Source organism: Rana temporaria, chromosome 4, assembly GCF_905171775.1.
Source record: "Rana temporaria chromosome 4, aRanTem1.1, whole genome shotgun sequence".
In the NCBI taxonomy this organism is placed as follows: domain Eukaryota; kingdom Metazoa; phylum Chordata; class Amphibia; order Anura; family Ranidae; genus Rana; species Rana temporaria.
The window spans coordinates 245,170,975-245,315,153 of NC_053492.1; positions in this window are offsets into that span (position 1 = coordinate 245,170,975).

A 144,179-nucleotide genomic window follows, 5' to 3' on the forward strand; every position below is an offset into this window, starting at 1 on the left:
CAGTGGGGTTGAGGGGGGCCCTCATGATGGCACTCGCCTCCTTAATCATTTGGAGGCTGGCTTCCTCCACTGCCCCCAATTTCTTCTTACGGCCTGGTGGCCTAATATAAAGGGGAGGAGCCTGGCTGGTGGTGCTTGTCCTGGGGAGCTGCTCAACGCCACTGGGCCCGGCCTCCTCCTGGCTGCCACTGACCCCTTCGGCCTGGCTGTCAGTGAGGAGAGGATCTGCCACCTCCTGGCTGGTCTCTTCTTCCTGTGTAAAAAAAAGGGACATGTTGTAATATATTTCGGAATATAATCACTCACATTTTCATGCTTGAATCTTATTTTTTGCCTTGAATTTAAACTTGAAAACAGACTCACCCTCTGACCCCTGCAGTTGTCATCCCTGACACCTATTTGTTTGCCCACGACTTTAGATTTTTACTTCCCAGCTTGTATTTTATTAACCAATATCAAGTCAAGAATCAAACAATAATTAATATTATTACATAAATAGTTATGAAACTACTATACCTCATCATCGTAGAGGCGCAGATCTGCCTCTCTGTCAGCCAGGCCCTCTTCATCCGACTCTGCAGGGCTGTGGTGATCTGGGGAAGTCCCGCTGGGAGGTAGCGTAGAGGGAAGGTTGGGATTCAGACTTGACATTGATGGCCTGCCTTCCAGTTGATCCCGCAAAAATGACATCTGGTTGTAATACCACAGCTTTGGTTCCTTTGGTGGTCTTGCTGCTGCTCCAGATCTTAGCTGCTTTTGGTGAGCTTTGTACGCTCTCCTATATGTGCCCCTGAGGTTGGCAAGTTTATCCTTCACCATGTTGGCACTGCATTCTGGCACCCATGTCCTCATGTATGCTGCTAGCTGTTCAAGTGCTGCCGCTCGTACGTCCTTGTTGTGGTAGGTGGGCTGCTTTGAATCCCACAGGATAGGCATTTCACTAAATTTATCAAGCTAGTGCTGGATAATCTCTTGGGTCTGCAGGAGATCCATTGGGAAATGATGATTTATTGATTTTTATTCTAGATTGAAAAAATAAAAAGAAACCAAAAACACAATTAAAAAAAGCCTCAGCATTTACATTGATAGAATATGTTGTTTAAAAAGTAGTACCTATATAGAAATACAAACACAGTGTCTCTTGTTTAGAAAATGCTGGCCAGCTCGGCCCCATTGGTTGGTTGTAGCTAACATTATTTTTATACATGCCGCCCCTTTGGTTACATTGCAGTAAATAATTGAAATCTAGAACCATACACAATTATTACAAATGACAGCATTCATCAAGGCACTATTGCATGTGTAGATATCCTGCCCCTCAGCATTGATTACATGAAAGAAACTTCCTAATGACCTCTGTCCAACCAACACAGAACAATACTTGGCCTGATCTGAATACACCCTACATAATTGATAATGAGTCACAGCATTTTTGACCTCTCTATTTTGTGATGTCTACAAAAGCATTTGGGTATGAAAATCACATTCTGGTATCCAAGAGACATAATAGCTTAATAAAACTGTGCAACCAACAGACCAAACCCCCATCCCATGGCTCTACATTTTAGAGCCCGCTGCTGATCCCATGTTTAAATTTCTTACCTGCCTCTCTCAAAATCCTCGTTTATTACGCTCGCTGAATTAACACGTAACCTACGTAATCACGTCAAACGCCTTTTATCCACTCCGCGTATGTATGAAACGCCGCCCTCGTCACCTTTGCCATGCCCCTAATCAATTGAAAAAGTAAATATGGCGTTAACTGTGTAGGTTCTGGAATCGCGCGAATATTCTCCGCGTAACCTACGTCAATACGTTGTTGGCATTCGCGACACTCCGCATATGCAAGAATCCCCGCCCTCATCTCCGCCCCTGATGGGACATTTCCTCGTTTCCACGCCCCTAATCTCTGTGGGAAGGAAAGATGGCGATGTCACACGAGCGGGCACGGAGCTCTCATGGCGCAAGTGAAGGGACAGAGGCAGGACCGTCCCGATCCAGGCCTAAAAGATATAAAGCCACTAATATGGCGTTCGAAGAAATGGTGGAGTTGGTTTACATCATGAGGAGGAAGGATTATGATGGTGAATGTGGGCCCTACAAAACACCAAACCGTAGAAAGTCACACATAATGGACAAGGTGGCAAGGAGAATGAGGAGAATGTTTGGTGTCACCAGGTCAAAGGAGCAACTCCGGAAGCGTTGGTCCGATTTAAAATTGAGGGAGCCACATCACATGAAGAAGATCCTCAAAATTCTGCGTAAAAGTAAGTCCATATTATTTAAGGGGGGGGGGAATGTCTGCAATAATGTGTTGACATGTATTTTTTCACATCTGCCTCCTTGGCCTGCTTGTACTTTTGAACACGTGTAGATACTGTATTGTGTTTATGTCAAATAACAACCCTTACCAAATTTCGTGAAATAGTAAACACGCGTAATATGACATTGTTTAGCAAAAAAGCGAGGTTAGTCCAGGAACAACACACCTGGACAGGGCTGACTGGCCCCAAACTTGGTTTTCCAACATTGTTGAATAGCAAAATCACAGAAATTAAATTGAGTGAATGTGACAGGCAAACAAGATTCATTCTCCAAAATGCAAAGAAAGCTGATGTTTTAACATCTGGAAATGCAAAGCACCTGTGTCTCAATAATCAAAGTATATTTATTTGGAGGGTCGACGAGAATTAATGTTTTGGGGGGACATCCATGTGTGTCACTTCTTTGCAAAAAAGGGGCAGGATCAGAGCTTGGCCTAGAACTACGCCAAAAATGGAGGATTGCTGAAAGAATAAACAAACAAAAATCCACATAAATGTATCGTCTATGCAATGTGTGCGATTTATGATATCCAATATCTGTGTGCTGATGAGTATACCTTTTGTTTTTCCTTATTTCTTATAGGGGAAAGAAGACGCCAGCAATTGGAGGAGGCAGAGAGGGCCAGACACCCACAAAATCAAACACCTCCACATGTTGAGGAGGAGGAGGCTGTGGAAGGAAGAGAGGAGGCTGTGGAAGGAAGAGAGGAGGATGTGGAAGGAAGAGAGGAGGATGTGGAAGGAAGAGAGGAGGATGTGGAAGGAAGAGAGGAGGAAGACTTAACTCTGGATTTAGAATTCGGTGAAGATGAGGCGGAACTGGACGAAGCAGAATTGCGTGATTTTGAAGGGGTAGTGATGGCTAAAGAAGGAGTTCTGGAAGAAGATGGAGGAGTCGTGGATGATGAGGGGGAGGTGGTGGAAGAAGGAGGAGTCGTGGAGGATGAGGCTGAGGTGGTGGAAGAAGGAGGAGTGATAGAAGATGAAGAAATTGGGGATGTGGAAATTATCAGGTCAGTGTCACCCCTATATTAATAGGGCCAAACATATGCAGATAGGCTGGAAACTATTTACATATTTTGAATGCCAATTTGTTTCTTTTTAGGGGATGAAGATGGTGTAGCACATTTTTCACGTGCAAGTGCTTCTATAATTGTACAGCAAGTAATGGAGTGCAGCACGGAAATGGACAATATGCGGGAAAGGATGCTAGTCATGGAGCAGAATGTGCAAAATGTCATTTCAGAGTGTAGCACGGAAATGGACAACATGCGCCAAAGGATGCTAGTCATCGAACAGAATTACAAAAATATCATTGACATGATGGGCCGTGTCAAAGACTGAACCACAGAAGCCCATCCCCCGCCCATCCCCCGCCCACAAAACCCTTTTTAATTTTTGTACTTTATAATACGTCAAAATTTCTAAATGCACACACAGTGTGCCAATATGTGCTATCTGCCATCACAGACTATCTATTGTCTGTGCTTTGTGTGTACAAACCCCTCCTCGATCCTCAAGTAGTTGAGAGGAAGAAGGGTTTGCTCCCACAAAACACAGACATTGATCACCCATGATGTCAGATAGCACATGTGGCCATTTGTCTGTTTAACCAATGACATTTGGCGATTTTTCACTGAATGTGTGCATTTAGAAATTTTGGCGTGTTCCAGTGTGAAAGCACACCATCCATGACTCTCTAAGGTGAGGGTCCTCTGGGGAAAAGGCCGCATTAGGTGAGGTCCAAGGCCGAAAGCCTCGTCCGCTAGGAACACAAACGGAAGTCCTTCCACATTATCTTCATCTGGTGGCAATGCCAGACCACCAGTTTGGAGACGATCATAGAAATCAGTCCGTGCGAACACTCCCCCATCTGACATCCGGCCGTTCTTCCCCACGTCCACATATAGAAACTCATACTGTGCCGACACCACCTCCATCAACACAATACTATGATAACCCTTGTAGTTATAATAGAAGGACCCCGAGTGGGGTGGGGGCACAATGCGGACGTGTTTCCCATCTATTGCTCCACCGCAGTTAGGAAAATCCCACCGCTCGGCAAATTGGGAAGCCACAGACTGCCATTCCTGTGGTGTGGAGGGTAGCTGTGGGGACAAACAAAAAAAGAGATTTAGTACTTTGGCACATAAACATTGCAAACATAATCCTACAAGCATCCTTGTGCAACTTTACATTTTTAAAATAGCATTTTCAAATTATGAAGGGAGAATTTCGGGGCACAAATAGATAGGCCCACTTAATTAATAAGAGACTCCACAGCCCTCTGATGGGGACAAAAACACTTTGAAGGGGGGGTGGGGGGTGTTTAAACTGTTTTTAGAAAACCAAAAAAAAAAAAAAAAGTGGCAAGGTGGGGGTTGGCCCGAAGATAGCATGCTGGACAGGTTAATATTGGGTAAGATCCAAATATGCAGGTAGGCCAAAATAAAAAGAACATGTAAAAGCTGATATCAACATGCATAGGGAGAAAAGGGAACGTTAGTTAAACACACAGCATATCTGGGAAATAAAATAAAAAGTTAGTTTGCCACATTATTAAAGACACATTGTGAGGTTAAAATGAGGAAACTTACCTTCATATACTCCTCGTGCATAACTTTAATGATGGCAGCACACGTGTCCGGTATGATGACCCCAAGCGCCTGCGGAGAGATGCCTGTCGAGAACTTGAGGTCCTGCAGGCTCCTCCCAGTCGCCAGGTACTGCAACGTGGCAATAAGCCTCTGCTCGGCCGTGATGGCTTGGCGCATCACAGTGTCCTGCCTCGTGATATAGAGGGACAGAAGATCCAGCAGACTGTTGAATACGGGGTCCGTCATGCGGAGAAAATTCCTATAGTCATTAGGATTATTCTCCTGGATTTCCCTAAGCAGAGGCATATGTGAGAACTGGTCACGCTGGCGCAACCAATTCTTGGTCCAGAAACGCCTCCGCCCCCTGTTTCTGGCCAAAGTACTGGAATAATGAACATATCCAGCAGCCATCCCATAAACAGCACCAACTCGCGAAAATTGACGCTGCTGCTCCATCATGGCTTCAAACCGGCCGGCTGGTCAGTCAAGAACACACTCCAACAGAAAGCACAATCAAATCCAGCGGGACCTGCAAAGAACGCACGACACACAGATACGAACGCACAGTACGAATCTGCAAAGCAGAACGAACTGCACGCCTGTACCCGAATGCCAACTACGTACCCACAAGCACACGCACTGAACGAGAAAATACTACCTGCTAAAGCCTGGAGACCGAGAAGCGCGAATCAGCTCTAACCAAACCTTCACTAACACGAGCAAAGCCGTAACTAGCAAAAGCGGAACAGAGGGCGTCGCCATTGACTTTGGCCTTTCCCTTTATAGTGACGTCAAACGTGGATTACGTGCACGCGTTCAGGTCCGCAGGGAAATATGGTCCGCTGGTGTGTACAAGCCAGCGGGCCAAATGAAAAAACAGCCTTGTACGCCGGAAACAGCCCGTCGGACATTTCGAGCGAACATGTTTGGTCGTGAGTACTCGGCCTAACAGTTAACAAACATTTTTTTAATGCTTGCTTCAAAATTTGTCAGTTATGGGTCAAATATATACCGTATTTATCGCGTTATAACGCGCTCCCGCGTATACCGCGCACCCCTAAATTGACCCCCAATCCTGTGGAAAAAAAGTTATTTTTGTACTTACAGTTTTGGTGTCTTGCGCGGCATCCATCGGCGGCCTCGTCGGGTCCGGCGTCCTTCTGCGGCTTCGGGTGTCCTTCTGCGGGTCCGGTGTCCTCTTCGGCGGGTCCGGTGTCCTCTTCGGCGGGTCCAGTGTCCTCTTCGGCGGGTCCAGAAGAAGAAGCTGAGACTGGCCGAATATACCCGAGTGTACTGCGCTCGGTATATGTCGGCGCAGTATTCAAAACTCGGCGCGGGTATCGGCGTATATCGCGCACCCACGATTTTGCCCTGATTTTCAGGGCAAAAAAGTGCACGATATACGCAGATAAATACGGTACATGGGTCAAATTCCGAACAAATTTTTCTTTAAAAAATCTGAAATTCTGTGCGTTTCGTGAGCCAATGGTACCACCATTGATTTCGAAATGCGACCAACCAAGTCTTCAATTTCACCTAATGTTTAAAAGAATTTTAGTTGCAGGGATTCTTTTTTACTTTCTGGGAATTTTCTTTTCTTGCATCATTGAATATAAAATCATTTGTTTTTCAAAAAATGTCCAACATATCCAGTCATTCAAATTGGATGGCTGTACAAAAATCAGCTGTCGCTGCAGCCCACTAATGGTGCGAAATTCAAATGAAAATTCTTAGTTATGATTTTTTTATGGCATTTATGGCATTTTTATATATTCTCTAGGTGTGTTCTAACTGAAGGGGGGGTGGGACTGACTAGGGGAAATGACAGATCGCTGTTCATACATTGTATGAACAGACAAACAGTAATTTCTCCCCCTGACAGGAATGGGAGCTGTGTGTTTACACACACAGCTCCCGGTTCACACTATGTAACGAGCAACCGCGGGTGACCGGCGGTGATCGCGCCCGCCGGGCACGTGCGTCGGCACCAGGGGCGAGCAGGGGGCACGCGCCTCTGGCTGGAATGCAAAATGACGTATACCTACGTGATTTCGTGCAGCCGAGTCGACCTGTCACCGTATAACTGCGTCGGCTGGTCGGCTAGTGGTAAAGTTTATCTCTATCCAAAATGTTCTATTTTGTCTTGGATAGAGTGCAGAAAGGTTAAAATCCCTGAGGTTTTAGTTGTTAATCTACTCTATTTGTCCTAGTGGTCATTTTCATTTGACAGAAAATGGTGTTAAAATCCATATTTTAATATCTGTCACCACAAGATTAACCACTTGCCGCCCGCCAATGACAAATTGACGTTGACAAAGTGGTTGTAGAATCCTGACTGGACGTCATATGACGTCCTCAGGATTCTGAGCCGCTGCGCGCCCCCGGTCTGACACCCCGCAACACCGATCAAGGTAAAGAGTCTCTCACGGAGACTCTTTACCACGTGATCAGCCGTGTCCAATCACGGCTGATCACGATGTAAACAGGAAAAGCCGGTAATCGGCCTTTCCTCACTCGCGTCTGTCAGACGTGAGTAGAGGAGAGCCGATCGGCTGCTCCTGTGACAGGGGGGGTTTGTGCTGATCGATTATCAGCACAGCCCCCCGAGGATGCCCACTGGACCACCAGGGATGCCCACTGGACCACCAGGGATGCCCACTAGACCACCAGGGATTAAAAAAATAAAAATAAAGGTATGCCACCCTAGACCACCAGGGATGAGGACACAAAAAATCGATGCCAATAAGTGCCACAATGGATGCCAATCAGTGCCCACAATGGGCATCACTGATTGGCAGGCATTGTTTGGCACTGATTGGCATCCATTAGTACAACACATACAATAGTGCCCATCTATGCCCATCTGTGCCACCTATCCGCGCCGCCTATCAGTGCCCATCCGTGCCACCTATTAGTGCCCATCCGTGACGCCTATCCGTGCCCATCCTTGCCGCCTATCCATGCCCAGTTGTGCCGCCTATCTGTGCCCATCTGTGCCACCTATTAGTGCCCATCCGTGCCGCCTATCCAAGCCCATCCATGCTGCCTATCTGTGCCGCCTATCAGTGCCCATCCGTGCCGTCCATCAGTGCCGCATATTAGTGCCCATCAATGCCACCACATCAGTGCCACCTCATTGGTGCCCATCAGTGCCGCCTTATCAGTGCCCATCAATGCAGTACCATCAGTGCCCATCAGTGAAGGAGAAAACTTACTTATTTACAATGTTTTATAACAGAAACAAAAAAGAACGTTTTTTTTCTAAATTTTGCAGAAAATAAATATCCCAGAGGTGATCAAATACCACCAAAAGAAAGCTCTATCTGTGGGTACAAAATGATAAAAATGTAGTTTGGGTACAGTGTAACATGACCGCGCAATTGTCATTCAAAGTGCAACAGCGCTGAAAGCTAAAAATTGGTCTGGGCGGGAAGGTGTATAAGTGCCCTGTATGGAAGTGGTTAATAGAAGGGAAATCTTCAGATGGGTATACCTGACACCAGACAATGGTCTAATGCCATGTACACACGATCGGAATTTCCGATGAAAAAAGTCAGACGGAATTTTTTCATCGGATATTCCGACCGTGTGTGGGCCCCATCAGACTTTTTTCAGTCGGAGTTTAGAAATAGAACATGTTTTATTTTTTTCCGATGAGGTGAAGTGTCTGTGTGGAACTCCGACAAAGAAAAAAACATGCATGCTCAGAATGAAGTGGATGCATGCTCGGAAGCATTGAACTTAATTTTTCTCGGCTTGTCATAGTGTTTTACGTCACCACGCTTTGGACTTTCGGAATTCGGTCTGACAGTGTGTACGCAAGACAGCTTGAATGGAATTCCGACGGAAAATTCCATCGGATTTTATCCCATCGAAAATTCCGATCGTGTGTACAGGGCAGGGTACAAGAAAAGTTTTCTCCCCTTTTACATACAGGAAGTGAAGAGAAATCTCCTCTAAAGGACACAAGCAAAAACCCATGTCAGGTGATTTAATTATTCAATGCTCTAATCTGATCATCTGAAAATGTTAGCCACTTAGCACTGTTAACAGTCACTTTGTTCAGTCACTGACCTGTAGTTCTGACTTCACTATGACTTTATTTGTTGCATGCTTGTTTTGGGCTAAACTATTAGCATTTTCAGAAAGAGATAAGCAATGGCATCCCGCATGTTTCTATTTCTGCTGTTTTTTTTTCTCTAACTCTGATTGATTGTTTTAATTTGCTGAACATTGTAGATGTTTTCATCATGCCATTAACAAACTCCCAGAGTGAATTTGGGAAGTCAGCTTACCTGTATCCTCATTAAAACGACATCTCATATAGTGTTCCCTTGATAAACATACCAGACCAGTTCCAAAACAAAATAAAAATATAGAGACGTGTCTGTTTGTCAGTGTCCCCCTTACAACTAAAACAGTTAACTTTGAATCGACTGTGTACTTTAAGAATCCTGCATAACAGACAAACTGTGTCTGTCTGTTTTGGAAACATAGTTATACGGTATTCCCCTGTGTCTTCTTTATAATTCATGTAACATCTTGTGCTGTGCAGCTACCGTTCATCAATAAGCCATGAGTAACTACCAATTAGGATTTTAGTGTTTTAGCCAGCCACTCACACTGTTTGAATTCACTTGCCTCAGGAGTCTATCAAAGACACATATTTCTGTTTGAAAGTACAGCCAGAAATGAGTTTACACTGCATTTTAAATACTGTTCATCCTTCCAGGGACTGTCAGCATCTGCTCCCACCACAGAAGATTAAGACATCACTTTCACAATCACAAAAAAAAAATCTATTTTGGAAGTCAGTGGAGACTGTATAGTTAATTTCACTGAACTACTTATTTGTTCACAGATCAAATCTAAAAATGCCTTTAAATAAATTAATCAAATGACCCATCTAGTGATTAAAACCCAATTCCATAAGTTGTATTATTTTATTTGATACCTATTATTAGGTCATAGTTCAAATACTTATGTTGCAAGCAAAATGGCATGAGTGGGAATAGTGAGCACCACATCCCTATCAATCAAGCATTACTATAAACAGAAAACGATGTGGTACTCATCAACAGTCACAAAACATTACAATATTAAAAACTCTATATATTTTATTACATTTCACATGTTAAAACTGTGCATCAGGTTATGGAAGGAAAATGTATAACTATCTCATTGCCAGCCCCTTTCTCTCACATAAACAAACTCCCTTAGGCTTCCCAATCTCAGCTATTTCACTCCTAATCCCTGGTATCTCTCTCACTAATTGGTGTTCCAGCAGAGTTCCCATGTTAGAAGACCTATTTATGGGACCTGCACGCAAGACATTTAGGGCACTCCAGTAATGCCCTGTACACACGATTGGTTCGTCTGATGAAAACGGTCTGATGGACCGTTTTCATCAGACGAACCGATCGTGCGTGGGCCCCATAATTTTTTTTGTCCCATCGGTGAAAAAAAATAGAACTTGTTTTAAAATGTTCTGATGGTTAAAAAACCGATAGAAAAAAAATGGTCGAATGTGGGGAAATCCATTGGTCAAAAATCCACGCATGCTCAGAATCAAGTCGACGCATGTTCGGAAGCATTGAACTTCACTTTTCTCTGCACGTCGTTGTGTTTTACATCACCGCGTTAGACACGATCGGATTTTTAACTGTTGGTGTGTAGGCAAGACTGATGAAAGTCAGCTTCATCGGATATCTGATGAAAAAATCCATTGGTCCGTTTTTATCGGATGAACCAAGTGTGTGTACGTGGAATTAGAATATTCTTCTCCTCAGTCTGAACGTTATAAGTACCTCCAGATATCTAGTAAAACATTCTGAACAAACTACTTCTCTGCCATGGCAAATTGCCCAATATTACTTAACCAACAATATGAAAACCACTTTGTTAATATATAAGCACCTTCATAACAAACAGGAATTCATCAAAGGGCCTGGGAAAGGGACTTTGGGAGAGAATACTCAGAGGATAAATGACAGAGCATTGAGTACAACGTACAACTCTACCAAGAGTGCCAATTTATTGGAGTTGTTCCAAAAGAACACATTACGCTGGTATCTCATTGCATATCTAAATTTGCCCCTGTGGTATTTCCCGCATGCTGGAGGAACTGTGGAGGTCCAGGGACACTGATGCACCTCATGTGGTTTTGTTCAAGTATTACTAAATACTGGTCTCCAATACTCAACCTTATAACTTTAGTCCTGGAGATTAGCACTCCACCAACTCCTGGTATGGCATTGTTATCATTAGAAATAGATGCCATCCCTCCCGCTCTGAGGATAGCGAAATCCCATAGTCTACTAGCAGCCTGACTTAGTTTGGTCCAGCACTGGAAGGATAAAGCAATTCCTAACTTGAAAGAAACTATACCGATAATAAACACACATAGTACCTATGAGATACTTTTCGTGTATAGTATGGGTAATAACACAAATAATGTTAAGAATTCACAACCTTGGCTGGGGTAGTACTCAAGGTTCTCCAACCTTTGACCTTATCTGGTTTACTCAATTATAGTATCTGACTGTGATTCTAATTGTAATTGATGAATGCTATTGTTTATCTACTGTTCTTTTTCCTTCTTTTTCGTTTTGTTCATGGAGTTCATTGACTTAATCAGTAATGCAGTACAACCTCCTACAATATCCCTCTGGGATTTTTGATGCTATTGCTGTTATCACAACTATCTCTGCTACCAGCAAACAATGTTCTTGAAACAATTATTATTACACTAAATGCCTTCACTTGTAATGTACTGTTTGGTTAGTAATAGCTACTATGCAACTAATATGTAATGTACGTCTACTTTTTTGTATTTCTATAAAAAACAATAAAAATGTATTAAATGAAATAACTGTGCATCAAAGCCACATGAAGAGAGAATATTGTGGAGCTATGCACCTTACACATTCCTCACACTGTAATAGTATTTAAATACCTAAACAAATCTATTGACATGTAATAGATGTTATACATAGTAGCAAACATAACCAAGATGATGCTGATGCGTGGGGAGCCAGAGAATACCATGCCTCAATGCGTTTCGCAGATCATGCTTCTTCAGGAAACTTTAAAGGCGATATATGTGAATAAAGATAGGTTGCACTGCATATGTGGCTTTGATACACATTTTAGCTTACTGCAAGGTTTTAACATGTACAATTTTATAAAATATATGTAAGTTTTAATATGGTAGTCTTTTGTGCCTATACCTGAGGGCGTAAACAAAAAGTCCCTTTTTCTGTTTATAGTAATGCTTCCAAATACTTATGTGGAGATATATCATGTGAATCATTTAGGATCAAAATTTTGCTTTTTTTTTTATTTTATTTTTTTAAATGGCACCCAACAAAACTTGTCCAGCCACCCACCGCCTCATGTCCTCTCCTGAATTATTGTTCAAATGTCTTATTGAAATGAGCTATAGGTGATACAAACACAGGTCCATAAATGTACTAGAGAAAATTATAAAAGAGAAACTAAATTGAGCTTCGGTTAATCCTGAGACTTGCTGCCACATCCCAAACTAATTTGAGAAAACAGAAAGAACCCCAAGAGATAGTGTGGGCAGGAAGCCAAAACAGGATACCCTGAAAGAGTACAAAAAGTATGTAAAAGTATAAATTGTATTTGATTATAAAGCAATTGTGGAACAGCATAATTCAATATATAGGTAGAGCTACTCAATTGCCGCAATTCACAATTGTACTGATAGACACGTCAAGTTGGGTGGGACTCCCCCTGTTCACACTGGTCAGCATTTTTAACTGGACAGAACTGAATTCTAATTGTGATCCATTTAATCCTGCCCAGATGATGCACAATAATCGTTCAGACCAGGCTGTGTATGAAGGGGTTTCCTATTTGATTTTGAATAATGCTGGGATCTGTGAGATAAGACTTAAGAGGTTTGCACTCTTCCTGTAGGTGGGACTGGGCATAATGGAATGCTAATTAGGATGTATTCCACCCCACCACCATCAGAGCTGTGAAGAAAGTTACATCATTTGCAAGTTCAAAAGACTACAGAGGAGTGGGTTTTAGGCTAGAGATGCAGCAGGAAGTGGCTATGGAAGGCATTCAGGCTACACAAGGCTTATACAGACTGTCACATGATACAAAGCCACAACTAAACCAAGAATAACAGAGGATCTGCAGACAACAGAGCAACATGGTACAGAGGTATGATCATCTTTAATGTTGCACTAGTAAAACAGGAGTACAAGCTTAGAACGTGTAGTTCATACATAAATGTTTATGGAGAACATAACAGGAATTGACAGGTTATAATGAGGGAAGGATTTTAGGCAATAAGACAACAGTAGCTAGTGCTCTTAATACTTGAAACTTCAAAATGTAAGGGGTTCAGTAAAAAAAGAAAAAAGATGGGGGAGAATGGGCTTAACCCCTCTACTTGGCGATAGTGCAACTTTGTATGCAATACAAGGTATCAGTAGATGGCGCCCATTGGCTATCGCTCAAATGAGAAACATTAGCATACATTATCAGATGGCTACCAGAAGAAAGGAAAATAATTCAGGCAGGCAGAGAGGGAAAAGCGATTTGAGAGAGCCTCTTTCACACTGGAACGGGAAAAGCGTCGGCGGTAAAGCGCCGCTATTTTTAGCGGCGCTTTACCGCCAATTTCGGCAGAGGCGCATTGCTGGCGGTATAGCCGCAGTGTTCCATTGATTTCAATGGACAGGAGAAGTGGAGGAGCGGTATACACATCGCTCCTTCACCGCTCCAAGGATGCGGCTAGCAGGACTTTTTTTTCCCATCCTGCTAGCGCACTGCTTCAGTGGAGAGGATGAAAAATAGAAAAAGGGGAAAGGGGGGGTTATGCCTATAAAAGGCCTAATATGTATCTCTGATATGGCTTAAAGGAGTTGCTAGTCATGGGAGCAATAGGGACTCATCACAGTTAGGAGGGAGATAATGGGTCACCTAAGAAGTCCAAAGGGCAAATTTAGCCACTCTGTCTGTATTGACTGCTTCTATTTTTGCAGGTATTATGGCTTGCGTGGCCTTATCTTTAACCACTAGGATACTGAGGGTTTAGCTTTAGCCTTAGCTACTGTACGACTTGTGTTCTCTCCTGAATTCATAGAACATATCTTACTACTATTACACAATTCTGTGAATGAAGGAGGAGTTAAATGACAGTACCTCCTTTGCCCATTCACAACGTGATGCATTGTGTAATAATAGTGAGATGAGTTCAATGAATGGAAAGGGCAGAAGGGGACAGAAAGCTGGCACAAATTTTGTGAGTAGCAACAGCTCCCGAAGGCAATCATTTGGGACAACATCTGGGAAGGACTGCATAGAAATTGTTACCTGAAGCAACTGTCTGCAGGTTTTGGATTACACATCAATATGCATTACTAGCGTGTTTGGTGCTGTATTCCAAAACAAATCCTAAACTTTAGTTTTTATTATATTTTGCATATAAGATTTAAATTGTAATTGTATGTAGAGCACTGTATGAATGCGCAAAACACTAATGTTGTACAAACTTAAAGAAAGCAGCAGATGATGACCTATTGAACTGTTTTTTTTTTTTACGTACCAGGCAGTGGAATCTCCTGAGAGTCCGCAGACAGTTTTCTAGTCGTACACCATAAATAGGTATGCAGATAAATATGATAATTTTGAGGGATTTGATAACAAAATGTGGGTATGTCATTTAGCGTGTTTTATGAATTGTAGGTTAGAATTAAATATTCCAGGCACATGATTCAATAAAATGATGTGGCAACAGATATAACAGATGATAACTGCCAATCGATAGAGGTGAGTAAACGTTTGAAAATTAATTTCAATTCTGAATGAAATTCAGTACAAAATGCTTAGATAGCTGAATTGATTGGGACAATAATTAATAGGATGTTTTTCCTTTTAATCTGCCCATAGGGACTCAGGAAAATAAAATGCATACATAAAATGCTGCTACTTAAACACTTATTTTTGGTTCTCACTGATTTCAAACTATATACAAGTACAGTATCAAAAGTGTACTGTATGTTCTAGAAGTAATGTTCTGGTCATCATACAGTGTATATTTACATATGTTACTGTTGCTTTAAGCTGGCATCCATTACTGGCAGGAAACTGTAGTGTATTACTCCCACTTCCTGTCCAGCAGGCATTTTGCTTGAACTTCCTGCAGTAAAGGAAGCATGGCATTAAAGCGTCAGGATTTCTTAAAACTGGTCTTAGCATAAGGTCTCATGCCCACAGACATTTTTACAGCTGCTTTTAGGAGTGTTTTTCACAGCTCTTAAAACACCTCTTCATGTTAGCATATGGCCTCATGCCCACCAAGGCGTTTAGGAGCTGTAAGTGGCATAGGCGTTTTTAAACTCCAAAAAAAAAACCAAGGACCAGTACATTCTGTGGCTCCAGCGCTAGAACTGTAAAAACGGCAGACGACGACAAAAGGTGGTAAACACGATTTAATGAGGCTTAACGATGTGTTAAGCCTCGTCCAGCATTTCTGTCTCTATTCAAACTCAATGGTTCCCTATGGGAGCCCATTGATTTAAATATAAGTCACACCAGAAGTCGGATCAAGATGATCCGACTTGTGGTGCGACTTGTGTGCTGAGAATCTTGAAGGGGAACCCAGCCAAGATTAAAAAACAAAAATTTGCAAGATGATACCAGACACTTTGGTCTGGTATGGATCTTTAGGAGAACCACCACACCAAAAAAAATGGCGTGGGGGTCCCCCAATATCCATACCAGATCCTTATCCGAGCACACAGCCCCGCAGGTCAGGAAAGGGGGGCGAGCGAACACCCCACCTCCTGAACCATTACAGGCCACATACCCTCAACATGGGGGAGTGGTGCTTTGGGGCAGGGGAGAGAGGAGAAGACAGCGGAGAGAGGAGAAGAACCGGAGAAGAGAGAAGGACTGGCAGAGGGAGAAGACTTCGCCAGAGAAGGGAGAAGAGCCGGAGTTGCCTTAATAAAAGATTTAAAAAACCTGTGTTGTGAGTTTATTTTTGACACTTTTTTTTAGGTGAATAGGTAGGGGTACCATGTACCCATACTCATTCACCTAGGGTGGGGGGCCAGGATCTGGGGTCCCCCTTGCTAAAGGGGGCTTTCAGATTTCGATAAGTCCCAGCCCGCAGAGCCCAAAAAACACCGGACAAGGGTTGTTGGGAAGAGGCCCTTGTCCTCATCAACATAGGGACAAGGTGCTTTGGGGTGGGGGGCACAGGGCCCCCCTGCCCCAAAGCACTACCCCCACATGTTGAGGGCATATGGCCTGGTATGGATCAGGAGGGGGGCGCTTGCTCACCCCCCCTTTCCTGACCTGCCGGGCTGTGTGCTCAGATAAAGGTCTGGCATTGATCTTGGGGGGAACCCCGCGCCATTTTTTTTGGTGTGGGGCTTCCCTGTAAGATCCATACCAGACTGAAGGGTCTGGTCTCATCTCGGGGGGGGGGGGGGGGACCTCACGCAAATATATTTTTTTCATTTTGCCAGGGTTCCCCCTTCTCAGCACTCAAGTCGCACCACAAGTCAGATAATCTTGATAGGGAACCATTGATTTTGAATAGAGACAGAAAAACGAGGCTGAAAGCCAGCGCGGGTAAACGTGCATTGAATTCAATAAAAAACATGGATGAGATCGCATTTTTAACGCTGCTTTTTTCCTGGCATCTGTATTAGCTTTACAGCCTGTTTTTTTTAAACGTCCGTGGGCATGAGGCCTCAGTCTGTAAGTAGGATGTCATCAGCGTTTAATCAAGTAGTATGTGCTCTACGGATTCAACTGCATTTTTATGTGTGTTTGATAGTACTTTCCTGCTAGGGAGTTCCTTTCAGCTAGGCCACATTTATCTTAGCTAGGGCCTTACACTAGTGCATTTGTAATGTAATGTTAAATATTAATTTATACTTTATAATTTGTGTTTTGCAGTTTTCCAAATATATCTAATTCTCAGTAAAGATTGCAACCCTTAACCCTCTGTCTTTATTGGGAAGTTGTTAGCTGTCTGCCGAGCCCTGTACTTCAGACACATTGTAAGGGCAGAACAGTAAAAAGACTTTTAACACAGCGGGTCTAGTCTAAGAAAGAGTGGATTCATTCTAATCATCAGCTAACTTCTGCAGCCACAGACACTACAGAGAAGTATTCTGTTTCATCATGCAGAACTCAGATCAGAATACTACACCAGCCATCCCCCAGCATGCACAAGCAGAGGAAAGCACAGGCAGTATGATAAAGACCAGCTCACGCTGTTCAGGCTCTAGAGTCTCTAGTCAATCGGATCAGACATCAGTGCTGAAGCTGCCAGGTCCAAGCGCACTAGCTCTAGACATTCAAGCTGCTCTAACCTTAAGTCCACCAGTTCTGCAGCCACCAAGGCCCATGCAAAAGCAGAAGCCTCACGTGCACTGGCTTCCTATGCAATACGTGAAGCTGAAATGATAAAAGAACTGGGTGGCATAGATGAAGAACATCATATGAATGAAGTTAAAAATGAAGCTGAAGCGCTTAAAAGTGAAGCTGAAGCACTTAAAAGTAAAGCTAAAAGCAGAGGTGAAAGCATCTTTAAATATTCTCAAGAAAGAACAAACGGCTGCAGCAGCCTTAGCTGAAGCCAAGGTTCTCATGAGAGCTGCTGAAGAACAGTAAAGAGAACGCTCTGTGATAGAAACCCAGAGTAACAAAGCACAAGTAACTGGGATTGGATTCCCCACCCTGCACAGCCAGGAACTTTAGAGTCAGAGAACAGTCTGTGACTTTGTTGTTTTGTTTGTTTGTTGAGGAATAATAACTTAGATAGGGATGAGAGATTATGGGATGCCCACTTGACCTCATAACAAACTTCAGGGACAACTCTTTCTATATACAGTCTCCATATACAATCTCTATATACAGCCCCTCATCTTCCTCCAGCACTCACTTGCTTACAGAACCCAGCTGGAACACTGTAAATTATCCAACAGTCACTCAGTCAGATGAAGCAATAGCCCATTACAGGCAAGGAACCTGAGGCCCATTTGGTTATGTAGGAAAAGTTCAGTGTCCAGCTTGTATTTCTCCTTTGGCTACTAATCCCAGCACCACCACTTCAGGCACTGCCAACCTGCTTGGCTACAGCTGCCCCTTTCACTAACTTTCAGACTAACCTTTCCACACAATCCTCCAGACTGACACTCACCAGCCTACCCATCTGACTCTCAGGAGATCTTCCAGACATGCTGGCCTGCTCCTGATCTCCTCTCTCCTTGCTCCGGTGCCTCCAGGAAGGATTTCCTCCATGTGTTTTAGGGGGAATCTTCTAGCAACTGAGCCCCAGTCCAGAGGTTACCCCTCCAGATTAATAAGCACCCTTAAGGGTCACCGACAGTCTCCTCAGCACTCCATCTCTATCTTCCATCAGACTGCCCCTGCTGGCATGACTTATGCCCATTTGAGGTAGGCTCTTCCCCTGCCAGCCCAAAGCTGGGGATTGGCATGGCAGCCCCTTTTTAATCCCACCCTCTAGCTCTGGAAGATTCTACCAACTATCAGACCAGGGCAAAGTGTCAGAGAGAGCTGCATGATGAGTCATCCAGCCCCTTAGTCACTGAACCCTGACCCAGATTCACAGCTCAGGCTCATCTCTGAGAAAAAATAAATTTCTCTGTTCTCTCTCTGTTGGTTTGAATCTTACCTATCTCATGACCTTCAGTGTCACTTACAACTCCACTTCCTCCTCTCCAACTCCTCTTACCATTGGGGGTCCCCTAAGGTTCTGTCTTTGTATCTCTACTATTCTCGATCTACACCTCCTCCCTGGGTCAGCTGATAGCCTCCAATGGCTTCAACTACCATTTATCTCTCTGCCCCTCAGCTCACCCCAACAGTCTCCTCACACATCACTGATTTACTAACAGACATCTCAGCCTGGATGTCACACTACTTCCTCAAACTGAATCTATCTAAAATCAAGCTCTTAATATTTCCTCCCCCACGTGACCCTTCCCCCAACTTCTCTGTCAAGATCAATGCCACATATATCAGTCCGTCCACACATGCCAGGGTGCTAGGGGTAATCTTAGACTCTGAACTGTCCTTTCAGGCCCACATCCAATCCCTGTCCAAATCATGCCACCTTAGCCTCCGTAACATAATGATACCACCAAGTTTCTAATTCACTTCCTGGTTATTTCTCCCCTCAACTACTGCAACTCCCTCCTCATTGGATTACCTTTACATAGATTTCCCCTCTTCAGTCCATAATGAATGCCGCTGCAACCACCTTACTCCACCCCCTTCTGCCAATCCCTCCACTGGCTTCCACTCACCCAACGAAAACAATTCAAAGTACTAACAATAATTTACAAAGCCATCCATAACTCTGCTCTCAGCTACATCACTAACCTAGTCCCAAAATACCAACCAAGCCACTCTCTTCAGTCCTCCCAAGACCTCCTGTTCTCTAGCTTCCTTGGCACCTTCTCCCATGCTCGCCTCCAGGATTTATCCAGAGCTTCTCACATCCTTTGGAACTCCCTATCCCAATCTGTCTGACTGTCCCCTAATCTATCTCTCTTTAGACAATCCCTGAAAACCCTTCTCTTTAAAGAAGCACACCCTGCTTCTAACTAATACACTGTTTTACTTCCTCCATCAGCTCATCCCCCACAGCTATTACCTTTTGTATCAATTGACCCTCCCTTTTTAGATTGTAAGCTCTAATGAGAAGGGCCCTCTGATTATTTTGTACCAAATTGTTATGTAACCGAAATGTCTGCCTTCATTTAGTTAAGCGCTGCGCAAACTATTGGCGCTAAATAAATCCTATATAATAATAATAATAAACAGTCTATTTGCTTTTAGTAAATCAACTCCAATGAGTACAAAATGTTGATGAGCCTGTGCAAACAGTAAACCAAAATGAACCAAGTTCTACTGCTTCTGGCAATAACATAATACAGTGAACGCTTTGTATAGTATACTATTTATTGCCGTATGCCTACTAAGTTTTTAGTATCTTTAACCTTTGCTTTATTCTATAGTCAACTTTTTTCTTCCTTATCTGTGAAATGACTTGATAACATTTGTATTTCTAAATCCTTCCATTCTATAAAATTGTTTTGCACTGTACTATGCCTTCTGGATGTATGCTGATATTTGTCTAGCTGCTTATTAAATCCGAACAGTCTATGTGCTTAGGCTAATAATATTTTTAGTCTGTTTCTCTCCCTTTTCCATTTCTTCTGGTGCATTGTACATTCATCTTACTGCACATAATTTATGTGGTACTTTTCATATTCGTAAGACATGTCGTTTGTTTGAGTTGCTGTGAAACTTTTTGCACGTGTTTGTGCAAATGTAGCATACTTAATTTAGTTAAAAAAAAAACTATAAATTTAATGTATTAATTTAATAGTTTAACTGTGTTACAATAATAAATATGGTAGGTTTCATGTCTATTCTCTGATGGGAGCACACGTGACAGGGTGACAATGAAGGGTAGCACTCAATTGACAAATAAATCTATTTTTAAAACATAAGAGAGATAGTGTAGCAAATATTAAACACCTCAATACAGGGCACTTTCATCCCCTTCCTGCCCAAGTAATTTTTCAGCTTGCAACACTGTACCCAATTTTTTTTATCTTTTTCTTCACACAAATAGAGCTTTCTTTTGGTGTTATTTAATCACTGCTGGGATTTTTATTTTTTTTTATAAAAAAAGAAAGAAAATAGACAGAACATTTAGATTTTTTTTATAGCTTCTGTCATTTTATAAATTTAGTATTTTTTCTCCATCACTGCGTGCAATGTGCTCTGATGAGGCTGCACTGATGGGCACTGATAGGCTGCACTGATAGGCACTGATGAGGAAGCACTGGTATGGCGCACTGATGGGCACTGATAGGGGGCACTGTTATGAGGCACTGATGAGCACTGATAGGCGGCACTGGTGGGCACTGAAATGTGGCACTGATGGGCAGCACTGGTGGGCACTGATAGGCGGCACAGATAGTCAGCACTGATGGGCACTGTTTGGTGGAACTTATGTTCACTGATTTGTGGCACTAATGGGCACTGATTGGTGGCACTGATAGGCACTGATTGGTGGCACTGATGGGGCTTTCCTGTAATCAGGGCACTGATGATCAGTGCCCTGATTACCTGCCCAGGTCTCCTCTGCAAGGAGATGCCGCTGATCGGCACGCCTCGCCACACACTCTGTCAGTGTGAGACAACCGATTTACGGCACTTCCATGTTTACATGTGACCGGCTGTGATTGGACACAGCTGATCGCATTGTTAAACAGCCGTGGCCATGGCTCTTTACAGAGATCAGGGTTTGCGGCGTGTTCTAGCAACACGGCGGGGCCACGATCGCCACACTACATTCCCCCCATGGGCGCGCAGCAGTCATATGACATCCACCCAGAACGAGAACCACACCTTCCTTCCATCATTTGACGGTGGGTGGGTGGCAAGTGGTTAAGAAGATAGCACATACACAGTGGCTAAGTGGTTAGCACTTCCACCTAGCAGTACTAGGGTCATCAGTTCAATTCTCAACACTGGCACTACCTGCCTGGAGTTTTAATGTTTTCCCTGTGCCTGTGTGGGTTTCCTCCCACACTCCAAAGATATGCTGGTAGGTTACTTGGCTCCTGTGTTTTGGGTTGTATTTTGTTTAATGTGATTCTGTTTGTATAATTGGTCTGTATTGTCTCAATGTTGTTTGCATATAAAAATAGAAAAAAATAGCTCCTGTCTAAATTGGCCTTAGTATGTGTATTTTATATATGAATGTGAGTTAGGAACCTAACATTGCAAGCTCCTTAAGGGCAGAGACTGTTGTGAATGTAAAATAAATGTGTGAAAGTGCTGCGCAAAACTGATGGTGCTATATAGGTACTTGTAATAAATAAAGCACAGTAAGTAAGTAGTAGGTGCTGGTTCACACTAAAGCATGGTACCAGAAATCCACTGGGTGAGCGATCTGCAACAGGTGTCAATAGATTCCTAACATCATTACAAATGTAGTGTGCTTGCCTGCACTGGATTTCATGGTACTCTATTACCATGCAAACGATTTGCAATGTGTTTTTAACCTCCCTGGTGGTATGATTCTGTCAAATTTTTGCATTTCAAATTGCTACATTGTTTTGCATGAAAATTTGGCGTTTTATATTGTAGGCCTGTAATTCTTAGTAATAACACACTTAAACCTGTCCAAACAAGAGTCTAGTAGACATCCCGGGTATGATATATTTGCATAACTAATCTCAAGAGCCAACACGCTACTTACATTAGGGCTGAGGAATACTAAGACAGGATCCTGTGATATTTTCAGGTAGTTATGTACAGCACCCTGCTGTCCCCTTCCACCAGCATGTTATGCCTGCATTGCATGGATGATGTCACTGGGTCTATAATATAGTTTGTAATGAAATTGGAAAGGTTTTATATAAAATTCCGTTGTTGATGTGGGTGGACCAGGATAGAAAAAATATGTACATATTAAACTTGACAGAGGAGTAACTAGAACCCACAGGGCCCTGGTACAAGAAACCATAAAGGCCCCCATTACCCCCCATTACCCCCTTAGGGTGCAGGAGGAAAAAGGAGGGCATCGGCATGCCACCCCTACCACCCCTCCTATCCAGGTGTACAGGGGAGCCGCACAGGCCCCCTGTAGTATGGGGCCAGGTTGCTGTACATATGCCCCTGAAACTTGAGTTTTAACCCAAGCATTATCTGATAATTTGCTAATGATGCTTAAACCAGCTGCACTCCTGACATAACCTGAATACTGTATAACTGGCCTTATGCTTTTATATGAACCTTACCTTGCATTTCATTCAATACGGTAACAAAAATGGTTAAATCCTATACTGTTTTCTGCTTTTATATTCTGTCTTGCTGGGTTTCAATCGGCAAAGTGCTAGGAAAAATATCATAGTTCGCAAAAACCAATAAAAAAGATTGCAATGCATTTATCTTAGTATTAAGTACAGAATGAAAGAGTATAAAACATCTACTTCTATTAATGATTAGTACAATTTTATTAAAGTTTAGGCCCTTTCCAGGAAGCAATATAACTAAGGCTTTGCTAGTCTTTTGGGAGTCATTGGAGTGTTAATGAGAACATAAATTAACTTTACTTTATAAATCAATTGCATAACACCTTTAGGACTGCAAAAAACATACACAACAAATGCAGTGCATTTGTTTTATAATAGGTTATTAACAAATTGTGCATTCACAAGCTTTTGGTTTATTAAAATAGTCATTTTCTATAACCGTGCCGGACAGTCAGTCATCATTTATAGCTTTGACCACTGACCTCTTCTAATCATCTGTTCGGGGACTATAATGCTGCAGAGAGCTACTTAGAATATGCCGTCAGTTTCATTCTACTCTCTGTACTGGTCTAATGTTACAGATGGAAAAGATAGAATTGTTGTTAATAATCGGCAATCATGATCCATCTCTTATTTTCTGTGAAAATTAAGTAATCACATGACTCTGTTCATAAACTTGGGGTTAGTGCTTGGGTTAATGTTAGGTTGGCTGGTTTTAGGGTCAATGGCCCAGATTCACAAAAGAGATACAAAGGCGTATCTCCTGATACGCCGTCGTATCTCAGTTTTAGGGTCTTCCTAACTATGCGACTGATTCATAGAATCAGTTACGCATAGTTAGCCCTAAGATCCGACAGGTGTAATTGAATTACACTGTCGGATCTTAGGATGCAATACCTCGGCCGCCGCTGGGGGGAGTTTGCATCGTAAACCAGCGTCGGGTATGCAAATTAGTAGTTACGGCGATCCACAACGGTTTTTCGCATTCGCTACGTCGCTGCTAGTCTAGTTTCCCGTTGCAAAGTTAGTCGTCGTTTTTGCTGCCCTAACTTTACACAGCACACGTATGTGCTGTATAAAGTATGGCCGTCAGTCCCGCGTCGAAATTTGAAAATGTTTTGATCTTGCGTAAGACGTCCGGGAATACGAAAGTACGCTACGCACGTCGCCGTTCGAAAAAATGACGTCACTTCGCGCAAAGCACGCCGGGAATTTCAAAACGGAGCATGCGCAGTAGGTCCGGCGCGGGAGCGTGCCTAATTTAAATGGCACACGCCCCTTTGAATTACGCGGGCTTATGCCGGAGGCCGCCAGCGTAAGTTTTTATGCAAGTGCTTTGAGAATCAGGCACTTGCGATGAAAACTGCGATGAAAACTTGCGGCGGTGTAACGTATCTACGATACGTTACGCCGCCGCGATTCTATGTGAATCTGGGCCAGTGTTCGCCTTATGATGCCTTGTTGCCTCCACATGTCAGAATTAGAAGCTAGGTTGACATTTCAGGAGCTTCCTGATGATGCAGAATTGCAAAATGCATTGAGACTGAGCATCCTCCATCATTGACGTCACTTCTGGTTTATCCTCGGGCCTAACATATTTATACTGTTAAATTTATAGTAAAAAATACTACACTATGATAATTTTTTATCACTTTCTCTGGGGGTTTTTTGTGATAATTCTATGAGAGAAAGTTATATGGGGAATCAGGGTTGGTTCTATTGTTACAAGATTTTCTTTTCCCAGGTCATTGTTGGAGAAGCAGGAGCTGATAATTATCTGAAGGATGGTTTTATATAGATGGTTGGTGAGTGATCATTTGGGGGAGCACTATAAGAAGAAATTAATGATTTGTGCACTTTTATCACAGTGATTGGAACTCTTTCAAGAATATTCTATCTTGATTTGTTCGGACTTTATATATTTTTATTTTATATTTTTGTATTGTTTTTGGCATTTTTCAAATTTTTCTGTATGGACAAATGTATGATCTATTATTGAGCACATAGTAGTGACTTACTTTTGCATATGTACCACTTAAAGGGGCAGCTGCACTTTCTGAAGGGTAAATTATTTGATGCTATATATGTTGACAGTTCTTTGTTGGCACTACAATTATCACTTTTTTATGATGTTGACATTTCAGCTCAACATTTGGTTATATCAAGGCAAATACACGTTTGGCGAAATGCCAAATCTTGACCAATTAATTTTCTCCACTGCAGCGAATGCAGCACAGCTTAGACAAAACATGATTGGACAGTAAAAAAGCAGCAGATCGCCGATAATGCTATCTATGTTTTGCAGGCTCCGTTTGTTAGAATCTTAGCATTACGCAATGCAGTAAATCATGACAGACACACTCCAGCACTGAATGTTGTTTTGCAGGGGATTGCAAGATTGAGATAATATTTTAAACTAGATTTAATTTTAACAAAATAATACATAACCAGATTAAATTGGGATCTGTTTTATCTGCCTACATTTACACTTCAATTTAAATACAATTTTCAATGTGGTTTAAACCATTTCCTGCTGCAGAATAAGAATTAATTTCAGATAACAGCAGAAGTTCCATAAAAAACTACATTTGACCTTCTTCCTTCCCCTGCTACTCTCCCCCGCTCTGGGCGCAGCTGCCATTCTTGGAAGTCTGGCATCCGTGCCACTGGTTTCAGGAGGTTGAGAAGAGACTGGTGAATGCCAGTTCACCTATCCCCTCTGCAGAGAGTGACCTGTGCAGCTTCCCTCACTGTTAACCTGTTTCTTGTCCTCAAGTTTTTTTTTCCTCTCTTGGAATTTAAGTGGTTGTAAAGGCAGACTTTTTTTATCTTAATGCATTATATGTGTGCAGCAGCCACCCTAATACTTACCTAAGCCCATCTCAATCCAGCGATGTTGCAGGAGAGACTTCCTCATTAGCTGCGATAGCACCATTGGCTCCTACTGCTGTCAATCAAAGTTAGTGAGCCAATGAGGAGAGAGGGGGGGGGGTGGGGCCTAGGCACGGCACCATGTCTGAATGGACACACGGAGCTGCAGTTCGGCTCAGGTGCCCCCCTAGCAAGCTGCTTGCTATAGGGGCCCTCAACAGGAGAGAAGGGCCAGGAGAGCCAACGAGGGACCCGAGAAGAGGAGGATCTGGGCTGCTCTGTGTAAAACCACTGCACACAGCAGGTAAGTATAACATATTTGTTATTTTTAACAGAAAAAAACACATCAATATTTTAACTTTTAACCATTGCTGCTTTTACAATAGAGAATGGTAAATAGCCACATCAAGTGTCTGAACAGATTAAAATCTACTCACAAACATGTGAAGATAATTTGTTTTGTAAAAGCTTCCAATTGGTGGCAGTCAATCTAGGTACAATAGTCTCCAGATGGTGAACAAGAGGACTTTAGGACCACTGCTGGCTTACATGTTTCAAAGGAATACCTTATTCCTCAGAGCCTAGCAATGGTAACTCCTTCAGCTCATTATATACACATGTGAATTCATTAGACACATCCCAGGAAGGTTCAAAGACCAGTCCACTGCAGGGGTGGTCTAGTGGAGGGAAGAGGCTAGGGTGAATGTCTAATGAATGCATCGTTAAACTCAATGTGAGGCGATATCCCCCCTAATGGGGGGAATATATCCTAACTGTATCCTTCCCCTTCTCACACATCAGGATATATCTAACCTATAATCCTGTAGTGCAGTATGTTCAGGCAATTAAACAATATTGTTCTGACCATACATGCAGAAATTCGGGACCATTGAACGCTTACACAACTCTTATTTAATTCAAACCAATATGCAATGGATATTGCTAGACTTATAATTATACCAATTTCCTCTATGAAGTACACTATTGTGTCATGTGTCCTAATATATCATGCACACACTCCTTGGTGGGATGGGCCCTGGTCCTATGTGGCTTCCCGGCAAGGTGGGGTGGGGGGGTGAGCATTGCATTGCTTTTGTTGGTGGATGCATCTGCCGACTTTAGCTTCACCCTGCTGGCGCCATCTTTTGTTCATCTCTGGACTTTTCCTGGCGAGGTGCGCATGTGCGGGTTTTTCTTAGCATGCGTGCAATGCGTTTTGCTGCGGAGATGATGGCAATGGCCAGGGCGATTTCGCCTTCCAGGACGCCGAGGGAGCCACACGGAGGCTGCCCCCAAGTGGCCTGGACGCCCATTCACCAGGGAGAGGGGGGAAGGAGGCACCATCTGCATCTGTTTACCCTAATTGCCTTTGGTATATATCAATGACCAGCTGCTTGCAGATCACACCATGATCGCTTGCAGACCCTAAGGACCACACTACACATATCCTCTCCTGGTTCCCAGTTACCAACTTTTCTGCCTGACCGCAGTTAAACCTATATTTCAACATATATTAACCAACATAATACAAGGTAAATGTCTATATTACACATATATCCCTATGATTCAACTCTTTTGATACTCGTTTAACTTTCACTAATTAAGCTCATTCACTCACACTCTAACACCCATTTGCATACACACACACACACACTTGTTGTTACAGTGCCTCAACACCACAGCTTATATCCTGCGGGTAACATCAAAACACATACACACACACACACACACACATACACAACACACACATACACACCTTTTCTCATTTTCACATATTATTTTAAATTTAATTTTTATTTTATATTTATATTATATATTTTTTTTCTCTCACTTGATCACCTTCAGCATTACACACAACATCTTATCACTCCAATTTGATCACCGACGCTTCACTGTCCCTGCTGGGCTTGCTCTATCACATATATTTCACTCACACAATCTTCACCAAACCCAACCCCCTTTAATTCAAGATTGCACCTTAATCTACTACAATTACACTCCATCTTACATTGCATACTAACATACCTTATTACCCATACCCCTAGAAGTTAACTATACTTTGGGGATTTTTGGTACCCGATGAGACACTATGATAGCAGTTGGTCCATATACTTCTAATAATTCATGTTAATGTGCCAAGAGCCAATATACCCATAACCTTTACACTCATTGATTGGGGATTTATTGCAGGTTCCGATTCTCCCGTCCCCTGGAGGGTGTCAATCTTGTGTGGCTCCTTGTAAGCCCCTCAGACAGGGCTCTTCCGCCATGGGGGAGTGGGTGCCCCTACAGGATCCTCCTCATAACCCGGCGATTCACAACCCATCTGGCCATGGGACCATCCACTCCACTTCAGCGGTAAATATCTCATCATGCTAGACCCCAAATGGGACTTGTGATGATGTTTTCCTATATCTGAAATTATGTAATGTGTTTTATAGAGCTAATTTCCCCCTGATGATGACCGCTACAGAGGTCGAAACGCGTTGGGATTCTACCACGTTCAGCAATCTGATGTGTAACAATGTGCACATTATTGTGTAAACTTGAATATAAGCTACATTGTGGATTATGTATTTTACCTATTGGCCAGCCTTTTAAATGCTGTAACTTCATTCATTGTGATACCTGTACAATTTCTATAAATGTACCCCTTTTTGCTATCCATTTGCAAATTTTTCAACCACATTACACTGCTGTCCAAAGCCCCACTGGGGAACCTTCCCATTCTTCTTTTACATGTTTCAAAGGAATAGCTTCTTCCCCAGAGCCTAGCAGTGGTAACTCCTTCAGCTCATTATATACACATGTGCATTCATTAGACTTCACCCTAGCCCCTTCCCTCCACTAGACCACTCCTGCAGTGGACTGGTCTTTAAACCTTCCTGGGATGTGTCTAATGAATGCACATTTGTATATAATGAGCTGAAGGAGTTACCACTGCTAGGCTCTGAGGAATAAGGTATTCCTTTGAAACATATAAGCCAGCAGTGGTCCTAAAGTCCCCTCGTTTACCATCTGGAGACTGTCATACCTAGATTGACCATTGGAGGCTTTTACAAAACAAATTATCTTCACATGCTTGTCAGTAGTTTTTAGTCTGTTTTTACAAATACATTTACTAAAGGATATTGCACAAGGCTGGTGTGCCCTCTTTTCTCTATTCCGTCTCTTGATTGCTAGGATACCCCTATCCTGGAGGACAGCAAGGCCTGAGGAATTATCCTTTGAACATTAGATAACCCGGACATCACGCTTATGCTTAAGAGTATTTGTTTGCTGACATCAAATGTGAGCTCTGCTATACCTGCCACTATTCAACTGATTGCAGCAGCAAAAATTCTGGACTGCAAGTAGAGGTGAGTGCCCAGAAACTATTCTGCTGCAGTTATGATGCAGATTAAGACTATTCTGCAAAGACTATTCAGAAACTATTCTGCAAAGAATAATTTCAGTGTGCCAACTCCCAATCTGCATCTGATGTGCAAGTATGTTTTAAAGTAAAAAAAATATATATTGAGAAAATGAATTAAGAAATCATACACACACTACATATACATGCATGCAGTTGGGATCAGGGTTGCCAACTGTCAGTAAATTTACAAAAAGTTTGAAAAAAAATGTAATTTTTGCATCTGTCGTATCTTAGGCTGCATATTTACGCTGGTCGCTAGGTGGCGCTTCCGTATAGTTACGCGAGGTATATGCTAATGAGGTATTTACGCCGATTCAGAAACGTACGTCCCGCCGGCGCATTTTTTTACGTCGTTTACATTAGGCTTTTTTCGGCGTATAGTTACCCCTGCTATATGAGGCGTAGCTAATGTTAAGTATGGCCATCGTTCCCGCGCCGAGTTTTGAAAATTTTACGTTTTTGCGTAAGTCGTTCGCGAATAGGGCTGTACATCATTTACGTTCACGTCGAATCCAATACGTCCTTGCGGCGTACTTTGGAGCAATGTACACTGGGATATTTCACGAACGGCGCATGCGCAGTTAAAAAAAACGTCAAAAACGCGGGGTCATCTCAAATTTAAATAAAACACGCCCACAACATCCCCATTTGAATTAGGCGGGCTTACGCCGCCACACATACGTTACGCCGCCGTAACTAAGGGCGCAAGTTAATTCTGCATACGGAACTTGCGCCCAAAGTTACAGCGGCGTAACGTATCTGAGATACGTTACGCCGGCAGATAGATAGACTAATCTATCTGAATCCAGCCCACAGACTACTCGTTCATAAGTATGTATGTAAACAATTGTAACTTTACAGACTAAAAGTAGTCTCCACATGTGGCAAATATAAAGATACATGAATCATTTTAAGGCATTCAATAATTTTATGGGTAATTAATAGTTCACCTATAATTGTTTTTGCTGTTTTGTCAGTGTACATTTTTTCCTATTTATTAGTGGGACACATTTGTTGAAAAATGTGAAGATTGTATTTTAGTTGTACAGATAAAGGGCCAGATTCAGGTAGGAGATACGACGGCGTATCTCCAGATACGCCGTCGTATCTCTGAGTTTGCGGCGTCGTATCTATGCGCCTGATTCTTAGAATCAGTTACGCATAGATTTGACTAAGATCCGACCAGCGTATTTCTCTTACGCCGGCGTATCTTAGTTGCAATTTTACGCTGGCCGCTAGGTGGCGCTTCCGTATATTTACGCGTCGAATATGCAAATTAGGTAGATGCGCCGATTCAGAAACGTATGTTTGCCCGGCACATTTTTTTACGTCGTTTACGTTAGACTTTTTCCGGTGTATAGTCACCCCTGCTATAGGAGGCGCAGCCAATGTTAAGTATGGACGTCGGGACCGTGTCAAATTTTTCACATTTTATGTCATTGAGTCTTTGCGGCGTCATTTGGAGCATGCGCACTGGGATACTTTCACGGACGGCGCATGTGCCGTTCGGAAAAAGCGTCATTTACGCGGGGTCACAATAAATTTCCATAAAACACGCCCACATCTTCCACATTTGAATTAGGCGGGCTTACGCCGGCCTATTTACGCTACGCCGCCGCAACTTACGGAGCAAGTGCTTTGTGAATACTGCACTTGCCTGTCAAAGCTGCAGAGGCGTAGCGTAAATAGGATACGCTACGCCCGCACACAAATACGCGCTCCCTACCTGAATCTGGCCCAGCGTATTTTGGTGTATTTTTTTAAGTATGCATTATTTAATCGGCATCATCTCACTATTATTGGATCAAAGAAGCATCTTTCCATTTTGTGTATTTTTCCTAATTAATTCCATGCATGTACATATTTGTAAGCTTAATAAAAATGAAACTTTGTTAAAAAATGTTTCTCTCCCTTTTTGTTTGCATATTTCTTTTAACCTTACACAATGCAGCCCACGGTAGTAGTGATTTGTTTCTTTTTCTTTTTTAGTTTGGTAGTAGTTTTAGAACCTTCTTCCTCCAATATTTTTAAACTTTTTTATAACTCTTAATACTAATGTTTTACCATTTTTGATTGCAGTTATTAAGCTTTTTTATGTATATGTTATGTATAACTTTCATTTTAATTTATTTATTATATTTAGTTATTTATAAAACCTCTGAAATGAAAAATGGAATGTATTCAAACATTTTGCGATGATTTTATAATATCAATGTAATTTTAACAGTACAGAATGTGTTTCGTACATTATAAATGAGATTTTTGTTTTAAGGCATGTCTCCAAAACATTCCTTCCTTTACTGCTTCTAAGTGTCATCGTGGGTTCAGTGTATGTTATGTAAAATCAGTCAGTGATTTGGGTATTAAACCATTGCAAATATACCCTAGTGTGTTCTGATTAAGGTTTATTTGGATGCTGCTGACAACACAGCAGTTTGATGACATGCTGGCATATTAATGAATGCAGAGAGACAGCATTCCGTTCTCTAGATTTCTTTTATACAAGTCGTTTTCTAAAGTAATTTCACAGTACAAACCTCACTCCTAAAAACACTGTTAAATATCAGAACCAATTTAAAGGGTGGCACAGTTGCCTTAAGGTGCCATAAACCTGCCAAACACTTTAAAAAATGAGACAAATAAGTGAATGAATTATGTAGCAATACCGGATTCATTACCGGTGGTGATAGCACTAGAAGATTTCCTCTGGTTATTACATTTTCAGTAGGATCATGTATCAAAATTCATAGAATGAGATGTTTTCAATGTCTTATTCTCCAAAGATTCATTCATATCTTCCTGATTGCTTATGTGACTTTGCAGTTTAATTGCAAGACCAGAATACTTGTAAAGCAGAGTTCTTGTTTGCTAGTGGCATAGGAGAAATGTTTTCGGTGATCATAACTGCAGTCAGTCTCTTGTTCCATGGGAGCATGCAATCTCTCCCACTACTTAAAACCTTTAGCAGATTTCAGGTCCCCAGATCAGCATAGTTTGGAGCCCTTAGAAAATGTTATAACTTTTTTTAATTTTGGAAAGAGTGGGGAAGATATAGAACCCCTGTCAGATTTTAACTGCTATCTGGGGCTTTGTATTAACAAGAAGATACATTCTATCTGTCATGAATATGCATCAAGTCTGTCTGCCTACCTGATCTCCATGTGTTCATTAGAGGCAGATCCTGTTCTGGTTTCCCTTCTTATCACTTCCTCTTCCTGTATGGCTCCACCCTATAGTCCATCCCAGGAAGCCTATATTAACCTTTGCTCTACAGGTCTGCAGTGCTGTTCAACAGTGTTCCTATGCTTAGTTCCTGTCTGCAGTGTATTGCTAGTTCCTGTTTGCAGAGTGCTACGATCATCTTCCGTGTACCGTTTTGGCTTGTCCCGACTTCCCTGTCTGCCTGTGCCCCTGACTATTTGCATGTTCCACGGTTATCCTTGTCTGCCTGTTGCCCTGACCTCGGCCTGTCCATCACCACTGTTTGTCCTGCTGGCTGCTTCCCCCTTCTCCCTGCGGAGTGTGACTTGAGGAATCCCGGGAACGCGACCTGGACCCAGTTGCGGCCAAGACCATCCCTACCATCAAGGGCTCTGGTGAATACAAAACTGGGTCTTAGACTCCGCGCCCTGGGTGATCTTGGGTTACGCTTCCTCCCTGCCAGCAGTAGTCGGCTATAGGGTTCACTTCCCTGTGGTGCATTCCTGACCCCTACAGGGTGCACTTGTCACCTGGCCACAGGTGATCTGACAGTTTGAACAGCCATAAACCCGGCCGACGTGCCGCTTCCTGCAGATGACCCATTACAGGGCGTTGTTCACAGACTCGAGACGCATGAAGCTAATCAGGCTCAGGTGATGCGTTTCCTTCAGGATCTGGCTTCCCGCTTTGATCAGCTTCAGACCTCGTTGGGAGCCCTGAATCTACAACCCCAAGTACAACCAGCGGCAGCAGCTGCGCCCGTCGCACCAGTCGCAGAGTCGCATTCGCTGAAGCTACCACCTCCAGTCCGTTTTTCTGGAGACTCCAAGGCCTGCAGGGGGTTTCTTAGCCAGTGCACCATCCATTTTGAACTACAGCCTCAAAACTTCTTGTCTGATCGGGCAAAGGTAGCCTATATTATTTCCCTCCTTTCCGGTGAAGCTTTAGCCTGGGCTGCCCCTATGTGGGAGAGGAATGACCCGGTAGTTTCCAGCCTGTTCAACTTCCTAAAGCTCTTTCGGAACATCTTTGAAGAGCCGGCTCGGGCCTCTTCAGCAGCCAGTGCTCTGCTACGTCTCCGCCAAGAATCTCGTTCAGTGGGTCAATATGCTCTTCAGTTCCGTATACTATCAGCTGAATTGAGCTGGAACAATGAGGCCCTGGTCGCTACCTTTTTACATGGCCTCTTTGACCGAGTGAAGGACGAATTAGCGGGAAGAACCATCCCCGTCGGTCTGGACGATGTCATCTCCCTGTGCAATCAGATCGATATTCGTTTTCAGGAGAGGTCCATTGAGAAAAGACACCAGCACTCCCTAGGTCGTAGTCAGTCTGTGCTTCCCTCACTTCGTTCCGTGGACCATCCTCTGCCTGCTGAGGAACCTATGCAGCTGGGCCGGACCAGACTAACACCCGAAGAACGTGCTAGACGCAGAACTCTGGGCTTGTGCCTCTATTGTGGAGGCAAGGGCCATCTTTGTGCCTCCTGCTGCTTCGCCCGGGAAACGCTCAGGTCTAATACATTTAGAAGGTGGAGTATTGGACCCAGAAACATCACCTTCCCGTCTGCTCCTTCCCGTGTCCCTTCATGTAGGCACTTCTCCCCTATCGATCTCTGCATATCTGGATTCCGGGGCTGCCGGCAACTTTATGGACTGGAGAACTGCTTCTTCTATGAAGCTTACCCTTTCACCCCTCACTACGCCGCTGATAGTCTCGGCAATTGATGGCACTATTCTCCCAGGGGGTCCTATTCGCTTCCAGACACTACCCATTAGGATGTCGATAGGGATTCTCCACCAGGAGTGGATATCCTTTCTCATCCTACCTAAATCCTCCACTCCCATTGTATTGGGCCTTCCTTGGCTACAGCTCCACTCTCCCCATGTGGACTGGGCTTCTGGGCAGATTCTGGCTTGGGGTCCTTCATGTTTCTCGTCATGTCTTTCCAAGGTGACTCCTAAGGGGGAACTTCCGGTTGCTACCACATCAGTATCTTCGGATCTTCCCACTGCTTACAGCGATTACCGGGATGTGTTCTGTAAGAAATCAGCCGAGGTGCTTCCTTCCCACAGAATCTTCTGCCCAGGGGTCGCACATACCCTTTGTCCATCCCAGAGACCCAGGCCATGTCTGAGTATGTCGCAGAAAACCTTGACAGAGGTTTCATTCGGAAATCGTCATCGCCTGCAGGAGCAGGGTTCTTTTTTGTTGCCAAGAAGGATGGTACCTTGAGACCCTGTATTGATTATCGAGGATTAAACGCTGTTACTATTAAGAATCATTACCCCTTACCCTTGATATCTGAATTGTTCGATAGGTTGAGGGGTGCCTCCATTTTCACTAAGTTGGATCTCAGAGGGGCGTACAACCTCATTCGAATACGAGAAGGTGATGAGTGGAAAACTGCGTTTAACACTCGAGACGGCCATTATGAGTATCTGGTCATGCCTTTCGGGTTATGTAATGCCCCAGCCGTGTTTCAAAACTTTGTCAACGAAATCTTCAGGGACCTGCTGTACCAGTTTGTTGTCATCTATCTGGATGACATTCTAATCTTTTCGGAAAATCTGCGTGTCCACAGGAACCATGTTCACACTGTACTCCAGCGCCTCAGAGAGAATAATCTCTATGCCAAACTGGAGAAATGCTCCTTTGAATGTTCTGAGGTCCTGTTTCTAGGATGCTTTGTTTCAAGCTTGGGCCTTCGTATGGATCCTGGGAAGGTCTTAGCCATTACCAATTGGCCTCTTCCTGCTAGCCTCAAGGCCACACAGCGCTTTCTTGGTTTCACAAATTATTATAGGCAGTTCATCAGGAATTATTCTTCCATTGCCGCGCCTATTATTGCTTTGACCAAGAAGGGTGCTAATGCCAAAGACTGGCCTCCCGAAGCTGTCTCTGCGTTTCACGATCTGAAACAGGCCTTCGTCTCTGGACCTCTTTTGAGGAGACCAAACCCTGAGGAGGCATTCTTTATTGAAGTGGACGCTTCTTCAGTGGGAGTGGGAGCGGTGCTTCTTCAACTTTTTGAGAAGAGACGTCAACCATGTGCGTTCTTTTCCAAAAAAAATTCTCGGGAACTTCTCGCAATTAAATTGGCGCTAGAAGAGTGGCGTCATCTTTTGGAGGGTTCTCCTCACTCCATAACGATCTTCACCGATCACAAGAATCTACAGTACTTACAGAATGCTAAACGTCTGAATCCCAGACAGGCCAGGTGGAGTCTCTTCTTTTCCTGTTTCAGTTTCACGATTACATACAAACCTGGTTCCTGCAACGGTCGGGCTGATGCGCTTTCTAGATCCTTTGACACCTTGGACGAAGATCTCACTCTTGAACCTGAGCCGATCATTCCAACTTCATGCATTGTTGCCCATTCTACCACCCTGGACTCAAAAATTCCTCCTGGTAAGACCTTTGTCCCCACTGAGCTAAGAGCCAAGATCCTTCGTTGGGGACATGATTTCAAGGTGGCGGGCCATGCTGGTTTCCTCCGGTCCTTCCTACTCATTAGTCGTCACTATTGGTGGCCAAATCTCCGCTCAGAGGTTAAAGACTATGTCAAGGCTTGTCATGTCTGTGCTCAGTTCAAATCCTCCACACAAGCTCCTGCTGGTCTCCTCATGCCCTTGCCCATTCCCAAGGAGCCCTGGGCTCACATTGCCATGGATTTTATCACCGATCTTCCACTGTCTGACGGTAATACGGTCATTTGGGTGGTAGTCGATCGGTTCTCCAAAATGGCACATTTTGTTCCCCTTCCTGGTCTGCCTTCTGCTCCTGCCTTGGTCCCCATTTTTGTTCGAGAGATTTTCCGTCTTCATGGGGTTCCTTCTCATATTGTTTCGGACAGGGGTGTTCAATTTACGTCTCGTTTTTGGAGAGCCTTTTGCAAATCCCTCAATATTGCTTTGGATTTTTCCTCTTCTTACCATCCTCAATCCAATGGGCAGACGGAGAGGGTTAATCAGGAGTTAGAGGTTTTTCTTCGTACCTTAGTCTCCGCTCATCATGACGATTGGTCCTCTCTACTTCCATGGGCGGAATTTTCCCATAACAATCATGTAAATACCAGTTCGCAGAGAACACCCTTTTTCTCAGTTTATGGAAGACATCCTCAACTTCCACTTCCCATGACCTGTTCTCTGGATATCCCAGCTTTGGCTTCAGCTCAAGAGTCATTCAATTCCATCTGGAGCGACGTCCATGATTCCCTCCGGGCAGCTGCCGACAAATTCAAAGGCTTTGCTGACCGCCGCAGGCGTAAACCGCCTTCTCTTCAACCAGGGGACAAAGTCTGGCTCTCCACCAGAAACATCAAGCTCCGAGTTCCTTCTCTGAAGTTTGCTCCAAGATTCATTGGTCCATACACCATAATGGCTAAGCTGAATCCAGTTTGTTTCAAACTTCAGATTCCCAAAAACCTCAAAATCTCTAACTCCTTCCATGTTTCCCTTCTGAAGCCTTTAGTCCTTAATAGGTTCTCTCGTCCTCTCCCCACCACGGCACCAGTCTCTGAGGAGAATCAGGAATATGAGGTCAGTCAAGTTCTGGATTCCCGACTCTGTAGAGGCGCTCTTCAGTACCTTGTTCATTGGAAAGGCTTTGGTCCTGAGGAGAGGTCTTGGGTTCCTGCATCAGAGGTCTTTGCACCTCGTCTATTGAAGAATTTTCATCTGAAGTTTCCCTCTAAACCCGGACCCAGGCGGGGAAGGGGGAGGCCTCGTAAGAGGGAGGGTACTGTCATGAATATGCATCAAGTCTGTCTGCCTACCTGATCTCCATGTGTTCATTAGAGGCAGATCCTGTTCTGGTTTCCCTTCTTATCACTTCCTCTTCCTGTATGGCTCCACCCTAGTCCATCCCAGGAAGCCTATATTAACCTTTGCTCTACAGGTCTGCAGTGCTGTTCAACAGTGTTCCTATGCTTAGTTCCTGTCTGCAGTGTATTGCTAGTTCCTGTTTGCAGAGTGCTACGATCATCTTCCGTGTACCGTTTTGGCTTGTCCCCGACTTCCCTGTCTGCCTGTGCCCCTGACTATTTGCATGTTCCACGGTTATCCTTGTCTGCCTGTTGCCCTGACCTCGGCCTGTCCATCACCACTGTTTGTCCTGCTGGCTGCTTCCCCCTTCTCCCTGCGGAGTGTGACTTGAGGAATCCCGGGAATGCGACCTGGACCCAGTTGCGGCCAAGACCATCCCTACCATCAAGGGCTCTGGTGAATACAAAACTGGGTCTTAGACTCCGCGCCCTGGGTGATCTTGGGTTACGCTTCCTCCCTGCCAGCAGTAGTCGGCTATAGGGTTCACTTCCCTGTGGTGCATCCCTGACCCCTACAGGGTGCACTTGTCACCTGGCCACAGGTGACCTGACACTATCATTTTGTCCTAGGGCAATGGTTTCACCAGAAAAAAAAAATGATTCACATCTGATATGGGCAACAACTAAAAAGCTGGTGTGCAAAGAGGAAACTACCAAGCAAGGTATGCCAAGGCAAGAGATGACAATGTCTCCCTGGAAAGTTGACTATTAAAAAAACGTAAAGTGATTGTAAAGTCTAGTTTTAAAAAAAAAATAACAAACATGTTATACTTACCTCCCCTGTGCAATTGGATTTGCACAGAGCAGCCCGGGTCCTCCTCTTCTCGGATTCCTTTTTGCTGCTCCTGGCCCCTCTCTCCTATCGAGTGCCCCCTAAGCCATAAGCATCCTATGGGGGTACCCGAGCCAAGTCAGAGCACTGTGTATCCATTCAGACACTGAGCCCCAACCTGGCCCCGCCCCTCTCTCCACTGATTGGCTAATTGACTTTGATTGACAGTCACAGGAGCCAATGGCACTGCTGCTGTGTCTCAGCCAATCAAGACGAGTGGCCCGGATGGCTTAGACACTCGTGAACATCGCTGGAGAAAGAGGGGGCTCAGGTAAGTAATTGGGGGAGCGCTGGGGAAGCTGATACACACATTGTTTTTTTATCTTAATGCATAGAATGCATTAAGACGAAAAACCTTCTGCCTTTACAACTCATTTAACTTATGGCAGACCCAAGTTAGAACTGTAATAGTTATTAATACAAATGATTTATTGCTCTCCACTTCTCCTTGATCTAACAATCAAGAGGTGCCATGGGTTCGAGCCTTCTACTCTACTTAGAAGAACATTTTTTTTTTCTTATCTGTGTTGGTGTTGGACATTATCTCCAACACAAGAACAGCCATACTACTCTGAAATTGGCTGGAGTAATGGTGCTACTGGAACAGTAAAAGAGTTGAAATATATAAACCTGTTACAAGACAATTTTATATTACAGTTCAGAGGCTCCAACTAGAAATGATGGTCTGCTTGACCTGGTAATCTCAAACCATGCAGAGCTTATTCCTAATGTTCATATAAGAGAACATTTGGGTAGTAGTGACCTTAACATGATTTATTTTACTGTTTTTGACCAGAGCACTTTTTGCGATTCGGCACTGCGTCGCTTTAACTGACAATTGCGCGGTCGTGCGACATTGCACTCAAACAAAATTGACGTCCTTTTTTCCCCACACACATAGAGCTTTCTTTTGGTGGTATTTGATCACATCTGCGGTTTTTATTTTTTGCGCTATAAGCAAAAAAAGAGCGACAATTTTGAAAAAAAAGCAATATTTTTAACTTTTTGCTATAATAAATATCCCCAATATATATATATATATATATATATATATATATATATATATATATTAGGGTTGTCCCGATACCGATACTAGTATTGGTATCGGGACCGACACTAAGCATTTGCGCGAGTACTTGTACTCGCGCAAATGCTCCCGATGCTTCACCCGATACTTTTTTTTTCTTCTAGAGAGCGGGTGGAGAGGGGGCGGAGAGCGGGCGGAGAGCGGAGCAGAGCAGTCCTCAAAGAGAAAGCCAAGCCCTCCCCACCGCCGCCGTCGCCGTCTAGTTGATCAACGCGGGGAACATTACAGCTTTCATTTGAATAGCTGTGTGTTCCCCGCCACGCCTCGTCATATGTAGCCCCTCCCCCTTGTCTGGGCACTTTGATAGACAGATCACCCATCCCAGGATTGGATGGGTGATCTGTCTATCAAAGTGCCTGAACAAGGGGGAGGGGCTATATATGACGAGGCGTGGCGGGGCTATCTCTGTGGGGACATGGCTGCATTTGTGGGGACATGGCTGCATTTGTGGGGACACATGGCTGAATGTGTGGGGACACATGGCTGCATTTGTGGGAACACATGGCTGCATTTGTGGGGACATGGCTGCGTTTCTGGGGACAAGGCTGCATTTGTGGGGACACATGGCTGCATTTGTGGGGAGACATGGCTGCATTTGTGGAGACACATGGCTGCATTTGTGGAGACACATGGCTGCATTTGTGGGGACATGGCTGCATTTGTGGGGACACATGGCTGCATTTGTGGGGACTAGGGATGAGCTTCGATTTCGAGTCAAAATCATGTTCGACTCGAACATTGCCTGTTCGCCTGTTCCGCGAACAACGAACAATTTGAGGTGTTCGCGGCAAATTCGAAAAGCCCTCTTAAAGTCTATGGGAGAAATCTAAAGTACTACTTTTAAAGGCTGATATGCAAGTTATTGTTTGGGGACCTGGGTCCTGCCCCAGGGGACATGTATCAATGCAAAAAAAAGTTTTAAAAATGGAAGTTTTTTCGGGAGCAGTGAACTTAATAATGCTTAAAGTGAAACAATAAAAGTGAAATATTCCTTTAAATTTCGTACCTGGGGGGGTGTAAAGTAAGCATGTGAAAAAGTGCATGTTTCCTGTACTTAGAACTGTCCCTGCACACGTGTCATTTCTGAAATAAATAAAGTAATTTAAAACCGGACTTGCGGCTATAATGACCTATCGGCTCTTGGCAATTCAGAGAGGATTCATTCATAAAAAATAAAAAAAAATAGCGTGGGGGTCCCCCCAAATTCAATTACCAGGTGGGGAAGGATCTGGGCGTTCTGGTAGAACATAGACTTAAAGTGGTTCCAAAGTCAGGATAAAAAAACCATTTGTGTGCAGCAGCCCCCCTCAGCCCCATCTTGATCCAGCGATGTTGCACGAGAGCCCCGGCTGTGCGGAACTCACCCTCCTTATTGACTGAGACAGCAGTGGGCGCTATTGGCTCCCGCTGCTGTCAATCAAGTCACTAAGCCAATGAGGAGAGAGAGGGGATGGGGCCAAGCCATGGCTCCGTGTCTTGGCTCGTGTGCCCCCAATGCAAAGGTTCTTGCTGTGGGGGCATTTTGCAGGAGGGAAGGGCCAGGAGCACCAGCGAGGGACCTGAAAAGAGGAGGATTTGGTCTGCGCTATGCACAACCACTGCACAAAAAAAACAAGACTTTAAAGTGGTAGTAAACTCTTTTTTATTATTTTTACCTACAGGTAAGCTTATAATAAAGCTTATATGTAGGTAAAATAAATACCTCCTAAATGTGTTTAGGAGATATTGTAGCAAGCAGCAGGTGGTGGCATCACCAGGACATGAGCTATAAAGGAATTGCACACTTGTGCCTTTCCTTCAGAGATGTGTGCCACGGCCATGACTCCTGCATGAATTTGCGTGAATGACATAATTGCTGCATGGCCAATCAGACAGCCAGAATCCCCGAACCTGGAAGGAAGACCGGGTGAAGAAACTGAAAAGAGGCATGGAGGAGCTTTAGCTACAGTATGAGACCTGAATTTATTCTTCCTTGAGAAGAAGAGATTAAGAGGGGATATTATCACCATATATAAATACATAAGTGATCCATATAGTGAACTTGGTGTAGACTTATTCACTTTCAGGTCCTTACAGAGGACAAGGGGGCACTCTTTTTCTTTGGAGGAAACGAGACTTAACCTTCACATATAGAAATGCTTCTTCACAGAAAGAAGTGTAAACATGTGGAAAATACTTCATTAAGTACTGGTTCTAGCCAGCTCAGTAGATTATAGCAAAGGAGCTGTTTGCATTCCTTTATGTACATAGAATAACTGGATATTAATATTTATAGTTAATAGCAACAGGGGTAGTTGATCAAGGGAATATCCGATTGCTTCATGAGAAATCAGGAAGGAATTTTTTTGAAGCAAATTGGATCATGCTTTATTGTTTTTTTTTTTTTTTTTGTGCTTTCCTCTGGATCACCTGTGGGTATAGGATACAATATATGGAGGTTTTCTATTTGTGTGTGTACTGTATGTGTGGGTTCTTTTTTTTATTGGATGAACCAGATGGACTAGTGCACTTTTTCCGCTTGGCTAACTGTATAACTACATACAGGAAATAAGAGGATATCTGTCTAATGGAGATTCAGATAGCAACAAAACCCAAACAGGAATTCTAACCTAACTGCATTCCATGCAAAACTAAAAGTTTGGCCTGGACATAACGCTCAATTAAAAACACAAAGGCATCATTACTGATGTTAAAGCACTATACATAATAAGGTTGTTTTTTTTTTTTGCTTTTTGGGTCCTAACTGAAAAGCAGCATGAACGTATTTGCAAGTATGGGCATTTCTTGAAGCTTGCTTGGAATTTTCACTATTAATATAATGTTACAATAAATTGACCATTACATTAACAGGTTTCCAGAAGTCTCATTCTATAAGAGATCATTACTTGGACTATTTTATCACATAATTTGGAGTACAAAGTTTGCTCTACACATGAGAGGCATGCTTCTACTTTGCTCATCATTAGACATTTCCAATCTGATACAGAAGAGTATTTCTATTCCATTTACATTCCGAGTCTTATTGCTAGTTAACTTAATGAAGCTGATCCAGTAGCGTCATTGTCACTATCTACCTTTTCTAAGTCAGCCAAGTTAAGCTGTGAAGATGCTGATGATCTTTGTTAGAATGAGCTGCGTGGCTCTGCTAGAGAACACATAATGACTTCCTAAGAGACAGCAGATCAGCTCAGTCTCATAATCTATAATTGAAGGAATCAAATACAGCAATTATCTCGCTGCTATTATTGCTCACACAATTTGTGCCCTCCACATGATTCCTACTTTTCAGATTTATCAAATAATATATTAAAATTCTTATGCAAGTATTAAAGTAGGGGCTTTAATGTTTCATTACTTTATAAGTTAAAATGCTATTTTTCTTTAATTATTTTCTTAAAGTCAGAATGCTAAGTTGCAAGGTGTTTTTGATACACAATAGAGCATGTAAAAATAACAAGAAGAAACAACACAAAATTAGGTAACAAATATCTAAAGTGTGTCTAAACCCAAAGACAAATATATAATATCATATAATAATAATATTTTATTGAAAGTTTCCAGTCCTGAAGCCTCGTACACACGACCAAGGAACTCGACGGGCGAAACACATAGTTTTCCTCGTCGAGTTCCTTGTTAGGCTGTCGAGGAACTCGACATGGCAAGTTTCTCCATTCCCGTCGAGGAAATAGAGAACTTGCTCTCTTTTTGGATCGTCGAGTTTCTCGACAGTTTCCTCGACGAAAATGTACACACGACCGGTTTCCTCGGCAAAAAAATATCTCCCAGCCAGTTTCTTGCTGGTTTTTGCCGAGAAACTTGGTCGTGTGTACGAGGCCTGAGATGTAGAGGCTGAACTGTTTTCTTCTTTTCCAGGCTTTTCCTCCTTTATTTATTTAGTGATCCTGCCAAGAACACACTTCCTGTCCCAGTGACAACACTCATCCAGTGTACTGCATCTATAGAGCAGTATGGTCACCCTATAACAGCATTACAGAACATCTATCCCTCTCTACTTCTCCATAACTTGGGGGAGGGGTTGTAATCCACAGGGATAGCTAAGAACAATGCTAACTGATAATAATTAGCAGTAGCAGGGGGCACTGGATGTAATTAGCTCACAAGATTTCTGGCAGGATCAACACTTTCATTGGTAAATTGAACAGACCAAAAATAGCAAATAAGATACGTTTATTGTTAGGGTTTGAATACACTATCAAGAAAAAAAGCAACTTCTATATTTCTAATTTGTGTTGAAATGTTTTGATAATATAATAGGTAAATTCTGTGCTCACCCGATCACTTCATTGAATATCATGTGATATAACTGTGATGTACTCAAACCTAATGTGAGTGTTCCAACAATATTGCAGCAATCTTAAAGAATTAATACTTAATCCATAAACAATACATAAAAAAACAAAAAAAGATATTGCGCATGTTTTTTTGCCATATATGTAATGTTTTGATAATCATTAAAAAAAATAAAATAAAGATATATGTGGTGCTATGAAGTTTTATGAACAGATTCATACAGAACAGGTTGATTCAGACCCCCTCTACCTGGACCCCTATGCACAGCCATTTATATTAGGAACAAACTCCTAAGCTGCAGGGATTTATCAGCATTGCGGCAACTCACAACAAATCAAGAAACATAATTCAAATAATTACTTTCTTTGGACTAATTGTTCTTGTAATGCACTTAGAGGGGTTGATATACTAGGGCAGCCCAAAGATGATTCTGTTATTTCATAGTAAATAATCATATTAAAAACAAAACTGCAATCATTTGTTTTGCTTGTGCAAACGACCTATTAACCACTTCAGCTCCAGACCATTTTGCTGGTCAATGACCGGGCCACTTTTTGCGATTCGGCACTGCGTCGCTTTAACTGACTTTTACGTGGTCGTACGACGTGGCTCCCCAACAAAATTGGCGTAATTTTTTCCCCACAAATAGAGCTTTCCTTTTGTGGTATTTGATCACCTCTGCAGTTTTGTTGCGCTATAAACAAAAATAGAGCGAAAATTTTGAAAAAAAAGAATATTTTTTACTTTTTGCTGTAATAAATATCCCCCAAAAATATATAAAAAAAATATATTTTTCCTCAGTTTAGGCCGATACGTATTCTTCTACATATTTTTCGTAAAAAAGAAATTGCAATAATGCGTCTACAAAACAGGGGATAGTTTTATGGCATTTTTATTAATATTTTTGTTTTTACTAGTAGTGACGGCGATCAGCGATTTTTATCGGTACTGCGACCTTATGGCAGACACTTCGGACACTTTTGACAAATTTTTGGGTCCATTGGCATTTTTATAGCGATCAGTGCTATAAAAATGCATTGATTACTGTAAAAATGCCACTGGCAGGGAAGGGGTTAACTCTAGGGGGCGAGGAAGGGGTTAATTATGTTCCCTAGGTGTGCTCTAACTGAAGGGGGAGTGGGACTGTCTCTGGGAAATGACAGATCGCTGTTCATACATTGTATGAACAGACGAACAGTCATTTCTCCCCCTGACAGGACCGGGAGCTGTGTGTGTAAACACGCACGCGCCCCTAATGGCTGGAATGCGAAATGACGTATAGCTACGTGATTTCGCACAGCCGAGCCGACCTGCCGCCGTATAACTGCGGCAGCTGGTCGGCTAGTGGTTAATGATTATTGTTGATTTTGTATCCCAATCCCACTAGAGCAATAACATTGTTTTAACATTAGATGTAGAAGCTGTCATATCAACTATAATACTTCCTAGAAATGTAAATATTTATTTATTTTTATCTAATACAACATATTGTAATGTACATTTTATACCAAAAGACTACATGCAAGGTTCACTTGGGTTCACTAGGGTTTTCCAGCAAATTAATTCCTATGAGTGTTTAACAACAGAGGTATACAAATGTGCTATTTTTTCTATGGAAATATATGCAATTCCAATTTTCGTGTGCCATATATTTATTTTTACCAAATTAAGTGTGATTAAATTTGAACTAAATTGTAACTTGCTTTTCTAAATAAACAGGGAATAAATTACCTTAATTGTAATTTATACAAGGTAAGTGAAAACCCAAGGCTTATTTTTACAGCTGAACTTGAGGTTTGATGTCTATAGATTTACATACATTGTAAATCTTAACCAGTAGATATACTGCATTTTTAAAATGAGGGGTCAAGGTGTTCATCAATCAATTTGGTTCTATGAGCTGAATCCATTATTCACACGGTTGTTTGTGTTTGTCAGGTGCTCAAGAAAAGTATGTAGGATAATAGGATATACTGTGCTCATATATTAAGCGAGATCTGTTTTGGGAATTGTTTTAATCTTAGATTGTTTTTCTAGGTTTGGCATCTGGAGATTTAAGTGTGCCATTCCACTAGATGTATTACAGGTAGTGTTGTGGTTGAGGCTGACCCTTTCAATGGCAATACCCTGCTTCCTCTGTCCTATTCTTATTACTGATCTGCCAGCTGTACAGACTCTAGGGATGAAGTGGGTCTTCTACATATTAGTTTGTGATGCTCTGACATATACAAGATGCATACAATATATATATATAAAACACATACAGTGCTTTCTATTGTTATAACTGATGTTATGTGACAAGTTTTCTTGTTTGCATTTCAGTTTTAGGTATACATTTGTAAAATTCTATCTTTCTGTGTGGTAGATAGATTTTTCCTCTGCTGAAACGTAGATCCATGGAATGGTAAAAAGCTATTTCATTTTCATTTTATTAGTTTGCAAGATCATCCCCCTCTGCCATTACCTCTAGAAATGTAAACATGCTTATCCCAAATCTAACGTTTATTTAACATCATGATACTTATTTTACCTTTTTTCAGTCCCAATTGTGTATTCTTCCAAAGCTCCTGGAGACCATGGGCGTCCGCTCCATAGGGCAAGGGGGGGACAATTGACCCCCCCCTGGAAAATAGAGAAGGTGTTGAAGAGTGTCGTGGCTGTGGGCTGTCTGAGCAGTCCCGTGCCGGATGTCACGCAGACACAGTGAGCAGAGTGAAGCCACCTCCCCCTCCAGTGTTTATGTGTAGACAGGGAACCTGCTGTGCCCATGCCGTGCTGATGGCTGATCTGAGGTACTGAATGGGATGGGGGGGTCCATCTGTGCTGAAGGGGGGGTTTGTGCTGAATGGGGGTCCATCTGTGCTGAAGGGGGGGGTCTGTGCTGAATGGGGGGGCTGTGTTGAAGGCGGGGTCTATCTGTGCTGAATGGAGGTGTCTGTGCAGATTGGGGGGTCTGTGCTGAATGGAGGGGTCTGTGCTGAAGGGGGGTCTGTACATTCTCTAGGCTATATTTATATGGGCATGGAGTGAAGCTGAATTATCTCAAGAGCTATTTCACACTGCCAGCTGGCTGCGTTATCGGTAAAGCGCCGCTTTACCATTGTTTTAGCTGCGCTATTTGGCCGCTAGCAGGGTGCTTTTAACCCCTGCTAGCGTTTAAAGAAAGGGTTAAATGCGACTGTGTATTGCCACTGCGGAAGCGCCCCCTGAAGCAATATCACCCCTGAAAGCCCGAACGTATAGGCAAGGTATATGGGGGTATTAACTATCAATTAGAAAGTATATGGTGGAAAACCCATTGTAATTCTTATTATTATTATGAGCAAAATAACACTCTTGGAAGCAATTTTAAAAGCTCTTGTGATCTGCAAAAACACAGCATTAGGGTTCAGATCATTGAAGGAATGTTCATTTTGAATGCTCTTTTGTCATTTATGTTCCACCATAAATGTTTTCTTAATAAATGCCATAAATGTGTGAGCTGTTTGAAGATTGCTGCAATCAATTAAACAATCTTTCTCTTCATTGGGTTGTATTCAGATCATTGATGGATCTGAATACAAATTGGAATCTGATTATTGATTGTGGCTTGTTCCTGGTGCCTGATGTTTGTACAGCATTGACTGCAAATCTTCATGGAATATCACAATTGCTTGCTGTTGTTTTCATACCAATATAAGAAGATTAGGTCAATCACTATTCCTATCAATCACGATGAACGTCACAAGGGAAAAAACTGTATGAATGATGCATACATGGTCACCTATGGCATGAACATGGCCCCGGATGACTAAAAAATACTTCAATTGCTTATGAAGTTTATGCTTTCCTCTATTTGGGTCACTGCGAGTATATCCACTACTATTAAAAACTGCCAGAACACAAATGATGCAAAATGTTGTAAAAAAGGTGATTAAACAAACTACAAAGTCTGTTTTATTTTTTGTAACAAAGAGAAATGTGCCATCGTCGATAATTCATGATTACTAAGGTTGCTTTGGTTTGGTGAACCTTATACAATATATATTTGTACTATATAATAAATCTAGATATGTGTCACTTGGGACATTCAGATTCTGTGATATTGTTTTACACGGTGTTGAGATATCACAGTTTACAGTAATGTTCAGATGAAGCTAGCTGTAAAAAAAAAGAATGATGTGAAACAACAAGACAACATCCTAAATAGTGAATGGATAGAAAATCAAAGTACAGTCACAAAACATGTTTGCATATACATATTTATATATATATATATATATATATATATATATATATATATATATATATATATATATATATATATGTATGTATGTATGTATGTATGTATGTATGTGTGTGTGTATGTGTGTGTATATATATATATATATATATATATATATATATATATATATATATATATATATTACTGTTCAAAAGTTTTAGGCAGGTGTGGAAAAAAATCAGTAAATTAAGAATGAAAAAAAACAACAATTCAGAAATATAAGTGTTAATAGTTTTTTTTAATTAACAAAATGGAAAGTAAATGAACAGAAGAGAAATCCAAATCAGATCAATATTTAGTGTCACTATTTGTCTTTAACCACTTAAGCCCCGGACCATTATGCAGCTAAAGGACCAGGCCCCTTTTTGCGATTCGGCACTGTGTCGCTTTAACTGACAATTGCGCAGTTGTGCGACGTGGCTCCCAAACAAAATTGACGTCCTTTTTTTTGACAAGCTTTCTTTTGGTAGTATTTGATCACCTCTGCGGTTTTTATTTGTTGCGCTATAAACCAAAATAGAGCGACAATTTTGAAAAAAATTCAATATTTTTAACTTTTTGCTATAATAAATATCCCCTAAAAATAGATAAAAAAAATGTTTTTCCTCAGTTTAGGACGATACGTATTCTTCTACATATTTTTGGTAAATAAGCGTTTATTGATTGGTTTGCGCAAAAGTTATAGCGTCTACAAAATAGGGGATAGTTTTATGGCATTTTTATTAATATTTTTTTTTACTACTAATGGCGGCGATCTGCAATTTTTTTCATGACTGCGACATTATGGCGGACACATCGGACACTTTTGACACATTTTTGGGACCATTGTCATTTTTAAAGTGATCAGTGCTATAAAAAATGCGCTGGTTACTGTGAAAATGACAATGGCAGTGAACGGGTTAACCTGTAGGGGTTAAGTGTGCCCTAGTTTGTGATTCTTACTGTAGGGGGACGTGGCTGGGTGTGTGATATCATTGATCGTCGTTCCCTATGACAGGGAACAGACGATCAGTGACAAGCCATGGAGAAGAACGGGAAAAGGTTTGTTTACACTTACCTCTCCCCGTTCTTCAGCTCTGTGACCCGATCGCGGGACACCGGTGGCGATCGGGTCCGCGGGTCCCTTGGTCACGGAGCTTCAGACCGGGTTGCGAGTGCTCGCGACCCACGGCTGGGTTCTTAAAGGGGATGTACATGTACGCCCTTGTGCCTAGCTGTGCCATTCTGTCGACGTATAACGTTGTGCGGCGGTCCACAAACGGTTAAGCCAGCATCAATTCTTCTAGGGTAGTCACACCAAATATTGATTTGATTTACATTTTTCTTCTGTTCACTCACTTTGCATTTTTTTAATTGATAAAAATAAACAATTAAAATATATATTTTTGAAAGCATTCTTACTTTCCAACATTTTATTCACCCCTGCCTAAAACTTTTGCACAGTACTGTGTATATATTTATATATACACATATACAGTCATGGGTGTCCGCTGAACTTTTTCCAGGGGGGGGGGGGCATCATTTTAAGGTCATCCATGCTCGGTCCAAGTTACTACTATGACCAGTGCAGGACATTAATACATGAGTATGATGAGTTACAATGACTAGTGCAGCAGTGCAGGACATTAATACATGAGTTACTACCAGTGCAGGACATTAATACATGAGTTTGATGAGTTACTACGGTATGACCAGTGCAGCAGTGCAGGACATTAATACATGAGTTACTACCAGTGCAGGACATTAATACATGAGTATGATGAGTTATTATGACCAGTGCAGCAGTGCAGGACATTAATACATGAGTTCCCCTGCTGCCATGCTGCATATTAGAAAAATCACAGACACTCAGTCAGGCCTCGTACACACTACCGAGTTTCTCGGCAAAAACCAGCAACAAACTTGCTGGGATTTTTTTTTTGCAGAGGAAACCAGTCCTGTGTACATTTTTCGACAAGGAAACTGTCGAGGATCCCGTCGAGCCAAAAATAGAGCATGTCTTCTTTTTCCTCGACGGGAATGGAGAAACTTGCCTTGTCGAGTTCCTCGACAGCCTAACAAGGAACTCGACGAGAAAAACGATGTGTTTCGCCCCCCCCCCCCCTTCCCCTATGGAGCGGACACCCATGTATACAGTATATTATATACACAGACACACATACACTAAAGCATTTGAGAGATATAATTTATTTTAGGATGGTATAAGCTTTAATGGGCTCTCAGATTTCTATGGTTATGTAGACAGTAAATGCTGTGTGATTTTTTTTTTCTACTATTAGCTTTGTTTAAAAAGAAAAAAAAAAACAAAGTTAGAAGGCAATGTTCACAACAGTCTTGAGAATTAAAAATAAATATCTTATATAACTTAGATACAGTAAGTGTGTTTGGTTTACCTACATGAAAACACAATTTATAATGTTTTATTTATATTACATTTCAGCCTCATTCAAACGGCCTTAAAAAACACATTTTACAACTATTTTTTATTTACAGATCTAAACTTAGGTGTATTGGTTTTCAATGGGGACAATCACACATGTGCGTAAACATGCACTGTGTTCAGATCTGTATCAAAGAGTCAAAAAATCATACACATATACCATTGAGAAAAAGAACATGAAATAGTTTATGCATTAAAATTAATCTATTTACTAATCATTTACACAGAATATTTTGTTCATTGGCTAATGATCAGTACAATTTCCATGGACATGTTAGGACAATGTGAAAACTGTTTAGTAAAAACTAAATTAAAGAGGAAATACGCTTAAAAAATTGCCCGTGGTCTCCCTGAAGCTGATCTTTAACCATTAGTGACTAGCCATACTTTGTTTCACAATGCCTATGTGTTGAGGCCGCCATCTTGATATGGCTTTATTTTTTAATGTCATAGCCACAAGTAAGGAGAACATTATACAGTAGTGACATTACTTGATCTCACTCCAAATCTCCTGAAACTAGCAGTCAGAGGCAACAGTGCCTTAGCTCTCGCACTACAGATATACAGCTAGGAGGCTGTAGGCACAGGAGTGCCTAAGCACCCTCACATACCAGTAAGTGCACTGCTATTTTCCGAAGGAATTTCAGGCGAAAGGCCAATTTTTCAGGGGAATTAAAGTCATTGTGTTTAAAATGATCTCTTACAAGCACTCCTGTACTGTGTAGCAAAGCTCGGGAGCTAATTGATTTAGCTTCTGTGCTTAGTACTGGATTTTAGCTGTCATTGACAGCTGGCAGTCCTAGCCTACATGCCGGGTGGTACCTGCAGTAGCTGCTGAGTCCAGCTGCCATAATAAAATGGCACTGGGAGGAGAGGAAAAAAATGGATATACAAGCAGGATCAGCAGGCAATAAAACTATAATAACTATAAACTGCATAGACTAACTAAGCTACACAGGAAAATCGCCAGTGTTAAAAACCTGGTGTTAAGTTGTTTATAGTAAAGTGTTAATATTATGGTGTTAAATTACAGGGAATTAACACTATTAGTGTAAACAATCCTTTTTATCTGGGAAAATACCGTTTTGAACAACTTTTACGAGTGTTAATTTAACTCTGACAGTGTGGATTATATAAACACCAGGAAAGTGTTTATATAATCCCACAATTTAACACTGACGATTTTCCTGTGTATATAAATATATATAATATAGTGATCCTTTAATTCTACATCTTAATATTATGTTGTATACGGTCATTATTTGCTATTTATTTATGTCACTTAAAGGGTCACTAAAGGATTTTTTTTTTAGCTAAATAGCTTCCTTTACCTTACTGCAGTCCTGGTTTCATGTCCTCATTGTTCGTTTTTGCTTTGATGTTGCTGTAATTCCTCTCTGTTCTGGACACTTCCTGTTTGTCTGTTTCCTGATCACCACAGTACTGGGAGATTTCTCACTGTGGTGACTAATCAAGGAGGTGTGTCTAAAACCCCTCAGCACCAATCCAGTTTCGTTTTGCAAAACCTTCACTGCCCTCTATTGGCTCTCTGGCTCTGTACATCAGAGAACCAGGAAACAACAGCAAAAACGAAGCTAAACTGTAGGTACATTATATGATTGTTTTTTTATCTATTTTTAATCATTTTTAAAAGGAATCAGTTAACTATTATGTCTCTATACCCTGTAAACAGTCATTTCAGCAAAAAAATGTTTTTCCTTTAGTGACCCTTTAAAGATGTCCCCACTTGATACTCTCCTCTCTTCTAAAAAAAATGCTGTCGGCCGAGGTTTGGGGGCGACATTTTTAAGAAGCGTGTTTTTCGATTTTTTCGGCTGTATTTATTTTAATCGTTCAATCATGGTCAACTACTATACACAATTTTTGTATATTATTAGGTGTTTAAAATGAACACTTTTTAGAGAGAAAACTGTACTGTTTTGGTAAGTCACCCCCTTGGCTTTTGTTTTTCACATTATACAAACATCCTATTTTTCTATTTTCTACATTCTTCAGAAGGACACAGACACTAAAAGATAAACTTCAAATGTTGAAATGTTGTGTCTGTCTAACGCTGTTAAAACAGAAATTAAACAGCTTCTATGTGATTCATCAAAATTACACTTGTATGAGACAGCAGAGTTATCTTGGAACTTTTCAAGTTTCTTTAAACAATCTGTGAATTCCATGCTGTACTTGAACAACCTTATAATAAAACATGTAAGGTGAAAATAAAATACTAATGACCCTATGTTTGAAGTTTTCCAAAGTACAATATATTCAGCTGCCCATAAAACATTTTATTTTCACCTGGCTTGTCTTACAGCTTGACTCACCATGAATAATATATTTGTTTTATGTGTGTGTGTTATTTTTCCATTGCTGAAATGAACATTCATCTCACTGATATCAAGAACAATGATTATATTCTCACCATTTGGTGTCACTATTGCTAAAGATAAACCTGGCATATACATATTCCAGAGATAGGTTGAAATATTTTTTTTTTATCTTGTAGTAAATGTAGTCAGCATATTGGAATAGCTGGGAGACTCAAAATGTAAACGCTTTCCAATTTAGCAAAAATAATGCCGTGTTTGTTAGTAAAATCCTCTATTTTTTTTCCCAATAAACAAAACTGTATACTTTCTTCACTACAGGAGACATTCTGTAGGCCATTTCATTTTGTTAGCAATAATCCATGTAATTTTTTGACATATATACTTTAAAAGTTGGAGAATGAGAAATAGGACTTACTCTAAAGATTAGCGATTAACATAATGTGGAAAAGCCAGTGATGTTGTATGAATTTTATGAGGTGCATTTATATTCAGATGCATAGTGTGATTATTATCGCAATGATTTGTTAAACATGAATACTCCCCAGATTATGAGTGTTAGTTCAAATCTGCTCAAATATGTTTTATGACTTTGCTGGCAAAAGCTGTAGGAGATTCAATGTTATTTCAAATCATTGGACTCCAAGTGTGATAAAGCTTACCAAATCTCGTCAAACGTGATATAAACTAAGTTGATTTATCTTTGATACGAGCATATACTCTGTTCATATCAATGGTAAGTTAATAATTGTTCCATGATACTAAACTATTTGATAATTTGTATTAGGTATGTGGTATTAAAGGGGTTGTAAATGTTTGTTATTTAATTTCTAAATAGGTTCCTTTAAGCTAGTGCATTGTTGATTCACTTACCTTTTCCTTCGATTTCCCTTCTAAATGTTTTTTTTCTTTGTCTGAATTTCTCACTTCCTGTTTCTCCTCAGTAAGCTTAACCCCATCATCTGGCTGGGGGTTAGTCAGCCAGAATGGCTTACTGAGGATGAACAGGAAGTGAGAAATTCAGACAAAGAAAAAAAACATTTAGAAGGGAAATCGAAGGAAAAGGTAAGTGAATCAACAATGCACTAGCTTAAAGGAACCTATTTAGAAAATAAAAAACAAACCTTTACAACCCCTTTAATTATAGCTGTAGTAGCTTTCCTTGTTTTCGAGAGCATTTGCCATGATAATACTATATGTATAAAAAAAGATTTCTAACACGGTGTATGCTGTGTAATGGGGGATTGCCACATGCCAGGCTGCATGGTCACCACACCTGGCTTTAATCTATTCATGCATGGACATGGAAGTGGTTCTCATCAGCACACTGAGATCCTCTGGGCCCCCGGGGATTCCTCAGGGTACCTTGGAACTTTGGTAACATTTATGGCTTGCTAATTTGCATAAACTCACCGTTTTAGAGACCCTTGGCCTGACCAGTATTTGCCAGTTGAGCTTCCACATACCCCCTATATGCCTTACAGAAATGGGTCTCACAGCAGCTGACGATCACACAGGCCTGTTAGTAGAAGATGCTCCCAACAGAGGTTTGGAGAAAGAAGAAACCAAAAGCAGAAGGCGTTTTTCAATGCTTTTTTTAAAAAAATCAGTTAAGTCCATATATACATACTTACAAGCATCCTGATCCCAGGTGATGTCACATTACTTACTACTTGAAAACAAAGAGAGGAGAAAGATTGTAAGTTGAGGAGTAGCCCAAAACTTTATAGATGTTGCCCAGAGTCCTGCAACCCTAGAGAGGGTATTATTAGTATATTATCTATATAGACCTTTAGAGGCTACAATGGCACCCACACTGTCTAATAATCCAAATGGTCTTCTAGGGCAGTGGTTCTCAACCCCGTTCTCAAGTACCCCCAACAGGCCATGTTTTGGGAATATACAGTGCCTTGCGAAAGTATTCGGCCCCCTTGAACTTTGCGACCTTTTGCCACATTTCAGGCTTCAAACATAAAGATATAAAACTGTAATTTTTTTTGAAGAATCAACAAGTGGGACACAATCATGAAGTGGAACGAAATTTATTGGATACTTCAAACTTTTTTAACAAATAAAAAACTGAAAAATTGGGCGTGCAAAATTATTCAGCCCCCTTAAGTTAATACTTTGTAGCGCCACCTTTTGCTGCGATTACAGCTGTAAGTCGTTTGGGGTATGTCTCTATCAGTTTTGCACATCGAGAACATCCTTGCAAAACAACTCGAGCTCAGTGAGGTTGGATGGAGAGCGTTTGTGAACAGCAGTTTTCAGTTCTTTCCACAGATTCTCTATTGGATTCAGGTCTGGACTTTGACTTGGCCATTCTAACACCTGGATATGTTTATTTGTGAACCATTCCATTGTAGATTTTGCTTTATGTTTTGGATCATTGTCTTGTTGGAAGACAAATCTCTGTCCCAGTCTCAGGTCTTTTGCAGACTCCATCAGGTTTTCTTCCATAATGGTCCTGTATTTGGCTCCATCCATCTTCCCATCAATTTTAACCATCTTCCCTGTCCCTGCCGAAGAAAAGCAGGCCCAAACCATGATGCTGCCACCACCATGTTTGACAGTGGGGATGGTGTGTTCAGGGTGATGAGCTGTGTTGCTTTTACGCCAAACATAAAGTTTTGCATTGTTGCCAAAAAGTTCGATTTTGGTTTCATCTGACCAGAGCATCTTCTTCCACATGTTTGGTGTGTCTCCCAGGTGGCTTGTGGCAAACTTTAAACAACACTTTTTATGGATATCTTTAAGAAATGGCTTTCTTCTTGCCACTCTTCCATAAGGGCCAGATTTGTGCAGTATACGACTGATTGTTGTCCTATGGACAGAGTCTCCCACCTCAGCTGTAGATCTCTGCAGTTCATCCAGAGTGATCATGGGTCTCTTGGCTGCATCTCTGATCAGTCTTCTCCTTGTATGAGCTGAAAGTTTAGAGGGATGGCCAGGTCTTCATAGATTTGCAGTGGTCTGATACTCCTTCCATTTCAATATTATCGCTTGCACAGTGCTCCTTGGGATGTTTAAAGCTTGGGAAATCTTTTTGTATCCAAATCCGGCTTTAAACTTCTCCACAACAGTATCTCGGACCTGCCTGGTGTGTTCCTTGTTCTTCATGATGCTCTCTGCGCTTTAAACGGACCTCTGAGACTATCACAGTGCAGGTGCATTTATACGGAGACTTGATTACACACAGGTGGATTCTATTTATCATCATTAGTCATTTAGGTCAACATTGGATCATTCAGAGATCCTCACTGAACTTCTGGAGAGAGTTTGCTGCACTGAAAGTAAAGGGGCTAAATAATTTTGCAATTTTTCAGTTATTTATTTGTTAAAAAAGTTAGAAATATCCAATAAATTTCATTCCACTTCATGATTGTGTCCCACTTGTTGTTGATTCTTCAAAAAACTTACAGTTTTATATCTTTATAGTTTGAAGCCTGAAATGTGGCAAAAGGTTGCAAAGTTCAAGGGGGCCGAATACTTTCGCAAGACACTGTATCTTAGATAAAATAGCTGTCCAAAATACCAAGACGTTGACTGTGATTTAAAGCACCTGTGCAAGATACAGGAAAACCTGCAAACATGGCCTGTTGGAGGTACTTGAGGACAGGGTTGAGAACCAGTGCTTCAGGGTCATCTTTTAGCAGAACATGGATCTACTACATCTGTGCTCTTGCTCTACACATTTAAGATAAATATTTGAAAAATATTCACACCCTACCCTGGCATAAAAGCAGGATAGCAAGTAAAAAATAGGTTTGCCCCTCTACTGTGAATCTGTTTTTAACGGATACCTGGGATCTAAATATATTGTCTACATTTTAGAGAATCTTTATATACTTTTTGTCTTTTTTTTCAAATCTGTGTTGTGCAGGATGACTAGTCATGTACTGTATTTACTCCCATCCTCTGGTTTTTGGCAGGCTGTCTGTATTTTGAGACCATGCCGAGTCCCATCTACAGCTATGCTCTCTACACAGGCTATGCACAACACAATAATTATGTCACTGCTACTTTTACAATGTAATAACTAGCATTTGGTGGACACAAAATGCATTTATATATTTAGTAATATAGTTAACTGAAATTCAGCTTTAAGTGAAAAAATTCACTATACTTATTAGTGATTACAATACACAGTGTCCATATCTGACTATTGCTCATCTGCATAAACAATTTGTTATCTCATGACCTTTGTAAAAATGTTATTGAAGCCACATAAGGAAAGAATTTCCTTATGTGGCTCTGAAGCTGGTGAGCTAAATTCTTTTAGGATCCGTGGGTGGATGCCATCTAGTCTAGGTGCTTTATCCACCTTTATTTTGTCTAAATATTTCTGGACCATATAACTTTTGAGCCATTGTGGATCATTTGGGGCTGTGTCATTATGGACATGCTCCTTTGTATACACAGAGCCGAAGAAAGTATTTAATAAATTTGCTTTCTTTTTGTCCCCAGTCACCCACTCTAGATTATTTTGTAAAGGGCCTACATACTGACCTGACCTTTTTACTATTAATATATTTGAAGACATTTTGGGGGTTTGTCCTATCTTTTGCATGGGCTAGCACAAAGGTACCTTAAATAAATAGACAACACGATAATATAATACAACACTTATTTATTAATTTTGTAATTCTTTATGGCCACGGTGTTATCCATAAGGGGTTTTAAAGAAGTATTTAAATAAAATAAATAAGTCATCTTGGCTAAGATATGTTTAACAAAGAATTAAATGGTGTCCATCCAGCCAAAGCTGGACGACTACTCCTCTAATTGGACAACCCATGACTTCTGAAAATAGGGAGGGAGGGTGGGCGTTTCTGGCTGACAAGAACGGTCTGAGGGACCGCCTTGCTCTGTCCCTTTTATCAACTTCTTCCGCACGGGTTATTCGACCGCCAAAAGCGGCCAATCAGCTGCTCCGCCCTGATGACCAATCCCACGGCTGTTGCTGCCCAGGGACGACGCGGATACCTGCAGGATAAAACAAAGCAGGAGAACTGCACGCTCTCCCTTTGAGCAAGCCCATGTTGGTCCAGCCTATTGCTGTAACCTTTCAATCTGTCGTTTGTTTTGAATTTTTGCATCCTTGATTTTCTTTTAACAGATTCTGTTAAATTCTTTGTAACATTTAAATGATGCTAGCGTTCCTTCATTTTCATATTTTTTAAAGGAAATTTTTTTTTTTTGTATAGCCATTTTAACTTTGGCCGTGAGCCACATAGGTTTAATTTTTAGCCTTTTAGACGTATTGCCCATAGAAATATGCAGGTACTTTTCAGTGAGTTTACATACAGTACAGTCACTTTGAAGAATTCCTATTTCTGTTCTGTGTCCATTGATGACAATATTCCCTCCCAGTCTAAGTCTTGGAGAGCAGCCCTCATACTTGGAAAATTTGCTCTCTTAAAGTTAAGTGTTTGTATCTTACCCGTATCTGTTTGTTGCTTACAGCTAACATTTAATGAAATCATTTTATGGTCACTGCTACCCAGATGTTCTTTTATATGAATATTGGTAATAAACTGTGCATGGTTTGGGATTACCAGGTCTAGCAGAGCGTCAATTCTAGTCGGGGGCCTCAATAAACTGGACCATAAAATCATCTTGTAATAGGTTTATAAAATTTTGCCCTTTAACAGTCCCAGCAGTGCCAATACTCCAGTCAATTTCCAGGTATTTAAAATCCCCCATTATTTTCACTGTCCCAGCCCTTTCAGCCCTTTCCATATGTGTAAGGAGCTGAGTCTCCACCTCCTCACTAACACTGGGAGGTCCATAAAAAACTTAAATGAAAACCTTTGTAGTACGCACACCTATGTACAGTTCCACCCTGTCTTTCCGAAAGAGAGCATAGCCAGGACTATTAAAGGAGTTGTAAAGGAAAACGTTTTTTCACCTTAATGCATTCTATGAGTATACCGAGAGTATACCGCGCCCCCCGTTATACTTACCTGACCCCTCGAAAATCCTGTGCTCGGTCCCGTCATCCTCTTCGCCGCTCAGCCTGGCCACTGATTGGCTAGAGCGGATGGATTGAAAGCAGCGCAGCCATTGGCTGGCGCTGCTGTCAATCACATCCAGTGATGCAGCGCGCCGAGGGGCGGGGCCGAGTGATACAGTGAGCAGCTTTGGCCACTTGCTGTATCACGGGAGCGTGCCCGCAAGGACTACACACAATGCAAGCTCTCTCGCATGAAGGTGTGTAGTTCTTGCGGGAGGACCAGAGACAGCCGCCAAGGGACCCCGGAAGATGTGGATCGGGGCCACTCTGTGCAAAACAAGCTGCACAGTGGAGGTAACTATAACATGTTTGTTATTTTTAAACAATAAAACTGTTTTTATTACAACCCCTTTAATAACTTAAAGTGGAAGTAAACCCTCCTATTGTTTTCAGCCAAGGAAGCTGCCATCTTGGCCTCTGTTTAATCTGCAACTGCCACGATGCTGCACATGTGATCAGTTATGAAACCAGCCATTGGATGGTTTGACAGTTTGGTTGAGAGCACAAGCAAATGTGACATCTAGCATTTCCGGCATGCCGGGAATGTTAACTGTTTTTTTAAACTATCAAATCGATGGGTTTACTTCCGCTTTAAGAGAAGAATGAAGCCAAGATTCAATTCCCATTAGATCAAAGTTCTCCTCGTGCCCTATTGCTTCCAACTCACCTATTTTGCTTGGCAGACTCCTGGCATTGAACACTTTAATTCATTGACACATTTTGCAAACGTATGAAACCTTCATATCATCTGCCATAGCCCTACCCCCATCTTTCCCCATCCCACCCCCCAATAGGGGCTGACCCCTGTCTGACCTGTCTGCCCCACTATAATCAAATTCACCCTCCCAACAATCCTAGTTTAAATACTCCTTCCGCCTTCCCCTAAACATCTCCTCCAGCACAGTAGACCCCCTTCCATTTAGGTGCAAACAATCTTTAGCATATAGGTTTCACCCCAATGAAAAGTCAGCCCAGTGCTCTAAAAACCCAAATCTCTCCTCTTTGCACCAGGTCTTTAGCCATGCATTCAGCTCTCTAATCACCCCCTGCCTTTCCTGTGTTGCGCATGGCACAGGCAATATTTCAGAGAATATTACATTGGTGGTCCTTCCCTTTAACTTGCAGCCTAGTTCTTTAAATTGGTTCTTAAGGAGCCTCCACCTTCCATATATTCTGTCATTTGTTCTAACGTGGACCAAGACAGCTGGGTCATGCCCAGCCCCTCCCAGTAATTTATCAACCTGGTCCACCACATGCCGAACCGTGGCACCAGGGAGACATAAAACCATTCGGTTGAGACGATCCTGGCAACAAATTATTCTATCAGTCCTTCTAATTATAGCATCTCCTATTACAACCAACTGTCTACCTACCTTCACCCCCCTCACCACCCCTACTAGATGGGCTGCTCTCCAGGCTGTTAGGGTAAGCAGTGACATCTAGGGCTTCCCCCTCTGAGCTTGATACCCCTACATCTTCACCCAACTTAGCGAATATGTTAGAGTGCTCAAACCCAGGACTGGCCCTCCCTTTCTGTGAACCCCTACCACTCCCTCTAACTCAGTGGTTCCCAACCTTTCTAGTGCCGTGACCTCTTGATAAAATTTCACAAGTTGTGGGGACCCCTAACAGTAAAATTATTTTCGTAGCGTGGGTTGTCAGCACCCAAGGCAAGAAAAGTAGTTTGCGCCCCTAACCCACTAACATTTAATGCTGCCTGAGTCCCTTCCACTCATACAATATTAAAACCCCTTATGGTACATTTTAGGCTGTACCACTCTTTGTTCTCCTTTCTTTCCCTTTTATCCCTCTCTATCCTAATTTCCTATTTTTTTCCCCCATCGCTCTCTAGCCGTCTTTCTCCTATTCTTTCTCTCCCTTTTTCTTTGTTCCTCCGCCTCTTTTCCTCTCCCTTTCACAAATTCTCTATTTTTATTCCTTGTGCTGGGGGAAGTTCTGATTAGCCAACTTAGAAGCTCTTGATCAAGGTCATCTGCTGATCTGGGAACTGTAGTGGGGATTTTAATGGCAACTATATCCACAGGTAGTGTTACTCACTGTGTCTCTGGCTTCACTGTGTCTCCGACTTTGTAGTGTCTCGTAGCAGTGACACCTAAGCACCTCCCACTTCACACTCCTCACCAGTCAGCTGACCTCTAGTCTCTGCCCCCAGCCATGCCGTGAACTGAATGGGCAGCTGCAAAAAGGGTGAGTGGGCGGCCGCGGCCTCCAGGAACAGTAAAAAGACTGGGAGAGTGGGCTTCAGTAACAGCCCAGGATTTGGTGACCCCTGGCAAATCATCATTTGACCCCTGAGGGGGTCCCGACCCCCAGGTTGAGAACCACTGCTCTAACTGTATTAATCCATGTTCCTACCTGATAATCCTGACCCTCCCCATTAACCCCACTAGCCACCTGCTCAGTGAGCAGAAGACCCCTTTCAAGGTTGTTTTGCTCAGTGTTGCAATTTGCTCCTACAAATCTCTAATGCGAGCTTCCGGAAGGGCAACCTGCTCAATGTGTCACAGTGGTATCCACCTGGATCTGTTGCTCCATTGTTGTATACATGTGGCACACTGCACTGCACAAAACCTTCAATCTTGCTAACCAACATTTTCCCAGTTACAATACTAAAATTACAAACAGGAAATTTCAGATATTACTTACAGGTTTGATGACTCCTGTTATAACCTCCTGTTTTCAACTCTGGTTTTTAATTCACCACTTAGTCCAGTTCCACATGGTCAGAGTTCCAGCAAGCAAAAGGGTGGCAAGTTCAAGGATGAGCAGGCTCAGAAATTAGTTCCACAGAAAGTTAGATAGGACCTCAAGCACCTGTGACCAATTAACCACTCCCATTAATTAATAGTAGAAGGAAGGAAAGAAAAAAAAGGCAGACAAAGCTGCAAGGAAAGACCTAAAAAAGAACCTAAAAATGCAAACACAGCAATCACCAGCAGTCAAAGGCAAAACTGGTTTTCATTCTCCACTCAAAGGGCCTGATTCCCAAAAGAGATACGCAGACTTAACTGCTGTTCAGTCTGTGCCTAACTTTGGAAACGATCCTCAAAAGGCTTTTTCCAAAGTTAGGCAGAAAATCTGACATGTGTAAGACACTTACACGGTCAAATCTTAGGATGCAGTACCGCATCCGCCGCTGGGGGCATTTCTCATTGAAATGCAGCTTTGAGTATGCAAATGAGGACTTAAGCAGATTCTCAAAGCATTTCATCATTGTGATTTCTGCGTAAGTTCCGAATTTGCTTGCGCAAAACTAGGGCTGGTTTTACAATGTGTAAAGTTAGTCACACCTTGTAAAGGCCCATTCAAGCGATGGCATTTGGTATGCATTCCTGAGGGTGAACTCCACGGCAATTTTTAAATTCAAAACCGGCATGGGTTCCCCCCCCAGGGGCATACCAGGCCCTTAGGTCTGGTATGGGTTGTAAGGAGACCCCCCACGCCGAAAAATCGACGTAGGGGGTCCCCCTACAATCCATACCAGACCCGTATCCAAAGCACGCTACCCGGCCGGTCAGGAAGGGAGTGGGGACGAGCGAGCGCCCCCCCCTCCTGAGCCGTGCCAGGCCGCATGCCCTCAACATGGGGGGGTTGTGTGCTCTGGGGCAGGGGGGCGCACTGCGGGCCCCCCCACCCCAGAGCACCCTGTCCCCATGTTGATGAGGACAGGACCTCTTCCCGACAACCCTTGCCGTTGGTTGTCGGGGTCTGCGGGCGGGGGCTTATCGGAATCTGGGAGTCCCCTCAAATAAGGGGGCCCCCAGATACCGACCCCCACCCTAAGTGAATGGATATGGGGTACATCGTACCCCTACCCATTCACCTGGAGGCAAAAAGTAAAAGTTAGTAAACACACAACACAAGGGTTTTTAAAATAATTTATTATTCTGCTCCGGAGGCCCCCCCTGTCTTCTTTATTAGCTCTAATACCAGGGGGGGCTTCTTCTTCCGCTCTCCGGGGGTCTTCTTCCGCTCTCCGGGGGGGGCTTCTCCGCTCTCCGGGGGGGGCTTCTCCGCTCTCCGGGGGGGGGCTTCTCCGCAAGGACGTCATTGTTTAGACTAAATGACGTCCATCATTCGATTCACGGACGACTTACGCAAACGAAAAAAAAATTCAAATTAAACGCGGGAACGACGGCCATACTTAACATAGCAGGTTTAACTATACGCCACAAAACAGCAGCTTTAACTATACGCCGGAAAAAGCCGACTAGAGACGACGTAAAAGAATGCGACGGCCGCTCGTACGTCCGTGGATCGTCGGAAATAGCTAATTTGCATACTCGATGCGGAAAACAACGTGAACGCCACCCAGCGGACGCCGAAAAATTGCATCTTAGATCCGAAGGCGTACGAAGCCGTACGCCTGTCGGATCTAACCCAGATGCCGTTGTATCTTGTTTTGAGGATTCAAAACAAAGATACGACGCGGGAAATTTGAAAGTACGACGGCGTATCAGTAGATACGCCGGCGTACTCGCTATGTGGATCTGCCCCTTTGTATCTACATTCCTGTCGAAGTTAGAATTGTTTGTGCTTATGTGCCAGATGGAAGCTCCTGTTTTGTAGAAACATCAAACTTGTGTGAAGTTTGTGTATTCGCATGTTCCTGTAAAGAAGTATCACTTTGTTTATTTGGGATATTTTTATAAACTGTTGCGAATATTTGCACATTTACACTGTCTCTAAACACCCTTGGACGCTTATCCTGTCTAACTTGTCCTTAAGTTCTGCTGCCTCTACTAGAACCTGCCGATGTGGTCCAGTCTGCCTCTGCACCAGTTATTCTGGTCCAGCCCATGCCAATAAAGCCTCCTGCGTTTTCATATTTGGGACTTTCAGTAACCTGGCCTCATCCTACTGCAACTACATCTGCTCAAACCTGTCTAAGAATTTCCAGCCATCCTTTGAAAAGGCTGCCTCATTTGGCCAGTTGGGGTCTTCGGCCTTTTCTTAAAGTCACTCTGCATTTGTTGCATCTATATGGCACTATAGCATTGTGTATAAGTCCGGGGGGCAACCGAATACTGGTAGGCCTGCTTGCCTTATGGAAAAGGGGGCTGCTATAGGTGAAGGAAACAGAAGCTAGCTATAGTGTCTGACCATCTGCGTTAGGGGTAAGTGTGACAATACTTTTATATTTTTTTATTTTTTCAATATTTTTGAAAGCTTTTGTCTCCAAGCTTTTGTCAGCCTTTTCCAGATAGAAGGTTTTTATTGCTATATATAAATCCACATAAATTTCATTTCCTGAGCCAATGATACTTATCCTTAGTCATAGACATGATTGAATCTGATGATATTAGACGTCAAGACATGTACAGGACATGAGATTTTTAGGACAAAATCACAGTTACTTGGTTGGGGCAATATAATTATAAATATATTGCACATTTTCATCAAAAGGAAGACAGTGCTTGTTTATGAAAGCATCTTGCAGAGTGTTGAGATTCTCAATATCAAATAGGAATTTACTGCTGTCAAAAACAAGATAGTTAGGGCTTGAATAGATTACATTTTAGGAGGTTGTCAGATCCCTGTCTGCAATGAGCAGCGATCAGAATGTTTTGCCAAGCACAGTTTAAAGCAACCAAACAGAATGTGTATTCCAATTCAGATTACACAAAGCAGCACCAGTTAACGGCACATGAACACAGAGGGATGACAGCATGCAGGGCTAAATTAAATTAATAAGCAATTGGTAGGGAACAGGGACTGTTGAACGTTACTGGATGTAGTACACGTAGCCAAGGGCATTGGGACATTCCAAAATAGTCAGGGCACACTTCGGCATCCTTAGAAATAAAACTACTTGGCACACTAAAAAGTTGCATGTGGAAATTATGTATGGTATGGTTTAAACACTTCAGATCCAGTAGGTTTACCTCCCCTTCATGACCAGGCCATTTTTTTGCGATACGGCACGGCGTTACTTTAACTGACAATTGCACATTCATGCAACGCTGTACCCAAATAAAATGTATGTCTTTTTCCACAAATAGCGCTTTCTTTTGGTGGTATTTTATCACCCCTGTGGTTCTTATTTTTTGCTCTATAAACAAGAAAGACAGACAATTAACTAATGTGATGCTGGGACGCAGCGCTTGCGACGATGGCGTCACTGGTGTGCTTATGATGCATTTCGGAGCATGCGCATTGTAGGGTAGTACACAGTGCGCACTCCTTTGTCAAGCTTGCAGTTCCTAATGTACTTGATATTTATGTTTAACCCCTTCAATTAAAGCTAAAAGTTTGCACTTCAAATTTATTTGGATTGTCTTATTTTAATTTTTGTCTGGTGGCATACAGAGCCAAAAGTATGAAAATTGTGCCTGTGTCCAAATATATATGGGCCAAACTGTATACTCACTGTCCAGGTCCCTTATTAGTACTCTTTGCAGTGCTGGAGTTGGCTGGTCCCCTACTGTCCTTTCACACTGAGCTTATCCCTCCTGGATCTGGAGAGTACCCCACAGCTTGACAGCCCATAGGAACTGTCCACATCATACAGACAGTGAGTAGGACACCAAAATAAGGACCTGCCCTATGTACAGTAATCAAAAGAAGAGAGAGAAATCTGGACTGGAGCACCATGTAGGATTTTTCATCATGGCATCCTTTGGGGGGATAGTGTTTGCTAAGAGATGGGCATTAAGTGCCACACCAGCTAAACCTATACATTATACCAGTGTTTCCCAAACCTTTTTTCAGTCAAGGCACCCTTTAAAACTATAGCAAATCTTAAGGCACCCTTTAAAATTATGGACAGTCTCAAGGCACCCCATTCAAAAATGTAAATAAAACTATAATAGTTTTACATAATGTTGCTACATACACATGTAGGACACCAAACGTTAGAGGAAATGTATTCTTCCAAAGCAAATACACTTTTGCACACTGGTGCTAACTAGTGTTCCAATGTTTCTCTTCTCCCCAATTTCTCTCCATCAGTCAGCTAATGTGACCCCCCCACCTGCTGTATTGTATAACATTTTTAGGCATTTTGCCAAGGCAACTCTGAGGAAACCTCAAGGCACTCTGGCACAGATGACAGTCATTACTCCATATTTTCAACTCTCACACACTAAGATTCGACGAATAAATAACTGATCTAACATATTTACGCATGTAAAATACCTGCTACTTCCTATATTAGCTTTGTGGAGGCAACCTCAAGTATCCTCTTTTTACTGTACCGTACATTTGAAGTTTTTTTGGCAACAAAACCAAATAGTTATTTTGTTTACCTTAGCTATGTTTTCAGTATGTGTGTAATATTTAATGCTGTGCTCTCTGACAAACTTTGTTCTGTAGAATAATAATCCCCAGCTTAGTCCATTCACTTAATTAGTGCAGATCTATGTTTGGACTTACAGGATGCCTTTAATCGAATCACAGACAGAAAAGTAACTCCAGGACAAGGTGAAATGCAAGCTATGCTTACAGTGTAAGTCAGTACATGTTGGAATATCTGTGAGAGAAGCGGTTTTATACTGTACCTACTGCAGTTGGCACTTTGCTGTTGGCCATGTACTAGGACAGTAAAGCTAAACACCTGTTTGTGTTTATTGTAATTCTACTGCCATAAACCTTGTATTTGTTTCTGGGTTAATGAGTAGTAACTGCTATGGGAGGATTAAAGGGGCTGTAAAGGTAAAAAAAATTCCCTAAATAGCTTCCTTTACCTTAGTGCAGTCCTCCTTCACTTACCTCATCCTTCCATTTTGCTTTTAAATGTCCTTATTTCTTCTGAGAAATCCTCACTTCCTGTTCTTCTGTCTGTAACTCCACACGGTAATGCAAGGCTTTCTCCCTGGTGTGGAGTGTTGTGCTCACCCCCTCCCTTGAGGGGGCGAGCAGGAGAGTCAGGACGCCCACTAACACACAGCTCCTTTCTCTATCTGTAACATAGAGAGCGCCCTGACTCTCAGGGCTTTCTCCCTGGTGTGGAGTGTCATGCTCGTCCCCTCCCTAGAGGGGTGAGGGGACGAGCATGACACTCCACACCAGGGAGAAAGCCTTGCATTACAGTGGTGAGTTACAGACAGAAGAACAGGAAGTGAGGATTTCTCAGAAGAAATAAGGACATTTAAAAGCAAAATCAAAGGATAAGGAAAGTGAAGGAGGACTACACTAAGGTAAAGGAAGCTATTTAGGCTTTTTTTTTTACCTTTACAACCCCTTTAAGGTGGTATTAAACCGAAAACCAAAAATATAGTACATTGTATACATTGTAATATATTGCAGCTTACCAATCATTAGCTGTAGTGGCTGCATTAGTTTTCTTTTTTTTTAAGCTGTTCTCCTCTCTGTTTTTTCCTGATGATCTGGCCAGTTACACACCCACTGTATTAGAGTGCTTCCACTCTGGATGAAGGAGCAACAGAGACACCTTTGGACAGCAGCATTGTAAATCTTGGCAGAGGGTAGTGTTAGATGGACTAGCAGATTTAAAAATACTTGAGCTTGAAACCAAACTATGGCTAAGGCTGTTTCAGTCCTTACAGCAGCCATTCTTTCCCTTTTTATAAAGGTTTTACATAAACAAATTAAAGCTGACCATTGTTAGAACCCCTGTCAGTGGTAAATGGGGGTGTTAGATGTACTCCCAGATTTAGTTATGTCTTGTACACACGATCGGAATTTCCAATGAAAAAAGTCAGACGGAATGTTTTCATCGGATATTCCGACCGTGTATGGGCCCCATCTGACTTTTTTCCGTCGGAGTTTAGAAATAGAACATGTTTAATTTTTTTCCGATGGAATTCCGATCGTCTGTGTGGAACTCCAACGGAGAAAAAAAACACGCATGTTCAGAATCAAGTCGATGCGTGCTCGGAAGCATTAAACTTAAAGGGTCACTAAAGGAAACATTTTTTTTTGCTAAATAGCTTCCTTTACCCGAATGCAGTCCTGGTTTCATGTCCTCATTGTTAGTTTTTGCTGTAATCCTTCTCTGTTCTGCACACTTCCTGGTTGTCTGCTTCCTTATGAAAAAAGAACGGGGAGCTTCTCTCTGTGGTCTCTAATCAAGAAGGTGTGATTACTGTGTGTCTAAAACCCCTCAGAACCAATCAGTTTCATTTTAAAAACAAACACTGCCCTGTATTGGCTCTATGTCTCTGTCCTTCACAGAAGCATGAAACTAGATGAAAAGCGAAACTGAAACTACAGGTACATTATATGATTGATTTTTATCTATTTTTAATCATTTTTAAAAAGAATCAGTTAACTATTATGTCTCTATACCCTGTAAACAGTCATTTCAGCAAAAAAAAAATTTCCTTTACAACTCCTTTAATTTTTCTTGGCTCATCGTAGTGTTTTACGTCACCGCGTTTTGGACAGTCGGAATTTGGTCTGACAGTGAGTATGCAAGACAGCTTGAACGGAATTCCGACGGAAAATTACATTGGATTTTATCCCATTGGAAATTCTGATGGTGTGTAAAGGGCATTACACTAACAAATTGAAGCCAAACCCCAGCACACCCTTTGTAAGAAGTTACAGCAACAGTTTTTTTTCTTTTCCTTTTGGGATAAAGGTTTACATAAATAAATAAAAGCTGATCATTGTAAGCACTTGTGTTTGTGGTAAGTGTCTTGTGACAACCCTTCAACTACTTGACTGATCAATATTCCTGGTAGATATGGCTCATAAAATGGTGGGTGCTTCAGCGATTACCAGTTGGGTCCTGGAAACATCAAACAAGCGTACATATTTGCCAGCACACCATGGATCGACAACATGTTTGTTCAAAAAGTTTTAATGAAAAGAGATCACATCACAAAGGTGCAACGTTTCAGAGCCACGCAGGACCCCTTCGTCATCAGTTGAACCCAAAGGGGTCCATGTGATCTCTTCTCATTAAAACTTTTTGGACAAAAACCCTTCAACTACTACATCTTCGGGACAGCTTGGTCTCCTTAAAAACAATAGACTTACTGGCTGGATCACCAGATGAAAAAAAAAATCCTTACTAACTAATGCGGCCATCACATTGAAGAATTGGTAAGCTGCAATATAATAAACGTTTGCTTTGGGTTTAATACATCTGTATCAACCACAGATAAGATCAATTGTGACAGGAGCAGTGGTAGCCACTCCATCTGGGGCTCAGGGGCACCACCCCCCTAATCCAAGCGCCTGGTCCCTAATCTACATACATGGCGCCAGATGCATGTATTTCTAAGGTGGGCTTGGGGCTCAGAGAATGTCTGAAGTTCTTAAATAGCTAAGGGGTGTGGCCACCCAATTACATCACCAGGTGACCACTCCCCCTTGGGATGTCATTGACCCGGCATGGCTTCTGATTTTTTTTTTTCGGGTCAGCGGCCGGCGTCATGATTGACATTGGATCTACTTTGGGGAAATGTTTTTTTTTTTTTTTTTAAAAGGACTTGTCAAAAGCTGGTGTTGTGTTTTTATTAACTTTTAGGGATGGGAGTTCTAAAATGGTGAACAACAATGTAAAAAAATCAATTCACAATTGACCCAGTGACTCACAATGGTGAGAATTCTAAATAGTGAACAAAGCAACGTGAAAAATCAATTCCACATATTTTAAAGACCAGACTGGGCAATCGGCCTTCCATGCATACATGACCCACCGCCGCATGGTGTTGTTTGGGTCCACCATATCTGGTAAGGGTATTCCATCCGTTTTCTTTGTCTCTGGAGGGATCATGTGTCTGGAGGGGAACCTTCTTTGCTGATTCTATAGGATCACTTTTATCACCTGGATATTGTTTCATTTTATGGACATTTATATTTTATATATTTTTCATATGAGTGGTTATTTGCAGTCACTTTAAAATTTGTGGAATTAATTTTTCACGTTGCTTTGTTGGCTATTTAGAATTCTCCCCATCGTGAGTCCCTGGGTCAATTGTGAATTGATTTTTTTACATTGTTGTTCACCATTTTAGAACTCCCATCCCTGAGAGTTCCTTACAGGCGCTGCACTTTTATTTATTTTCATTTGTTACAACTATCCTTTGTTTGTGTTGGCTGCCCACTACAGTAATCTTGGGGTAGCGCAGTATATATACATTTTGTATTTACACTTTTTATTATCTTTGACTTGGAAATGAGAGAGTAAGCTATCATCATTAGAGAACATTGTGAACAATAAAAAGTGTTCTGTTTCACTTGATACTATTTGCCTTTTTTTTAAGTACGGTACTGCAAGATCTTCGTAAATTACCCAAAACTGTCCTCTTGTTTGATGATTGGCAATGTCTGAATGGATCCAGTACCTGCACCTCCATCTCATCCTTCTGTTACATTCCTCCTCTTTTTCATCAATGACTACGATGACAGCAGCCATATTGACTGCTGCTGCAAGATAACTCATTGCAAACATGGCTAGTTAGCACAGGATGGTTAATAAGGAAGTAGACAGGAAAAGGAAATTGTGCTAGAAGGAACAGGAATTATGTCACACACTGCCCTTTTTTGATTGGACATGGCCAAGTCGTAGGACATTAAAATCGCAACAAATTGTACATATGTCAAACTGAAGTTTAAGTAATTGAGCATTCATGCAACACTGTACCCAAACAAAATGTATGCCCTTTTTTCCATACAAATAGAGCTTTGTTTTGGTGGTATTTGATCAACTCTGTGGTTTTAATTTTTGGCGCTATAAACAAAAAAAAAAAAACACTTTTAAAAAAAAAAGATATATTGTTTACTTTTTGCTTTAAAATATATCCAATATTAAAATTAAAAAAATTGAATTTCTTCATCAATTTAGGCCAATGTGTATTCTGCTACATGTTTTTTGTATCAAAAATCCCAATAAGCTTATATTGATTGTTTTGCGCAAAAGTTATCGCGTCTACAAACTATGGGATATATTTATAGCATTTTTATTTCTGTTTTTTCTAGTAATGGTGGCGATCAGCAAACTTCGACATTGCGGCAGACAAATCTGACACTAAGTGACACTTTTGGGGATCAGTGACACCAATAAAGTGATCAGTGCTAAAAGAAATGCACTGTCACTGTACTAATGACACTGGCAGAGAAGGGGTTAACATCAGGGGTGATCAAAGAGTTAAATGTGCTCCTAGGTAGTGCTTACTAACTGTGTGGGGGTGCTTTGGCTGGGGGAAGAGAGAGATCTGTGTTCCTGCTTAGCAAAAACACAAGATTTCTATCTTCTTCCCTGTGAAAATGGCGATCTGCCTTGTTTACATAGGCAGACCCCCGTTCTTCCTCTCTAGGGAGAAATTGCCGGGTGATGGCGAACATCGGGTCCACTGGACCCGCTGATTGGCTCCTGCTGTGTCCAATCACAGTGGGATTGGGTGCATGCCCCAGACCCGGAAGTAGCTGCAATGTACAGGTACATTGTTTCACGCAGCCAGGCCGCCCTGCCGCAGTAAATGTGCGGTGGGCAGTCCGGAAGCGGCTAAAGATGTCAGATAGTCAGTAAACTGCCTATCACATTTTGAGAGACCCTAAAATCAAAGGCTGGAAAATTTATGGACTCAACATGCCTCTCAGCAAATACCTTGGGTATTAACTTTTCCAAAAAAGGGGTCATATGGGGGATGTTTGTACTGTCCTGGCATTTTAGGGTCTCAAGAAATGTAATAGCCAGTTAGAAAGTCAGAGCTGCGTAAATTCTAGTATTTACTGTATACCATAGTTTGTACACACTATAATATTCACATAAACCAATAAATATGCACTTATTGGGTCTTTTTTCCCCCCAAAGAAATGTAGCAGAATGCATTTTGGCCTAAATTACATTTCTTATGAAGAAATTAAATATTATTGGATATGATTTTTTAAAGAAAGTAGAAAATATATATTTATTTTTCATTTCGGGTCTGAAAATAAAAAACCCAGTGGTGATCACACACCACCAAAAGAAAACTCTATTTGTGTGTTTTAAAATAAAATAATCCTTTGCATACAGTGTTGCGTGGCAGGGCAATTGCCAGTTAAATTAGCACAGTGATGAATAGCAAAAAATGATCTGGTCATGAAGGGGGGTATAACCTCCCTGAGGTTAAGTGGTTCAATAACAATACAATGTAACATCTAAAATATATCATATTTGAACATCAGAATCCTTTTACAAAACCATACACGGTTGCTTTGGTCCTGAAACATTTCATATGTATATGCACTTCACTGCTTCATCTGGAATAATTTGCACTGTAAACATTATAACTTAGTGCTAGTAATTTCTGTAGAATGGGATAAAGATCTTTACTGCTTTCCATTTACAAACAGTACTTTTCATTTCCTGAACTCATTTAAAGATAACGACAATCATGTTTCATTTACTTTCAGTCAATGTTTTCCTCTAATCAATGTAGCAACGTTCTTTCATTACTGTATGCTTAGACTTGTACTGCTATATTGTAGAACTAAACACTTTATTGTTTAAAAATTGTGTTGAGCCCTTACTGTCCATATCTCCTTACTTCTTAAATAAGAGGAGCACTTCCGCCTCTTCCTGTCTATGCATTCCTCTCTTGTTTTTACATGTTCATGGAATGAGGAGTCCTTTTCTTTGCCCCTGTGACATCCTCAAATTGACTTCAGAAGTCTTCATTTTGCTGTAACTGGGAGTAGGGATCTAAGAAGGTTCACTGTATGACTTCTAAATGCAGGGTGCACCACGTGTCTACATATCCTGCATAGATTGGCAATAAGGAGGAGCAAGTACAAGGTGACAATGTTGCAGTAAATTCACTGCAGGACATTTAGCTTTGTGGGAGGAAGGCATTTTGACTGGCAGGATCACCAGGTATTTATTAAAAACAGCGGGCCAGATTCACATAGAATTGCGGCCGTGTAATGTAACCCGTTTACGTTACACCGCCGCAAGTTTACAGTGTTAGTGCCCGATCCACAAAGCACTTACCTGTAAACTTGCGGCGGTGTATCGTAAACACGTCCGGCGGCCAATTCAAATAGGGCGGGTACCATTTAAATTAGGTGCGCTCCCTCGCCGGACGTACTGCGCATGCTCCGTTCACAATTTTTCCGACGTCCTTTGCGCGAAATTACGGCGGCGCGACGTGTTTGTGAATCGCGACGTGTGTAACGTACTTACGCCAAAAAAAAAATTCAAAAGCGACGCGGGAACGACGGGCATACTTTAACATGGTGGAGTAATTTTACACCATGTTAAAGTACCCCTAATTTTGCGAAGGGAAACTAAGACTTGCTCCGACGTAACGACGGGAAAAACCTTTGTGGATCGCCGTAACTGCTAATTTGCATACCCGACGCTGGAATACGACGCAAACTCCACCCAGCGGCGGCCGAGGTATTGCATCCTAGGATCCGACGGTGTAAGTCAATTACACCTGTCGGATCTTAGGGCTATCTATGCGGAACTGATTCTATGAATCAGCCGCATAGATAGAACAACAGATACGACGGTGTATCAGGAGATACGCCGTCGTATCTGTTCTGTGAATCTGCCCCAGCATGACAATGGGGCTAAATAAAATACTGACCTTTTTTACTTGCTTACTCACTGGAATGTTTAGACCAATCAATCACAATTTTTGGGGCCAATTCTGTTTGAACCGACATATTCATCTGAAATCAATATTAGTACCACAATCACTGTTGATAGGAAAAAACGAAATCAAAGAATCATCATTAATATGCACAATTTTGATCATTATACACACATACATCTGCAATAAAGAAAAGAATACTACAGAAAAACAGTACATATAGAATGGAAGAAAATAACTGTATGGAAGGCATGGCAAACCATGTATCTTGCCCCTTTTAAGGATTCTTACACCAATAATTTATCACTGTGTTACATCATAAGGTAATGACTCATAAGTCGGATCATTTTGACATTCATATATGACACCATTCCTTTCCTTTTTGGAGACCAAACAAATGTCAGGTTGATGGCACTTCAAGCTCCTGAATCAAATGTCTTTAGTCCATAAAAATCTAGGTACAGTAAAACCTTGGTTTGCAAGCATACTTCGTTCCAGAAACATGCTTGTGATCCAAAGCACTTGTATAACAAAACATTTTTTTACAGGGTATAAAAGAGAAGAGAGACCCCTCTAAGTGTAGAAATCAGTTGCTAAATGTTGTACCTTCATTAAATGTAACCATTTTGCTACACTCTTCTTTTTTATACTCAGATGTGACATGACGCTACTCTTATATCAAGACATCGCAGAATTTATTAAAACATTTTGCTCATCTTGCAAAACGCTCTCAAACCAAGTTACTCTCAAACCAAGGTTTTACTGTACAGTAGACAGATGGAATCTCTGACAATTTCCCCCATATTAGCACTTGCGGGCGCGCTCCCGTGATACAGCGATTGGCCATAGCCGCTCACTGTATCACTCGGCCCCGCCCCTCGGCGCGCCACATCATTGGATGTGATTGACAGCAGCGCCAGCTTTCAATCCATCTGCTCTAGCCAATCAACGGCCAGGCTGAGCGGCGAAGAGGATGTAAGTATAACTGGGGGGTGGGGGAAGGTATAGTCGGAAGTTTTTTCAACTTGATGCATAGAATGCATGGACTCTTGCAAAGTCCAAACGAGCAGTTCTGTGGCGTTCAAGAAGACAAGGTTTTTGAAGATGTTTTTTGTTTTTGAAGCCTTTCAGGCTCAGATGCCGTCTGATGGTTATGGGGCTGCAGTCAGCACCAGTAAGGGCCTTAATTTGGGTCGAGGATCGTCCAGTGTCTTGATGAGAGACCCTGCTTATGCAGTTCAGCAACCCGACCACGTTCAAAAAGGGAGAGTTTTTTTGCCTTTGCCATCACAACGTGTGACTACCTGACAGAAAGTGACAATGAATCCACATTTTTGCACAGATTTGGCCTTTTAAAGGCATGTGGTTCTAAACTTTTGATCAGCTGAAAAACAGCCTGTTTCAGTTATTCGTTATTTTCAATTAATTGAATGCTCAAAAAATGTTTTGTCTCACTCTCATTTCTTCTTGTTGCATGTTAAAGCTCTACTTGGAACCTTGTTAAGATCCAACAATGTAAAATATGATTTTTTGCCATTTTTCAAGTGGTCTTAAACTTTTGATCAGGACTGTATTTTACAGGAGGCAATTTGTAGGCAACATAAAAGGGGGGTTCTCATCTCTTCTCGAGAAATAACCATAAGCTCTGAATTAACTGGAGAACCTGAGGCAAGGTCGTTTGCAGGTCTGTGAGGTATTGGAGCATATAGTTTGCATAAAGCGAGACGCGAGGGGGGGTGCTGGGGGGAGTTCTGATCAGCCAACTTAGGTGCTCCTGATCAAGGTCATCTGCTCATCTGAGAACTGTAGTGGGGACTTTTAATGGCAACTATAATCACAGGTAGTGTTACCCACTGTGTCTCCGAATTTGTGGTGTCTCGTAGCAGTGACACCTATGCCGAAATCAGGAGATAGGGTCTCCTCCAACCCCTCCCACCTCACAATCCTCAGAAGTCAGCTGACCTTTAGTCTCTTCCCCCCAGACATGCCGTGAACTGAATGGATGGCTGCAAAGAGGCTGAGTGGGCGGCCGTGGGCTTTAGGAACAGCCCAGCTGGGTGGCCACAGGCATCAGAGACAGCCCTGCTGGGCAGCCACAAATAGGCTGGGAGAGTGGTGAGGGCTTCAGGAACAGCTCAGGATTTGGTGACCCCTGGCAAATCATCATTTGACCCCCAAGGGGGTCCCGACCCCAGGTTGAGAACCACTGCTCTATGACTAGGGTAAATAGTAGGGGTGAAAAAGGATATGAGCATTGACTCTTAAACAAGCTAAAGGCTGTGTATATAAAAAGCATATCCCTGTTAAAAAAGTGTTTTTTGCAGTACCTGGAATAAATAAGGCCACTCTATAGAGTTGAACGTCTTATGAGTGTTAAGAGACACCAAAGCTAGAGACAGTTAGGACACTTGGCATCTGAAGATTAATGAAGAGTCTAGAGGTTAATATTACAAGCTTGTCCACAGATGAACCCATTTGAAGCAATCACTGTATTGAGGCTACAAACCAGAATTTTTTAAAGGCGTTTGAGATCAGTATTAATTAATGAAATAGATCAAAAAGGTTTGCAAAGAGTGAGATCCTTATTAGGTTTAGGAATTAAAACTATTATTTTTAATTGTTGGGGGGAGTAAGTTGTCCTCCAATATGGCTTAGTATAAGATTTTTAATCGAGGTACAAGGTTTTCTCGATAAGCCACATACCATTCGATGGGAAAACAATCCAGGCTAGGGGTTTTATGTTTGGCAAATGTGGTACGGGTTTTATCAATCTCCTCTGAGGTAATTGGACTGTCTAAAAATTGTCATTCATCTAGAGATAAAGTAAAAAGCTGAATGTCACTGAGAGCCTGTGAGAGCTTCAAAACTTGATCACGTATATTTACGTGACCCAGCCCTTCCGGGTAGGGCACGCACATGCATCGGGAGCCCAGCGGTGGGTACCATGGACTCAATGTCTGCCAGCATCAGCCGATTGTTTAGTATACAGGCAGAACAGCAATCTGCCTATGTAAACAAGGCAGATTGCCATTCTTGCAAAGCAGGGACACGGATCTATGTCTTCCCTTAGTAAAAGCACCTCACCCACAGTACACAAGCACTGGCTAGGGCCATATTTAACCCTTTGATTGCCCCTGATGTTAAACCCTTCCCAGGCAGTGTCATTAGTACAGTGGCACTGCATATTTTTTTTAGCACTGATCACTGTAATAATATCACTGGTCCCCAAAAAGTGTCAAAAGTGTCAGTTAGTGTCCAAATTGTCCGCTGCAATATCACAGTCCCACTGATCGCTGATCGCCACCATTACTAGTAAAAGAAAAAAATAGTAAAAATAAATAAATAAATATCCCATAGTTTGAAGACACTTACCTTTTGCGCAAACCAATCACTATATGCTTATTAGGATTTTTTTTACCAAAAATATGTAGCAGAATACATATTGATATATATTGATGAAGAAATTAGATTTTCTCCAATGAATTTATTGGATATGTTTTATAGTAGAAAGTAAAAATATATATATATTTTTTTAAAAATTGGTGGTCTTTTTTTGTTTATAGTGCAAAAAAATAAAAAACGAGGAAAGGTGATCAAATACCACCATAAGAAAGCTCAATTTGTAGGAAAAAGTACATCTATTTATTTAGGGTCCAGTGTCGCAAGACCGTGCAATTGTCAGTTAACGTAAGGCAGTGCCGTATCACAAAAAATGGCCTGGTCAGGAAGGAGGGTAAATCTTCCAGAGGTCAAGTGGTTAATGCTTAGATGACAAACAATGTGTGATGTTCAAAACACAATTATTGTTACCAATCACTTTCACCTCCAAAGGTTACAGCACATTGCTTAGCTCCCACTAAACACAAGCACTTCTGGTTCAAGGACACAAATAGGAAGCGTAACTAGAAGTTTTGTTTTAACCTTGCTTTGACACTTCTAAAAATATTTTTAGAGATCTCCTAGATTGTTAACATTTTTAACTGTTATTTCATTGATGTCTTTGCTTCTTATCTCTTTTGGGCCTTAGAGGAATGTAAATGTAAAAATGCATATTAAACACAGTATATCATAATGTTTAGCTATGGAGAATTTTACATAATTCAGACACTTAGGTTTTATAATCTCTGCATTAAAAAATAAGTTACATTGTGTACATTTACCTATACATTGAGGGTTTCTTTTAAAATAACAATATTCACACTAGCTGAACTGAACCTATGCCTACTTAATGCCCAATCATGTGCAACTAATTTAAAGCTGAACTCCAGGAAGTTTAAAAGAAAGGAAGAAGTAAACTTTTTTTTAAGCTATGTGTATTTTTTATGTATTTTAACCTATAATTAACATAAGTACACATTTTTTTCTTAATATTCTCAGGACTCACAAAATGAGGTGGATGGTCAGCACCCTCAGGCAATCAGGAACAATTGATTTGCTAAATGCTGTCTACTGAGCTGAGTGCTGTTAAACAAAGAGGGCATATTTTCAGGGGTGTACGGGAGATCTCATCAGTATGCTACAGCTCTTTTCACAGGTTGAGATTGGTCCTGAAGCAAGTTACATTGCTTTGGTACGGCATAGTTTTTAAGGAGGTCAAAGATCTCATTGTGTTGTCTGGCAGATGTGTTTGGATCTCAAGACTGGCTGAAAAGAATTACAAATCCTTTGTCAGGTAAGACATACTGTATATGTATATCAATTGGAAATACAACTGGACCATCTCTTATGTACATCTGGATGTTTAATGTGGTTGTAAAGGTAACAGTTTTTTTTACCTTAATGTATTTTCTGCATTAAGGCAAAAAATAATAATCGTAGCTCCCCTGCAGCCCCTATCCCCTCCAAATACATACCAAAACCCGATCTTGAGCCAGCAATGTGAATGTCTGTACCAGCTTTTCTACCCTCTACCTGCTCTTACAGGTTTGGATGAGAGCAGCAGGAGCCATTGACTCTTGCTGCTGTCAGTCAAAACCTGTGAGCAGAGAGCAGGGGGGGCAAATCAAGCTGTGTGCCTGCATAGACGTAAGCAGCCTGGCTCGGGATTGAACACAAATGAGTGCCGCCTCATAGAATGTGGCTTACTATGGCAGGCACTCAGAAGGTGGAGGGGGAGCAAGGAGTGCCGGAAGGAGACGCTAGAAGAAAAGGATTGGGGGCTGCTCTGTTCAAAACCATTGCACAGGGCAGGTAAGTATGACATGTTTATTATTTTGATTTTAAAAAAAAAAGCTTTTCAATCACTTTAAAACAAAAGCAGAATCACTTTGTCAAAAGGATAAATTACTCTCTTGGGGTTAATTTACTAAAGGAGTTGTGACTGTTTATTTAGGAAAGCAAAAGTTTACTTTTAAAAAAGTGTTTTCTAAAACTGAGTTTTATTAAAAAACAAACAAAAAAAAACCACAATCAGTTACAGACAGACCAATGCAATTACAATATCATATGGCTATTACATAAAAAAAGAGAGTGGGGCACTTGTTGCAGGGTGGGTAAAATCCCCTACATAAGCCATAAAATGCAATCTGATCATTTAGAAAATAAATAGGACGTTTTAGCAAGATATTGTCTGAGAATTCTTTATTTACCTGTTCGAATAAGTAGATAATAAGAAAGAAAAACATAAAACCAACAAAACAAGTGCGTTGCCCTAACAATTGGACATAATATAACTGGTATCTTCACATATAGCAAGTAGAAAAAATATGAATCAGTGGATGGAGCAGTGGGTAATAGAAAAATATCTAGATCCTGGAATAGGGGTACATCTCATCATCAAATGATTGAAGAAAAAAAAGTGTATTTTCATATTAATTTAGTAAATAATGTAAATGTATATACCATTGCATATCAAATCATGATCAAGGGAGATTAAAAATCGGATTTAGGATTTTTTGCTGCCAAGTGAACATAATTTCATCTACAGTATTGTTTTTTGTTTTCTACTGATTCATTGGATCAAGTTACTAATTGCATGTGATTCATTGTTCTCCATGAGACCAAAATTCTGAAAAAATGTTTATCTGTAACTAACTGAGGTATTTAAAAAAAGCCATAAAAGCTAGGGGATGGGTCCTCATTTATATATTCACAAATCAAAATAAATAAATATCAATAATAAAAATTATTACTATACATGCACAACAGCACGCTGGATATTTTAAAATGCATTATGAGCGGTGGTTTGGGTTATTATCAAAAACATCTTTTTAACAGTAATTATAATAGTTTTTAAAAATGATAGTAACATTTTAGAGGAGATTTTCTAAAACTGGAGATTGCAAAATCTGCTGTAGCTCTGCGTAGAAACCAATCAGCTTCCAGGTTTTATTGTCAAAGCCTAATTGAACAAACTGAAGTTAAAAGTTGATTGGCTTCGATGCACAGCTGCCCAGATTCTGACTGTTTCAGTTTTGGTAAATCTCTCCTTTTGTTTTTTTACTTTCACACATAAATAGTTTACAAATACATATAATACAGAATTGTTTTATGATACAGTATTTGCAAAGAGTCCTACACTTTTACTGAATTCTCACAAAGGATCTGTACAAGAAGGGATACAGAGTGGATTGTTCCTCTCCTATAATCATTAAGCTGTGTGCGAGTTTTGAATTGCAGATCAAAACAAAATTCATGCTTACACACTTTTTTTTACTTTTTTTTTACTATCACACAAGCTGAGAAGCTTCCTATTTGACAGCACAGGTTTCTTTAGGTTTTAAACCCCTTAGGTTTTAGGTTTAGGTTTAGGTTTCTGTTACTATATTCTGCATCCCCTAATGTCTCTAGTTCACTCCACTGAAGCTAATCAAGCAGAGATCCTTGATGCCCAGAAGGTTCAATGGAGCCCAAAATAAATGGTAGGGAAGACAGGGGTCAGGTAAGGGTGTTGCATATTACTGCTGTGATCAGATGTTTTTACAGCTTTCTATTGAAATAATAATTTACACAATCAAAATCATTGATAGAAAAAGAAACACAAGCCTTACATTTACCAATGATGGCACCTCTTCATGGTAAAAACTGTGTCCAAATGCTTAATATAGCTGATGATTAAACATCTAAATTAGTAGGAGATATTTTGGTCAATTACAATACACAGAACTCATTAAGTTCATATTTTTTTATCTTTGGGATGCATTACTTAATTGCTTCATTCTGTCCTTTTGACAAAATTACAGTATTTCAATTGGCTGAGGTCTTGACTCAGAATTTGTATTGTTATATAAAAGAAAATGTATTAGTTGTGCTGCAATCACAACGTTTAAAAATTAGCACATTGGCCGTAGACCTTGGGTATCAAAACAAACAAAACTGTTTACATTAGTTGTGAATTATTCATTTTAAGCAAAAAGTATCTAAAAAATGTATAATGAATGGAAGTTCTAACCACAATTTTAGTAAATTGTTAGGTTAAAATAAAAAAATCGTATAACACAAAACAGTATTCAGTCACATCTAAATGATTAATTAGAAATAATAAATGGTTACTTCGCAAATTTTATCTGAATTAAGTATTATTTTATGGATTATGGTTTTCTAGTTTAAGAAAACTTGGGGAAATTCTGTTTTAACTGGCAATTTAAGCAGACATTTCTGGTAATAAATATATTACACTACTTGAAAAGTTAATATATCTTAGCTTTCTTTTTTTATGCTTTCGTTTCTAATGATTGCAACAGATTAAGGTTATTATAGCTGATTCCTTCCACCAAAAACCCTAATAAAATCAGGTATATTAAGGTTGAAATAATATTACATTTGTTACAATAAAATAGAATACTTTTTACATTAGAATTACATTTGGTTTTTAATGAGTTTTGAACCATTTACTAGTGTTTTTGTTTTATTTTATTTTAAAAAAAATAGAATCAATATTTTATAATTTATTGATGTTATAATTTCTTAGAGACTGAATAGAAATGAAGTTGAGAAAACAAATCAAGAACAAACAATGTATTGTTCATTCTCTGGGAAAAAGAATCTTATTGGTCACACTCACTATGCACAGCTCAATGGATTGCTCTAATGTTTATTTGTTTTTAGAATTTAAAGCTGTAAATCTATATTAGTTGTTGGAAAATGTTAACAAAAAGTCTAGGTTTTAAAACAATGATTTGCTTTAATTTTAGGATTTATTTTCAGTGTATGGCCCATTAACACTTGTTGAATAAGAACAATTGGCGCATAAATGGTAGAAGCCCTCCTGTAAAATCATATATATGTAATGTTTTTATAATATATGACTAATAATTGTTCGATTAATTATTGGCATTCTTCTTCTTCTTGTTACTGTCCTTGCCTATTATTGAAAAAGCACCAACTTATTACACATTAGTACTTTTTTTAGCAATAAAGAAGACTAGAACATTTTTGTTTTTATCCGGAATTGAACACATTGTAGAGATAGAGAAATACATGATGCAATTAAATAATAAAACACATAGAAGAAAGCCATTGTTTTTTTTTGTGTGTAGCCTTTCATTTTCTGTTTCTCTGCCTATGCAAGGATGATGTAAGATTGGCCCCTGCAGCCTCCTAGGATGCCCACATAGCCCATTCCAGAAAGCAATGTTTGATGAAGTATCATGCTATTTGTTTCTGGCAGGGCACTGTAGCTTGTCTGCACATGTGCAGAATCCTGTGATGGCTCAGACACACCAGAAGGCTCTGTCAGGTCCCAAATATCTGGCAGAGACCATCAGAGTGGCTTTGTGGGATCTTAAGGTGTGCATGTAAGGTAAAATTAGGAAGGAACATTTGTCTCCCTAACCAGGAGTCAGAAGCACAGTAACACAAGTAGAACTTCAGCTGGTAGGAAAACAATGCTGGACTAAATTTAATTTTATCCAGGTAGGGTGAAGTTTCTCAATATGCAAATATAATCACAAGATGTGTTTCTTTATGTGGGGAATATACAAAAAAAAGTAAATTCTTCACTTGTTAACCTTTGCCCACCGAGCTATCCAATCTTATCTTCCAGAAGACTTTTAAAAATAGTAATTTCCTTTGTGCATGATTGAAAGATATGCATGTATAAAGCTCTATTGAGCTAAATAAAAAATGTGCTTCTTCAGTTAACAACTCAGATAAAATAGAATGACTTCTTAACTCTTAAACCACTACCCCCTGATAGGCAGCATCACACCACATTTTTTTGTTACGTAATGATCATCCTATTGAGAGATCTACCAAAGGAGTAGAGAATGATACATTTGCAAAGTTAATCATATTCACTTAGCTAATGATCACGATGAACCTTTGCTCACATTATATGTTGGGTTATGTGTTAGGGACATTTAAATAAAAGAATTGGTGCATGCACGTGATTGAATGATTGAAGTGAACATAGATTTTTTTTATTCTCAAAGCTAATTGAACACTTATTTTGCAAAGTGAAATTGTATGATCCTTTAACAAATCAACTACTTTGAAAAGCATGTGAAAACTTTTGGGATTATAGGTTTTTTTGTGATTCTATCATTTTGAATTGTATGAATCTGTCAATACCCTAGTATTTAAGTTACTTTCTGAAAGTTAAGATTATTATTTTTTTTTAAAGAGTTTATAGCATAAAAGCAAATGTAAATAACAATTTATTATGGTAGAATAAGAACTGCTATTTGGAACAGTGTTATAAATCTAAACAGCGCTATTAAATGTACTGCTAAAGCTCATTTATTGTTTATAGTTTATCATATATATTTCCTTTTACAAGAAGAAAACAACATTGTTACAATTGATCTCAGAGTATACAGTTTTTCTAAGGTTAGATTTAGGATTATGATTTTAAATTTCTGCTGGATTTGTACATATTTGTAAAAATAATACCAAATTGATTGTTGTTATATTGGTTCCAGTGGATATAGTTTCTTAACTATTGACTTTTAAATTTGCATTTAAAGCATTGGAATAAAGCTGTGCTTTTGTAATATGTATGTTTGCCCTTTAGTTAACATTGTTCTTGGTGTTGCAATGCTTTAAGTACCTGTCGTTATAGCAAAATAGCCGCCCCACTTTATGCCTTATGAGCATCTAAGAACTTAGCATAGTATACTCCTTAGAGACACAATTCAATTACACAGCAAATTGAAATAATTAGCAAAACAGTGCTAATTGAAAGTTAATGGAAAACAAACTATACAAATTAGTTTGTTGCAATGTTACAAGACTGAAAAAAACTCCAAGCATCACAATATTTTGGCTACCTGAAACAAATAAAGAAGACTTTTTTGATGTCATGCCCGTAGCGGATTAACAGAAAGTTCTGATGCTAAATTAATTTAAGAACACAATAATTTGCTTTAATGATTATTATTCTTTAAAGCTCCAAAGGGACAACATTATATTTATGTTATTAAGCAATGTTCTTTGTGTATGAGCATGCATTGATGAAATGACACATCTGCTGACTGGTCCACTATTATGTCTCACAGAACATTGAATGTGAACTGCTAGATTATTAAAAAAAAATCCAAGACAACAGAAGGAATAAGGCACCTGTTATGATTGCAATGTTTTCATGTTTCCCTTCATTACAACTGGAAATATATAATCATACACACTATATTATTTAACTTAGTCAATAAAACTCTACAATCATTTATAAGAATAATGTAGCATATCTCATACAATATATCTAATTTAAGACCATAAATGTGATGTATTAATTTTGCGGTAAACTGTGATTAGAAGAAATTAATCATGACTTTTAAAGGACTGTATAGAGAGATTTTTTTTGGGAATCAAAGCTGACTTTACTCTTATTCCAAAAAAAATCTATGTTCAGATCCTGCTGGTGACTGTCTTCTTCCAAATAGAAGATCATGTGACTTCCCTTATTATTTCAAGGTCTGTTGGCTACATGCCTGAAAATGAAATATTATCTTCTTTCATTTTTTTTTTAGAAATGTCTTCTTCATCAGTTTTCTTCTTCTTTGATACATTTTATAGAGACATTTTTTTTTTTTTTACTGTTATTGTCTATAGCATTTATTTTTATGGACATAAATGATCTCCCTTGACATTGTTGGCTTACATTTTGATGCAGCAAAGAGGAACATAATAACGTGATTAGAAGTAGTTATTTGAAAAGCCTTAATGTTTTAAGTTGACATTTCTACTGTAATATATTTTTCACCACAAAAAATTATTAGGTTTTAAATTATTCATTATATTACTATACTATCAACCCTACACATGGCATGTTAAAATGATAAAAATAAACTTATTAATGACATGCATTGCACCAGAACAATAAATCTAATAAATATATAAATTTTTATATTTTCTTGCTACTGGTAAAAACAATGCTCACAGATAGTTATCATTATTGAAAGTGATCATTAGTATACATTTAAATGACAGTTTTATGAATGTTTTATGAATGTACAAAGATAGACTGACATCCATCTCTAGCTCTTCCTAAGCATCTATGTATTTTATTTACTTGCTAGTTATTGCTAGCATTATGTATTAATTAACAAAAAAATTGTGTATTGCGAATACATTTTCCTTATGTAAAATATTTAATTCATGGGAAGTTATTTTCTATTAGTTCAAACACTTGTAGAGCTGTATGCTTGCTTAACAAAAATAGGAATAAATATGTCCGTTGTCGATTAAACACATTGTAAATTTGTAAAACAACTAAAATGTTTAAGAGCAAGTTTGATCATATTAGTTGTGATGTACCTTATGCAATATATTTTTATGTATTGCATATGATATAAAAGTAGCTAGCTCCTGTTGTGATAGGCAGACTGCTCAGGGAAGTTATCAGTCATTGCAGTTCTATGCTCCCACACTGAACTAATGTAGATAATGTATACTGCTACATTTTATCTCCTACACCATTTAGATTATGTGTTGGGATGTTTTAAAAAATAATTCCATATTTCTGTTCTTATTTTTAACTATTTTAAAATTCCCTAGCTAAAATATTAGAAAGTAAATGTATCATTCTTGACTTTGACTGCTTTGAAAATCTGAGCAGGTACATTATCAAAGCTTTTGCAGCACTGAGCCATAACACAAAACTGATAACGGTGAAATAGGCTCTATCCATTTGCTCCTGCCATTACTGTTTTACACGGGTATTAATATACCTGTTTTAAAATTCCTGGATTTGTTGTTTTGTAAATGATCTTTGTCTTTATTCTTGGGTTCTGAATAATGCAGTTTTTTTTTCTAATTCTGTATTACTGTTCAGTGGATTTTCTGTTACATAAATGTGCAGCCCTCCTGGAGTGGAAAAAAAAAACAAGAATATATGACCCTTTCATGAAGAAAACTACAAAGGCTTTTAACTTTTTTCATAAGGAAAAAATATAGAATTCCTGCAGGAGCAAACAGGTTTGTCAAAAAAAATGAAAGTTTTAGTCTACTTTTAAATGTATCACACAGAAGTGATTTTAGCGATAGTGGTGGTATCAGCTCTGGTAGGGCTGGAGCAAAAAGGGTAGAGAAAAGTTAGTGACAGAGGACTGACATTGTCTGCTATGCATATCAATTGGGAATCCAAACTCTTTTGCTGCGTACACACGATCGGTTAAACCGATGAGAATGGTCTGATGGACCGTTTTCATCTGTCAAAACCGATCGTGTGTGAGTGCCATCGGTTATTTATCCATCGGTAAAAAAAAAAAAAACTTGTTTTAAATTTAACCGATGGATTCCTAACCAATAGTTAAAAACCGATCGATAGTAGGCACAACCATCGGTTAAAAATCCACGCATGCTAAGAATCAAGTCGACGCATGCTTGAAAGCATTGATCTTCGTTTTTTTCAGCACGTCGTTGTGTTTTACGTCACCGCGTTCTGACACGATCGTTTTTTTAACCGATGGTGTGTAGGCACGACGGACCATCAGTCAGCTTCATTGGTTAATCAATGAAAACAGTCCATCGGTCCGTTCTCATCGGATGGACTGATCGTGTGTACGCGGCATAACTGTCTGTGAGGGCCTTCTCTAGTCTATGCAGAAATCACCAGCAGAATATTGCATTGCTTATAACTAGGGTTGTCCCGATACCGATACCAGTATCGGTATCGGGACCGATACCGAGTATTTGCGGGAGTACTCGTACTCCCGCAAATACCCCCAATACTGAAATAGAATACTTGCCCGCCGCCACCGCCGTTAATCAGCGTGCGGGGAACATTACAGCTTTCATTTGAATAGCTGTATCCCCGCCGCGTATAGACACTCCCCCTTGCGCGAGATTGGACGGATGATCTGTCCAATCTCGAGCAAGGGGGAGTGTCTATGCGCGGCGGGGATACAGCTATTCAAACGAAAGCTGTAATGTTCCCCACACGCTGATTAACTCGGCACGTGCGGCATCATCAAGGTATGTGGGACAGGGCTGCAATATGTGGGGGGACATGGCTGCATTATGTGGGGGACATGGCTGCATTATGTGGGGGACATGGCTGCATTATGTGGGGGACATGGCTGAATTATGTGGGGGACATGGCTGCAATATGTGGGGGACGTGGCTGCAATATGTGGGGGACATGGCTGCAATATGTGGGGGACATGGCTGCAATATGTGGGGGACATGGCTGCAATATGTGGGGGACATGGCTGCATTATGTGGGGGACATAGCTGCAATATGTGGGGGACATGGCTGCATTATGTGGGGGACATGGCTGTAATATGTGGGGGGACATGGCTGCATATGTGGGGGGACATGGCTGCATTTGTGGGGGGACATGGCTGCATTTGGGGACACATTTAAAAAAAAGTATCGGTATTCGGTATCGGCGAGTACATGAAAAAAAGTATCGGTACTCGTACTCAGTCCTAAAAAAATGGTATCGGGACAACCCTACTTATAACCATATAATGCATTGACCACCAATGCAGGATAAAAAAGCCACCATGGGGATTCATTTACTAAAAGAAGTGGAGAGTATTCAATTTACAATAAAATTAATGTTCACTCTTTTTTTACTGAGCAAGGTGAAGCTGTGTTTGCTTGACCACTTACCGACCGTGCTATAGCTGAACGATGGCTACAGCACTGGTGGCCAGTTCTGGGAGGCCTTCATATTACAGCTTCCCATGAGCGCACCCGCTGCATGTCTGCTGCAGAATTTGAGAGGCGTGCTCTGTGATCACAGTGTTCGCCTGAAATTGCTGATGACAGATTGAGGTAAGGAGCCAATCAGCGCCTCTTTACCATGTGATCAGCTGTGTCCAATCATGCTGACAGCGTGAGGAAGGCAGAAGGGAGCCGATAACAGCTTCTGTAAAGGGCACATGTACACTGATAATTAGGGCACTGATTATCAGTGTCCTGATTATCAGTGCAGTCCCTACAATGCCCAACAGTGCTGCCAATCAGTGCCCACCAGTACTGCCAATCAGTGCATATCAGTGTCTCCTCATCAGTGTCAACTATCAGTGCTGCCTATCAGTGCCACCTATCAGTTCTGCCTATCAGTGCCACCCATCAGTGCCCAATCAATGCCCAACAGTGCCACCCATCAGTGCCAATCAGTGCAGCCTCATCAGTGTACACCAGTGAAGGAGAAAAATTACCTGTTTGCAAATTTTATAACAAACTATAACTTTGTTCAAAATGTTCTGTCTTTTTTCGTTTATTTAGCAAAAAATAAAAAACCCAGTGGTGATTAAATTCCACCAAAATAAATCTCTATTTGTGTGAAAAATATTAAAACATTTGCCTGGGCAGAAAGGTGGTAAAAGTGCCAAGCAGGCAAGTGGTTAAATCAGTTGCAAGAGATAACCCTTTTTTTAATTAATTTCTTTTGCACATGATTTCATTGTGGATTCAACGTGAATATAGGTTCAATATATTGACAAAAGTTTTCAAACATGGTTGAAAAATATAGTAAATCAACCTCATGGAGTAAAGATTACCTGCTAGAAATCATAAGATTGCCTGGCATAAAGGAAAGAGGAAGTCACACATGTCAAGCCAACATAACTCCAATATTTAAGAGCTACAGTATGACAAGTGTGATGTTTAAAAAAAAAAAATCTAGATTTGGCAAGATGACATTTGTGGCTAGCATTTATTCTACTGCTTCTGCAGTATACATCAATTCTGGGCATACTTGATAACATCCTGTTTTTGATTTATAGTAGTAATTTAAATCTGTACACAGCTTACTGAACTATTTTTGTGTAAAATGTGTACACTGCAGCAAACACATTGGCTTGTTTTTCCCGGTTGTGCAACCAGAGGTGAGTTGTTATTATACTGTGCAGTTTCACAGTTTAGGCTTTTAACCCAGACATTTTACAAGTAATCTTAGGTGTATATTAAAACGCAAGGGCGTTTTTCTCAGTTATAATCTTTGAAACAGTTCTGCGTGCACTGGGATTTGAAGGACAAATCTTAACTACTATTTTAAACCCACTGGGCTCAGTTCAAAGAAATTCCATTCATTTCCTTTCCGCTTTGCAGGCAACACATTTTCAAAAGAATGTAAAAACTGAAGTTGATCATTTCAGTCATGTACATTTTGCTGCGACTATTGCTAGGTCAAGATTTCCTCTCTTTTTTTTTGTTTTTCTATTTGCTGTTTCAGCGATCTGCAATTTATTTCACCAAGATGGAAATAAAGTTGTTGATTGATCTAGACTTGGTGGCTTGAAACTATAAAAGGGATTAAATCTGCTGCCTTGAAAAGGATTTCAGTTCATTGTTGTACAGTGCATTATATAACAATTTTAGCTGCTATGGAGATTTGGATGTTGGCTGAAATCCAGACAACACTATTGACTAGAAATGGTTAAGATGTTTGAGCTGTGAATTGTGTGGCCAGGACAGAACAGATTGCACTTTAAGAGTACTGCACACAGTAAAAGCACCAGAATGGGAAAAATGTTTTATTATGTTAAGACTGATCATCAAGAAAAATGTTTCATATACATACTTATACAGTACACCAGTTTAAAAATGATTGATAAATAGCACAGTTATCAAAGCAAGTGAATTTTATCAAATAGATCAGATATTGTTACAAATCAAAATTGTATGTATTGATAGCTTGCACAACCTATTATTAAATTATAATAAAAAAGGCAAAGTCAGCATGGAGTCTTTGATGTGAAGTCACAATACTATTATTTGCTCCACTGGCCTAATTGATTACTATACACAGTTTAATAAAATTATAAATAAATATTTTCCTTCCAGCAACATACACTGATGTGCAGGAGGTGGCTGTACTGAATCATGATATTGATTGTTAGGAACACTTTATCACTATTGTAGTACTTTCTTACAATTACATTACTTAAATTTATATTTTGTGAGAATATATATTTTATTATATTAACATGACATTTTTTATTAATTTCATTTATTACTATATTTGATAAAGTGAAATGTATTTTATGGTGTACATTTTATATTTAATTTCCTTTTTATAGAATTTTCATGGAAATAAACAATACAATAAAAAGTAGCATACTTGACAAGTAAAAGATTAGGGCACATACAGAAAAAATAAAAAGTATTTGAAAAGACAAAAGTATACAGGAACTATTGTCAGTTCGATAAAGGTTTTTACATTAACTTTACCACGGTATATATCAAACCACATGTGTTAGAGAGATGTAGATATATGTATATAGGTGGACTGCAAAGACGGATGCTTGTAACCAGGGTATCTACATCATAGTAGTAATAAATGATAAAAAAAAAACAATACTAATGCAAGTATTTTTAATGTGTGCTCGTCAGTATCCAGGTAATAAATATTCATGGTGTGCATTTTATACCAGTTCAGTGAAAATAATTTTGGGCTAAAGAAAATCTAACTGTTTATTTCTCAGTCAGCTTGTGTAGCGTGAACTTGTATTGAAAGGCTAATCATACAAACAATGTATCTTTAAGGACCTTATCGAATTTCTATGTATATTTAGGTTTAGCTGCATTTCCAGCTCATCCATGCAGATGATTTACTGAAGGTGTAAATGTTTGCTCAGCAAGGAGAAGCTGTTTTTATTTTGAATACCCAAACATGTGCTGGGGAATAAAAATAAAAAAAAGCAAGATGATTGAATGGTTAATGTGAACATTCTCTACTACATTAATAAATCAACCCCATGTGTTTTAGTATTTACCCTAATTCTACTGTGTCTTCTCAAAAGTACAATAAATTAAGGACATAGCCTGACAGCAATGATCTGTAATGCCGCGTACACACGATCGATTTGTCTGATGAAAACGGTCTGATGGACCGTTTTCATCAGACCAAAACCGATCGTGTGTGGGCCCCATCGGTTATTTATCCATCGGTTAAAAAAATTGGAACTTGTTTTAAAATTCTCTGATGGTTAACTAACCGATAGAAAAAAAAACGATCATCTGTAGGCACGTCCATCGGTTAAAGATCCACGCATGCTCTGACTAAATTAGGGGACGGGAGCGCTCGTTCTGGTAAAATTAGTGTTCGTTATGGAGATGGCACATTCTACATTTTAAAAATGAGTGCCTCGTTTATTGCAGCGCATTTTTTTCTTCGTTCTATTGCTAGAATAAAGACGTTGTTTTGCTGGTGGTATTTAGACAGAGTTCTCCCATACTGACTTATTTTGTTTTTTGCTTGTGATCTCATGAATAATCCTTTTTTTTTTTTTAAAAAGCCAGATCTCCAAAATAATTTGTTGTACTCCACATCTTTATTTTTAATTTTTTTTAATTTTCAGTTTTTTTGTTTTTTTTAAGTTATCACAACAACATTATTTTTTATTTTTTTCCCCCCTCAAGGAGGTTGTGTCCTTTGTTAATTACACATTGTATTTCTGAAATGTTTTATGGCTAATCACCAGAAAAACACATAGACAAGTATTTAACTTAAATTAAATCTTCATTTATTCTGGACCAAACAAATTAACATGAAGGGCAACAATTGAGCAATCAGCCAAATATATGCAGACTTTGGACCCCAAAAGCAGATTTCACCATGATACACAACAAAATCAATAACATGAGGAGTCCCTCTAATTGGGATCCCAATCTGGTCCCCAAATCCATGAAATCAGAAGCAGCAGCAGATGTCATACATGACCCCAAGCTGTGGTACTACAACAACCTCCGTTTTCTGGCAGATCAGCTTGAAGCCAGGGAATCACTTTCTGGTCTTCCTTGAAGCCTTCCTTCCACGGCTCCCTCTATGGCCCCTTGCAGATGGTGAGAATGTGGCAGCAGGAGGAGGAGGAGGAGACTGGGCCAGGTCACTGAGGTGTGTGGTCTCAGTCAGCAGGCCCCTTCTTCCCTCTGAATCACAGAAGCAAAGAGATCCTCTGCCAGTGCCCGTTGTCCCTCCTGCATTCTCTGCAGCTGGTCAGCAAGGTAGGTGCTGTAGCCCTCTACAGGGTTAAGGGGGGCTTTCATAATTGCAGCTACCTCCCTAATGACCTGCAGAGACTCCTCCTCCAGCTGTGGAATGCACCTCAGTCTTTTTGGGCGCATCTGGAGGGGAGGCACCTGTGATTCAGTGCTGCCACTGGGCCTGGGCACCTGCTGACTGCCACTTGGCCCAGCCTCCTCCTGTCTGCCACCCACCCCTTCCTCCTCCTGGCTGTCACATTCCAGAGCCTCCTCCCCCTCTTGGCTGAGCTCTTCCTGTGTAGAAAAAAGGGGCATGTTTTATTTTTTGCTTCATCAATCACACACATTTTAAAGCTCATGACTGCAATTTTTTTTTGTAAATTTAACAGATTCTCATTCTGACCCCTACAACTTTTTTTTTGTTTTCAAGCTTTCATTTTGGTTCAAAAAACATCTTGTTAAACCAACAATAATTTGAGGCCAAGAAATATGTTGTAAACTACTATACCTGACTGAAGATGTTCAGATCTGGCTCCTCAATCTCAGCCAGCTCCTCGGCACCCTCTGCAGGGGTGGGGGGAACAGTGGAAGGAACGCTGGAGGGAACGGTGGAGGGAAGGGTGGAAGGAAGACTGGAAAGTGATTCTCTGACCTTGTTCTGATCGTCCAGAAAACTGAGGTGTTTATAGTACCACAGCTTTGGCTCCTGTACTTCGTCTGCTGCTGCTCCTGACCTCTGAGAAGCACAGACCCCTTTAAATCGCTTCTTGTAAGCATTCCTGATGTTATTGATTTTGTTGCTTATCATGGTGGAATCTATCTCTGGGATCTATGTCTGCATATAAGTGACCAATTGCTAAATTGTTGCCCTTCTAACATTGTTGTTATAATAGTTTTTGTTTTTAATCTCCCAGAGGTTTCGGAGTTCACGGTATTTCTCAATGAATCTCTTCATATTCTCTGGCTCGCGAAGTTTCTCCATATTCAAGAAATTTCTAGAAGAGAAAACCAAAAACATATAAACACTAGCTCAGCTTAAATTGTCATAATCTTATCACAATCTAGACCTTTAAACACAGTGTCTACTGCTGCCACTAAATGCTGCCCAGCTCTGCCCATTGTTGTGTAATGATGATTTAACTGCAGACCCTGTGTATACATCTAAATAAATAAGTGGCATTAATATGCCAAAGTAATGAGAGCATTCATCAAGGCACCATTCATGTGTATATATCATGCCCCTCTGATATGATACACTGCTTAATTACATCTGTCCAACAATCATTGCCTGATATGAATACTCTCGAAGCTCCGTCCCGACCCATTGTGTGCAAAATGCAGTAGAGATAATGGGGACATCATACATCTCTTGTGGCGATGCCCAAAGTTGCACCGCTACTGGACCAGTATAGTATGAACCATTAATAGTATTTTCCAGTTAGCTATACCACTTAACCCTAAGCTGTGCCTACTGGGCATATTCTATGCGTAAATCAATGGAAGCGCCCCTTGCGGCCAGTGTAAATATGCGCCCAAGATACGACGGCGTAGGAGACTTATGTCGGTCGTATGATGTCCAATATCAGGCGTATCTTGTTTTCTGAATAAGGCACATAGATAGGACATCCATGGACTTTCGCGGTGTATCAGTAGATACGTCGGCGTAAGTTCTTTCTGAATCTGGGCCCATCTGTGTACAGAACACCTCCAGGCTGCCATATTGCATTGCATTTTACAGAAAATTTTTGCGCTGCTGATTGAAAAGTAAAGGTAATTTTTGAATAGCAATCAATTACAATATGACTTGTTGCAACTGTATATGCCCAATTTTTTTATTTGCTATTTTTTTCCCCACAAAGGTGGACTAACCCTTTAACCCCTTGACAACCAACCGCCACCATTATACTGTGGCAGGTTGGCACGGCTGCACAAACCGCCATAGGTGTGTATATTTAGGAGCTATAGGTGGCACATGCACGACACCACAGCCGGCACAATCACTGGAAGACGTCATATGTCGCATCCCAGAACTGTATGGGCACGCTGTGGCTGTCATTCGGCTATGTCGTGGTCGGCAAGTGGTTAATATAACCTTACATCAAATTCTTGCATTCTACTGTACAACAGAGCTCAGTTTAGGTAAGCGAGAGCAGCACAAGGAACCATTCATTTGTATAGCAGATAACAGTGGTTACAGTATGTACTAACAAGTTATATGCTAATGGAAGGAGAGTGATGAGCTTATCTTTCTTCTCCTTTTACTGTCCATTCACAGACTGGGGGAAGGGGAAAGACTGTGTTAATAACTGCAACAGAGAAAAATTAAGGAATTAAGGTATCAGGCCTTCTGCGTGCCAGAAAGAGCTGTGTTGTGTAGCAGAGCTCTGTAAATGCCAGGGCTGGATTAACAGAATATGAATCCTTTGGAAGGTAAAACAACTCACAAGCATATGTATTTTTCTTTGTATTTACATGCCAAAAGTTCAGCTTTAAATAGTAATCTGTCACACAGCATAAATTAGTAATAAAAAGGTTATCAAGTTCTGTCATTGCTAATTGCCTCCTCTATGCTTCTTTGAATGGTACTTAGAACATGACAACACATTAACCTGCATATTTATATAAAATACAAAGATACAGGAAAAATAGGCATTTAGCAAGCTGGGAAACTATTAAAAATTAAAGCCACTAAATAGGTCACATGTGTCCCCTGAGTCAGCTTCAATGCAACATTATTATGTCTGATTGGAGTGTGCATTTAAAAAAAGTAACTCTTTGTTCCCTAAAATGCTAAAAAAAGAGTAATTGATTTGCCCTTTGTGGCTGTCAGAGATGCATTCCTTTTTTGACAGTTGGTTGTAATTCTATCAAAAGCTTATCAACTTTTCAGTGAAATCGATCTATGTAGCATCAGATTGGTTTTTTAAACCCACAGTCTCATTTTGTCTGTATGTTGGAAAAGTACACTTTGCCATCGTACTGGTTGAGATTCTTAAAAGATGTTTGAAAATGAATATCATTTAGCCAAGCTGACAAAGCTCCTGGTGGCAGAAACGATGTGACCTTTTCTTGGCAAGTTTGCTGAGATGCCTGATGATGTTGGCATGTATAAATGACTGTCAATTTCTCTTATAAATTTACCTTGCTGTCCCATGTCTAGGTTTAAAGATCACTGTCACCGGGAATGTCCTAAACATTAATCCATAGTTCTGTTTAATTTTACACTGTATTGCCAAAGGTTGAATACTTGAGAAATGAAGTCAGTGTCAAAGACTGTCTATCACTTTTTAAAAATGGTGAAGAGAAATTTAAAATTACATGAGAACGCACAATCCTATAGGTCAGAAAGAGAGGTTATTACAATTCCTATTAAGTAGAGATATGTTGAAACAAAATTTTATGAAATTCATGCAGGACATCTCCTTTAGAATTTTAAGTAGTTTAAGGCAATGTTATACTTTTTACATTAAATTGTATTTATTTTTTCAAAAATATGGCAGGATTAGTGATGAGTGAAGTGGCCTGGGTTCGGTTTGCTGGTCGAACCCAGCATGAAATCTGTGAACCTTGAATATAGGGCCAGATTTACATCTCCTGATACACCGTCGTATCTCCTGTCGTATCTATGCGGCTGATTCATAGAATCAGTTCCGCATAGATAGCCCTAAGATCCGACAGGTGTAATTGACTTACACCGTCGGATCTTAGGATGCAATACTTCGGCCGCCGCTGGGGGGAGTTTGCGTCGTATTCCAGCGTCGGGTATGCAAATTAGCAGTTACGGCGATCCACGAAGGTTTTTCCCGTTGTTACGTCGGCGCAAGTCTTTTTTTCCCATCGCAAATTTAGGTGTGCTTTAACATGGTGTAAAATTACTCCACCATGTTAAAGTATGCCCGTCGTTCCCGCGTTGCTTTTGAATTTTTTTTCCGGCGTAAGTACGTTACGCACGTCGCGATTCACAAACACGTCGGGTCGCCGTAAGTTCGCGCAAAGCACGTCGGGAAAATTGCGAACGGAGCATGCGCAGAACGTCCGGCGCGGGAGTGTGCCTAATTTAAATGGTACCCGCCCCATTTGAATTGGGCGGGCTTGCGCCGGACGACTTTACGTTACACCGCCGCAAGTTTCCAGGTAAGTGCTTTGAGGATCAGGCACTTACACTGAAAACTTGCGGCGGTGTAACGTAAATGGGTTACCTTACACGGCCACAAATTTTTGTGAATCTGGCCCATAGTGCTTAAACCCCATTGAAATTTATGGCAACCCAATCTTTTTTTTTAAGGTCGATTTGCAAGCTATTGTTATGTAGTGATACCCCCAAAGGAGCTGCTTTGTTTGTTTAGTTTGTTGCTCTGCCTTCCAACCCTAATAGCAGTCTCAGCTCCCTATGGCACACCTGGCAATAGTGTAAGTACAATGACCAATGAGAAATACACACATTATGATTAAACACAGAAATTGTAAATGTATATATTCAGCTAGAGAGCGATAACTGAGATTTAAGAGCAATATAGCTCTCAGTCCTATATTCAAGCTGCTCTCAGGAGATTCCAAACCTGAGAATGTCCCCAAGAGCAGAGGCACACTCAAATGGCAAATAAAGCACAATGTGACACTTTAAATTGGATTGGTTATGCTTACTCGGGTTATCTCTGAGTCCAGGCAGAAGGAGAGCAGAGGAATGACTCCCTTTGTGTCAGGCCTCTCTCTCCTGTACCCTAACACTACAGGCCCAACTTTAACCACTTGCCGTCTTCAGCTAGCCACTTTCGATGGCGCACTTAAACTCCTGTATAGCGGGTCCACACAACACAACTGGCCTAGCTCATCAAGTGAAATAGGCAGGATGCTCCTCAGCAAGGTGAGAGGACATTGATGTCTGTATACAGTGTTCCAGAAAAGTATAACCTTATCCCTGTGGTACTACAAGTGTCAGCAGGATGACTACCAGCAACGATGTCTGTATACAGTGTTCATACTCCTTCTATGGTGCAGTGTATCTGTACCCTGCAGATGGGCAAAATGTCCTCTCACCAAATCCTGTGATCAAGGCCTAAACGGGTGTCCTGGAACAGCAGGCTTTCTGGGTGACCTGACTAGTCACCTCACACTGTAATGCTTCACTGTCAGTGCAGGTGAGCCTCGATATGCACCTGGAATCCCCCTCTCTCAGGCTGGATGTTACGACTGGTGGTGGATGCCTTAATTGTGCGGGGAGATCATCTGATAGACAGCATCTCTCCTACAGGTCCCTCACTGCCTCATCGTGACTGCCTTTTCCTCAGGACAAAAAATTGAGTCCTCAGCTCCTTTTTGTGCAGAGCATCCAGGGCTTTGTAGTTTCTCCCTGTATAGCATTTTATAGGGTTGTTTTGTGAGGGAACTGCATGTCATCCATTGCAGCTCTTTCTGCAGTTCAGTACAGTCTCTCTTATTGGCTGCTGTAACTGTGCCTTTAATTTGTTTTCTTCTTCTTGCCAATAGGTGCACAAGAGAGGCTACAGAATGAACAACTCTGTGTGTGTCAGATCATATTACATTAGACTTCCATGTAGACACTGACGGATGCTTTCTCCCTAACCCTATCTGGAAAGCCTGTGTATATTGATCCATTCAGCTTGGTGGTGATGCGGGAATTGCGGGCATCCGCTACAGTTAAAAATAAGGGACTAGGTAGATGGGAACAGTAATTGGGGAACAATACAAATTTGTTTTTAAACACTGTCCAGGAGGGAGCAAGTCTTTAAAAAAGGCTTAAAGATAACATTACAAATAAACAATTCATTGGGGTATACATTTAACCTGCATATGAAGCAACATACTTCTAGGATATAATACATGTATTGTAATGAATCTGCACTATAATAACGCGTCTGGCTGCTGGCAAACAAAGTTTGATATAATACCCAAACCTAAAAACCTACAATATCGTGAAATGATATAACAAAATCATACAAAAAAAAAACAATGTGCCAAACATAAAATCTCTCTTAAATTAAAAAACAAAACAATAAAGTTAGGCAATTTTTTTTGTATAATGTGAAAGATGATGTTACGCCGAGTAAATAGATACCTAACATGTCACGCTTTAAAATGACTTCTGCCTGTGGAATGGCAGCAAATTACGATGCTTAAATTACTCCATAGGCGACGCTTTAAACGCTTTTACAGGTTACCAATTTAGAGTTGCACAGGAGGTTCGATGCTAGAATTATTGCTCTTGTTCTGATGTTCACGGCAATACCTCACATGTGTGGTGCGATCAAAGTTTACATAAGTGTGGGGGAGTAACGTATGTATTCGCACTAGCACGTAAGCGCGGTGGGACAGGGGTCTGATCAGCTACTTTCCTGGCTGCTGGTGGCCTGGTAAACAGAAAGATGGGAATGGAAGTGACAACATAACTCATCGCTCCTGGTTTCCAAGGTCACAGAGAGAGAAACAACGTCAGTTCCCCTCCGCAATCATATGGAAGATTGGTGGTGGCGGGAGGAGGGTGGGACTGATACCAAAGTAGTCTGGGATACAGGTACAAGTATTTAGCCACTTGAATCACTTCAGGAATCAGGCATCATTCCGATATAACCACTGAAACCGGAGGACATCCATGGATGTCCTCCCAGGGGGAAAGTGGTTGGTCAAATGCACACTCACCAGACCATAAGCTGTAACAGGTACAGCAGACAAAGCATTGTTTCTCAGACACAAATCTTCCCCAGGTATATGCACTTGTACCCTGGGATCACTCCTGTTAGGCAGCAGTAAAAGGCAACGCTCACTGGAGCAGATAGAGCTCATCAAGGAACCAACAGAAAGCCAGTGATAGTGTAGTAGTTTAAATACATTTTTATTGTAGAACAGAGACAGTTATCCAATTGGAAAAAACTCTTGTAGGATATACTACTGTTAGTGGTATTAAACCCAAAAGCAAACATTCATTATATTGCAGCCTACCAATTCTTATGCCGCGTACACACGGTCGTTTTTCGGCATTAAAAAAAGGACGTTTTTAAAAACGTAATTTAAAATCATTGTGTGTGGGCTTCACATCGTTTTTCGGCTTCTGAAAAACGACAAAAAAAAAAATCGAACATGCTGCATTTTTTAACATCGTTTTTTAAAATGTCGTTTTTCGGGTTGTAAAAAATTATCGTGTGTGGGCTAAAACGACGTTTTAAACCCGCGCATGCCCAGAAGCGAGTTATGAGACGGGCGCGCTCGTTCTGGTAAAACTACCGTTCATAATGGAGTAAGCACATTCATCACGCTGTAACAGACAAAAAAGCGCAAATCGTCTTTTACTAACAAGGAATCAGCTTAAAGCAGCCCAAAGGCGAATAGAACTTCCCCTTCAGAGTGCCGTCGTACATGTTGTACGTCACCGCGCTTTGTTCATCATTTTTTTAAAACGATGGTGTGTGGGCAACATCGTTTTTAATGATGAAGTTGGAAAAACTTTGTTTTTTGGACATGCTGAAAAACTTCGTTTTTTTTTTCATGCCGAAAAACGACCGTGTGTACGCGGCATTAGATGCAATAGCTGCATTCGTTTTTTTTTTCAGGCTTTGTTTCCATTATTTTCACCTGGTGATCTGGCCAGTTGTTTTTCTAAAGAACAAGCTCCCTTACAGATGTAACAGTGGGATGTGACAAAACCATTTATTACAAACAGAGGTGATTACAATGATCAACTGTTATATATTTATTAGACATGTGCATTAGTTTCCGTCCGAATTTCAGGTATTTTCAAACGAAAACGAACGCTCAGAATGCGAAAACCGAAAGATCTGACATAAACAAATGCTTTTTTTTCGTTTTCGTCGCTCGAATGTGCCTAACCTTAACTCTATTAGTCCAAGATTATTCTACATAGAGAGAAAAGATTCAACATTATAGAGAGAAAATATTCGATATTATAGAGAGAAAAGATTCAACATTATAGAGAGAAAAGATTCGACATTATAGAGAGAAAAGATCGCTGCTGGAATTGGGTGGGGGAAGTAAAATAAAAATAACGATGATGATGAATGTTATTGGCTTATTGTAACCAAAGAGGAGGAGCAGTAAAATAGCTAGAACTAACTTTACATTTCAACATGAACGATGAAGATTCGACAAAGCATCGAAAAACGTTAAGGCTGTCATTGAAGGCTTATGGTGTCTGTTGATAGTTCTAAGGCCTTGTACACACGGCCAGACATGTCCGATGAAAACGGTCCGCGGACTGTTTTCATCGGATATGTCTGCTGGGAGGTTTTGGTCTGATGTGTGTACACACCATCAGACCAAAATCCCCACGGACAGAGAACGCGGTGACGTATACGACACCAACGTTCTCTGACGCGGAAGTTCAATGCTTCCACACATGCGTCGAATCAATTTGACGCATGCGCGGGATTTCGGGCTGCTGGTTATACGTCATAACCAGTAGGCATGTCCGATGAGTCATACTAACCATCGGACATGTCCGACGGACAGCTTTCCAGCGGACAAGTTTCTTAGCATGCTAAGAAACTTTTGTCCGCTGGAAACCTGTCCGCTCGGCCGGAAAAATGTCCGCTAGGCCCTACACACGGTCGGACATGTCCGCGGAAACTGGTCCGCGGACCAGTTTCAGCGGACATGTTCGGTCGTGTGTACAAGGCCTCAGTAGATTCGACGGAGCAGCTAAACTGTACGACGCTGCAATCATACATTTCCGGTCAAATGCTCGGCCCATAGGCTATAGAAAAGTTATATTGTTGGTTGACTAGTAATAATAAATATAATTATTACTAGTCATACAACATTAGAATTCTACTATAGCTTGTAGGCGGAAAATTTGACCGGAAAAGTATGATTGCAGCATCGTACAGTTTCGCTGCTCCGTCAAATCTTCTTTGAACATTCGACAGACAGTCAGACACCATAAGCCTTCAATGACAGGTTCAACCTTAATATTTCAGTGTGCACATGTAAAATCCTTATCCCAAAAGGAAAAAACAAAACTATTGTTGTAACTTCTAATAAAGTGTGAGCTGGAGTTTGGCTTCAATTTGTTACTATATCTAAATCTGCTAACATCTAACACTCTCCTCTCCCCAATATGTCCAAATGTGTCCCTATGCTCCTTCATCCAGAGTGGGGACACTCTAATACACAAGGTGTGTTACTGGCCAGATCACCCAGTGAAAAAAGCCTCAAAAAAAGAAAATCAATACAGCCACCACATCTAATAATTAGTAAACTGCAATATCTAAAATTTTTGGTTTTGGGTTTATTACCGTTTTAACTAGATGGCCTTGGGTCTTTTTTTTCAAACAGACTATCTAAGGAAAAGTATCCACATATACATAACCCTGGTAGTGCCACTCTAAACCTGCTGTGTGTGTTTCCTGTCGGTTTCCCCCCTGCTTCAGGTGCCAATCCCAGGCATTGTCACACTCACGGGAACATATTTTGCGCATGGAGAAAACATATGCGCATGCATGGAAGCATGAGCACTGCCGCCAAATGGCCTATTTAAGATGGACTCTGACATGGATGGACCGCTGAGTGGTCTTCAGCTTGTTCCTGCTTTACTTGCGCTTTGATCTTCCAGACCTGCTTACCTGTCTACTACTCTGCTTGCCTCTGATCTGTCTTTGGATTTCTGCCTGCCTGCTGTGACCTAGGCTTGTATTCTGACTCTGCTTCTGTCTTGTGTTCTTGTACCTGGATGCCTGGCTGTGTACCAATTCCAGCTTGTGTCCTGACTCTGTCTCTGCCTAATGTTCCTGTACCTCTCTGCCTGGCTGTTGATGGCCTTTTGGCTTGTGTCCTGTATACACTCCTGTGTCACCGTGTTCCAGTTCCTGGTTCCTGCCTGGTGATCTATGGTCATCTGCTTCCTGCAAAGCTCAGCTTGTGTTACCTGCTACACCGGCCCTCATGCCACTCTGTGTCCTCACACTTCCTGTCATCACTACCAGAGGTATTGGACAAGAGGTGCAAGAGAAACCCTCTCTCCAGCTGGATCTCCACCAGGTACGTAACACATCCCTACAATAGACAGCTCCCAGTCTGGCTAAATGTAAACCAGCTGACCTGTGATGCTGCATGACATAACAGCTACAGTTTATGTTGAACTCATAATTGATGTGAACTCAAAGCTCATCCCTAGCCAGGAATAAAACAGCTTTAAATGAACAGACACATAATTTGGATTAAGAGAAACCATTGTTCTCACATTTTTACTACATGAGCATGACAAGGTTAGAGGTAAAGATGATTTTGGCTTCAGCATCAGCAAGTGTTTGATTTATTAATGTATATGCTACATATGATCACGCATTGAGGCCTTGAAGATGAGCAATATATATATATATATATATATATATATATATATATATATATATATATATATATATATATATACATTCATAGAATTTATCATTTGTCTGCTATGTGCGAAAGTTTGTCATTGCATCAAGTTGTGGCATGTCAAAAAAATATTTGATTTGCTGTATGTTTTTTTTTTTTTGGTTTGAGTCCTGTTAGCATTTTTTCAGATGTGCATACCTTATCAGAAAAAAACAAGTGTACACAGCTATAGTTAATGGAGACTTTAAAAAATGTAACAGAAAAGCAAGAGAACTGTACTGTAGTGTAGTTTGCTGCACATGAGCAAATCTTAGCTTGCATCCCCAGAAGTTTAAGCCCCAGCCAGCATACATGATTCCATATACTGATGAATTGAATATAGATTTCAGTGGTAAACTCATACATATATGCTGACTTTGTTTTAAGCCAGCAAAGTGTACATGGTTTTTATATGCCTTTTAGCTTAGTGCAATACACATTTCTTTGCTATCACTGCATGCCTTTGAAGTTCCATCTTAGGATACAGTTGACATCATGGCAACATTTGGACGTTGAATATAAACGGCAAACTAGAACTGCCATGTTCACAATAAAATGAACACAACAAACTTTGCAACAACAGAAAAAAATTGGTGGCACAAAAATATATGTGTATGTGCACTCAGATGTGTAGTATTATCTGCAGTGTAATTGTACGCAGGATAGCAATACAGTTAATGAATACAGAAAAGGACACTGCGCTCAGTATGTCAATACTCAATATACTACATCATAGTTCATTTATAATGAACTGAATTCAGTTGTTCAATCCTGTGATAAAGTGCTCATGCTCTAAGAACAATTTTCCATTGCTTGACTCCAACTGTGCTCAAGGTGCCCCACATAGATGTGTAACATTATGATTATTGACATACTGAGAGCTGTGTCCTTTTCTGTATTCATGTTCACAATAAACTTCACTGTAAGTCGGCTAGATAGGTTCATGGATCCTGTTGTGCATGTTGTCTTGCACAGTTATACTCCACTCTTGTTCTTTTCAACACTCATTTATTTTAATGTGCTCTACCAGCTTTGGCGTCCCAATCTGGTGGAGGGCAGAGCACATTTGTAAAGCACACTGTTGTAATGGTAATGGTAGATATGCTGTATAACTAATAAAAGGGTTAATACTCTACCTCTGGGTTAATACAATTATTATATGTGGCCAGAATCTATTACACATAAACTCATATGTGCCACCAAAAATTCCCATAGAATGCAGTCACAAATATAATGTCCACAAAACAGTGTGTGAGCTGCATTAAAAAGTAATGACAATCATAAAAAAATCAATAGTGTTCATGCAGATAGATCTTTAAAAGTTCTTGTGCAGTGCCAAAATGCATGCCAGATCTAGCATGTCAGAGGTCTTTCACACCATGTTCCCATTAACCCTTAAGTTGTAAAGTAAGAAATATATAGAAAATAAAACATTATGATGGCAAAATGAGGCCTAATGTTGATAAATGTAAAGTGTTCTGGTGTGAACCGATCCGGGGGGTGTTTGACCCATCCTTACTCAAGAGGATTAGGAAAGAAGGCATGTTGGTGTAGTCCCATCCTGCAGACCAAAGCTATGTTAATTCCTACATGTTGTGAAAGCAAAGAACATGCATATAGTGGCCCTGAATGATGATAAAGTCTGCTTGAGCTGGATGTACTCTCTTTTCTTGTGCCACATCCAGCTCAAGCAGATTGTATTGTGCGTAGTATAGAGTTCACATTAACCCAGATGTATTTTAGAATTATGGGTGACTTCTGTAAGCAGATTAACGGTACCACCATGGGGCCAGGTTTGGCCCTAGTTATGCAAATTTATTTATGGGTATTGGGAACACTTCCATATTTGGACGAATAAATCCTTGGGGCACACCTTTTGGAGGGTTCGGATTGGAGGAGTTTGTAGCTTATTGTCAAGCCAACCCCTTCAAAATTGAGTTTACACATGTGTCAGAAAGTTACAAGTTGGTATTTCTGGGTTTTTGATAATAAGATCATTTCGATGACCCGCTTTAAGGCTACAGCAGGTAAATCCTTTTAGCATGTAAAGAGCCACTATCACCTAAAATTGGGTTTTTGATAATAAGATAATTTTAAAGACCCACTTTAAGGCTACAGCATGTAACGTTCAGCATGCAAACAGCCACTATCACCCAAAATAAATTCAGAACATTCCATTTTGTCATTTCTGCAGATTAAGCAGAACCTGCATGAAGGTGGAAGACTTTGATCAACAGATCCTATCCTGAAACAGATGTTTATGGATAAAGTCTACAACGCCAAGTTGATTAATGAAGCTTATGAGAAGTATAGAGGAGAACACTAGGCCTCAGAAATAATGACCAGTGTTAGAAAAGAAGATTTGGTTCGGTTTAGCTATATGTACGACACCAAAAGAATATTCACCAAATATTGGAAAATCCTTAAGCAGGACCCTCACTTAACTAAGGTAATTCCTGACAGACCCAACATTGTATTTAGAAAACCAAGGGATTTAAAAAGCCACATTGCTCCTAGTAGAGTTAGGCCTTTGAGGAAAATAAAGACCATTTCCATCTGGATTTCTCTTTTCAATCAGAAAGGTTACTATCATTGTGGAGTGGCCAACTGTGGGGCGTGCCAGTTCATATGGCACAGAAAGAAGGGAGTGGTAGGGAACAAACGGAAAGGTGCATTCCATCCACAAATTCATCAACTGTTGCCTGTAGTATGTAATATATGGGCTTGTATGCCCATTTGGCCTTCTCTATGAGGTTCAGACCTCACGTTCCTTAAGAATTAGATTTGGAGAGCACAAAATGGATATTCTAAAGGGGTTTGATAAACTTGTGTGCCCCAACACTATATAGAGAAACATAATAAGAATCTGAAGGGCCTTTAACTGTTTGAGATAGAGGCTATCACAGGGGTGTGGATTCAGGAAGAAAATGCAAACAAAAGTTTGTAGTCAAGAAGCTTTCTCGATCTATTGCTTAGACACCATGGTACCAAAAGGTCTTAATGAAGACCTAGAGATCCATGTTGTGGTCCAAATTGGGGGTATCATCCAGGTCGAGGGATTGGGGTATCCAAGCGAGTTGGTTTACATGATTAATTGGCAGGCAAAGGTTCCACTACATCATTAACATCTCTGGGGTTAGCATCAGTACCGCTAGAGAGCAACATCAAAAAGGATACATGTGAGTTTGATCTGTGGCTCTAATGAGAATATATTTAGTGTCTTTATATTTATATTTGTTTAACTATTCATTTTTATTCTTATTTTTAATTTTCCAGTGGCATTGAAGGCTTACAGCACTCACTCGGGCTATTAGACTTATGTTTGGGGATATATACACAGGGCAAGATTCACAGAGACTTACGCCGACGTATCTGTTGATACGCCGTTGTAAGTCCAAATGTGCGCCGTCGTATCTATGCGCTGATTCTCTAAATCAGATACGCCTGAATCGTGGGAAGATACGACCGACGTAAGTCTCCTACGCCATCGTATCTTGGGTGCATATTTACGCTGGCCGCAAGGGGCGCTTCCGTTAAATTATGCGTTGAATATGTAAATGACCTAGATACGCTGATTCACGAACGTACTTGCGCCCGTCGCAGTAAGCTACGCCGTTTACGTAAGGTGTACGTCCGGCGTAAAGATAAACCACCAAATAGCTGGTCTAAGTCATGTAGGGTATGGACGTTGGAACTGCCGTCGGATTTTACGTCGTTTGCGGAAGTCGTACGTGAATGGGGCTGGGCGTAGGTTACGTTCACGTCGAAAGCATTAAGCCGACGTATCTTAGGGAGTATATGCGACGTGATTCTGAGCATGCGCGCGCATGCGCCGTTCGTACGGCCATGCATTTACATGGGGTCACGACTCATTTTAATACAACACGCCCACTACCTGCCTACTTTGAATTAGGCGGGCTTACGCCGGCCTATTTACGTTACGCTGGCGTAAATATGGGAGCAAGTGCTTTGTGAATACTCAGCCTGCCTCTCAATGTTACGTCGGCGTAGCGCATATGAGATGTGCTACGCCGTCTCAAAGATGCGCTGATGTACCTAAAGCTACAGCGTGTATAATGTATGTATACATACTGATATACAGTATACAGTGTGTATACTGTATGTGTATATGTACAGTATGTCTGTATATATGTATCTATGTTTCCATGATATGATTCCAGGTATGATTAGACATACCTTAGATTTAGCTATTAGATTATTGGAATTGGAAAGGTAGGGAAATTATTTACACACACATGTTTTTATAGAGTTTAGAACTGGATACTCATTTACATCTCTAGATAAATTTTCTTATGATCTGCTCCATGTTTTAATATACTTATGCATTGTATGATTTAATAGCATAGTGCGTGAAGTTTATATTTACATATTTTTTTATTACATTTTTTTAATTAGTATTTCATATCTATAAGAATTATCTGGCAGTTTTGCATGGATGATTACATTGATGAGGAGTTGATTGATGGACCGTTTATGAGTATTTGTATGATATTTCTGTGATAGTTTGCCCTTTAGGCTCTCTATATGTGTGTACATCGCTTTCTTGACATTTAGGACTTAACATGTCTTTGACCTGGAGGATGGGACTACACCATCCCTTCCTAATCCTCTGGAGGCTGTGTAGCTAACTCTGTTATCCATATTCTTTCAGTGTTATTTAGTACAAGGTTCCTGAATTTGATGTTTATTTTTTACTGAGTCTATAGTAAAATAGACAAAATATTTTATCAGCTAAAAACATTTTCATTCTCAAAAATTTAACTACATGAAAAAGTGGAATAAATAACACATATGCTAAAATACTGTAAAATTGCTGATTACAATGGCCAGTGGCCTTATTCTGTTTGGTAAATGGGCTGCCTAACACAAAGGGAATACTCTATTATTTGCATCAGTGCATCAGAACGCATGGTAATGTATTACCAAGCATTGTGATTCACTGCAATGCAAATGCCTGGAGGAATCCATGGCAACACAGTGTTCCAATACGCATAACATGCACTTTCACACAATTGAGTAACATGCGTATTGTCGCTGTGCAATAGTGGGGACTGAGCCTATTTAACATTGCTGCATATGACCCACAAAAACAGTTGTCTCTGAATGTTCAATGCACACTGCAAATGACAAACACAACCTAAGCACAAGGGTGTACACTTTAGTAGGTCACTTAAGAGTTTGCTGAGTGCTCAGGCATCCACAGTGCACAACAAAGACATTTACTTGTGATAAGTCAGGTCCTTCTACTCAGCCGACACAATAAAAATCGTATCTAAATGGCTGCATTTACAGTCATTGTAGTAGCTATCTACCCTGTCTCAAAAGACCTATCTACCTACCAGTGGCGGCTGGTGCTCAATTTTTTTTGGGGGGTGCAAACAAATGAAAAAAAAAAACATCAATTGCAGCCTCACTGTGCCCATCAATTGTCGCCACTGTGCCATCAAACGCAGCCACTGTGCCCATCAATTTTCACCACTGTGCCATCAATTGTCGCCACTGTGCCATCAAACGCAGCCACTGTGCCATCAATTGTCACCACTGTGCCCATCAAGTGCAAGCAATGTGCCCATCAATTGTCACCACTGTGCCATCAAACGCAGCTACTGTGCCATCAATTGTCGCCACTGTGTGATCAAACGCAGCCACTGTGCCATCAATTGTCACCACTATGCCATCAATTGTCGCAACTGTGCCCATCAATTGCCACCAGTTTGCCCCCTCAAATACCACCAGTTTGCCCCCTCAAATACCACCAGTTTGCCCCGTAAAATGCCGCCAGATTGCCCCAAAATACCGCCAGTTTGCCCCCCGCCTGGCACTTACCTTTCTTGGGTCAGCCATCCTCCTCCACCCTCCCTCGATGTCTTCTCCCGCCCTCGATGTCGCTTCAGCCAATTAGGTGACCGGTAACCAGACCGGTGAATCTGATTGGCTGAGACGCATGTCAGTGTTAACCAGGGAACGCACACCCTGTGCGCCCTCTGGTCAACCATTTGGAAGCCGATTAGAGTCCACATGCTCTAATCAGGAAGCCTATCAGAGCCGCTGGCTCTCATAGACACTTCCAAAACACACCCACTGCTGTTATTCAGATGGCCGGCGCTCAACGTGCTCTATTTTTTCCCAACGAACATGCACTATTTTTTGACAACGTTTTTAACGTTGTCGTTTTTAAGGTTGTTTAAAAATGGTCGTGTGTGGGCTTTAACGACATGAAAAAAACGTGCATGCTCAGAAGCAAGTTATGAGACGGGAGCGCTCGTTCTGGTAAAACTACCGTTCGTAATGGAGTAAGCACATTCATCACGCTGTAACAGACAGAAAAGCGCAAATCATCTTTTACTAACACAAAATCAGCTAAAGCAGCCCAAAGGGTGGCGCCATCCGAATGGAACTTCCCCTTTATAGTGCCGTTGTACATGTTGTACGTCACCGCGCTTTGCTAGAGCATTTTTTTCACGATCGTGTGTAGGCAAGGCCGTTTTAACGATCGGGTTGAAAAAAAAGTAGTTTTTTCTAGACCCTTAAAAACTTCATTTTTTAGAACCCAAAAAACGGTCGTGTGTACACGGCATTGTATGCAAGTTATTGGCCGAAAAAAGGGTACGGGGCCGGGTCCCGCCCTGGGGGACATTGGGGGTATGGGGGCAATTTAAAAGAATCTATACAGTAGTTTTTACAGGAGCAGTAATTTTGATGATGCTTAAAGTGAAACAATAAAAATTCCTTTAAATATAGTGCCTGGGGCGTCCCTTTAGTCTGCCTGTAAAGTGGTGCATCTGTACCGTGTATACAACCTGCTTTAGCAAAACCGATATTGCTGGCAATGTTTTTTTTTTCATTCAGTTGTCAGCGGGGAAGTCTGTTGACAGCTGATGACTCATCCATTGTTAAGGACGCATTGGCCAGCTTCCTGGTCTGCTTCTTAACAACCGGCTATTCACTGTTACTGTATTGTGCAGCGTGCAGTGCATTGTTGGGCGCTCAGCGGGTGAATATCCTGCCAAGCCCCCCGCAAATTCAGATGTTTGCCGTAATAGGCGGTATTCAAGACAAATTCTAGTTTGGCTCGAACTGTTCGTCCAACTCTATTCAGAACCCTCAAGTGTGTAAGGTAAAGAATGCAATAATAACACAAATATATTATCTCTGAAAAAAACTATACTTTCCATTAAATTAATTAAGACTTACATTTACATGGATACTTGATAGATCGTACAGGGAAGCAGATTATTTTTGTTTGGGGTAACTTGTATTTAGAATAAGCTAGCCACTGGACCAAGCTACATTGCTTGTCTGCCTCTAGAGTGTCCCATCCTTGATTTTTACCTTACTTTATGAGAGCAATGGTCCTGGTTTGTTTTCTGAGGACTAGAGCTGGGAATCACTGCCTTATAGTATATCAAGTAGTCCAATACATGAAATTGTGTCTCAGCTGGGCAATGTTTGTGGAACATTACACACTGGGGGGTACCTTTCTGCTCTGTATTATCAGAGCAGCAGTGATCTAAGAATAAATGCAAATATCTGGCTTAAAGCACATTATTTATTTTGCATCTTTTTTTATGTTTCTATTTGTATGACTCAATTATCATATATTATTTACTAACACTGATCACGTGGCCAACAGTTTCAGTGATGTGTATGGTACTCAAGGTCTTAGATTCTCCCATCATGATTCATGAAATCTTTGAATCATCTGTGAATGCCATCTTGAATACTTTGTAAAGATGATTGCAGGATGTAGGAGAACTGATTAGACAATCTCCGATGTGCATTAAATTTGCGGAGGTCACAATTTGCCAGTTCTCAGCAGAAATGCCATTGGTCACATCTGTTTGCTTGAAGCTCTTTTGTGAGTGATCATAATCAGGTGAAAATGTAAGGTTACTCATACTGAGTGAAAAGGAAAGGTCATTTTCCCTCTGAATAGTTTGTCAGACTCTATACTAACTGCAGACGATTTTATTCTGCAGATGTGTCTCAGAGATGCTGAGCAATCCCCTGTTGTTACTGTGCAGTATCACTTATTAGATGAATACAGAGACACTTTTTCTTAGTTACTGAATGTAGGACACCAATCTACCTTTGTGTGCTTGCACTGGCTTAAACACACTGCTTATTGAAATGATCAAAGGATAGAGTGCTTGCTTCAATTGCTAGGGACTTTGGCAAAAGAAAATTGTGCTTGTTGCTACACAAAGGATTAAAAGTAAACTGTTATTTTTGATGTGCTTCAGATGAAGGTAATAATTTCTTCCATGGTATATTTGTTTCACTTTAAAGTTGTCCTTTTATTGTACTGTATTATAAAACACAATTTATTGCAGCCTATAATAAAAGAAAATCAAATGTGTTTAACCACTTCTATTCCTATACCTGTGTACCCCTTATGGCAAGTTTTACATTTCAACGATGGACCTGTTTATTGGGCGATAACTGTGCCACTAATTAGGATAAAAAAGCAATACTCATTAGGGTAGATTTACTAAAAGTGAAGAGTGCAAAATCTGGTGCAGCTCTGCATAAAAATCAATCAACTTCCAGGTTTCATGCCCGGTTCACACTGGTACGACACAACAACTTTGCTCTGCGATATGAAGTCTGACATTCATTCAACTTCAATAAACGGGGACTTTGATCTCTACAATGCCAGGCACTTTGTGTCTGGTATGAATCTTTAGGGGAAACTCCATGTCAAATTGAAAAAAAAAACTTCATGGGTTCCCCTTCCAAGACCATACCAGACCCTTCGGTCTGGCATGGATTGAAATGGGAACCCCCACGCCAAAGAAAAATGGCATGGGCCACCCTCCAAAATGCATACCAGACCCTTATCCGAGCACAAAGCCCGGCAGGTCAGGAAAGGGGGTGGTGACGAGTGAGCGCCCCTCCTGAACCATACCAGGCCACATGCCTTCAACATGGGGGGGTTGGTGCTTTGGGGCAGGGGGGCCCTGTGCCCCCACCCCAAAGCACTTTGTCCCCATGTTTATGAGGACAAGGACCTCTTCTCGAAAAACCTGGACGTTGGTTGTCAGGGTCTGCGGGGGGCTTATCAGAATCTGGAAGCCTCCTTTAACAAGGGGCCCCCCAGATCCTGGCCCCCACCCTATGTAAATGAGTATGGGGTACATTGTGCCCCTATCCATTCACCTAAAAAAAGTGTCAAAAATAAAACACAGTACACCAGTTTTTTAAGTATTTTATTAAGGCAGATCCGGTGTCTCTACAGATTTCTTCTCCCCTCTCCAGCTCTTCTGCCTCCTCCACTGATGTCTTCTGCCTCTGCCGGTTCTTCTCCCCTCTCTGGTTATTCTCCACTCTCCGCTGATGTCTTATTGCCCTCTCCGGTTCTTCTCCCTCTGTGCACTGTCTTGTACCTGTGCCGGATCTCCTCTCTGCGCAGTCTTCTTCCTTTGTTCTTCCTCTGATGTTGACTCAGCGCTCTCTCCTGCTCTAATGCTAGATGCGCGGTGTGCCACTACTTATATTGGCATGGGGCGGGGTCATCGGGTAATTCTATCTAGAGGCCCTGTCCCATTATTATGTTACTGCCCCATCATGCCCCGGGCGGTGCTGTCACAAGGGGGCGGGCCTCTGGATGACATCAGCCGGCGATCACGCCCCATGTCAATATAAGTATTGGCACACAGCGGCCCCAGCATAAGGGGCTGGTATGGATTTTGGGTCGGGCTCATGCTATTTTTTTGGCATGGGGGTCCCCTAAAATCCATTCCAGACCAAAGGGTCTGGTATGGACTTGGAGGGGGACCTCTAAGCCATTTTTTTTGGGCTGGGGTTCCCCTTTTAGATCATCAGAGCACAAGTCGCATGGTAAAGTAAAATCAGTTAAGAATGTGATTCAACTTTGATCTAACTTCAGTGATATTCAATGGGCTGAAGTAGAATCAAAGTCTGACCAAAGTACAGGAACCTTTTTCAAAGTCAGACCGACTTATGTCAGACCAGTTTAGACAGCTTTCATAGGGAAATATTGATTTTCACATGTCATGCGATATGAGCTCCCAATGTCAGAGCGTTTGTTGTACAAGTGTGAACCCAGCCTTACTGTCAAAGCTTAATTGAACAAGCTGAAGTTAGAAGCCGATGCAAAGCCGCACCAGATTTTGCACTCCCCAGTTTTAGAAAATCAACCCCATTTTTTGGGGGACAAACTAGTCTTGTTTTGGAGATATTGCCTTAAAAATAATTGTTTTATTTTCTATGTAATCTATTATGTATGAGAAAAAGATGTAAAAACAATAAATTTTTTATTTTTACCAGTGTTAGATTAACCGATTACCAGCCAGCCGTCGTCATTATACTGTGGCAGGTCAGTTCTCCTGCGCAAGGTGTATAGGAGATAGCGGGCACCCACCACGTGCTGTGGGAGTCCGGCGGACTCGACGTCAGCTGGCAACCCATGATCATGATGTACAGGCACTATGTAAAGAAGGCGATTCCCTGTTATACCAGATAACATGTCAGAGATCTTCTGTTCTCAGTGATCGGGAACAGCGATCTCTGTCATGTCCCTGGTAGCCCGCCCCCCCAACAGTTAGAACACACTTAACCCCTTGATCGCTCCCTAGTTATAACCTCTTCCCTGCCAGTGTCATTTTTACATTGATCAGTGCATTTTTATAGCACCGATCAATGTAATAATGTCACTGGTCCTTAAAAACTGTAATTTGTGGTCCAATTTGTCCGCCGCAATGTCACAGTCCCGCTAAAAATTGCAGATTGCCGCCATTACCAGTAAAAACAATATAAAAAATTATAAAAGTCCCTAAATCTATCCCATAGTTTGTAGACGAGATAACTTTTGTGCAAACCAATCAATATACGCCTATTGTGATTTTTTTACCAAAAACATATAGAAGAATATTATATCGGCCTAAACTAATGAATACATTTTTTTTATATATTTTTTTGAATATGTATTATAGCAGAAAGTAAGCCTTTTTTTTATTTTTTTCAAAATTGTCAGTCTTTTTTTATTTAACTGACAATTTTGTTTGGGTACCCCATCGCACGACCGCACAATTGTCAGTTTAAGGGATGCAAAAAATGGCCTGATCATCAAGGGTACAAATCCTTCCAGGGCTGAAGTGGTTAAAAAAAGGAAATAATTTTGTTTGAGTACCCCATCGCACGACCGCACAATTGTCAGTTTAAGGGATGCATAAAATGGCCTGATCATCAAGGGTACAAATCCTTCCAGGGCTGAAGTGGTTAAAAAAAGGAAATAAAAGGCATACATTTTATTCTTTACTTTACTCCATTTAACATTATTTTTCTGGTACAAATTATGGCAATTTTCTGTGCATTTTCTTTTTATGAAGCACAAAAAAACACCAAAAGAGATACAAATAGAAGAACATTTTAATGGTTAAAAAAATGTAAAAATAAAAAAGCTAAAACATTGCTGAGAGTAGAAGGGGAAGAAGGAGTAAACAAAGTATAACATGTTTGTTATTTTTAATTGAAAAAACTGAGACTTTAGTATCAATTTAACTTAAAAAGGCATTTTGACATCTGTCTGTGTTGCTGTTAGAGAGATTTCTGCTCAATTCCTGTCCTGGGGACATACTTTTTACCAGACAGGAAGTGAAGGAATCTCTCTAACTTGGGCAGTAGTAAAACCTTCAGATGTTCCAATCCACCCCCACTCAATCCAAAGCTAAATAACATTTTTGGCTATAGCTACACTTTAAACAATACATTCCAATTAAAAAAAAATAATATGAACCTGTACTTCATTTTAAAATTTTAAGGCCTCATTCACACAACCGTACACATGTATTGATTTTATTACACATGTGTTTTCTAGGAGTAAAGTTCCTGCGTACTGATCAGTAAAATACTTGTGTATAGATGTGTTTAACTGCGTAAAGATGTGTATGCATACATAGCTTTTGTTTCAAAAATGTTATTGAATTTTCAACTGATACAGAAACAAGGCAATAACAGTACACTGTACATAACTAGCTGATATCCAGTGCTGGAACAGATGCTAAGTGTACACGGCCTATAGTCACCATTATACAGCTCAGAGTAGCAGAATCACGAAAGCATGTCAACTGGTGAATCTCTAAAAGGGGGGGGGGGGAAGAAGTCCGCTAATTCAAGATGCCCCGGGGAGGGGGCGAGGATGTGTAATGAGGGGGGTTTTAACGGGGTAGGGGACAGTATCACCCGGACAGTAGTAACTTGGACCAGTGGAGGCATACCCGTCAACCGCCCACCCCCAGGGGGAGCTAAGCTGTGGGCGGGAGGGTGTCTTGATACAGGGCCAGATGGGAGAAGGTCGGCAGGGTCCTGGAGCCAAAAATGTCCCAGTCAACGGGGCAGGAACCATAGGCATTGCAATAACCAAACCGTTACGAAGAAGGGCGGTCTATCTGTTCTAGAATTTCACCATCGTAGGAGCATTACCAGGACAGTGTTATCACAATCTAAATCTAACCCGGCAGGGCCACGTCCTCAGTGATGGGGTAAAAAAAAAAGGGGGGGGGGGGGAAAGAAAGGAGGGGCCCTGGGATCATCTAACTCAGTACTCAGTTTGCAGCGACCAAGTGGCTGCAGGGGGTTAGGGGGGGCAGTCAGGATTCCCGGGGAAAGGGATTCTCTGTAGTGAGTCCAGCATCCCCATGTGTATCTGAATTTCTCAAGGGTGAACCTAGCTTGATGGATGAGCTGTTCCATCTCTTCAATCCTAATGACCCTATTCTGCCAATCACCAATCGTGGCGGGAGCGGGATCTTTCCAGCGTAGGGGGATGCATTGCGACGCAGCATTGATCAAATGCAGCATCAGGGACTTGTGGTAAATTGATTTAGGGAGTGAGGTGTGATGAAGCAAATATGCATACATAGCTTGCATGTATGATAATTTATTCCCCCCCCTTGTTAAGACTTAATTTACACACTTACAAATGCGTATTCATGCATTTATACATGTAACTGCGTAAAGCGCAAGTTCTTAGACTACGATTTTTGGATTCTGTGTTATGAATCTTAAAACAGCTCATGTTTACACACCTGTGTAAATGGCTCCCTTGAAAACAATGCAGCTGCATTCAGATAATTAAAAAACACTTGTTTATGTTTTTTTATGATCATGTGAATGAAGCCTTAAGTAGGAGTCCTGCCTAAGAGAAAACACCACAACATTCCCGCTATTAAATTTACTTGCAAATAAGCCTCTTTTTTTGTCCCTCTCTGGTTTTGTTTCACTTTGCTACTTGGGTCTGTCTTACTTAGGCTTCCTCACTGAGCCCCACCAATCACCAAGCCTCTGTTCAGCAAGGCTGCCTCTGTGACCAGTGTACTACCACTGGGCATGGTGATGAGGATGTCTCAGTGGCAAAGCAAAACTAAATTAGAGAGGTGCGCAGCAGATGCCTTTCTTGGGCTAATAAAGATAATACCAGGTATATTATGAAAACTGGGGAGACATTTTTATTTTAAAGTTTTAATTGCGAGTACAGTTTTCTTTTAATATTATTTAATATTGTTTTGCATGGAAAAAAATGACTGTTCTAAAATATGTTTGTACAACAACCCAGTAAAAAAATACATACTTGATTTTGTATGTTTTTTTCCTGCATATAAAAGTTTTGAGATAAATCTAAAAATAGTACATTCCTAAAGCATAGGTCATTGTGCCAAAATTCAGTGATTGTATAATGCAGTGCAGGAGGTTTAACATGGAACGCTGATTTTCAAATGTGACACATTTATATATTGTACAGCTCTCAGGAAAGAATAATTAGGGGAGAAATGGATCTGCAAAAACAATTACCTTTTCTAGCTTCATTATGCAGATTAGCTGTAGGTTGTGAAAACTTTTTTTAAAGGCAAGTTTAAGTTCAAGGGCACAGACACTGAAGAAAGTTGAAATACTTTCACTATAGTATATGTCTAAACCAATAAATGCCAGCATTAATTGGTTATTACTTGTAAAGATTTTAACTTTTTAACCTTAATACATTTACCTAAGGCAGTTCTTGCAAGAGCATAATGATATTAAAGAAAATAAAAAATGTAATGTTATATAAATTGGAAGTCGCTGATTAGATGACTAGGATTGCGTTAGTTCCATCTTATTTTATAGAATATATAAAGGATACATAACAAAAGTACATAGAAAAATATCAAAAATGTACAATTGCTATCCAACAGCATTGGATCTACATATACAATTCAATAATACATCCACAATGGTACATTTGCATGTGCATGGGGGCCAAAGAATACAGAAAAAAAAAACATGACTATAATAGCAACAAAGAGCTTTATGTAAGGGTCCAAATAGTAAACAAGTAAGTCACTAAATAGGTATCTGGCCCTGGGTGCCCCATAGTATCCATACAAAGATTTGATTAGATCCTGTCTGACAGCGAATAGAAGGTATTAGGAGCAATAGATTCCAACAAAAATAAATAGTATAAAAAATTTAACAGGGGCAAGAAGACAGATACAAAAGTAGGTAGAGGAGGGCAAGGCAGAGAAAAGAAAAAAAAGGGGGGAGGGAAGGTGTACGGATGGAGTGGGAGGGTACCCATCTAGGTCATGACCCCACTGTAAAGATCAGCCTAAGTACAATTCATATGCCAAAACTCCTGAGAGCTATGAAAGTTACTCCAAGCAGCCCAGGTTGTAGTGTGTTTATCCAATCTATCATGCTGTTTTAACTAATATTCAGAGTCAAGCAAGAGAGAGGTGATGTCTGGCAGGTTTAGTGAAAGATGATATGCAGAAAGGATTGTTGTGAGTCTGTGGCATCAAACTTTATTCCATGGTCTGATAGTAGATATATGGAGAGCAATAAAAAAAGAAAGGGCCTATGTATAAATAAATGTTCAGAGTAATAATAATGAAAAAATTAAAAATAATGCGCTGGTCTAAAAACTAAACAAAGTGAAAAATCAAAACAAACAAGAGCAGCTACATAGAATGTGACTAAAATTCAAATGTGACTATAATTAAGAATGCAGCGCTAGAATTAGGGAGGACCGAATCACACATAGTGGGATGGGCCCCAAAGTGCAACAAAGGTGAGTAAATATATTAATAAGTCCACATGAATGTCCATTCAAAAAGCCATGGAGTGGAATGATGAAACCAGACGTGTAACAATATGGGTCATCACATAAAACCTTCTTGCAATGGAGTAAGGGAGACTACTCTTACCGGAACTGGTGGATCTACATATTAACCACTTACCCCCCGGACCATATTGCTGCCCAAAGACCAGAGTACTTTTTGCGATTCGGGACTGCGTCGCTTTAACAGACAATTGCGCGGTCGTGCGACGTGGCTCCCAAACAAAATTGGCGTCCTTTTTTTCCCACAAATAGAGCTTTCTTTTGGTGGTATTTGATCACCTCTGCGGTTTTTATTTTTTGCGCTATAAACAAAAATAGAACGACAATTTTGAAAAAAATGAATATTTTTTACTTTTTGCTGTAATAAATATCCCCCAAAAATATATAAAAAAACATTTTTTTTCCTCAGTTTAGGCCGATACGTATTCTTCTACATATTTTTCGTAAAAAAAAATCGCAATAAGCGTTTATTGATTGGTTTGCGCAAAAGTTATAGCGTTTACAAAATAGGGGGTATTTTTATGGCATTTTTATTAATATTTTTTTTACTAGTAATGGCGGCGATCAGCGATTTTTTTTTTTGGTATTGCGACATTATGGCGGACACTTCGGACATTTTTGACACATTTTTGGGACCATTGGCATTTTTATAGCGATCAGTGCTATAAAAATGCATTAGATTACTATAAAAATGCCACTGGCAGTGAAGGGGTTAACACTAGGGGGCGGGGAAGGGGTTAAGTATGCCTGGGTGTGTTCTTACTGTGGGGGGGGGGTGGCCTCACTAGGGGAAACACTGATCCTCGGTTCATACAGTGTATGAACCGAAGAAAAGCATTTCCCCTGCTGACAGGAACGAGAGCTGTGTGTTTACACACACAGCTCCCGTTCCCCGCTCTGTACCGAGCGATCGCGTGTGCCCGGCGGCGATCGCGCCCGCCGGGCACACGCACGGGAGTCGGGGGCGAGCGGGGGGCGCGTGCGCGCGCCTCCGGCGGCGCGCGTGCGCCCCTAGTGGCGGCTAAAGGGTAGGACGTCATAATACGTGATCTCGCCTAGGAGAGCCACCTTGTGGACGTATTATGACGGTGCGGCGACGGCAAGTGGTTAAGCAGATCGTTAGAGTGTATGAAATCCCACTGGCAAGTCGCATCAGCTTGTCTGAAGACTCTAGATGGACCAAACGGATTGCGACTGCACGATATTAGTGGTAGGCGCAAAAGTGAGACGTTTCAGTCAACAGTCACACTACGGGTATACCAAATGAAACGTTTCACCACATGTGCAACACAATACATTGTTTACCAATACATTTAGGTTTTTAGAAAAAAGAAGAATGATCTGGGGACAGGATATTTCCCTGGAGCCCTGCTGCAATGGTAAGGCAATTAATAGTCCTTTTGGTAAGGCCTTGTGGACCGGGGTCCCTTGGACTATCTAGTCCTCCAATGCTGTGGGGATAGAAAGAGAGAAAAGGGAGATATGAGGGGATGCCGGGAGTGGATTAGAGAGCAAGAATGTTAGATATCAGTTTGGGTCCAAAACCAATTTTCATCAGAGTATGTTTTAGGAATGACCATCTCAAAAGCCATCTCAGTGTCAACTGAAAGAAGGCACATGGGAACATTTGACATTTGCGTATTTGCATAAGGAGGATAGTTGTGATTGTATTGTCCCCAGCATCTTGGAGTAAATTGTTAAATCCACTTTAGTTAGGAATATAGGCCTATAATTGGACCATAGGGCATGGTCATAATTAGGCTTGGGAAATAAGGAGGTGTGTGTTTCTAAAGCCGGTGATATTGCATTTAACATTATCAGGAAAAAGGTATGGGAAATTCATTGATTTGCTTATAAAATGTGCGCGTAAAGCCAATGGGACCGGGACTCTTCCCAGATAGGGTACTCCCTATGGAGACGTATAGTTCCTCTACTGAGGAGGGGGCTTCTAGTTCAGTTCTTGTTTCTAAGTCTATAGTAGTTAGAGGGGGTATTGGCTATATAAGCTATATAAGTCAATATATATTCTTCAAAGAAGTTGATGGCCCTTGATGTTGCTAAACACTGGAGGTTGTATAGGTCAGAAAATGGTGTGCTAAAGGCCTGGATAGTAGAGTAAAGGCTATGGACTAGATAGTTGTTGAAGGTTCTAATCTGGGGAATGTAGGTTGTGCTGGATATAGGATGTAAAATTCTAGCTAAAAGTATAATGCATTTATTTCCATATTCACAGTTACGCGCAGCAAGCTTGTCAAAGCATTTGACCATGGATGAGTTGAACAGGTTAAGAAGTTGGCAAAGATCGTGTATTAAGTTGCGATCCCTTACCTGGCCATTCTTGTGAGTGCGTTGTGGTGATTTTGGCAGAGGGATAGTAGTATGTGCTCCTGAAGCTCCCAATACAGTTAGGCTGGTCGTGGCCAAACCTAAGAGTTGTGATTTTGGCCTGTATAAAATCCAGAAGGATATTGTGGAGAGGACCTGTTAGGTATGGAGTGTAAGGATATTTTTTGTGTTCAGTGCTTTCTTGATACTACAACATTATGCACAAGGAGGATGCTCAGATCCTTATATTGTGGAAAAGTGAGAAGGAAAACAATCCCCTATTGGGAGGGGGGGGGTTTGTGTAGTGAATTCAGGCAGTGGATGCCTGTGATTGTACACATGTCCAATCCCTTTGTGAGAGACAATGAGATCCAGGAGTTTCTGTTGCAGTACTGCGACTATGTGTCTCTGGGCACAAAGTTTACTAACGTGTTTGGCAACTTAAACAGCCATAGGCAGTTTTGGGCGCAGTTTAAGGCTGGCCCGGGTGGAGTAGGGGGGGTGTGGTACCCCCTCAGGTTTTTTTTTATATCAATAATGTTTATTAAAAATGTTCAAGTTTTAGAAAGAACAAAGTATAGAGTTAGAGTTATATATACAGCATCTGATGTACATCATTACATTTCAACCCCCTGAGGTTTTTTAATTGGAAGCAACTGGACTTACCTGTGGTATCCTGGTCAGCCCTAATTTTGTCGGTCCTGTTTGGCATTTTGTCACACAAAAGAAAACTGTGGCACTGGGCAAGTATGTCAGAATTACTATAAGGAGGGACATGCTATGGTCAATTGTCCTGTGCAGAAATGCTACATCTGCGGCAGTGAGGGGAACCGGGCAAGGCGGTGACCTATGCTGCCCCATGACAGTGCGGAGGCTTTAGATGTGAACGCTGCAGGTGGTGCAAGTGAGACTGCTGTGGCACAGACTCCAGTCTCCTATGCAATGGTCATGGGAGGCGTAAAACCCACCAGGTGTGTCCAGGTGCCTGTAGAAGTGCTGTAGCCTCAGGTTCCCTCTCTGGATCCTCCCAGTGATGCAGCCAGGGAGGAGAGGGCTATTTCTCTCATTGAAGGTTGTGTCCTGAAACCCTGGTTGTGAAGGGAGAGGAGGAAAGAAAAGAAGAGGTGGAAAGCCCACAGAGGGAGGAAGAGGAGATAGACCAGAGAGTATCCTTGAAGAGGAGAAGTACAGAGTCTTCATCTTCCTCCAGCCAAATAGAGGAATGTCCAAGTCCCACATTTCTAAATTGACCGACGATTCAAACTCATTCATTCAGGCCTTTCAAACTTTGGGACAAGTTGAAAGCTTCCAGAAGGTAACAGGCTTTCAGAAACAGACAATAGGGAAGCAGCGTAAGACTGAGCCAAAGTTGGAGATGAGAGGTATTAAGGTGAAGGATCACCCTAGCACAAACCACAAAACAAAAGCGAGGGGGAAACTCCCTCAATGATATGTTGCTTTCCTTGTTACTTGGTTTGCTCAGGGTAAGGCCACATCAAGCAGCTATGGCTCTCATCTTTGAATGCATTTGCTTGGTGTATAGGAGAACTGCTGTTTTGAAATTATTAGCTGCATCAAAGTGTGACATTATTGTTTTACAGGACTGCAATCTAGAAGAAAAGCCCAAGGCTGCTGAGTAGTAGTATGGTACAGCAATTTGGTCACTCGGAAGGGAAAAAAACAAGGGGTTGCAGTACTCTTAAAGAGTAAAAAATGTAATATTAAAAAAATTGATCAAGAGGTGCGGGATTGTGTGGTAGTATATTTTGAGTGTGGGGGTGTTGTGTGTTTGGTGATGGGTGTGTATGCAAGTACAAATAGGTATGAGAGGATTGAAATCTTTGATAAGTTAAAGTTAGGGGGGGGGATTTAGAAAAGAGGAATGTTGATATGTCTAGGAAGGAGTTGAGGGATATCAGTAATACTTTTCGGTTAAGGGATGTTGGGAGAGATGGTGGATTTTCGAAAAGGTATTCATACCCTTTGAAATTTTCCACAATTTGTCATGTTACAACCAAAAATGTAAATGTATTTTATTGGGTTTTTATGTGATAGACCAACACAAAGTGGCACTTAATTGTGAAGTGGAAGGAAAATGATAAATGGTTTTCAATCTTTTTCCAAATAAATATGTGAGAAGTGTGGAGTGCATTCAGCCCTCTGAGTCAATACTTTGTAGAACCACCTTTTGCTACAATTACAGCTGCAAGTCTTTTTGGGTATGTCTCTACCATCTTTGTACATCTAGAGAGTGACATGTTTGCCCATTCTTCTTTGTGAAATAGCTCAAGCTCTGTCAAATTGGATGGAGAGCATCTCTGAACAACAATTTAAAAATTTTGACACATATCCTTAATTGGGTTTAGGTCTAAACTTCGACTGGGCCATTCTAACACATGGAAAAGGGAAATGTACACAACTGCGCCAGGTTAGTGTGTTAAGTGTGGAGTAATAAGCAGCAATTAAATTGTGAAACAACAAAAATTTAAAGGGATAAAAAGAATAATTGCACTATACCAAAGTGGTTGTTCCTCAAGAAAAACCCATGTGAAAGGGATAAAAACAAAATTATATCCCCAAAAATATACAATGTATCATTATGAATTATGATCTGCGGCACTAAACCGAAAGGGCAACAATTAGTACATTCAGTGATTGAACCCCACAATAAATAATCATAAACGTGACGGATTATATAAACAAAATGGACATTAATAAATAAATTAATTCAGACAAATGAGTACTCAAAGTCCATATGTTTGTCTGAATGCATGCAGAAAGAAAATTCATAAGGGTTCAAGGTTGAAGGACACCCGTGCTCAATCCCACTGTTCAGTAATCACCGCACACCACATGTGAATCCACCACCGTATGCAAACTGCTTACCAGATGCAAAGGTCCTAATGGACCAAACCCAGCATATCACTCCAAATGGCAGGCTAGATAATAACGTTTACACAACAGAGAGACTGGATGATGGTGTGTCCCCAATAGGATATGGCTTCACATAGGGCTCAAGTGGTGTTTGGATATGGAAAAAAGGAAATGCTAAGGTAGTGACACATTTGAAAGTTCGCTAGGTGTGGATGGCGATGAGATGACAAGAGATGAGCTTTGAATAGAGGATGTGGATGCCTTCAATGAACACTCCCCTACCAGCTCTTCTTCCTCCAACTACTCCTCCCTTCCCTTGGATGTTAAGTTGGATGTGGTCTTACTCTCTCTTGTTTAACATCATTGACCTCTGCAGAAAAGCCAGCTGTTGGCTATAGATGTGCTCCTTTTGGGGTGGTGGAGCTCCACATCTAGTGGCTTTTTCCTCCACAGTGAGGTGGTACAGGGCACGATCCTGCACAGATTTCCAGTGACTATGCAGGATTCTTTCAGAAAAGATGGACCTCTCTGTGGGAGAAGGTCATGTGAGCATGTATCCAACAAGGGATAATAGCAAATGACCCATGCAGCAGGAGTGTCTCCAAACAGGTGACCAGCAAAACATGGCCTGCAGTGCCCGTGATCTCCACTAAAAGTTGCTTGGTGAAAAAAAAATTCTAACACATGTATGCTTTGATCAAAGCCATTCCATTGTGGCTCTGACTGTATGGTTAGGGTCATTGAACCTCCACCCCAGTCTCAAGTCTTTTGCAGACTAAAAGGTTTTCTTCTAAGATTGGACTGTATGTATCTCCCCATCAACTCAGACTAGCTTCCATGTCCCTGCTGAAGAAAAAGCAAACCCATAACATGATGCTGCCACCACCATGTTTCACGGTGGGGATGTTGTGTTCAGGTTGCTGTGCAGAGTAAATTTGAAAGGAGGGGCATGAAATGTCTCTGTCCAACACACATGGAATGCTGGCAGACTTAACAATATTAAAACCAGTTTTTGGCAGTTTTATTGTACTTGCTTGTGATTGGTGCAATGGGTTAATGGTCCAAAAAACTTCACAACTTCACAACTTCACAAGACCTATAAAAAGAAAAAAAAAAGCGTTTATTGATTGGTTTGCGCAAAAGTTACAGCGTCTACAAAATAGGGGATATTTTTATGGCATTTTTATTAAAAAATTGTTTTTACTAGTAATGGCGGAGATCTGTGATTTTTATCAGTACTGCAACCTTTTGGCGGACACTTCGGACACTTTTGACACATTTTTGGGACCATTGGCATTTTTATAGCGATCAGTGCTATAAAAATGCATTGATTACTGTAATTATGTCACTGGCAGGGAAGGGGTTAACACTAGGGGGCGAGGAAGGGGTTAATTATATTCCCTAGGTGTGTTCTAACTGAAGGGGGGTGGGACTGACTAGGGGAAATGACAAATCGCTGTTCATACATTGTATGAACAGACGAACAGTAATTTCTCCCCCTGACAGGACCGGGAGCTGTGTGTTTACACACACAGCTCCTGGTTCCCGCTCTGTAACGAGCGATCGCGGGTGCCCGGCGGTGATCACGCCGCCGGTCACGCGCGTGGGCACTAGGGGCGAGCAGGGGGCTCACGCGCCCTTAGTGGCTGAAATGTGAAATTATGTAATATTATGTCATTTCGCGCAGCCGAGCCGACCTGCCGCCATAAAACTGTGGTGGCTGGTCAGCTAGTGGTTAAGGATTAATGCCAGAAAAGTGGTGCAGCATCTTTATTAAATTCCCCCTACTGTGTCTATTAATCAGTCAGTGGCACAAGCTGAAATAGCTTGCAATACACTTGAATACAGGTTTATATTGTAATTTTTGTGTGAAACTTTAGCCAACTGTAAGAACTAGTGGTGTCAGTGTAACTAACAGAATCATCACCTCTGACATTTATTTAGTCAGCACCAGCTGATCTACTATTTGTATTTAAGTATAGAAAATGCAGTGTCCTTGTCACTTTCTATGAGCTGAAAACCACTAGTCCCATCGATTCATCAGGTAATGAACAATAACTGACATGCTCGAAGTCCGTCCTGTGTGACAACCATGGTTCTCAACATGGAAAGACTTGAGTGACAAAATAAAACTAGTACAGACACATTTATGGACTGGTAAGTTGTAATATATCAAGTTTTTGGGTTTAGACACACATACAAACACACACCTACACAAAAATTCCATGGAAGCCATTTAAACTACTACTGTAATAGGATTTGAACTATTAAATTAAGCAAGTGAATGAATCCCTTACAAGATCATTTAAAGATGTAGCCAGTACCCCAGTGTCAGGGAAGAAATAGGTACCAGCCTTGCCAGTATCGCCGCTTTCCTGCCCGCATAACAGGAGTTCCTTTGCTGGCCTATAGAAGGCTGCTCAGCTCCATGTTTAAATTGCTGGTTTATCTCAAAGCTTCCTGTGTTAATTGCCTCTGTATACTGCCTTGTGATTACCCGTTGTGATCCGGATTGACCTTGACCTGCTCTGATCTCCTTCTGCACTTGACCCCCATCTTGCTTAACCGCTTAAGCCCCGGACCATTTTGCAGCTAAATGCCCAGGCCAGGTTTTGCGATTCGGGACTGCGTCGCTTTAACAGACAATTGCGCGGTCGTGCGACGTGGCTCCCAAACAAAATTGGTGTCCTTTTTTCCCCACAAATAGAGCTTTCTTTTGGTGGTATTTGATCACCTCTGCGGTTTTTATTTTTTGCGCTATAAACAAAAATAGAGCGACAATTTTGAAAAAAATTCAATATTTTTTACTTTTTGCTATAATAAAAATCCCCCAAAAACATATATACATTTTTTTTTTCCTCAGTTTAGGCCGATACGTATTCTTCTACCTATTTTTGGTAAAAAAAATCACAATAAGCGTTTATAGATTGGTTTGCGCAAGATTTATAGTGTTTACAAAATAGGGGATAGTTTTATTGCATTTTTATTAATTATTTTTTTTTTACTACTATTGGCGGCGATCAGTGATTTTTTTCGTGACTGCGACATTATGGCGGACACTTCAGACAATTTTGACACATTTTTGGGACCATTGTCATTTTCACAGCAAAAAATGCATTTAAATTGCATTGTTTGTTGTGAAAATGACAGTTGCAGTTTGGGAGTTAACCACAGGGGGCGCTGTAGGAGTTAAGGATCACTGTGTGTGTGTTTACAACTGTAGGGGGGTGTGGCTGTAGGATGGACGTCATCGATCGAGTCTCCCTATATAAGGGATCACTCGATCGATGCGCCGCCACAGTGAAGCACGGGGAAGCCGTGTTTACATACGGCTCTCCCCGTTCTTCAGCTCCGGGGAGCGATCGCGACGGAGCGGCTATAAACGAACAGCCGCGCCGTCATTCCGGATCGCTCCCCGAGGGATCCCGCCCGCCGCACGCAGCGGAGGGGGTCCCGATCGGACCCCCCACCCGCTAGAAGGCAAGGGCGTATATATACGCCCTTCTGCCTGTCCGTGCCATTGTGCGGACGTATATAGGCGTGCGGCGGGCGTTAAGTGGTTAAAGGACTTTGCTACCAGTCTCCTGTGTTTGATCCTTGGCCTGCTTAAAGACTTTGCTACCAGTCTCCAGTGTTTGACCCTCGGCTTGCTTTAAGGACTTTGCTACCAGTCTGCTGTATTTGACCCTCGGCCTGCATAAAGTCTTTGCTTCCAGTTTCCTCAGCTTGCTTAACCGCTTGCCGCCCGCCGCATGCAGATATACGTCTGCAGCATGGCACAGGAAGGCAAAAGGATGTATATATACGTCCCCTTTAAGATAGCTGCATTGTGGACACGCACGCCGCCGGCGGCGCAAGCACGCCACAAGCACCGCAGGTCCCGCGGACTCGATGTCCGCGGGCATACCCGCCATTCTGTCATGGTGAGGAAGAATGGGGCAATGCTGAAAAAAGCATCTCCCCAGTCTTCCTAGTGACAGGACAGTGTTCACAGCTTCCTGTAATCGGAAGATGTGCTCACTGTCCTGTCACACACAGCTCATCCCCCCTACAGTTAGAAGCACTTCCTAGGGCATACTTAACCCCTTCAGTGCCACCTCGTGGTTAACCCCTTCACTGGCAGTGTCATTTTCACAGTAATCAGTGCATTTTTATAGCACTGATCGCTGTAAAAATAACAATGGTCCCAAAAATTTGTCAAAACTGTCCGATGTGTCCGCCATAATGTTGCAGTCATGATAAGAATCGCAGATTGCTGCCATTACTAGTAAAAAAAATAATAATAATAAAAATGCCATAATTCTATCCCCTATTTTGTAGACGCTATAACTTTTGCGCAAACCAATCAATATACGCTTATTGCGATTTTTTTTACCAAAAATATGTAGAAGAATCGGCATAAACTGAGGAAAACTTTTTTATATATTTTTAGGGAATATTTATTATAGCAAAAACTTAATATTGCATTTTTTTCAAAATTGTCGCTCTAGTTTTGTTTATAGCACAAAAAATAAAAAACGCAGAGGTGATCAAATACCACCACCGAATACCACCACCGAATCACAAAAAGTGGCCTGGTCTTTAGCCAGAAAAATGGTCCGGGGCTTAAGTGGTTAAGGACTCTGCTATTCATCTACCCCATTGGGCTCCGATGTCTACCTTTCCCTGCACGGCTACCAGCTTCCCAGTCACATAAGACCTGCCCAGCCTGCTGGTGACTTGTGCCTCTTTGTGCCCTTCATCCTCTGTACTACCACCAGGGGTGGAGTGTGCTTAGTCGCAAGAAATAACCGCTCTCAGCATCTCGGCGAGTACCTTTTAGACACCCAGTCATACAAAGCCATTGTTCTTACCATGCAGGCAATACACTACATTACATTTGGGTTGGTAAATGTACCTGCACAGCACACAGTGTCACCCTTCTTTTATTTTGCACTTCCTTTTCCTTTGCTCTGTAATTTATGTGGCCCAAAACTACTGCGACAGAACAGTACAATATATCATATTAAACTATTCTTGCCATTAATGCACAGTTCCCATAAACTTGAATTCTCACAGGCTTAGTTGATAATCCCATTAATATAGCAAATTACTAAGGCAGTTCAGAGGCATAGTGTAGATATATTATATCAAGATGTATTCATTAAATTTTGAAGTGAGCTTTGTAACCTGTGAGCTTGGCAGCTTGCCACCATACAGTTCAAGTTCATATAATCTTATTATTGTCTTTCAGTTCAATTTCAGAACTGCTATTTAGTACAGATTCAGCAAACAGAATGCCAATACACTGCAGGATTTCATAATGCATCACATGATAAAGTGGCAATGCGAACAATATTTTTCAGCACTATTGTAGTAATTGTGCCATACATTTGCTATTATTTTTATCTTCCTCTTGCATTTTTTGATTGCATTCAAAAGCAGCAACAGCATTTTTTACAACGCACTATTAGAAAGCAGAAGCATACAGCTGATAAAAGGTAAAGTGTTTTAAAGGTAAGCTTCAAAAAGCTATATGCAGTTTAAATGAATTTCTCTATATTAGGCTATATTTGTACTATGCACCAGTGGATATGGGTGTTAATCTCTTTTTTTTGGGGTATATGGAACTTGATAATACCTTTGGCTCTAAGAAGGATTGCAGATAATACTAGAGTGCCTTGAAGTGGCTCTTCAGCTTAGGGGTGAGTGGGTGAGTGAATAAATTGTATAGCGCTACAAATGCGAACTGAATTGCCTCAAGACGCTTGGGGCCAAATTCTCAAAACCGTGTGTAAATTTAGGATTATCTAACTTATGTCATTTAAGTTACGGCGCCCTAAGTTGGTGTCGTAACTACCGTATTCTCAGTGCATTTGCGCACAAAACTGCGCCATCCTTAACTTAAGTTTCAATGCGTAAGGCGTGGTTATGGCAAGTGGGAATGAAGTGGGCGTGCTTCATTGTAATGAGCCGTGACCCCATGCAAATGAAGTGCCGGCCGTACTGCGCATGCGCGCACGAATCTGGACCTCAATGCGCATGTGCAGAACTTTGGTCAGCGCAATCAGTGAGATAGGTAAAAGGTCAAGCGTACTTAGTTTGAAGATCGCCCTGTGTCTAAATAGCCCCAGTCAAACACACTTCAATTGCAAAAGTATTTCCCTGTGTTCCCTTCCTAAAGCAAGTTGCTTCTGCTTTGAACGTTTGTCAGTGTTTGTTGGTAAGATTGTTTTGTGAGAAAAGTGTTTGTGGAGTTGGAGGGTATAGTTGGTGTTTGTTTTTGCTAATTTGTTTTTTGTTTTGATTGTTTGCCTGTTTGTTTTTCCTAATTTTTTTTTTTTGGGTTTTGTTTATATTTTTTGTTTTCCTTTTTTGCCTGTTTGTTTTCGAATTAATAGTAGCTGTCTGTCTATTTTTTATTTAGGCTTGTTTGTAGTTTCTTTGGTGTGTGTGTGTATTGTTGTTTGTTTGTTGGGTGAGTTCCCTGTTGCTGGGTGTTGTCTGTCATGGCTCCCAAGCGCAGGAAGCTAAATTTTTCACCGGCAGAGAAGCATATACTTGCTCAGGGCGTCATTAAATTTGGGCGATTTCTCCATGGCCCTGAGAGCCACACCACCACCCCGGCCAGGAGGAAGGAGATCCTTCAAAAGATCACCGATCGGATCAATGCGGCGGGGGGGGGGGGGAGACCAGGACCATCGCTGGAGTTCAAAAAAAAAAAAATGACTTGAGGAGCGTGTCCCGGAACAAGCTGGCAACGCTGCATGCCCATACCAGGGGCACTGGAGGAGGGGGACCCTGCCCAGTCAGGATGAGTGAGGAGGAATGGGCAGTGGCCCAGTGTTTCCACCCACAGCAGGTGGTGGGCCTGCCTGGCTTTGACAATGATCCTCTTATGAGGACAGGTAATTTTTTTGAAATTCTATCTGGTGATTAGCATGTGTGGGTGGGGGAAGGGAAGATGTGCCAAGTGTATGGATCCAACAACCTGTGATTGTTTTGTGTCCTCCCCAGATGGCCAGGAGGTTGCAGCCCCATCAGCCCAGGAGGTGGCAGCCCCATCAGCCCAGGAGGTGGCAGCCCCATCAGCCCAGGAGGTGGCAGCCCCATCAGCCCAGGAGGTGGCAGCCCCATCAGCCCAGGAGGTGGCAGCCCCATCAGGTCAGGAGGTTGCTGGCCCATCAGGTCAGGAGGTTGCTGGCCCATCAGGTCAGGAGGTTGCAGGCCCATCAGGGCAGGCTGCTGCACCACCCCCAAGACAGGCTCATGCAGAGTCACAAGAAGGGCAGGATTCGCCATGGGAGGGGAGTGCCCACAACTCCCCTAATTTGGATGTTGAGTGGGAGGAGGATGAGGGGGAGGAAGATGACAATATTCTGATTGGGCAGGAAATAATGATGGGCCAAGATATGACCTTTGAATCATCCCCTGAGGGAACCCCACAGGCGCCCAGAAGTCAGGCCACCATCATGGGTCGCCCCTTCCAACCCTCCTCCAACATGCAGCAGCACCCATGGCTCACTCCAACTCCTCCTCCAAGGCCACAAGCCTCAGGGGCAAGTAGGATGCCGACCCCTGAAAACAGGGGGGGGTTGGTGCGTCTGCCGGTCAGTCTGTTGAGGGACAATGTCCGGCAGACCCGCAGTCTGTCTGCAATACAAAAAACAATGAGCAAGGTGGAGCGCAGCCTGGGTGCAATGAGGGAGTCACTGGGTGACGTGGCCACCAACTCCGTGGGGGTCATCACCTGTTTGTGGGACCTGAGGAATGCCACAACAGGTGTGGCCCAGGAGGTGACTGCCCTCACCCAGGCTGTGCAGGCCAATACCCGGGCTGTGCAGGCCAATACGGCTGACATAACTTCCTGTCTGACAAGGATAGCCGTTGCCTTGGAGGAAAGGCCAGCAGGAGGACAGACACCAGGGGAGGCTGCTTCCTCCCCTGTACAGTCCCCCCGCCCTGAAAATACTCCCTCCCCTGCACAGTCCCCCCCCCTGAAAATACTCCCTCCCCTGCACAGTCCCCCCCCCTGAAAATACTCCCTCCCCTGCACAGACCCCCCCCGTGAAGATCCCCCAGTCGGCCGTGGCCGTCCCCGTGGCCGTCCCCGTGGCCGTCCCCGTGACCGTGCCCGTGCCCGTGGGCAGCCCAGAAGGAGCACTCGGCAACATCCCTAATTAGCAGGGGTACTTTTTTTTTTTTTTTTACACTGTACTTATGATTTGGTATATGTGTGTGAATGTGGGGGGATGGCATTCCTGAAAACATAAGGGTGTCACCCTCAGTTTTGGTGGAGTAGGGATCCCCAGGACCAGGGAGAAGTCATCCTCGGTTCATGAATGGTGTATGAATGCACAGTGACATAATTGGAGCCGTGGCGGGGCGTTACTGCTCCCAAGTACCAAAGGGGGGGGGGGTACTTGGATCTAATCCAATTCGATGTGCATGTGATGTGTCTGTGCTAGGGACCACAGTGACGTGCATTCATGCATTCTCATTGTGAGATAATTAATGTGCGTTTTGTAAATAAAAATAAACATTCTCTTTGGCATATAAGTAATGTGCATTTATTTACCAAAATAAAGATTTAAACGTCACATAATCTCTGTGATTTGGTCTTGGCAAATCAAAAACAAAAATAGTATTAGGATGCATTTACTGGGCAAAGATGCCTTCAGACAGTTGTCTCCTGATTGCCTGGCCCTCAGCAGACCGGGTAGAGGGGTTTGGGGGGGGGGGTTGCCTGGGTGGGGGGTTAGGTCAGGAGATATCTCCACATGCATGCCCCTTCTTAATGCAAAATTGTGCAGTATGCAACATGCACCAATAATTTTGCATACAAAGTCTGGGGAATACAATAGTGTACCCCCAGTCTTGTCCAGGCATCTGAATCGTGACTTTAGCATGCCAAAAGTCCGCTCTACTATAGCCCGGGTCTGGCTGTGCACCTCATTGTATTTTCGTTCTCCGGGTGTTTGGGGGTTCCTAAAGGGGGTCATCAGGTGGGGTCCCAATGCATATCCTGAGTCACCTGTAAGGGAAAAGACAGGAGGATATTAGTCATGCATGTGCCCCTTGTGATGTCTCCATCATGGGGGGGGCATACCTGACACCAATGTCCCTCACCAATCAGCCAGCTGTCTCCATACACGTTCATCTCAAAGTCTCTGTAGATCTTGGTCTGCCTTAGTATGAAACTATCATGGCACGAGCCGGGAAACTTGGCACAAACGTGCCAGATGAGGCCATGTGCATCTACGATCATCTGGACATTGATCGAATGCCAGCCTTTCCTGTTTCTGAACAGGTGTTCAGTATCATGGGGGGGCTGGAGTGCCACATGGGTGCAGTCAATCGCCCCGATGATCTTAGGAAAGCCAGCAATATTGTAAAAGTCTGTCATTGCTTGCACACGCTGGTCCTCCTGGGTGGGCATGACAAACTGGTGGCTCATGCGCCGCAATATGGCAGGGACCACCTGATGTAGGCATTTACTCATGGTTGACTGCACCATGCCAGCCACACCTCCAGATGCTCGCTGGAATGAGCCACTCGCTAAAAAATGGAGGGTTGCCATAACTTTTTCAAGAGGTGTCAGGGCATGGGAACGTAGGGTTGGGGCGATTAGATCCTCATGAAGGAGTTGGGTGATCTCCAGGATGGCCTCCCTATCAAATCGGTAGTTGCCGATGACCTCATAAACTGGCATTTGCCAAATATCACGGCGTGGCCGATAAACACGCGCCTGTGCCCTCATCCTCCTCCTCTGTGCCCTCCTCCTCCTTTGTGCCTGTAAGGCAGCAAGTGCCGTCAAAATCATTGCTGGTCCTGGCATTTTTCAACAACAACCTTCACAACTAGAGCTGTAACTCCCTTCTGCAAACCCTTCCACAGCATGTGTAAAATTAGGGCTGGTTTTATAATGTGGAAATTTAGTCAGAAAAACTAACAGGTGCGCACAGGGCGGAAAATACGGCACACACACTTAATTCTGAGAATCGCCCTAACTCCCTCATTTGCATCTTTGCCTATCAAAAACAGCGGCGAGCCTAGCGTAATTTGCGCCCGGGAATGCGCAGGCGTAACTAATTTAAGTACGGCTGAAAATACGGAAATCTTTGCTTAAGTCGTTTTGACGATCGCGCGCAAATATACGCGCCGTGTAAAATTAGAAAAATGGAGTTAAGTCTGCGTATCTCTTTTGAGAATTTGGCCCTTGGTATCCATTTCCTTCTTTTTAGCCTTCAGAATAGGTGGGTCTTAAGTTTTTTCCTGAAGACCCGGTGATTCACTTCCGTCCGGATTTTAGTTGGTAACGCGTTCCACAGTCGTGGTCCTTGGACTGCAAATCTTCGTTCTCCTTTGGTGTTGTAGCGGGCCTTGGGGATTTGTAGTAGATTTTGGTTAGTTGATCAAAGGACGTGATTTGGGTTGTGGTATTTTATTTTCTCACATAAATATTGGGGGGCGATTCCTTGTACACATTTGTGCGTCAGGCAGAAGGCCTTAAATGTGACTCGGTCCTTTATGGCCAGCCAATGGAGGGACCTCAGGTAGGGAGTGATTGATTCCCAGTTTTTTTTTCCTGTTACCAGTCGTGCCGCCGTGTTCTGGATGACTTGTAGACGAGCAATCTGGTATTTTGGGAGTCCAAGGTAGAGGGAGTTTGCATTATCGATCCTGGAGTTGATAATTGTTACAACCACTACTGCTGTGTCTTCTTTTGGGATTAAGGGAACGAGTCTTCGTAGCAGACGGAGAAGATGGTGAGATCCGCTAACTTCTGATCCTATTTGTGCATCCATTGTCATGTCAGAGTCAAAAGTGACTCCGAGACTTTTGACTTCGGTGCTTGGGGTGATGGTTTGTCCTAAGATGGGCGGTGGCGTCCATGTCGTCCTAGCAAGTCTCTTTCGGTTTGCGTGGAACATATATTTGAAAGGGATGATTTGCAGGACTCCATCCACTGTTCTAACATAAGAACTGTTGTTATTATTTTGAGGATATGTGATATGAGTAACATGTTTTAGAAAAGCTTTTCTGTGCAAGGACAAGCTTCCAAATCGTATTGACTTTTTTTTAAGTTTTTCATATTTTATTGAACATTTTGTAAAGGCTTTGCTTCACTGGTGATGTCTACTGCTTGACTGACATATGCTCTGTGATCCTATGACTGATTGCGTATTTGCAATAAATGACTAGTATGACTTGGTACAAAGGCCACTAGGGTCTGCAATAGTTGCCAACTGTTGTGGCATTGTATAATTTTTTACAGCTGTTGTGATCGCTGCATTTTCTGTGATCTATGTGAAAATACCAATCACTTGAAACCCTAAAAGTGTATTTATGGTCAAATTGTAAAACCATTGTATTTATTTCCCCATTGTATTGCACTTATTTTTACCCTACTCCTATGAATCTGAATGATCTTGAAGTTTGAATTTGCACTTTGTGAGGAATCACACACATCTATGCCCTTGAATTCACAGACACATATTCACTATGTCCTGTGAGTAGGCACTTCTTTGTCACACATTTCATAGAGCCTGCCTTCTGAACCACATGTGCTGAGAGGAGGAGTTTCAGGAGGCAGAGTCAGAACAGAAATCACAGGCAACAAGGTACCATGGGATATATAGTCCTTAGATCTTAAAGAAAACAGCAGAGAGGAAGCTACAAAGCATCCAGGGAATCCAGGAAGATGTGGAAAGTGATGACCAGCAGACAAGCAGCACTCACAAAATGAAATTAGATTTTTCGAAAAAGCTTATAGTCAATAAAGATTCCACTGGACCCAGATTGTTCTATCTGGGTCTGATGGAACTTATGCTATTATAATAAAAATGTGTCCAAGGCGGTTTTTATACCACTTTTATACCCGCACACCCTATTTCAATTTATATTATGCCCATAAATAATCTAGGCTTATAAAGGGAAAGAGATTTACATCTTTGAGGAGTTTGTTTGAAGAGTCCATTCTAGAGGGCCTCTTGGAAAGATTTTTTAGGATTTTTTAGAATTTCTTTTCTGGGAGATGTATACATACATTTTTTTAGGATATACTATTTTATTTTTTTTAGAATATATTATTTTACATATAATTCATCTACTACTCCCAAATTATTATTACCTCTGATCAATATACCAACATAGAGCCAGAATGCTGTTTTATCTTTAACAGGTAATATCTAGTTTGTGTGACATTAAGTGGATATGCAGGAAACAGTACCCAGTTTGGCCACCAGGGACATAAGCAGGATTCGATAGGCTCGTGCGTGGAAAACCATCCACCTAATTTAGCTGGATGGATAACGCTATATGCCTTTAGGATGTGTTTGGCTTCAAGGGATGTACACCATCATTATACTGGCCCCGCCACCTAATTACGGGGGTGGATCCAGCACTACCACTTAGTATTAAAGACGTGAGTTGTACCAAGATGGCACCGCCTCAGATGACATCGTATGATGAAATGCGTAAGCGAAGCCTATTAAGAACCCTTGTCACTTCCGGTTTGTGGCATTCGGACCCGTGAAACGCACGCTGAACAACATTTCTCTGTACTGTGTTATTGTCCACATTTTTGGCAACTGGCTTTGCTGTATTGTTTTTATCTCAATGAATTTGGAAACTTTTTATGGAATTTCACTATGAGTGCCCATCTCTTCCATTCACACAAGGATACCCCATGGTCTTGAGGTGGCACGGAGAAGGCGACCATTCAGAAGCTGGCAGTTACGTTCATCATCGCTTATCCCCAGCAGGAGCATAAGGTCTGGACATCCCAGGGTCTGATCTAGCAAGGAGGAAGACAGTCGCAGCCAAACCCCCACTTTATGCGGTACACCCCTGCAGGGGTATGGGGATCTGGTGAGTGGGGAACTGAAGGGGAGCACAAAGGTCACCACATGCTGTTTGCACAGGATTTGCACAAGTCACTTTGGATTGTTTTACACACAATTAGCAGAACAGATTGGACATATATATTATTTTTTGTGACTATTTTGTGATCATTTTGCACAAGAGACTCTCTGATGAACTCACATTAAGTTTTGGTTTGTTTTCACCATTTGATATATATATATACTTTATTAATTTCTCATGAATGTATTATACACCTTTGGATATAAGTGTGGAGATTTAATTTACTTTATATATAAGAGCACCTTAGTACGGGCTCTTATAATTTGCACAAACAGTTTTTTCCTCCTTTTATTTTTATGTTGGGTTATATATATATATATATATATATATACGTATATATATATATATATATATATATATATATATATATATATATATATATATATTGTATACAGTCACTTTTTGATGCATATATAAGGACCCACGAAATACTTTCACCTGGTGTACAGCCCGGCAGGGTGATCCTAATTTAGTGCACAACACTCTTGTGCTCAATTAGTAACCTCACATGGTTAATAGATTGCCACCCTTGGAGGTTACTCTCCAGGGGATAGGCATTGCCACACATTTTTATGCACACATTAGTAATTGATCCCAGCATATACCACACTGTGGTCCAATTAGCACTTGCACTTTTCATACCGTTAGGCCCCGTACACACGGTCGGACAAAACCGATGAGAATGGTCCGACGGACCGTTTTCATCGGTTCACCTCTGAAGTGGCCGCACGGCCTGATGTGTGTACACACCATCAGTTCAAAATCCGATCGGGTCAGAACGCGGTGACGTAAAACGTACGACGTGCTGAATAAAACAAAGTTCAATGCTTCCAAGCATGCGTCGACTTGATTCTGAGCATGCGCGGGTTTTGAACCGATGCTTTTCTGTACTAACCATCAGTTTGGTCCGATGGGGCAGTGGTCCATCGGTTCGGTTTTGAAGCATGTTTTACAATTTTGGACCGAAGGAAAACAGACCGATAGCCTATACACACGGTCGGTTTGGTCCGATGAAAATGAACTTTGGTTCATTCTCATCGGACCAAACCGACCGTGTGTACGGGGCCTTAGTCATCACTGGAGGTCACTCTCCAGGTGATAGGCAGCACCACCTACCCCTGCACATATATTCATATTTTTTTGGGTGCTTCATTAGTGGAGCCCCTAGGGGAGGCAGCAGCCCAGCCTTACCTAAGCGCGGTTACCCATCATTTATAAATAATGACTATTGCTTGTACTGCTATTACAAAATGAACATGTAAGTTGTGACCATAAGGTGAACTCAATGGATAGCTTCAAAACAAGGCTTCAGAAAGGCTTTTTTAAAGCTCTCTGAACGCCAGTCAAATCTCCTGTCACTAAAAAAATGGCTAGCTTACAGTCCTGTTTACACCTTGCTTTTGCTTTGCTTCGGCCCCATGTCGCTTTAGTGGTGCTTCAAAGCGTCTTCAAAGTCTCCATAGACATCTTTGACAGAGCTCGCTTGAAGCACCTACAGCTTTTGAGAAGCTTTAATTCAGCTTTAGCTTTGCTTTGTTTTGGATAAATTGAAGGCATGAAATATCAACACACACACAGGGCATCTGCCAAGCTTTAACAAAGCTTCAACTGAACGTCACTGAAGCATGACTAAAGCTTCATCGAAGCTTCATCGAAGAACCAAAAACACAAACACCATTTACAAAGCTTTATCGAAGCATCACAAAAGCGTAATCAAAGCACCAAAAACACATCATAAAAGCATGTTGAAGCAGTAGACACTTTAATGTGTGTTGAAGCCGAAGCAAGTGGAAATGAGCCCTAACAGAAAATAACTATGAGTTAGGTTCATGGCATTTAAATAAGCTGAAATTAAAACTCTAAAGGTAAGGGATTGCTTTTTACATTTACCTGTTTATATTTTGTCACTTGTGGGATGTAAATGTGCATACATTAGGCTGGAATAATGAAGCAAAATGGGAAAACGATTTATATGTTTAGAATTAACTTCCTAATTTTCTATTTGACATTTAAACATTCTTCAAATTCAATTTCACTTGCAATTATTATTCAAAATACATAATAATTTAAATTACGTCAATATGTAGTTTTTGATGTTTATTCCTGTGTCAAGAAGTAACACCGAGCAGATTGCCTTTTTTGTGAGTTAGCATCATTCAGGCAGTGCTATAAAGGGGAGGTGAAACAACTGCAATTGCTGAAACCTGTAATGTCTTTAAATGAGGCACAGATAAAAAAAAAAAATCTCTCGACGTGATTGGATATTTTAAATGAGCATTGGTTCATTTTGATGGAAAAAGATACGCTTCAATTAAGTTGTTATGTTTGTTTTTGTATATATTTTGTCATTTTAATACAGTTTTTGTCTATTAATAATGATGCAGAATGAATCGAGACGCTGTATGTTGATAATTGGCTTCCTAGTTTTCTATTTGTCATTTTAATGTTCTCTTTATTTATTTTCACCTGTAATTATTATTAAAAAAAAATTGAATTTATTCTACATTAATTCTATTTTAAATGATGTCAGGATGTGTTTTTTTTAAATGTTACTAAACCCATGACCCTGCATTCACTATATCTGGTCTCCCACAGTACACTGAACATGGAAATGCAATTATTTTAGTAAATATAAACTGTTCATTACCTTTTTTCATCAGCAGTATATAGCAGTCTTGTGAAGTCTATCAGTGTCTGGCCAAACACTGGTTAAAGCTTGTAGGAGGAGTTTTCATTCTCCTATGGGGCTGCATGACCCCTGACTCTCTGTCCGGACAGTGCTGATTGGCCCCCGTGCTGATTACATGCACCCTCCCATACAAAAAAATTCTATCAGCAGATGGATTAGAGACAGTAAAAGAAGGGGAGGATCATAGAAAACAGGTTCAAACAGCCTTTTTACACAATGCAGAGGATTAACCCCTTAGGTTTCACAGTGAGTATAACAAGTATGCTATACTGCATATACAGAATGGTTTTGCTGTTGTGGGTTTAGTAACACTTTAGTGTTCATTTCTGTTTGAAGAAGTAACACCAATCAGATGGCCTTTTTTGTGAGTAAATATTGTTATTATTGATCATTTGAAAGGTTATGACAGTTATGACAGTCATGATGTCATTACAAACATCACCACCTTGTTTTAAAAAAAAGTATTTTCAGTGAAAATCATTATGGCAGAGTCAGAACGTGGAGGTGAAATGACTTCAGCTGCTGAAACCTGTAATGTCTTTGAAGATTATTTAAATTAGGCACATATTTAAAAAAAATATCTTTTAACATTTTAAATGAGCATAGGTTCACTTTGATGGAAAAAGATACCCTTCAGTAATATTGTTATGATAGTTTGGTTTAAATGTTGTCATTTAAATATTGTTTGTGCCCTGGTTCACACCAGTACGACTTGTCATGCGATTTGAGATTTAAAATTCACATGATATCAACGGCAATGGGACCGTTCAAATTGCAGCGACTTTAAAACTGGTTCCTACACAATTTTTGTGCAACCTCATTCGGTCTTGCATTGACATCTTGCATTGACAAGTCGCACAGATGGACAGCAGCCTTTGAGGCTGTCAGCTTGTAGTTCTCAATGAATTACCACGGCACCGTTGAGTGCTGTGGTACCTCATTGACACTTCCTGTCAGTGTAGAACTGCCTGCCCATATGAAGTAAGGGGAGACAACTTATGCTGACAGTCTACAGGAGACCTGCGTGGCATCAGGGATGTGTTAATAGTTGGTGTAATGCTTTAATGCTTTCCAGGCTCCTAAAACAAAATAGTATAGACCTGCAAAACATTAGCATTTATTGTTTTTTGTTAAAAGGTGAACTTATCCTTTAATGGCTGATTCCAGATCTCTTTCAGTAGTTAAAATAAAAACTTAAAATGAATCTATGATCACAGCATACACTTTAATTTAATAATATTAATAACATTGGCATTGTAATAGCAAGACAAGCAATAGGTATTTTTGACAATCAAATATATGCTTAAAAAATATCCATTCATGTTGTGAGTTCTGCTTGGCTGCTGGTCATTTCTGTCCACAATTTCCTGTATTCTTTTCCATGTTTTTCAGCTTCTCCTCTGCTGTTTACTTTCAATTTCTAAGGACTATATATCCCATGGTACCATGCTGCCTACAAGCTGTGATTTTTGCACTAACTCGGCCTCCTGAGACTCCTCCTTTAAGCACCTCTTTAGATCAGAAGGCAGGCTCTGTGAATTCTGTGACTCAGCAGTGCCTGTCAGCAAGGCATATTAAATACATGTCACAGGTAAAGTAATGTGTGGGGAGCTTCACAAAGTAAATTTACAAACCATATTTCAAGATCATTCAGATAAATAGGAGAGGGCTATAAAGAATTGAGATACAATGTGTAAATAGAATATGATTTAAAATTTTGACCGTAGATTCGCATAGATACATTCCAACATTAAATCCACAGTTTCAGATGACCACAACCCCCCCCCCAACAGAACCCCTCTGGAATAATTTATACTTTAAAAAATAAATTATACTTACCTTTTTCAGATGTCTTCAGGTTGGTTACATGACAGGCTGGATCTCCTTTACCAGTTCTCCAGCTCAGAATGGGGCTAAAATATACACAAAAGATATACTGTTTGCTTCTATAAGATACATTGTTACAAGATTTTGTTGATGTTGCAGTGGACTAAGCGCTGCGTTGGATTATCCAAGTTAATATAAACTCTGAATCCTTACATTGTGAAAGAAGGACATCATGATGATGTCCCTTTCTGTGCGTGGGTCCATGATGTCCTCAACCCTTAGTATTCCAGGATGCTATTACTGCATTGCTTTGCTTTCATGTAATACTGCCAAGCCTGAGAAATGGCTGCCCCCTGAAGTGTTGCTAGGAAACAGAGACGCTCTTTTCCATTACACGGAAGTTCCACTCCAAACCTATTCCTCATTGTAAACACCACAGGCTAGCTGTGGCTCCAGACTAGATTCCTGTTCATCCCCCATTCACCTGCATAGCAGCGACAATAAGCTTCAATCCAAAAGACTTAACTAGAGCCTTTAGGGCCCCGTTGCAAGAAACCATGAAGTGCTCCCCTGGTCCCTGACTGTAGCCCTTCCCACTGATTATTTTATGGTCAAACAGTGGGCCACTTTCCTGCCATCTTGGGGTCCCCCCACTGTGACGTAACGCCTGAGGCCAGTCGCATGTGTGACCTTTGCAACCTTGATAATTCCGCCACTGGTGTTAGGAGTTTTTTTTTTACTATTTTATTTTATTAATTATTTTTTTACATATTTTTAGGACCCCCGTCGGGGGGCTTTGGTGACATATCAGGAGTCTAAAAAGAGACAGCGAAAGGGATTGGAGACAGATTCTACAGCCTCAGCTACATGGAATAAATGAACAGGAATAGCTCTGTACAGAGCTTCCCTTTCATTCACAACCTGAAGATGAATACATTTACTGCTGATCACTAACTCTATTAAGACAAGGAAGAAGCCACTAAATAACACATATTTACTGACCTCTTCCCTACTCTCCATCCTGCAGAATGTAGAGGGACTGATGCCCTCAATTTCCCTCATGTAGCAGATGAATGTCTGTGAGAGGGAGAGGAAGAGAAGTGGGCATTCAGGAGCTACATGAGGGATCTATCCAGCTGTACGGAGGGTCATATGAGCCTCCTGGAGCATGGGGCTGGGTAGTAATGGCGACCTCTGTGACCCCTATAAGTACATCAATGCTCCAATCCACATGAGCTTATCAACCTCCTGGATCTTCATTGACAACACTGTAACCTCTGTTGGCAAAATTACTTTTCTTGTAACCTGAAGCAGATTTCCTCCACATTGAAAAGGGTACAGCAGCTGCCTACTGACCAAAATAGCATCCTGGCTCATCCTTGCATCACTTGGGAAGAGGTTAACACTAGGAGGCCATCAAGGGGTTAAGCGTTCCCTAGGGAAGTGCTTTCTAACTGTGGGGGGAGTGTACAGACAGAGAGTAGAGAGAGATCACCGTTCTGGCTCTCTGAGGAGCGATCGTGGGTCGTTGGCAGACATTGTGGCCACCGGACACGTGCATTGGCTCCAGCGTCGCACTGCGAGTGCATATGCCCCAATAGCTCTTAAAGCGGCCAACGTATACCTACAGCAGTTTGCCAAGCCGTGCCAACCTGCCACAGTATAATGACGGCGGCTGGTCGGCAAGGGGTTAAGCAATATTTTTGTCTCTCATCAGCCATAATTTTTAGACTGTGTTTCCTCCTAAGCGCCAGATGCTTAATTATTTTTATTTATTTTCTATTGCTTGAACTAGATATACTACTGTCTTATTTTCAGCCTGACTAACTATGTAACAAACATTATGACAACTTTTTTTTTTTTAAATCCATGGTGTAAATGTATCATCAGTCATGTCAATGAAACAACACATGCTCATCACTAAGGTGATACTCTGCTGTTGCACTCTCAATGTTGAACTCTGCTTTTGATGTCAATGTCTAGAATTACATCAGGCAGACAGGTCAGTTAGGGGCCAGACATTAATGGAGGGTGGAATGGGGATAGATGGGGGGAGGATTATGGCAGGTGACAAAAATGTTCCCATGTTGCAAACAGCCATTGGAAACTATAGCGCCATTTGCACTACTAAAAATTATATGAAAAACACCAGAGCAAAATGTAATAATATATTAAAGTGTTTATTCACCAATGCCAGAAGTCTGCAAAGCAAAATAGGTGAGTTGGAAACTCTGGAGAGAGCTATGATGTAATCGGTATTGCTGAAACTTGGCTTCAATGCTCACATGACTGGGCTATTATTATTCCTGGCAGTGCATTCTTTCGGAGAGACAGGGTAAAAAGGAAAGGTGGCGGGGTCTGTCTCTATGTGAGAAGTGATCTCAAAACAAGCGTGAAAGAGGACCTGGTTGATGGAGAGTGTGATGAGTCTGAAGCATTATGGGTAGAACTGCATATAAATGTGCGTAGCTCAAAGTTATTCATTGGAGTTTGTTATAGACCACCCAATGTTAATGAGGAGGTGAAGACTCAGCTCCTTACATTGACTGGAGTAATGGCACTGCTGGGACAGTTAAAGGGCAACATTTTACAAACCTATTAGAGGACAATTTTATGGTCCAGTTTATTGAGGCCCCAACTAGGAATGATGCTCTGTTGGACCTGGTAATCTCAAACCATGCAGAGCTTATTACTAATGTTCAGATAAAGGAACACTGGGGTAGCAGTGATCATAACATGATTTCATTTGATGTTAGCTGTAAGCAAGAAATACATACAGGAAAGATAAAAACACTTAACTTCAAGAGAGCAAATTTTCCAAGGATGAGGGCTGCTCTCCAGGACTTATGCCGCGTACACACGACCGTTTTTCGGGTTCTAAAAAATGACAATTTTAAGGGTCTAAAAAAAACAAAGTTTTTTTCAACTTGATCATTAAAACGGCCTTGCCTACACACAATCGTGAAAAAAATGCTCTAGCAAAGCGTGGTAACGTACAACACGTACAACGGCACTATAAAGGGGAAGTTCCATTTGGATGGTGCCACCCTTTGGGCTGCTTTAGCTGATTTTGTGTTAGTAAAAGACGATTCGCACTTTTCTGTCTGTTACAGCGTGATGATATTCTTCAAAAAGACTGTTTGGGACCTCACTGCAAAGTATATTTCCATGGGCAATAAGTTTAATGGGCTAAAAATATAACCTATGTGGCTCCCGTTCAAAGTTAAAAAAATCTATAAACAATTAGAAAAGAGCCTTTTAAAAATATAAAAATGAAGAAACACTAGTGTTGTTTAAATGTTACAAAGAATTTTACAGAATATGTAAAAAGGAAATCAAGGATGCAAAAATTCAAAACGAATGACAGATTGCAAGAGATAGTAGGAAAAACCCCCAAAAATCTTCAAATACATATATTAATAGTAAACAGGTCAGATCTGAGCATGTAGGCCCTTTTCAAAATAATCTAGAGTGGGTGACTGGGGACAAAGAGAAGGCTAATTTATTAAATACTTTCTTCAGCTCTGTGTATACAAAGGAGCATGGGGGAGTTCAGGTTCATAATGGGGGTGGTATTGACACAGCCCCAAACTACCCACAATGGCTCAAAAGTGATATGGTCCAGAAATATTTAGACAGAATAAAGGTGGATACATTTTTAGGGACTCATTAATGACAGGAATAGTACCACTGGATTGGCGCGGGGTGAACCTGGTGCCTATGTTTAAAAAGGGAACACAGTCTTTACCAAGTAACTATAGACCTGTTAGTTTAACTTCTATAGTTGGGAAGATACTGGAGAGTTTAATAAAGGACCACATAGACGAGTTCTTGCTGGAAAAAAACTATTTAAGCAACAGACAGCATGGATTCATGAAAGACAGAAGTTGTCAGACAAACCTGATTTATTTTTATGAAGAGGTAAGTAAAACCTTGGACAGAGGCGTGGCGGTTGATGTGGTATACTTGGATTATTCAAAATCGTTCGATACAGTTCCCCACACACGGCCCATGTGTAAGGTAAAGTCTACAGGCTTGGAAATATCAGTTTGTAAGTGGATAGCAAACTGTCTGAAAGACAGAATTCAGAGTAGTAGTAGTGACTAATGATTCTTACTCTGAATGGTCTAAGGTTATCAGTGGTATACCCCAAGGTTCAGTGTTGGGACCCTTACTTTTTAATATCTTTATAAATGATATTGGGCCTGGGATCAAAAGTAACATTTCTGTCTTTGTAGATGACACAAAGCTATGCAATGGAATAACGTCCTCACAGGATGTCTCCAATTTACAAGCCGACCTCAATGCTCTGTCTAATTGGGTGACTAAGTGGCAGATGAGGTTTAATGTTGATAAATGTAAAGTTATGCACTTGGGGGCTAAGAATATGCATGCATCATACATACTAGGGGGAGTACAACTGGGGGAATCAGTAGTGGAGAAGGATCTGGGGGTTTTGGTAGATCATAAGCTCAATAATAGCATGCAATGCCAAGCTACGGTTTCCAAAGCGAGCAAAGTATTTTCTTGTATTAATAGAGGTATAGACTCCAGAGAGAGAGATATCATTTTGCCCCTGTTCAAATCAATAGTAAGACCTCGCAGCCTATCCCCGACGACGTCTTTTGATGACGAAACGCATAGGTGTGGCCTCGCAGTGGAAAGTCATCACGCTTTTGATTACAGAGGATCACAGTTACGGAGCCTATTAAACAGGAGAGGACCCGAGGAGACGCCGCATTCCTTCCACGCTTGTATTCATCGTACGTGTTTACCAACTCAACTGTAAGTGCAACTTGTATTAGCCTAAAAAAC